The sequence below is a fragment of the Dipodomys merriami genome, unplaced genomic scaffold (assembly GCF_024711535.1).
Source record: "Dipodomys merriami isolate MVZ:Mamm:240054 unplaced genomic scaffold, mDipMer1.0.p SCAF_99, whole genome shotgun sequence".
Taxonomy (NCBI): Eukaryota; Metazoa; Chordata; class Mammalia; order Rodentia; family Heteromyidae; genus Dipodomys; species Dipodomys merriami.
In genome coordinates this window covers 2,822,287-2,958,435 of record NW_027206612.1, presented here as the reverse complement: position 1 = coordinate 2,958,435, position 136,149 = coordinate 2,822,287, and the positions used below count along the sequence as shown (strand labels likewise).

General features: G+C 55.0%; 7 protein-coding genes across 26 annotated transcripts in view; 5 read left to right on the top strand and 2 right to left on the bottom strand.

Moving 5' to 3' along the window:
• Positions 1–5,813, top strand: part of Trappc12 (trafficking protein particle complex subunit 12) — a 63,541-nt gene extending 57,728 nt beyond the window's left edge. For all 3 annotated transcript variants that reach the window (XM_070014679.1, XM_070014678.1, XM_070014680.1), the window contains exons 10-12: positions 3,773–3,873; positions 4,795–4,882; positions 5,068–5,813. In XM_070014679.1, the coding sequence (XP_069870780.1) occupies positions 3,773–3,873; positions 4,795–4,882; positions 5,068–5,310 (432 nt within the window). In that variant the 3' untranslated portion in view covers positions 5,311–5,813. The remainder of the gene's footprint in view (positions 1–3,772; positions 3,874–4,794; positions 4,883–5,067) is intronic.
• A 4,395-nt stretch (positions 5,814–10,208) lies between these two features.
• On the bottom strand, positions 10,209–15,869 carry Adi1 (acireductone dioxygenase 1). 3 transcript variants are annotated; one of them, XR_011370353.1, is made up of 5 exons: positions 15,712–15,869; positions 13,335–13,454; positions 10,906–11,085; positions 10,437–10,770; positions 10,209–10,399 (listed from the first exon to the last, which is right to left on the bottom strand). XR_011370353.1 is itself a non-coding variant. In XM_070014632.1 (4 exons), exons 1-4 carry the CDS (start codon positions 15,829–15,831, stop codon positions 10,651–10,653), a joined length of 540 nt encoding a protein of 179 aa, XP_069870733.1. In that variant the 5' UTR covers positions 15,832–15,869; the 3' UTR covers positions 10,209–10,650. The 3 variants fall into 3 exon arrangements, 2 of the variants coding, with proteins under 2 accessions (XP_069870733.1, XP_069870734.1); XM_070014632.1 differs by having other exon boundaries at positions 10,209–10,770; XM_070014633.1 differs by lacking the exon at positions 10,437–10,770 and having other exon boundaries at positions 10,209–10,436.
• Positions 15,870–17,157: 1,288 nt separating this feature from the next.
• Rnaseh1 (ribonuclease H1) lies at positions 17,158–26,490 on the bottom strand. Its single transcript, XM_070014629.1, has 8 exons — positions 26,291–26,490; positions 24,747–24,862; positions 24,021–24,179; positions 21,236–21,335; positions 20,143–20,197; positions 19,232–19,316; positions 18,642–18,766; positions 17,158–17,553 (listed from the first exon to the last, which is right to left on the bottom strand). The coding sequence occupies exons 1-8, from the start codon at positions 26,416–26,418 to the stop codon at positions 17,467–17,469; spliced, it is 855 nt and encodes a 284-aa protein (XP_069870730.1). The 5' UTR covers positions 26,419–26,490; the 3' UTR covers positions 17,158–17,466.
• Positions 26,491–34,514: 8,024 nt separating this feature from the next.
• On the top strand, positions 34,515–41,627 carry Rps7 (ribosomal protein S7). Of its 3 annotated transcripts, none has more exons than XM_070014702.1 (7): positions 34,515–34,573; positions 34,751–34,834; positions 35,387–35,458; positions 37,754–37,897; positions 38,493–38,557; positions 41,059–41,209; positions 41,516–41,627. In XM_070014702.1, the coding sequence occupies exons 2-7, from the start codon at positions 34,760–34,762 to the stop codon at positions 41,591–41,593; spliced, it is 585 nt and encodes a 194-aa protein (XP_069870803.1). In that variant the 5' UTR covers positions 34,515–34,573; positions 34,751–34,759; the 3' UTR covers positions 41,594–41,627. The 3 variants fall into 3 exon arrangements, with proteins under 3 accessions (XP_069870803.1, XP_069870802.1, XP_069870804.1); XM_070014701.1 differs by having other exon boundaries at positions 34,554–34,629; XM_070014703.1 differs by lacking the exon at positions 34,515–34,573 and adding an exon at positions 34,591–34,613.
• Positions 41,628–47,211: 5,584 nt separating this feature from the next.
• Colec11 (collectin subfamily member 11) lies at positions 47,212–74,039 on the top strand. Of its 4 annotated transcripts, none has more exons than XM_070014697.1 (7): positions 47,212–47,267; positions 49,980–50,135; positions 55,549–55,620; positions 68,343–68,414; positions 71,443–71,496; positions 72,981–73,076; positions 73,201–74,039. In XM_070014697.1, the coding sequence occupies exons 2-7, from the start codon at positions 50,006–50,008 to the stop codon at positions 73,590–73,592; spliced, it is 816 nt and encodes a 271-aa protein (XP_069870798.1). In that variant the 5' UTR covers positions 47,212–47,267; positions 49,980–50,005; the 3' UTR covers positions 73,593–74,039. The 4 variants fall into 4 exon arrangements, with proteins under 4 accessions (XP_069870798.1, XP_069870797.1, XP_069870801.1 ...); XM_070014696.1 differs by having other exon boundaries at positions 73,183–74,039; XM_070014700.1 differs by lacking the exon at positions 55,549–55,620.
• Positions 74,040–83,098: 9,059 nt separating this feature from the next.
• Allc (allantoicase) lies at positions 83,099–106,369 on the top strand. Of its 2 annotated transcripts, none has more exons than XM_070014646.1 (12): positions 83,099–83,177; positions 89,337–89,431; positions 90,560–90,610; positions 91,464–91,551; positions 92,100–92,225; positions 93,126–93,205; positions 94,037–94,169; positions 101,643–101,798; positions 102,124–102,197; positions 103,025–103,133; positions 105,475–105,599; positions 106,147–106,369. In XM_070014646.1, exons 2-12 carry the CDS (start codon positions 89,342–89,344, stop codon positions 106,351–106,353), a joined length of 1,239 nt encoding a protein of 412 aa, XP_069870747.1. In that variant the 5' UTR covers positions 83,099–83,177; positions 89,337–89,341; the 3' UTR covers positions 106,354–106,369. The 2 variants fall into 2 exon arrangements, with proteins under 2 accessions (XP_069870747.1, XP_069870748.1); XM_070014647.1 differs by lacking the exon at positions 83,099–83,177 and adding an exon at positions 83,216–83,282.
• A 6,184-nt stretch (positions 106,370–112,553) lies between these two features.
• The window catches only part of Dcdc2c (doublecortin domain containing 2C), a 75,866-nt gene continuing 52,270 nt past the window's right edge, over positions 112,554–136,149 (top strand). For 9 of the 10 annotated variants that reach the window (XM_070014638.1, XM_070014635.1, XM_070014639.1 and 6 more), the window contains exons 1-6: positions 112,554–112,858; positions 115,081–115,132; positions 118,939–119,015; positions 129,200–129,328; positions 132,084–132,221; positions 132,689–132,731. In XM_070014638.1, coding sequence (XP_069870739.1) covers positions 112,572–112,858; positions 115,081–115,132; positions 118,939–119,015; positions 129,200–129,328; positions 132,084–132,221; positions 132,689–132,731 — 726 coding nt within the window. In that variant the 5' untranslated portion in view covers positions 112,554–112,571. The remainder of the gene's footprint in view (positions 112,859–115,080; positions 115,133–118,938; positions 119,016–129,199; positions 129,329–132,083; positions 132,222–132,688; positions 132,732–136,149) is intronic. The other variant, XM_070014636.1, reaches the window with a different exon arrangement.

The following is a 136,149-nucleotide window of genomic DNA, read 5'->3' as shown; positions in this document are numbered from 1 at the left end:
TGCCGGTTCAAAGCCAGCCCAGGCAGAAAAGTCTGTGAGGCTCTTATCCCCAATTAACCAGCAAAAAGACAAGTAGAGCTGTGGCTCAAGTGGTAACAAGCCAGCCTGGAGTGAAAAAAACAAATGCTAAGCAAGAGTGTGAGTGAGGCCCTGGGTTCAAGCACCACAACTGACATCAAAAAAGAAGGGAGAGGAAGAAGGAATAATACAGTGTTCAAACAGGTATCTCCTGGTCTCCCAGAGAAGGGACTGGCCGGTCCTGCCGGAGTGCATTCCCAGAAACAGCCAGAGACACGGGCCTCCCCAGGACTCCACTCAGCCGCTGGGCGGCTGGGTCCTGCAGGGTCACCAAAACCATGAGCAGAAAAGAAAGAAACGTGCCTGGGGTGACTTCACCAAGACTAAAAAGCCGTTCAGCGTCAGGGAACACCATAGAGAAAGCGAAAAGGCGCTACAAAGCGGGAGAGGAGCTGTGCAAATCCTCGGTCTGATCGGAGGCCCAGCATAGGTAAAGGAGAAGAGCATGCGGATGCCTGGGCACAAGACTCCTCGGGGACCCCAGCACGGGCCTCGCCGCGGGGAGAGGGAGGGCGGAGAGCAGGCGGGGTCTCTGGCGTCCTCTGGCTGGATAGCACTGGTGGTAAAGGCAGGCCCGTGATCGGAGGGCCGGGTTGCCAGGCCCGGGCATGAGGATTCTCACTAAATGCTTAGCAAGATTCTTGTCCATCCTGGATTTCTCAAACACTGCTGGACACCAGAGGTCGGCCTACCAGGCCAAGGAGTCAGACACCTGACTGAGGTGTGGCCCAGAGGCTGTCAGGACCGGTCATTACCCCTGGAGCTGAGGCCCCGGCCAGGAAGAAGATGCAGACAGGAGGACTGGTATCCCACGCTAGCCTGGGTAAGAGGTCCCAGTATCGGAAAGTAAAGCAGAAAAGGCCTGAGGACAGAGTTCGGGAAGTAGAGCGCCTGCCTAACAGCCATAGAGTCCAGACCTCAAACGCCAGCCCTGCCAGGAAAAGACAGGCGGAAGACTGCAGGAGCGCTGGCACTGGAGCACCCGCCGAGAGCAGGTGGGCGGTGGGAGCACTTGCAGAGGGAGCACTGCAGAGCCAGGTGGCACGGGGTGGGAAGGAGCTGGCCAAGGACAATGCCACGGAAGGAGAAGAGAACCTGGATGCTTTGCTCATTATCTGGGGGACCAAGGACCAAGTCTCCTGATCAGCGCGCCCCGCCCCTGCCCCAGGACATCCGCACTGCAGCCCGAGAGCAGCTGAGTCAGGCCAGGTGCGCTGTGGGGGCCAGCCTCCCGCAGGTCCCTCAGCGCCCCTCCCACATGCAGCACCCCTGGAACCTTCTGAGGAGAGAGGAGCGTGCACTCAGCCGTGACCACTCAGCTGCAGACATCGCCACCATTCACCACAGCGCTTCCGGCGTCCTCTTCTGCTTGTGGACAGCTGCAGGCCATCCATAACCACTAGGGCCTTGCTCTTGTCTGACGCCTGGCCTCCTTCAGACAGCGAGCAGGAAGCGCCGGAGAGGCCATGGGCCTGCCCTGCCAAAGTGGGTAGATCTGCAGACAGGGACGGGCAGACGAGAGGAAAGGGAGCAAGGGGAGATGGCTAGAGACTGAAGGCAAGGCAGAGTCTACACGCAGCGTGGGGAAGCGCAGAGGGGAGGTGCCCAGCCAGCCGTGGGCACCGCAGGTCCTGCCAGTGCCCGTCTCCCGTCATCCGGAGGATTACTTCAACTGCTTTGTACATGCAACTTTCTTAGGAACCTGAGAAAGGGACAAAGGCCCCTTTTCTTTGAAGTGTAAGTGAACTCTTTAAAGGAATGAAGTCATTTGCTGGTGGGGTTTTGGTTACAACCAGAAAACATTGGGTGTGGGTTTGGCATACCATGGGTGGGGCTAGTTGTATACACAGTGCAGAGCACACTAAATGATGATTGAGAGTCACTCTTGTACACTTATGTGTTTTAAATGGGTTTCTAGCAGAATTGTTTCCTAAAGAAAACCACTCCTTCATCTTTGCTGTTAGAGCTGGCTGCACTCTGTGACACCTGTAGTCAAGGGGTCCAGTTTCCAAGGATGTGTGGCATGTGTGCTGTAGACTCCTGAGCAGCCGATGACCGGCACTTGGAGCTGCCGGAGCACAGCACCCTTCTAAGGGAAGTTTCCTTCCAGGTTTGAAGCTGGAACGTCGCTCGAATAACTCAGTGTGCCACACTGGAGCCTGAGCTCAGGGCTGGGCACTGCCCCTTAGCAACCCCATGCTGGTGCTCTACACTTTTGATGGTTGATTGGTGATGTGAGTCTCAAGGGTTTTCCTGCCCTGGCTGGCTTCGAACTGTGGTCATCAGATCTCAGCCTCTTGAGTAGCTAGGATAACAGGCGTGAGCCCCTGGTTTGGAATAAGTTATTCATTTTGCCAGTCCTGGGGCTTGACTCGGGGCCTGGGCACTGTCCCTGAGCTGCTTTTGTGCTCAAGGCTAACCCTCTACCACTTGAGCCACAGCACCACTCCAGCTTTTTCTGTTTCGAACCCAGGGCTTCCTGCATGCTAGGCGAGCACTCTGCTGCTGAGCCGTCTTCCCAGCCCTGGAATAACTTGAAAGAGAAGGTGGGGAAGGTTTTTCCTGCAGGGGCCATTTGGGTGTCTGTGACATGCTCACAGGCCGCAGGGCACTTGCCAGTGAGAGCCAGAGAGAGGCTTGTGTGCTCCTGCGCTGTGAACCAGACACACAGGGCCCGACACGCCGCTGCTGCACATGCGGCCACGTACAGCGTACAGTCTCCGTACTGATGCTGACACAGCAGTGAATCTGGGTTGGGGGGCGGGGGACAGCCTGTGGTCGTCCACCCCGGGGCCCAGTGGTGTTTCACTGTGGGGACTGTCTATATTTGCTCAAAATACTACCCTCTCGCGAGTCACAGCAACCAAATTGGGGTGGGGCAGGTGGGCGGGGCCTACGTATCACACCAGAAGTTTAAGCACTTTAATTTTATGGAATTAGATGTTTGTCTGCTTAATTCTAAGCGGTGGACTTTTAAAGCCAGTGTGTGCGGCGAGTGAGCTTCTCAGGGGAGCAGGCTGCTCCGCACAGCTCACCGCCCAGCCTCCTCAGACAGACAGACAGACTCCCACCGACACCACGGCCTCACCGCCCAGCCTCCTCAGACAGACAGACAGACAGACTCCCACCGACACCACGGCCTCACCACCCACCTCCTCAGACAGACAGACAGACTCCCACCGACACCACGGCCTCACCGCCCAGCCTCCTCAGACAGACAGACAGACTCCCACCAACACCACAGCCTCACTGCCCAGCCTCCTCAGACAGACAGACAGACTCCCACCGACACCACGGCCTCACCACCCAGACTGTTCAGACAGACAGACTCCCACCGACACCACGGCCTCACCACCCAGACTCCTCAGACAGACAGACAGACTCCCACCGACACCACGGCCTCACCGCCCAGCCTCCTCAGACAGACAGACAGACTCCCACCGACACCACGGCCTCACCGCCCAGCCTCCTCAGACAGACAGACAGACTCCCACCGACACCACGGCCTCACCGCCCAGCCTCCTCAGACAGACAGACAGACAGACTCCCACCGACACCACGGCCTCACCGCCCAGACTCCTCAGACAGACAGACTCCCACCGGCTCCATGCCAGGGCCCCATACCCACACTGTGGGGGTGCGGCTTTCCTATCTGACTTGCCACCGGAGTGAGGAGATGATTTTGTCAACGCAGATTGGAGACATCAAAACCGCTGAGAAGTATTTTCAAGAGGTTGAGAAGGTGGCCCAGAAGCTGGACGGACTGCAGGGTAAAACCATGGTCTTGATGAACAGGTGAGAACTTCCACGTGAGCGGGTCCTGATCCTGACTTCCTGGGGGTGGGGTGGGGGGCGCCCTCCCAGCAGCACCCCGCCGTCCCCGCCAAGGGCTCACTGGTACCTCCGACAGTCAAGGCCCTGTTCTTTTTGTTTTGCCAGTCCTGGAGTTTGAACTCAGGGCCTGGACGCTGTCCCTGAGCTCTCTGTGTTCAAGGCGAGCGCTCTACCACGTGAGCCCGCACCACTTCCGGCTTTTTCTGTGAATGTGGTGCTGAGGAATCGAATCCAAGGCTTTCTGCACACTAACAGGCCAGTTCTTTTAGTTAGAAAATTCGACTTTAAGGCACCCCTTCATGCTGCCGCAGGCCGCGCAGGGCCCTGTGTGAGCGCTGAATGGAGGTTCGTGTCTGGCACATCGCTGCCTCGGGTCACGCTGAGATGTTGAGGTAGTTTTTTACAGCGTCACACAGCCCCAGATACATGGGTAAATACAGCACTGGGCAAGTGCCAAGAGCCCAGAGGCATGCGTCGGGAGTGGGCCCGAGCAGGGGCAAGCTGGGGCAGAGTGTGGTAGGTACCGGTCCTGGGGCTTGAACCCAGGGCCTGGGAGCTGTCTGCGGCCTTTTTGTCTAGGTCCAGCGCTCTACCACTTGAACCACAGCTCCACCTTCAGCTTTTTGGCCTGGCAGTAAGAGTCTCATGACTTTCCTGTCCTCGGATCTCATCTCAGCGGCGGCCGCAGAGGCTGACTGTGGGTGGGAAGTGGTCTTGGCTGGCTGGAGGCTCCGCAGAGGCTGACTGTGGGTGGGAAGTGGTCTTGGCTGGCTGGAGGCTGTGTGGGCAGCAGCACATGCGTGCTCAGCCCTCCCGCCCCGGCGGGGTGTGCACTGGCGGCGGCCCTCCCAGGCCCGTCTTACCCGCCACTCACCCCCGCAGAGCCTTCCTGCACCTCGGCCAGAATAACTTCGCGGAAGCCCACCGATTCTTCACGGAGATTCTGAGGATGGACCCCACCAACGCAGTGGTAAGGCGCCTGCGTGGAGGCAGACGGGGCACCGCAGCGCCCCGGCCTGCTGCCGTTGGCAGATGCAAACATGCATGCGGTCCGTGAAGGCCGTGCCTCTGCAGTGCTGCTGGGGGCGGCGCCCGGGGGGGGGCAGGGCAGCCCCAGACTCGGGCAGGGCGTCTGGACACCCGTGCCTCCTCCAGGCCAACAACAACGCCGCCGTGTGTCTGCTGTACCTGGGGAAGCTCAAGGAGTCCCTGCGGCAGCTGGAGACCATGGTGCAGCGGGAGCCGGGGCAGCGGCTGCACGAGAGCGTGCTCTTCAACCTCACCACCATGTACGAGCTCGAGTCCTCGCGGAGCATGCAGAAGAAGCAGAGCCTGCTGGAGGCGGTGGCCAGCAAGGAAGGAGACAGCTTCAACGCCCAGTGCCTCAAGCTGGCCTAGCCCGCGGCCTCCTGCGCCTCTCCTGGAGGCCGGGGCCTTGGACCTGTCGACGGGAGCGCGTGCGTTGCTGCCACCGGCAGCTGAAGGCAAGCCTCTCTCCCGGCACGCGGGTGGGCGAGTCAGCCAGCGGCTGCCCCACCAGCCAAGGGGGCACTCGGAGAGCACAGGCTGGTGGGCTCAGCCTGGGCGTGTAGCACGAGTGTATCATTCCTGCCTGAAGTCAGGTCGGGACACCTGCTCCGATCACAAGGGCATGTCCTTAGGTGTGAAGCTTCCCCAAGGCTCCGTAGTGGAGGCCGCGCCCCAGGGCAGGTGGGGCTGAGGCTCCCCAGAAACCCCGAGTTCCTGCCTCTTGGCCACCATCCCCAAGACGGGCGGATGTCCTGTGCAGGTCGTGGGTGTTCTAGGAGGAAGAAGACGGCACCGTTGGGAATGCCACCTCCTGCAACCATGCGTGTGCACGCTCCTCCTCCGTTCTGAAATAAATGTGCCCTGGAAGTGTCTGCAGGAGCCCAGTGTCCTGAGTGGACCGTTAGCCACAGCAGCCTGCGCTCCATTCGGAACACAAGGGACCTGGCCAGTGGTGGGGGCTGAGGAGGAGAACCACTGACACATTGATTCACCACCGCACGCAGTGTGACTGACACGCAGATTAACCACCACATGCAGTGTGACTGACACGTGGACTCACCACCGCATGCAGTGTGACTGACACAGACCACTGCATTCGCAGTGTGACTGACACTCTGACTCACCACTGCATGCAGTGTGACTGACGTGGACTCATCACCGCACAGGCAGTGTGACTGACGTGGACTCACCACCGCACAGGCAGTGTGACTGACACGTGGACTCCCCACCGCATGCAGTGTGACTGACACGTGGACTCATCACCGCACAGGCAGTGTGACTGACACGTGGACTCACCACCGCACAGGCAGTGTGACATGCAGACTCACTAGTGCGAGCAGTATGACTAACGTAGACTCCTTACTGCGTGCAGTGTGACTGACATGCAGACTCACCAGTGCACGCAGTGTGACTGACGTGGACTCACCACTGCATGCAGTGTGACTGACATACTGACAGCGACCGCTGCACACTCTGACACACTGACTGCAACACCATACACAGTGTGACTGACAGGCAGACTCAGCACTGCATAAGCAGGGTGGGCTGGGCATGGAGCCACACGCCCCCTCTTCCCCGCCCCCCACCCCAGCACCACAGCCCCGTCGCTGTGGGAGAAGGCCTCGTGGGAGCAGACACTTGGACCGGCCTGTGCCGCTGGCCCCTCTGCCATCCTGCCTCTCCCCCCGCCCGCCCCCCTGCAGCAGCTGCCTGGCAGTCCAGAGCCCCTCACTCCCTGTGCTGGTCACACAGGGCCTGCCCTGGGGCAGTCCTCCCCTCCCCTCTGCTCAGAACTCAACACACCACACACACGTTCCACAAGCCTCTGCTCCAGCCCTGCGCTGCTGCTGAGAGCGCTGCTGAGCAGACTCAGGTGTGCAGGCCACACGTGCAGTTACGGGTGACAGGAGCCGAGAGCCTCGTTCTCGGAAGCAGGTGCAAGCTCTGGTTTTTTCTTGGGTGAAGGAGGCTCAGCAGCCTCGGTAACTGAATCCCCAGCACCTGGAAGATGTGAGCTGAAAGAGATGCAAATGCATCTTGTGTCCTTAGGCAGGAGATTTAGCCAATATTGGCGTTAGACCTGCTGCAGGTGCCGGTCAGTGAGACCCTGTGAGGGTATGACAGAGCCCATGCTGGGGGGGGGGGGGGCGCGGAGGGGTTTATCTCTGCAGACTCGGGGAGCCGCCGCCACCTCCGTGCGGGAGGGCATCGGGCGCCCTGTAAGTGGCACACGCTGTGAAGCATGGCCCGGGTCCTGTGGCGGCGCCACCCCGGGCGAGCCAGGGGCCAAGGGAGAGCACTCCGCTTCAGAGGCTACGCCCCTTCCTTCCTACACTTGGCTCAAGTCAGACACGGGCCTGAGGCCTTGCTGCCTCAGTCTAACTGCAGAATGCCCAGTGCGAGTACTTGGCACAAACGTCGCCCCGCTGCCAGCGTAGCACAGAGACAGCAGGCCTGGGGGCAGGATGCAGGCTCCGCACAGCGGGGGTTGGGAGGCTGAGTGCCAGCACCGCAGCTCCCCAGTGCCGGGTGACAGCGTCGCAGGTTCCTCAGGAACTTTCTCCTAAGGCCATCAGATCAGCAGAACCAGAAAAGAAGGACCCCTCCTGCCTGGGGTCAGGAGCGCCACACCAGCGGGGCTCCAGGGCTTGCACCCTCCCTGGCCGCAGCACCGGGGCAAATCTGTGGGCCGCCTGCCTCCTGTGCCGCTGCTGCCTTCCCAGAGCACTGGGACCTCGGCCTCCCCACCCACTCTGCCCATCTTCTCTCACACCAACCAACACCGGTGCCGGGGGGCGGGGCCTGACCGCACTGCCCCGCCTCTGCAGAGCAGAGGGTCAGCGCGGGTCCAGCTGGCAATCCTCCGGCAGAAGCTCAGTGAGACTCAGGGGAGCTTGGCCTGGCACTGAGGGAACACCCAGCCGTGCTTGCTCACCAGCGCCCCCAGGCCCGCGGCCCGTGCTGGCACACCGAGGCCCTGGGACCGTGGCTTGTGGGAAGAGCTCAGCACCAAGGAGTGTCAAAGACCCCAGTGTTTTTATTCTCTTTTATGTAAAGACATTCTTGTCATGAAATGTGATGTTTCTAAAACCTCTTACAGGATAGGCTTTCTAAAAGAAAATTGTACACATTTAACATTCTCAAATCATGACAGCGTGATTCCACACATCCACCCCCCTCCCCGTCTACCCACCCATCCACCAGCCACCTACCTGTCCGCCTACTTACCCACCCTCCTACACCCACCCGCCCACCTCCCAACCATCCATTCACCTACCCCCTACCTGCCTCCCCACCTACTATCCAACTCATCTTCCACCCTGCCCACCCAGCATCAACACAAAGGAAAGGAAACGTCAGCCCGGGATGAGAGAACAGCTCTGCTATTAGAAGTGGGTGGGACCTGAGACCCCAGGACTCCTGGCTGGTGCCGGCTTCCCCTCCCTGGGGAGGGAGAGGAAGCCCAGGGAGACAGAGCAGCCATACGTACACCACGCTGCTGCGCCCCAGCACCGAGGCTCCGCTGTGGGCAGAGCTCAGGGCCGAGTCCCAGGCAGGGGTACACAGGCCTCCTGCCCTTCCAGGAAACAAACACTTGCTCCCTGCCCGGTCACGCAGCACCCGTTTCACCTCTCTCTGAATTCTTTTTTTTCTCTCTCTCTCTGAATTCTTTACCTCTTTTTTTTTTGTCAGTGTGGGGCTTGAACTCTGGGCCTGGGCGCTGTCCCTCAGCTTTTCGGCTCAAGGCGAGCACTCTACCATTCGAGCCCCAGTGCCACTTCTGGTTTTCTAGTGGTTTATTGGACATAAGTCTCATGGACTTTCCTGCCGGGGCTGGTTTGAAGCGTGATCCTCAGATCTCAGCCTCCTGAAGTAGCTAGGATTACAGGTGTGAGCCACCGGCACCTGGCAATTCTTTAAAGCAGTAGTGAACATGCCAGGGATCCGAGCTCAGGGGAGGCAGGGCAGCAAGTTCACAGCCAGGCCTGGGTGCAGAAACCGACCCCATCACGGGAAAATCAGATGCAAACCTGAAGTCCCACCCCCTCCTGTAGAGAGCCTATCACAGCGATGCTCACAGCAAAAGCCAGCCAATCAAATGTGCTGGACCCCACTGGAAGCCACATGGTGAATGCAAGGTGGAGCAGGTGTGGTGGTACAGGCCTGTAATCCCTGCACTCAAAAGTGGAGGGAGAAAGGCAGAGCTCCACACAGGTCTACAGAGCAAGGCTTTGTACCAAAAAGGACAACAGGAGGCTTGTGAGCTGTGCACATAAATCACCATCTGCTTTTCTCTGAGAAATAAGATAAACAGCAAACATATTTTTTTTTTGGTTGAACTCGGCCTGGGCGCTGTCCCTCAGCTCTTCAGATTAAGGCAAACGCTCTACCATTGAGCCACAGTGCCACTTCCGGTCTTCCGAGTGGTTTATTAGAGATAAGAGTCTCAGAGTTTCCTGCGAAGGCTGGCTTTGAACTGTGATCCTCAGATCTCCGCCTCTTAAGTAGCTAGGATTACAGGCACATTCTCAAACAAGAGGCTGATCAACAATTATAACAGCTATCTCAGAACCTGTGTGTGTGTGTGTGTGTGTGTGTGTGTGTGTGTGTACTTACATGTGTGTGCATGTGTGATTACTGGTATCAAAAATAGGGGTTGATGGGCTGGGAAGGTGGCTTAGTGGTAGAGCGCTTGCCTTGCATGCATGAGGCCCTGGGTTTGATTCCTCAGCACCACATAAGCAGAAAAAAAAAAAGGCCGGAAGTGGCACTGTGGCTCAAGTGGTAGAGCGCTAGCCTTGAGCTGAAGAGCTGAGGGACAGTGCCCAGGCCCACGACCAGACCCAAACAAAAAACATTAAAAAAAATAGGGGCTGAGTACATCTACCTCCAATTTCACCCCAGCCCCAGAACAAGGGGGTGGAAAACAATGTATGGCTTCTCCCAATAACATGTAACTCCCAGCTGTGAAAGCAAGACCGTCACACCGAAAATCCACTAACACGGGTAACATACCAGCCATGTCATACTCATTCCACAGGTAACATACTGGCCATGTCACACTCAATCCACTAACATGGGTGAAATAAACCAGCCACATACATGCCGAATCCACAGAGACAAGGGAACAAACCAGCCACGTTCATACCGAATCGCTAACACGGGGATCAAACCAGCCACATTCATACTGAATCTTCACAGAATGGCGAGGGCCACGTCAGCCAGCCGGGAGACACTGCTCGGATGTCAACGAACACAGCTCAGCGTTGTGCACATGGGTTGCTTTATTAGAACAAGGACAAAGCACCCTCTAGGAGAACTCGCCTCCCACCTGCCCAGTGCCAGTGCCGGCCACGGGCGCTGCCGGCAGACACTAAGGACTCACGTCCTGTTACAGATGCGCACGGCTTCAACACGAACCTTGGTTGTTACAGATGCGCACGGCTTCAACACGAACCTTGGTTGTTACAGATGCACACTGCTTCAACACGAACCTTGGTTGAATCAGAGAAATCTGGGAAAATCAGTCTTACAGTCCCTCTATAAATATTCTGGTCAGATAATCTCACATCGAAATGATTTACTTGTTAAGTCTACGACATAAAAGCAGAGGAACGAGTAACTTCTGATTGGCAGGCATGGCGTGGCCTCCCTGCTGGGGGAGGGGGTCTCCCGTGGTATGGTGGGGCGTCACCAGCGTGGCCACCACTACACTGTCTCTGCCAGAAACCTCACGTACTGCTCCCGGGCGGCAAAGTGGTCAGCGGGCCGGTTGTAGGCTGTCCACACCGGTTCTCCCACGAACAGCCGCATGGCCTTCACGTAGTTCTAGAGAACAGACACCGCCCACTCTCAGCACCACGCTTCGCTTCCTGTATGCTAACCACAGGGCCCCACACCTTGCGTCGTCCTCGGGGACACGGCAACACCCCACACCTCACAGGGCTCCGCGCCTCCTCTCACCGTCTCGTCCAGCGTGAAGCGGTGGTAGATGCCGGCCGGAAGTGTGATCATGTCCCCCTTCTCCATGGCAATCCGGATCCACTTGTCCTCCTCGTCCCTGACGTCGAAGTACCCACTGCCCTCCAGGATGTAGCGGATCTCCTCATCCAGGTGCAGGTGCTCCTCGTAGAACATCTTCAGCTGCCACGGGAGGCGTGGGAGCTGTTCATTGAGCACAGCCCACCACCCGCGACCGCCCACGGCCCACCCTCAAAGACCACGACCTTCCACCATGACCACGACCCGCCACCACACCCATAGCCCAACGCCCCACACCAGCACTGCAGCCAGCGGGGACTTTGGGAGCAGAGCTGAGCCGGGCTCCGGTGGCCCCCGCTGGCGCCCCAGCCACTCAGGGGCTGAGACCTGTGGATCACCGCTGGAAGCCAGCCCGGGCAGGAAGGTCCCTGAAACCCTTCTCTCCAATCAACCACCAAAAAGACTGGAAATGGAGCTGTGGCTCAAGTGGTAAAGTGACTGCCTCGCAAGTCTGAGGCCCCAAGTTCAATCCTCAGCTCCACCAAGGGGAGAGATGACTCAAGAGAGCGAGCTCGGCCCACCTCCACATGGGAGAGGAGCGCGCGCCACGCCTGGAGCGCAGAGGAAAGGACGGCGAGCAGAGAGTTCGTCGGTGACCAGGGAACCCATGAGGCCGAGTGGTCTTTGAAATCGTGAGGCCTCGGGCACAGGCGCCCACGCAGGCCTCCAGCGTGCGAGGACGAAGCCCGCTGAGCGCCACAGACTCCCAGCCTGCGAAGCCGACACGACAGCCTGGCGACAAGACACAGACAGCCCAGCCCCGAGAACACCCCGAGAGACACAGACAGCCCAGCCCCGAGAACACCCCGAGAGACACAGACAGCCCAGCTGCGGCCAGAGCCGGGAGCCCCCCGAGAGCCACAGACAGCCCAGCCCCGAGAACACCCCGAGAGACACAGACAGCCCAGCCCCGAGAACACCCCGAGAGACACAGACAGCCCAGCCCCGAGAACACCCCGAGAGACACAGACAGCCCAGCTGCAAGAACACCCGAGAGACACAGACAGCCCAGCTCCAAGAACACCCCGAGAGACACACACAGCCCAGCCCCGAGAACACCCCGAGACACAGACAGCCCAGCCCCGAGAACACCCGAGAGACACAGACAGCCCAGCTGCGGGGAGCCCCCCGAGAGACACAGACAGCCCAGCCCCGAGAACACCCGAGAGACACAGACAGCCCAGCTCCGAGAACACCCCGAGAGACACAGACAGCCCAGCTGCGGCCAGAGCCGGGAGCCCCCCGAGAGCCACAGACAGCCCAGCCCCGAGAACACCCCGAGAGACACAGACAGCCCAGCCCCGAGAACACCCCGAGAGACACAGACAGCCCAGCCCCGAGAACACCCCGAGAGCCACAGACAGCCCAGCTGCAAGAACACCCGAGAGACACAGACAGCCCAGCTCCAAGAACACCCCGAGAGACACACACAGCCCAGCCCCGAGAACACCCCGAGACACAGACAGCCCAGCCCCGAGAACACCCCGAGAGACACAGACAGCCCAGCTGCGGGGAGCCCCCCGAGAGACACAGACAGCCCAGCCCCGAGAACACCCGAGAGACACAGACAGCCCAGCTGCGGGGAGCCCCCCGAGAGACACAGACAGCCCAGCTGCAAGAACACCCTGAGAGACACAGACAGACAGCCCAGCTGCGGGAAGAACGGAGGGAGGGAGAGCTGGGAGCACGCCAGGAGCACCCGGAGGAAGCCCCACTGCCAGCACGGGTGCGTCAGTGCGGGGAGCCTGGGAAGGTGGCTCCGTGGTACAGTGCCTGCCTCAGACGCATGAGGCCCTGGGTTCGAGTCCTCAGCACCATACACAGATTAGGCCGAAGTGGCGCTGTGGCTAAGTGGTAGAGCGCCCGCCTTGAGCTGGAGAGCCGAGGGACAGCGCCCAGGCCCAGAGTTCAAGCTCCACCCATGGCTGGCAAAAAAAGCACAAGGAAAGCAAAGCACTGGGAGGGCAGCGCTGCGCAAATCCGGGCACCCGGAGGCCACGGCAAGTCCTGAGCTTCTGCGGGCCACGCCCCCGCTCCCCACAGCCCTGGCCATGCCACGCCCCCTCGGGCCACGCCCTCCACAGCCTCCAATACCTCGCAGACACGCCCCTCTGTTGACCACGCCCCCTCCTCGGGGCCACGCCCCTGCTCCCCACAGCCCTGGCCATACCACACCCCCTCCACGGGGCCACGCCCTCCACAGCCTCCAACACCGCGCGGGCCACGCCCCCTCCACGGGCCACGCCCTCCACAGCCTCCAACACCCCACAGACACGCCCCTCCGCGGGCCACGCCCCCTCTGCGGAGCCACGCCCCCGCCGGCCCCAGCCCCAGCCCAGCCTGCTGCTCACCTTCTCCTCGTAGTTGGGGAGTTTCTCTCTGCAGATGGTGATGATGTCCATCCAGGAGTAGTTTCTCTCCCGGCGGATCTTCTCCAGCTCGGGGTCGTTCTCATACTTGTCAGCGTCCAGCTGGGCGAGATTGAACCGGGAGCAGCCGGCGTCAGCCCCGAGCACCCATCCTCCCTTCTCCCCTTCCTCGCGTGGGCTCGCCGCGTCCCGGGACGCCGCCAGGCGCAGGCGCGGTGCGGGCCGCCCCCCGCCGGCAAGCCCCTGCACCCTCCTCACCTCTGACGTCAGGACCAGGTGAAGCTCTAGGCCCCTCCCCCATCCCCCGGCCAGGTGAATCTCTAGACCCCTCCTCCAGCCCAGCCAGGTAAAGATCTAGGCCCCTGGGGCTGGGAAGGTAGCTCAGCGGTAGAGTGCATGCCTTGCAAGCATGAGGCCCTGGGTTCGATTCCTCAGCACCACATAAACAGAAAAAGCCAGAAGTGGCGCTGTGGCTCCAGTGGTAGAGCGCTAGCCTTGAGCTGAAGAGCTGAGGGACAGCGTCCAGGCCCAGAGTTCAGGCCCCATGACCGGCAAAAAAAAAAAAAAAAAAAAAAGATCTAGGCCCCTCCCCCATCCCCAGCCAGGTGAAGCTCTAGACCCCTCCTCCATCCCCCGGCCAGATGAAGCTCTAGGCCCCTCCCCCATCCCCAGCCAGGTGAAGCTCTAGACCCCTCCTCCATCCCCAGCCAGGTGAAGCTCTAGACCCCTCCTCCATCCTCAGCCAGGTGAAGCTCTAGGCCCCTCCCCCATCCCCAGCCAGGTGAGGCTCTAGACCCCTCCTCCATCCTCAGCCAGGTGAGGCTCTAGACCCCTCCTCCATCCCCAGCCAGGTGAGGCTCTAGACCCCTCCTCCATCCTCAGCCAGGTGAAGCTCTAGGCCCCTCCCCCATCCCCGGCCAGGTGAAGCTCTAGGCCCCTCCCCCATCCCGGTGAATCTCTAGGCCCCTCTTCCAGCTGGTGGAAACGCCAGCTAGATCCTGCCCTGCCAGCCAGGCCCGGCTAGGACCTCCACCCCGCATGCCAGCCAAGATTGGCCCAAGCAGGACAGGAGCCTCCTCCCCTCCATTACCCATTTCCTGCTTCCCTGCCAACCCGTTTTTAAGGAAGTCAGTATTATAAGCCACAGCACTGTTGGCTGTGCTCCTCTTAACCACACCATGCCAAGGGAGGTGCCCGGGCCACACTTCTCAACTATAATTAGTAGTAAGAGTAAAAACCCTTCACATGTGCACATCCTAGGTCTGGCCAGTCCTTCCAAACGTCTTCTCAGCGTTTTATCACAATTTACCTTTAAGGTCCAGCCCAATGTCACCTCGTCTGAGAGCCTGAAAACACAAGCTGTGAGACTCTGAAAGTTGGGAGTTAGAATGCCTCCTCTGGAAACACTGAGAACACAGAGAGTTCCAGTCCTGGCTTAACAGAACTCGGACTTCAATCCTGGGTGTGGGCTAACTCCACCTAAGCTGCGTGGAGCCTATGAGAATTGTGAGCTGTTCAGTTTAGCTCTCCTTCCCAGAATAAGAACATCTTCCAGGCCTGGCGCGGGTGGCTCTCGCCTGTCATCCCAGCTACTCAGGAGGCTGAGATCTGAGGATCGTGGTTCAAAGCCAGCCCGGACACGATCCATGAGACTCTGATCTCCAACACACCACCAGAAAGCCGGAAGTGGCGCTGTGGCTCCAGTGGTAGAGCGCCAGCCTTGAGCGGAAGGCTGAGGGACAGGGCCCAGGCCCAGAGTTCAGGCCCCACGACCGACCAAAAAGAAGTTAGCCTGTTATGTCCTCCTTGCCCTTAGCTGCCAACGGTGGTGAGAATCCCGGGTGCAGCGCTTCCATACCTCGGTTCCGACTGTGAATAAACCGAGTTTTAGTAACATCAACACTTTCCTGCCGGCCGGGCCCGCCAGGGGGCGCCTGCGCGGTGAACCCGACAGGGGGCAAATGCGAGGGCGGGGGCGCTCACGCGCACGCGCACACGCGGGGGCCCGCGTGCGCGCCCCACCCCCATGCGGGGGAAAGTGCGAGGCGGAAATCCCCCCAGGATGGTCGAGAGTTCAAGGCCACCCTGGCTACTGGGCTAAACCCCGTGCGCCCTGCCCTCGGGTCCGCAGTGCACCGCGCCCGCCGCCCCGAGCATGCGCACCGCGACCTGAGCCCGGCGGGCCACCCAGCCTTACACGGAAAACGCGCAAGACGACCTCACGCCGAGCGTGCGCAGTGCGACCCCCAGCCGCACGCCGAGCACGCGCAGCGCCCCGCGCCCGCCGCGCCCCGGCGCGCGCCCGTCCCTCGCAGCGTGCGCAGGCGCCGGCTCCCGCGGCCGGGTCCCCCGCCCGCACCTTCCAGTAGAGCACGCCGAGTCGGCGCAGCTGCTCCAGGCCCACCGGGCGGCTGGGCTCGGCGTGGTGGGGCCGCCGTGGGTCCTCGGCCGACTCGTCCATGTACCAGGCCTGCACCATGGCGGCGGCGGGGACGGACGGGGCGGGGGAAGGCGCGAAGGGAAGGCTAGGAGGCAAGGGGGCGGGGCTAGCGGGGCGGGGCTAGCGGGGTGGGGCGGGGACCAAGGGCAAGGGGCGGGGCGGGCGGCCCAGCGCAGGCGGCTCGGGTGGAAGGGGCGGGGCGGGCGGCCCAGCGCAGGCGGCTCGGGTGGAAGGGGCGGGGCGGGCGGCCCAGCGCAGGCGGCTCGGGTGGAAGGGGCGGGGCGGGCGGCCCAGCGCAGGCGGCTCGGGTGGAAGGGGCGGGGGTGGAAGGGGCGGGGCGGGCGGCCCAGCGCAGGCGGCTCGGGTGGAAGGGGCGGGGGTGGAAGGGGCGGGGCGGGCGGCCCAGCGCAGGCGGCTCGGGTGGAAGGGGCGGGGCGGGCGGCCCAGCGCAGGCGGCTCGGGTGGAAGGGGCGGGGCGGGCGGCCCTGGCTTAGGGGGGCTGCTGCCCCCCACCCCTCAGCCCCCAGCACAAAACTTCACCTCCTCACCTGGGTGAGGTCCCAGGAGAAACAGCTTTCTCCCCAAGTCACAGCCCCACTCCCGTTTTACAACGGTGGGAAGCCAAGTCTGAGGCCCTAGAAGTTTCTGGAAAGGCCCCGGCTCTCACCTAAAGGCTGCCCCGCGCGGGCCGGGGAGCAGGTGGGTACTCTGCTGGGGCCGGCCATCGGCCTGGGGCCAGCGTCTCCCACACTCGTGGGGTCTGCGGCTCCGTCCCTCCTCCTGCAGGTTCTCCCCTGCCTGCAGACTCGGGGGTGCAGCCCGGGCGGCCGGGGCAGCAGACAGTCCGTGTGGCGGGGATGAGGTCCCCGAACGGTGTGCATGTCGGGGTGGGCTTGGTGTATGTATGGGAATGTGTGCTGTCTCAGGCTTGGGGCTCCAGCAGGGTGCCCTGCACTAGCCCCCGGGCGCCCCTGGCTCCCCTCCCCTGGCTCAGGGGTGCCCTGGATTGGGGGTGTCCTCCTAGCCCAACCCGGAACCCACCCAGGCTCAACTCCAGCTCCCACAGCCTGAAGTCAACTAAAGACAAACCAGACCAGCGCTCACCCAGTGCTTTGTGTTGTTTGTATATACTTGTATTAAACGGAGTTGAGAAACGGGAAAAACACAGGCCAGCTACTTTTGTTTCTTTAGAGCCAGGAAGCCCCAGCTAGCATGGAACTTGTGGTCCTTACTGCCTCAGCTTCCCGAGTCTGGAATTACAGGCCTCCACAAACACCACTGCTAACATTTTGTCAGGAGGCTGAAACCTCAAACTGAAAGGTAAATGAAAACTTTCAGAATACTTCTAGACCTGCAGCCTGCATCTTTTAAAGGATGTTTTATTGATTCCTTAGTAAAGTCTAAGCCCAACTATTTGGGGCCAGATAGCAACAGATAAACCAGAAGAGCATCAAGTGCAGTCATTCTAAAGCTGAAGTCTCAGGGAACTGCTGAACTGTGCCGCACGTAGAGCCACATGTGTCACAGCAGGTCACTTATCATGTCATCCTGCGTCCTGTCACATCGTACCACGCCCACAGCGGAGCACCCTGTGTGCTGCTCATGGCGGCACTGTGGACGTCTCCGTGAACGCCAGCCAGCGGAAGCAGCAGCACTGGCCCAGGCTCACAGAGCTCAGTCTGCACACTGCTTTGCTCCTTCTCTTGCCAATCGGTCAGCTTCCTCATTACCCACAAATCCCGAATGACCAGGAACATGCATCTGTTAAGATAAAGAACACATTTTCCTTGTATTCCTCAAAGGATATCAGACACACAGTCTGTACCTGGGAGAGCTTGCACGCATCAACATACCCAGCTTCTCTCTGTTGAAATGGAGTCCTGCAGATTTTTCTGCCATGCTGGCCCAGAACCTCGATCCTCCCAATCTCAATCTCCCTTGCAGCTGGGATGACGTGTGTGCCATAGTCCCCAACTACTGAGAAGTGATCCTGCCCAGGCTGGCCCTGAACGAAGATCCACCTAATCTCAGCCTCCCAAACTGCAAGGATTACCAATGTGCCACTAGCGTCTGCTCTGTTCTTTTAAAGACTGGGTCTTGCTATATTGCCCAGATTGGCTTCAATCCTCCTGCATCAGCCTCCTGAGTAGGTAGGACCCCAAGGCTACTGAGGTTTGAACTCATTCTTATTGGCCTAGTAAGCAGACACATGCACACACTGTACCTCCACACCACAGCACATGATGTACCCACTGGATGTCCACACAGGCACTGGACATCCACATATGCACACCCACGGCACATCCACTCACTGGACATTCACACCCACAGGGAACCCGCCCACTGGACGTCCACACCCACAGCGCACCCGCCCACTGGACGTCCACACCCACAGCGCACCGCCCACTGGACGTCCACACGCACAGCACACCCGCCCACTTGACATCAACACCCACAGCACACCCGCCCACTGGACGTCCACACCCACAGCACACCCGCCCACTGGACGTCCACACCCACAGCACACCCGCCCACTGGACGTCCACACCCACAGCACACCCGCCCACTGGACGTCCACACCCACAGCACACCCGCCCACTGGACGTCCACACCCACAGCACACCCACCCACTGGACGTCCACACGCACAGCACACCCACCCACTGGACATCCACACCCACAGCCCGCCCGCCCACTGGACGTCCACACCCACAGCACACCCACCCACTGGACATCCACACCCACAGCGCGCCCGCCCACTGTACGTCCACACACACAGCGCGCCCGCCCACTGGACGTCCACACCCACAGCCCACCCGCTCACTGGACTCCACACCCACGCACACTCACCCACTGGATGTCCATGTCCCGGGTGAGCTGCTCCAGAGCCACGAAGTCCTCCTTGTTGATCACGTCCTTGCCCGCACTTGTCCTCCACCCGTTCTTCTTCCAGCCTTGAACCCAGTTGGTTATCCCTGGGAGAGCGGTGCTCACTGCATCCACTGAGGCCCTGCAGCCTCTTCCCTGGCAGTGCTCCTCTGCTGAGCTACCAGTCTGGACTCAACGTCTCCAACCGGCCTTACTTGCTAAGGACTTGGCACATGCCTGTAATGCCTGTTTCTTCCCTTGCTTTAACAGTGTCAACCCACAGCTCCCAGCCAGAGACTCTTCCCTGGCTTCTCAACCATCCCACAAACTTCTAGGCACACATCCCCAAAAATGCCAGTTCCCGCGATCCGACCCAAGAAACGCACACACAGTTCCAGGTACCACCACAGCCCAGCCACGTGCCTGTGACAGCAGGGCTGGGTGGGGCTCAGTGCTGCTCAGCCCCACCTGACCGGCCCCATCTCCCGTCCCTCCTCCAACACAATCCTGCCACAGGGAGACAGCCTGTTTCTCCCAGTAACCAGAAACGGCAAGAGAAGCCGAAGGCTCACCATTTATGGTGAACATGCTGTCTGTATACAGAACCAATCTGCTGATGTTCTGGGCTTTGGCTTGCTCGATGGCTTTGCAGGCCGCCTTGAAAATACAAGTTTACCGTGAGAACTTGTTACCCAGCTGGGACTGATTGACCTCCCACCCAAAACAGCTCTCCTGGGCTGGGAAGGTGGCTCAGTGGTAGAACGCTAGCCTTGCATGCATGAGGCCCTGGGTTCGATTCCTCAGCACCACATAAGCAAAAAGAAAAAAGCCAGAAGTGGCGCTGTGGCTCAAGTGGTAGAGCGCTAGCCTTGAGCTGAAGAGCTGAGGGACAGCTCCCAGGCCTAGAGTTCAGGCCTCATGACCGGACCCCCCCCCCTCAAAAAAAAAAAAAAAAAAAAAAAAAACAGCTCTCCTTTCCCTGGAACCACAGTGATGACTCTAGGCTAAGCATGTACTCAATCAGCACCTGCCCACACTCAGTTTACACAACCTTTTTAGAAAATTCCACACTCAGGCTGGGAAGGTGGCTCAGTGGTAGAGTGCTTGCCTTGCGTGCCTGAGGCCCTGGGTTCGATTCCTCAGTACCATATAAACACAAAGAAAAAAGCCGGAAGTGGCACTGTGGCTCAAGTGGTAGAGCACTAGTCTTGAGCTGAAGAGCTGAGGGATAGCGCCCAGGCCCAGAGTTCAGAACCCACAACCGGACCCAATAAAAGAAAAAAAGAAAATTCCTAGTTTTCAGTTTTGTTACTAATGCCAAAAAGTCTTTGGACTTGAGTATGTCCTCTATACAGATACAAAGATAAGGGAATATAAAGGTTCTATGCTTACTCAAAGAACACTAAGGATGCTAACCACACAGCTGTAGCTGTGGCCACACATGGTCATGCTGAGTGTGCCACCTACAGTACCAGAAACTTACATGGATCTCTGCTCTTTGGTTTGTCTGTCGTCCAGGAAGTCGAATGCCAACATTTCTGTTTGAAAACAGTATAAAACAAGGGGTTGGGAAGGTGGCTCAATGGTAGAGTGTTTGCCTTATATTCATGAGACCCTGGGTTCCATTCCTCAGCACTACATAAGCAGAAAAAGCCAGAAGTAGTGCTGTGGCTCAAGTGGTAGAGCACTAGCCTTGAGCTGAAGAGCTAAGGGACAGCACCTGGCCCAGAGTTCAAGCCCAGGACTGGCAAAAGATAACAAAAGGAAAAGGTAGATTGCAAAGTAATTCTACTCAATAGGTGACAACTACTCGTGTATGTTTTTTATTATAAACATAAAAGCTATGTAAACACATAGTGGTTTAAAGTCCAACCAAGAACACTAAGACTTTGTTAAACACCATATTCTGAGACAGGAAGAACACTACACTAGAAGGCAGAGGTCAAGTTTTCTTTTTATGAGGCGCAACTATATACCCCAGGCTGGCTTTGAACTTGCCACTCCTCTAGAATCGGCTCCCAGTGAATGTGAGTCCTGAGCTGCAGGCAGTGAGGCCATCTGGTATAAAGACTTGTCAGTGGAGCCGGGTGCCAGTGGCTCATGCCCATAATCCTAGCTACTCAGGAGGCTGAGATCTGAGGATCACAGTTCAAAGCCAGCCCGGGCAGGAAAGTCCATGAGGCTCTTATCTCCAATAAACCACTAGAAAACCAGAAGTGGCGCTGTGGCTCAAGCAGTAGAGCGCTTGCCTTGAGCTGAAGAGCAGAGGGACAGCGCCCAGGCCCAGAGTTCAAGCCCCACGACCGACCAAAAAAAAAGACTCATCAGTGGGAAGGAGACTCCTAGGGGTTAGGGTCAGGGACCAATGCTGGGGTTGAGTACCTGACACTGGAGGAAAAAGCAGTTTAGTGCTACCCACGTCAGGCTGCTCTCCCACTGCCCATGCCAAGGCTCATTACCTTTCAGATCCCCAAATCATCAACCAGTAGGCAGATTCCACCTCATCTTCTCACAAGTGTTATAGAGTGTGACTTGGTTAAACTTGATGCCTCAATAATTCAGCTTTGCTTACTTACAAAGGATGGCCGGGTCCCCAGTAAACGCCAATTCCTGCCCGCGCTCTCCTGCGCCCATTACTGGAACAACAGCCATCAGTGTAGACAACGACATAATCTCCTGGGAGAAGAGCAATGAGAGATGCTGGATAGGCCACGCTAGAACCCGAGCTCACCACCCCTAGCCCCCTGCTAAGGCTGTGAGCAATTTTTTTTTTTTTTTTTTTTTTTTTTTTTTTGTCGGTTGTGGGGCTTGAACTCTGGGCCTGGGCGCTGTCCCTCAGCTCTTCAGCTCAAGGCGAGCGCTCTACCACTTGAGCTACAGCGCCACTTCCAGTTTTCTGTTGGTTTATTTGAGATAGGAGTCTCACGGTCTCTCCTGCCCGGGCTGGCTTTGAACTGCGATCCTCAGATCTCAGCCTCCTGAGTAGCTAGGATTACAGGCGTGAGCCACCAGCGCCCGGCGGCTGTGAGCAATTCTACACCATAGCTGCAGAGAGAGGGCCACTCTGACAGGAAAGCATGTGGAATTCGACACAGGACACAAGCCCTTTCTACTGTCCACTGCCAGGCTGGTCACTGTGCAAAGCTAGAGAACTCAACGGCAAGAAATGCCGCTACACCCCACACCAGGGGTCAGTGGACCGCGATGCTGGCCCTCTGTGTGGGGCCTTGGCTCTCAGCACACTGCCCTTCCAGAGAAAGCAGTCATCATGATGACTCCCACCCAGGGCCGGTCCTCTGGCAAACACTGCTCTCATTTTTCCAGCACAGTTGCTCTGCTGCCATGTGGCTGCTGCACTTCCTTCTCTCCAACAGATGCACTAATTAGCACACCAAGGCCACCCAGGCCAGGTGGAAGAGGGCTGCTCGCAGGCCCGAGAGGCCAGGTCACTACCTTCAGGGCAGAGGTGCAGGCAAGGCCGCACGTGCATGCAGCGTTGTCCAGAGGAGAGTGGTGAGCTGGACAGAGGCTCAGCAGGACCCTGTGATGAAGGGGAAGGGCTGCACTACGCAGGGCGCTCGGTGAGGGGCCGTGTGCTGCACGCAGTGGTCAGCGCACTGGGAACAGCTCTTCACTCCATTAAGCCACGGCTCCTCCCATTCCTGCTGGTAAGTCCCCTCCTCCCCAAGACATCTGGGCATGATGATTCACACCTCAGGAGGTGTGAATCATGATTCTCACTACTCAGGAGGCTGGGTCTGGGAGGATCGTGGTCCCAGGCCAGTCCAGAAAAGTTCTCGAGACTCCATCACAGCAGAGAGAAGCTGGGCATGGTGGCACATGCATGTTATCCAAACTACAGGTGGATCCCAGGCCAGGCATAAAGGAAGCAGAATAACCAGCACAAAATAAAAAGGAGGACAGAAAGCTGGACACAGATGGGTCATGTCCCGAATTGGAAAGCCAGACGTGGATTATGGTTCAAAAGGTATGTGCCAGTCTTGATCAAAAAAGCTAAGGACGCCAGATGCTGGTGGCTCACGCCTATAATCTAGCTACTCAGGAGGCTGAGAGATCTGAGGGTCACAGTCCAAAGCCAGCTAGAGCAGAAAAGTCCCCATGAGACTCTTTTTTTTTTGGTTGGTCATGGGACTTGAACTCTGGGCCTGGGCACTGTCACTCTGCTCTTCAGCTCAAGGCTAGTGCTCTGCCACTTAAGCTACAGCGCCACTTCTGGTTTTCTGGTGGTTTATTGGAGATAAGAGTTTCAAGGACAGCCGGGCACTGGTGGCTCACGCCTGTAATCCTAGCTACTCAGGAGGCTGAGATCTGAGGATCGCGGTTCAAAGCCAGCCTGGGCAGGAGAGACCCTGAGACTCCTATCTCCAATAAAACACCAGAAAACTGGAAGTGGCGCTGTAGCTCAAGTGGTAGAGCGCTCGCCTTGAGCTGAAGAGCTGAGGGACAGCGCCCAGGCCCAGAGTTCAAGCCCCACGACCGACAAAAAAAAAAAAAAAAAAAAAAGAGTTTCAAGGACTGCCGGGCGCTGGTGACTCACGCCTGTAATCCTAGCTACTCAGGAGGCTGAGATCTGAGGATCGCGGTTCAAAGCCAGCCCGGGCAGGAGAGACCGTGAGACTCCTATCTCAAATAAACCAACAGAAAACCGGAAGTGGCGCTGTAGCTCAAGTGGTAGAGTGCTCGCCTTGAGCTGAAGAGCTGAAGGACAACGCCCAGGCCCAGAGTTCAAGCCCCACAACCAACAAAAATTAAAAAAAGAGTTTCAAGGAGTTTCCTGCCCGGGCTGGCTTTGAACCATGATCCAGATCTCAGCATCCTGAGTAGCTAGGATTACAGGCGTGAGCCACCAGCGCCAGGCTTCCTATGAAACTCTTATCTCCAATTAACCACTCAAAAACCAGAAGTGGAGGTTTGGCTCAAAGTAGTATATCACTAGCCTTGAACAAAAGAGCTCAGGGATGGTGCTCAAGCCCTGAGTTCAAGCCTCATGAACAAGCAAAGAAAATGCTGAGAGAGAGTTCAAGGCTCTGAGTTCAAGCCCCATTACTGCTCCCCACCAAAGCAACTAGTAAATTAAAAAAAAAAAAAAAGATACAGTACTTTTCGTTTGTGAAACATCTACATATACATACACATTCAATTTCCAAAGAACATCAGAAAAGTTAGTAATTCTGTACTACTTTATCAACTATAAAAGTGATATTAGGGTTATCTAAATAACCATTACAGAAAAGAATGAGGACAAAGAACAGCTCAAATTACTCCCATTTGAAAATTTGGAATAATACTTCTATTGCATTTTCATAATGTCATATTAAAATTTTAAGGCTCACGACATACCCATATAAGAAAATGTGTCTTTGCTAATGACAGGTGTCACTTCTGAGCTCTGTCTCTTATGCTTTGCACACGGCTCTACACCTTCATCTTCATCCAGAGGTTCCCGAAGTCGCTTGCTGGCCTCTACCTGTGGCTCATGTTCACGTGTATTTTTCTGGTCTAAAAAAAAATAAGAGTCTAATCATGAGCCAGAAACAACATGAAATGCTCAATTGAGAGCCAAGAGTTCTGTTAAGTTCTGTGTGCAGAAAAAGGTAAACAAGAGCATAAGGCCCCAAGTTCAAGCCCTAGTACCAGCACAAAAAAGGGGTAGAGGGATATAGTGTGAAATCAGCTGCAGCAGGAAGCAAAATATAGAAGGGTCATGTTCTAGGCATGTGCCCAGGCAGGAAACAGGAACATACCACAAAAATAATCAAGGCAAAAACAGGCCGGGAATGTGGTTCAGCAGTAGAGCATCTGCCTAAAAAGCATGAGACTAAGTTCAAAGCCAGTACTACAAAGAAGAGTGAAGGAAATTAGGCTCTACTGAGAACTGTGGCACTTCTAAACACAAAACAGATCTGAGCCTTACTTAGTGTGTTTCTACCACTGCTACTGACTACCCTTAACTCAGGTAAAGGGATGGGGTCACACCATCTTCTCTGTACACCTCCGCTGACGATGACATCTGGGGCAGAAAAGGCTTTGAACGGGTTAAGATCCACAGAGATGACAGGAGAGTACCTTCTGAACCACCAGGGCTTGCAGAGTTTCTGACAAAGGCCCAGGCTTCATCTTCTGTGGCAAATTTCTTAAATCTGGCAGCAGGAAATCGGTCCACTTGTTGACGACACTCGTTCCTGGAAAAGTGTGCCCATCATTTCTCTCCTCTCTCTATCCCTTTTTAAACAGGTTAACAAACTGAAATTGTCTTAGCTTTAGAATAATGTTACAAGTGATAGGCTTCCATTCCTTGAGGTAAAAGGTCGGCCTCATTCTAGCTTTATGTTAGCTGTTTCCTGCTACACATGCGCAGCCAGTAGTACATGGAGGCTTTCCTCAAACTCAAAGCGCCTTCAAATGTAGTCATTGAACAAAGGGTAAGTATTCATCATTTTATGGCAGCAAAAGGGTTAGGATCTGAGAGGCTTCTCCTCAACAGTGGCTGCCCCGTGCTGAGGGCCTCAAGTCCTGCTCCCGCCAGTTCTCTGCCCGGTGAGCTCCGAGACCACAGTAACCAACCACAAGCACCCCCACCCCACGTCCGTGGATCCGGGCTTCTGAGAATGTCTGCATGTCAACACGCGGGGCGGACAATGACAGGTATCTCGAGCTCCCGCTGAAACTTGGCCGACACGGAAAACCTGATCATCCCGGCCGGGAGCCCTTCCACGGTCACGAAGGCTCGAAGGAAGAGCCCGGCCGCGCACCAACCACGGCGCGCGCAGACTCGCCCGACGCCAGCGGAGGGGGCGGAGTGGGGGTGGGGGTGGGGGCGAGCCTGCCTCTGACGGCGGGGCGGGGCGGGGACAGGACGGCCGCCGAGCCGGGCTCCCCGCGGGCGGGAACGGGGGGACGGCGGGGACAGGACGGCCGCTGAGTCGGGCTCCCCGCGGGACGGCGGGGACGGCGGGGACAGGACGGCCGCCGAGCCGGGCTCCCCGCGGGACGGCGGGGACGGCGGGGACAGGACGGCCGCCGAGCCGAGTTCCCCGCGGGACGGCGGGGACGGCGGGGACAGGACGGCCGCCGAGTCGGGCTCCCCGCGGGGACGGCGGGGACGGCGGGGACAGGACGGCCGCCGAGCCGGGCTCCCCGCGGGGACGGCGGGGACAGGACGGCCGCCGAGCCGGGCTCCCCGCGGGACGGCGGGGACAGGACGGCCGCCGAGCCGGGCTCCCCGCGGGACGGCGGGGACGGCGGGGACAGGACGGCCGCCGAGCCGGGCTCCCCGCGGGACGGGGGGACGGCGGGGACAGGACGGCCGCCGAGCCGGGCTCCCCGCGGGCGGGAACGGGGGACGGCGGGGACAGGACGGCCGCCGAGCCGGGCTCCCCGCGGGACGGCGGGGACGGCGGGGACAGGACGGCCGCCGAGCCGGGCTCCCCGCGGGACGGCGGGGACGGCGGGGACAGGACGGCCGCCGAGCCGGGCTCCCCGCGGGGACGGGGGGACGGCGGGGACGGCGGGGACAGGACGGCCGCCGAGCCGGGCTCCCCGCGGGACGGCGGGGACGGCGGGGACTCCGGCGGGGACAGGACGGCCGCCCAGCCGGCCCCCGCACTCACCAGCTCAGGAAGACCCCGGTGCGGCGGCCCCTTCGGACCGCGTAGAACATGGCGAGCCCGTAACAGCCCCGGCTGCAGCCCACGGCGGACACGGCGACCCTGCGAGCCAGCGGCGGCAGCCAGCGCATCGCTCACCGAGCCTCAGGGGGCCGCATCCTGGCTCAGGGGCCATGCCCGTGCGCCGGAAACACAGGGCCCACTTCCGGGGTCGGCGCCGAGAGATGACGCGCGGGAGCGGGGCGGGGCCTGCCGAGGGGCGGGGCCTGCCGAGGGGCGGGGCCTCGCAGGACAAGCCCTAGTTCAAGCCCAGTCCTGGCTGCTTACACTCAAACACCAAAGCTATCCACAGTTACTAAGTGAGCAGATCAATTCAACAAATGCCTCTCACAAGAAGCACAGGGCTGGGAAGGTGGCTCTCCTGTGCCCAGATAAGGATCCCCAGAGACCACCAAGGAGCCGATGCAAGCGCACGAGAGTCGGTTACTGCAGGCCCAAGCCTGGACTCACACCGTCCCGGGCAGCGGATCGGAGTTGAGAGCCTCCACCTTCCTCTGGCAGGGTTTTTAGATGGGTTTTAGGGACTTCTCTGCATCATGACAACACTTAACAAATCAGATCACACTGCCAGAAAATCATAATTCTAAAAGATGATTGGCATCACCAGTGGCGGGAACCGACCAGGGACTGGGGATTGGCTGGTTCACGGGGTTGATGCTCTTCGAAATGACTGGCTACTTGGTGGGGGGGGAGGGTTGGGGGGAGTATGGGAAGGGGAAACAAAGGAGGAGGCTACAATGCTTGATAAGAAATGTACTCATTATCTTGCCCATGTAATTGTAACCCCTCTATACAGTATTTTCATAATTTAAAAAAATGATTGGCTAAAGCAGATGGTGGTCTGAGCTGCGACCCAGTGGTCTTTAACTTGCAGGAACATCTGGAACTTTGGGTTTTTCCTGTTATCTGCTGATTAGCTGGAGTTAGGGGAATTTACCTTGGAAGGTTGTTCCTGGAATTTGGGCTCAAGGGGATCAAGGGGTGTTGCTGACACATTTCCCAGACAAAATGGAATCCAAACCTAAAATTGCTATATTTTGTTCAGGCTTCACAGTGGTAGAGTGCTTGCCACACAAGCATGAGACCCTGGGTTCGATTCCTCAGCACCACATAAACAAAAAGCCAGAAGTGGCTCTATGGCTCAAGTGGCAGAGTGCTAGCCTTGAACAAAAGAAGCTCAGAGAGGGACAGTGCCCAGGCCCTGAGTTCAGGCCCAGGACCGACAAAAAAAAAAAGTAGAGATGGCAACAATGTGAAGAAAGGTTCAACATCCTTAGCCATAAAAGAAATACAAATCAAAATGACACAAATTCCATGTCATCCTCAATCACAATGACAACCAAGAAAACAACAAAAATGAGTGAAGATAGGGGTAGAACGGGATCCTTAGATCATCAGGTTGAAGGAGATAAATCAAGGCCAGAGGACGGATATCACAGTATTATGCTCACTTTTGGTCCTCAGCTCCACCCAGACCTAAGCCTCCCATCCCTGGAGTTCCCACCTTACAGCCAGCCATTCCCTCTCTCCTCCCAGATCCACCTGGGTTCCCCTCTACCTCACTTCCAACCCACAGATGCTCCTGCTACCTGGATAGGGACAGGTGCCATGTGCTCCCTCTTGGGGGACATATGGCTCCTCTAATAAACCTTGTAATCATCTTTCCCCTGTGCCTGCCTGCCTCCACGTGGTCCCCTGGGTGGATGTGTGGGGCCCTTCAATCTCATGTTTGATTATATGTGTGTGTACATTTATACACATATATACACGAATTATTGAAAATAGCATAGTGAAACTCACCAATAGCAGGTGCAGGTTTGTGAAGTTTCTCTTTAAAAATAGGACTCAAGCTGGGCCCCAGTGGCTCACACCTGTCATCCTAGCTACTCAGGAGGCTGAGATCTGAGGATCATGGTTCAAAGCCAGCCCAGGCAGGAAAGTCCTTGAGACTCTTATCTCCAATTAACCACCAGAAAACCGGAAGTGGTGCTGTGTCTCAAGTGGTAGAATGCTAGCCTTGAGCTGAAGAGTTGAGGGGCAGTGCTCAGGCCTAGAGTTCAAGCCCCAGGACCGATAAAAAAAAAAAAAAAATAGGGACTCAGCCAGGCACTGGTGGCTCATGCCTGTCATCCTAGCTACTCTGGAAGCTGAGACAGAATTGTGTTCAACGCCAGCCCAGGCAGGAAAGTCCATGAGACTCTCTCCAGCTAACCCCCAGAAAACCAGAAGTGGTACTGTGATTCAAAGTGGTAGAGCACTAGCCTTGAGCGATAAAGTTCAAAGACAGCACCCAGGCCAAGAGTTCAAACACCACAACTGACAGTTGTTAGCATTATCCCCACTTCTGGTCCTTAGTACCATCCAGCCCTGAACTCCTCCCAGGCCTAGTGTTCCTGCCCTATAGCTGGCCCCTCCCCTTCTCAACCCAGACCCACCTGAGCACCCACCTACCTCACTTCCTGTCCCCCAGACCCTCCTGCTACCTGGATAGGGATGGATGCCCTGTGCTCCCTCTCCTAGGAAATATGGCCCCTCTGATAACCTTTACAATGATCTTTCTCCTGTGCCTGCCTGCCACCGCGTGGGCCCCTGGGAAGGACATGAAGGATCCTTCCAACAATAAATACATATATAAATAAATAAATGTACGAACTTCACTTAGGGTCGTTGACTTTGATCACAGAGTAAGAATTTCTGGACAAGTCACAATGGTAAAGAGAACTTAGTGGAGCTTTATTGAGTAAGTAAGCAAACAAGCAGACAGACAAAAAGCAGACAGACAAGCAGAAAGGAAAGGGCACAGTTTAACAGATGCTCTGGAGGGAGACAGACAGGCAGCTCCTTGGCTGGTAGAGGTATTTATATGGTAAAGGCGGGGGTGGGGGGGTGTCTTATGCAAAGACAGGTGTTTTATCTTTGCTCTAATCACTCCTGGTGTTACACTTTCTGAGTTTCTGGATATTTGGGGAATTCTTTCCAGGTAAGAATGCATCCTAAAAAAAAAAAAAAAAAGAATGTATCCTGCCACAAAACAGATCATTCTCCTTGATAAAAGGTAGTCATACTGTTACCAGCATTTTGGGTCGGAGGCTGCTTAAGTAAGTTTGGGGAAGCATTTCTCTCAGGAAGACGTACACCTTTCCAGACAAATGTTAGTTCTTGGGTGAAAAGGAGTGTCCTCTGTCTTTGCAGCAGGCCGTGCCTTTGTGTTTAATGCCATGGTTCTGAGGTCCCTTTACCAAGCCTCATTTCCCAATTTATCCTGCCTCATTTTCCCCTAGGTGACTTCAGTCCCTTCATCTTCAGGGACGTAGATGAATGAATATCTCCTGCGTTTGCTGTAATCTGACCGTACCTCATTTTCCCCTAGCCTATCCTGCTTCAAAACAAAAACTGTTTAAAGGGGTGAGCTAGGGGCTGGGAAGGTGGCTCAGTGGTAGAGTGCTGGCGTTGCATGCATGAGGCCCTGGGTTTGATTCCTTGATACCACCTAAGAAGAAAAAGCTGGAAATGGCGTTGTGGCTCAAGTGGTAGAATAAAATAAAATGAAGGGGAGTGCTAAAAAAGTATTCTAGATGGGGAGAACATGATGAAAATGCATTTTATATATATATATATATATATATATATATGTTAGTTGTTCAAATAAATCTCTTTTTCAACTGAAGAAGGGTGTTAAAATAACCCACTGAGGACATCAAATGCACTCAAATGTCCTTCAGTGCCGATGCCGGGAATTACCTGGTGCTGAAGCTTGGTGCAGTCTACCTTGAGCAGGATAGCTAGGGTGAGGTGGCAGGAAATTTAAAAAAGTGTATCAGACACCAACCCAAGACAGGAGCTGAGATAGAACCAATAAATAAGTCCAAAAATCACTGGAATGAACAGCCAACTGTTCACAAATGTAAAGACCTGCTCTTTCCATGATTCTTTCCCTTTCCACTCCCTTCTCTTTTGTTTTTGTTCTGCCAGGCTTGGGGCTTGAACTCAGGGCCTGAGCACTGTCCCTGAGCTGCTTTTTGCTCAAGCACTCTACCCCTTAAGCCACATTCCCAGTCCCTCCCTTCTCATTTCAGTGTTACCTGAAATCTACTACCTCAGAGGAGTAGCTAGAAAAAGTAGCTGGAAAGAGAGAAGAGAAAATGCCTGGCTTGGGCTGGGAAGGTGGCTCAGTGGTAGAGTGCTTGCCTTGCATGCATGAGGCCCTGGGTTCGATTCCTCAGCACCACATAAACAGAAAAAGCCGGAAGTGGCGCTATGGGCTCAAGCGGCCTAGTGCTTGCCTTGAACTGAAGACCTGAGGGACAGCGCGTAAGCCCAGAGTTCAGGTCCACGACTGGCAAAAAAAAAAAAAAAGAAAAAAGAAAATGCCTGGCTTTGTAACTCTGAGAACTGGGAATAATATTTAAACAGACCCTAAAAGAATGGACACTCATAGTATAAAACCCTCTGATGGGTTTTATCAAAACAGGTTAATTGGGAAGTTCCTAGACAACCATACATCAAGACGATTTGTGGCCTCCAGTAACCCCCTCCCCATCCCAGTTAAAGGACACAAAATCCTGAAAAGCAGACCAACTATGCTACCACCAGCTGATGTCTTGTCAGAAGGTGCTGCTAGCTCAGTCCCCTTCCTCTCAAACCCTCATTTATCTTTGTACACATAATAAATCTCTCCTGGCTTCTACCTGTGCTTCCTTTGTGGATTACTTGGAAATTAATTTTGTCTTTATCCTAAGTTCCCAGAGAGTCCTGGTGAGCTTGGAAAATTGAGTGGAGCGTTCTCCTCTTCTATAGGGATCCCACCTTTTCTGAATACTCTCCTGTGGCTCTCTCCAAAATGTTCCCTTGCAGCCCTGCAGGACTGATGGAGTATTGTGCCCATGGTGTTTTAACTGCAGTCCTCTGGAGGCTGTGTGCTTGTGTTGGGAGACTGCTTAGCGATGCGCCCCACAGGGGAGTGTGCACGGATGTGATCCTGATGCGGCACACCTGGTGCTCTTCTCAGTGAGCACTTGTCAAGTGGCTCTGTGTGTGTGTGTCTATGTGTGTTTTCCTGAGGATCAAACCCACAGCCTTGTTTTTTTTTTTTTTTTGTCTGGGTTTTTTTTTAACTGTGTTTTTTTTTGTCTTTTCTTTTTTGGTACTGGGGATCGAAAAACCCACAGCCTTGTAAAAGGTAGTTAAGGCCGGGCACCCTTGGCTCACCCCTGTAATCCTTGCTACTCTGGAGGCCTAGATTTGAGTATAGAGGTTCAAAGCCAGCTGAGGCAGAAAAGTCCCCATGAGGTAGAGGAGCTGTGCCTCAAAGTAATAGAGCACTAGCATTGAGCAACAGAGCTCAAGGACAGCACCCAGACCCTGAGTTCAAGCCCAACAACCAAGAAAAATAAACAGATAAAACTTTGGTTTTAGCTTCAAGCATGGCTAGGCAGTAACTCTACCCCCAAAGCTACCTCCCAGTCCTGCACGTGTTACTTTTCTTTTTCTTTCTTTCTTTCTCTCTCTCTTTTTTTTTTTTTTTGGTTGGTTGTGGGGCCTGAACTCTGGGCCTGGGCGCTGTCCCTCAGCTCTTTAGCTCAAGGCTAGTGCTCTACCACTTGAGCCACAGCGCCACTTCCAGGTTTTTCTGCTTATGTGGTGCTGAGGAATTGAACCCAGGGCCTCATGCATGCAAGGCAAGCACTCTACCTTCCCAGCCCCCTGCATGTGTTACTTTTTAATAAAATATATTGAAGAGTAACTCTGCACATTGAATAGCAATGCCTGAGTGATCATCTTCCATTCGCTGGTAGGTCTGATGCTTGACGATTAAGAGCTGTGTACAGGAAATGACACCTGAGCCCCACAGGATGGCCTCTGACTCTGCCCCCAGTAAACAGGGCTTCATCTTTATCCCAAGCTGGTACTGGGTAGGAAGGTGGTCACAGTAACACCAGGCCTGAGAGAAAGGATCTTCCAGAAGGTCATTATGTTAATACTTGATAAAGCTGATAGGACTGTCAATGACCTGGTGCAAGGACTCATCACTGACTCTCCCGTCACTTGATGATGACAGTTTAGGATCTGGAGGAAAAGGGTGACTTTGAAGCTGGTCTGACCTCTGGCTCTAGGCATCTCAGGTGCTGAGGGGATGCGGTCCCAGCATGGGGCTTTCTTAATGGTACTGTAACACGCCACAGGTGTCGATTAACAGGTCCAGGCCTTGGAATAAAACTGTCCACTCTCCACCTAGCAGTGTTGTCTTGGAACAGGTGCCACAGGCCTCTGGGTCCCTCCAAGATGGCCCTGTACACACTGTAATGAAGTGCCTTTGCACAGAAAGCAACCTTCGTTCGCTGCTACTGCGGTTCCTTGCTTCATCTGGCTCACTCCTTGCTCTAGACCAGCATCACTAGTGGGCTCATCAGAAACAGAAGGGATCAGACCTCTGGCGATAGACTGGACACTCCTCTCAAAAAGCATGGGCTAAATTGTAACACATGCTGTTAGAAGGTGGAGCCTCCGGTGGGTGACTGGGAAGTGAGCTAGGACCCTGGTGATGGGATTACTGCCCTTAGGAAGGAGGTGCCAGAAAGCCAAGGGAAGAAACAACATAAAGACCTGGAACTAGACAGCAGGGCGGACATGCACCAGACCATCAGAGGTCACACTGACCTTGACCCTCTGGGCTGCGCAGCTATGAGAAATGAATTTTTATTGTTTGCAAGCTACCCAATCTGTACTCACTTAGCAGAGTAGCTCCTTTAACAAGAGATAGACCCCAGCCCAGAAACTGAGAAGTAGGATCTGCAATTTACACCCAGTGTCAGGCTGCTGGAGGAAGTGGGCAACTGGGAAAGATGTCAGGCCACCAGGGAAGAACAGGCTGCTGCCAAGAAAGACCATGTCTCTATCAACAACACCAACTGAGTCAACCATTCCTTGAGTGCAGTGGTCTACAACCATTCAAAAGGGCAAGACAAACTAGGTGCTACAACCCTGCTCACTACAAATTCTGCTTTTACCCCGCCTATAAAAGCTGTTACAAGCAAACTCAGTGCAACCTCTCTGATCCTGACCAGGGAGTTCACCCAGGAGTGTTCCCCAATAAACTTTCCTGTCAATCTTTTTATTCCTCTTGCATGGTCCTTTTCTCGCCTAAAACCTTACACCCATGTGATAGATTTGTATGCCAAGCGGGAGAGTCTTAAATTTAGATACCATTTAGGAAACAAGTTAACCCTCTTAAAACTGTAAGATTAAACTGAGGATCCTAAAGGCTGGATGACCGGACCTAAGGATAACAATATTCGTTCTATAAACTAATGACGTTTATCAGGCTTTCCCAGCTGTGGGGCTGGGCAGGTGGCTCAGCGGTAGAGCGCTTGCCTTGCATGCATGAGGCCCTGGGAAGTGGCGCTGTGGCTCACGTGGTAGAGCGCTAGCTTTGAGCTGTGGGACAGCGCTCAGGCCGAGTTCAAGACCCACAACCGAAAAAAAACACAACTATCACCTGCTCTATGATGGAAAGGAACCGCAGGGAACGGAAACAAGAGGTTTGTGCATAGTTTTAGCACAGAAATGGAGGGGCAGCGGTGGTAATCTCCGGACACCGCCGAAAACCAGCTTTACAGCCATGGGTGGGGTCGGAGGGAAGAGCGGGGGAGAGCGGGGAGGCGAGGGAAGGGAGCGGGGAAGCGCGGGAAGGGAGCGGGGAGGCGAGGGAAGGGAGCGGGGAAGGCAGCGGGGAAGCGCGGGAAGGCAGCGGGGAAGGGCCGGAGCGCGACCCGGCCCCGGAGAAAGGCGCCCCACGCCCTCCGCAGCGGTGGCTCCGTGCGTCTCCTCTGCCATCACACTGGCGGCAACACTCAAAGGCCGAACTACCGGCTGGGACTCAGGGGGCGGCGCCACGGGGAGGTCCGCCGCCCTCGGCCAGGCCGGACGCGGACACTCAGCCCCTCGCGCCGCGCCGCCGCCGCCGCCGCGCCGTCCCCACGCGGCCCTGGCCGGGGTCGCCGAGCCGGAACTCCCGGACGCCGGCCTCGAGGGGCGACGGGGGTCGGTGTGAGCGAACACTCGTCCTCGGGAGCCACTTCCGGAGACGCTCTAGGCTCCCGACCGCCTCTCAGTGGTCCCCGGGTTCCCGCCCCTGGGCTCGAGCCGTCTCCGCCCCTTCCTCCCGCCTGCGGGATCTGACGAGCTCTCGCGATACCCGGGCCTCTTCCTCCCCCGGCTCTCCTCACGGTAGGCTCGCGGCCTGCGTCTTCCCCGCGTTTTTCTGCCGGTTCGGAGGGGAAAGGGTCCGTGGGGTCTCCGGGGGCGGCGGGGCCCGCGCCGGGGGTGGGATGCGGCCGATGGTCGGGGCTGCGCCCGCCGATGGCGCCCGGGCCCCGCTGACCGGCCGCACGCTCTGCCCCCCAGGACCAGGCCATGTTCAGCTCGAGCGCCAAGATCGTGAAGCCCAATGGCGAGAAGCCGGACGAGTTCGAGTCGGGCATCTCCCAGGTGCGCGGCCGGCCCGGCCCGGCCCGGGGAGGAGGGGAGCGGGGAGGGGGGGTCCCCGGCCCGGGAGGAGGGAGGGGAGCGGGGAGGGGGGGTCCCCGGCCCGGGAGGAGGGAGGGGAGGGGAGCGGGGATTGGGGGTCCCCGGCCCGGGAGGAGGGAGGGGAGGGGAGCGGGGAGGGGGTTCCCCGGCCCGGGAGGAGGGGGGGGAGGGGAGCGGGGAGGGGGTTCCCCGGCCCGGGAGGAGGGAGGGGAGCGGGGAGGGGGGGTCCCCGGCCCGGGAGGAGGGAGGGGAGCGGGGAGGGGGGTCCCCGGCCCGGGAGGAGGGAGGGGAGGGGAGCGGGGAGGGGGTTCCCCGGCCCGGGAGGAGGGAGGGGAGCGGGGAGGGGGGGTCCCCGGCCCGGGAGGAGGGAGGGGAGGGGAGCGGGGATTGGGGGTCCCCGGCCCGGGAGGAGGGAGGGGAGGGGAGCGGGGAGGGGGTTCCCCGGCCCGGGAGGAGGCGAGGGCGCCCGGGGAACCGGCCCCGGGCCCCGCGCCCACGCTGTGCCGCCCACAGGCCCTGCTCGAGCTGGAGATGAACTCGGACCTCAAGGCCCAGCTACGCGAGCTCAACATCACGGCGGCCAAGGTGAGCGGGCTGTGCGGGCGCCCTCGGCCCGGGACGCGGCCGGAGCCCCCGGAGTGCGTGGCGCTGCCTAGGTTTTAACCCGGGAGACGTGGGGGGGCCGCACGTGTGGCAGGTCCGGGACGCGGGACTGACTCCGGACCCTGGTCCTGTCCCTGGGTTGAAACTTAGGCCATGGAGTTCCTCCCCCCACCGAAATAGGTTTGGCATTTAGGATATGGACGCAGTCTCTTAGTTCTGCCACTCAAGAGCTGATGCTCTTACCACTTGAGCCACCTCTTCACCTCTTCCGTGGCAGATTGGAGATCACATTCCTCAGATCTCACCCTTTGAGTAGTTAAGATTACAGGTGTGAGCCATCTGCCCGGCCTTGAAGTTTTTAGCCTCAAGCCTTTGGTGAAAAGCCCCTAAGTAAGCAAAGCCCCTACGTAAGCAGAGGATTACTAGCTGTTATCTTTGGTTGCAAAGATGCACACAGTGCTTGTACACAGTGTTAGGTTTATGTGTCTTTCTGGCATGCAGTGGAGGAACTAGGGCAAGGCAGCTTGAGAAATTGTATTCTCTCATTTTCTCTTGCCAACCACCATCTCGGACCAGGTAAGTTCCAAAGGCCAGTCGCACATTTTGGTTATGGAAAGGCACATCTGGTGGAGGATTGCCAGAAGTCTCATGGTCACAAGTAGTATGGCATGCACATATGTCTTGGTCTCACCTAATCCTAGTCACTTTCTAAAGGCTTGAGGTCAAAAAGCTATAGTCAAAGACCACTGCTCATAGCAGGGAAGAGAAAAAGCCTTATTGAAGTATAGCCAAGTTTTTTTTTTAATATTTAGTTTGAGTCGGACGCCGGTGGCTCACACCTGTAATCCTAGCTACTCAGGAGGCTGAGATCTGAGGATCACGGTTCAAAGCCAGCCCGAGCATGAAAGTCATTGAGACTCTTTATCTCCAATAAGCCACCAGAAAACCGGAAGTGGCGCTGTGGCTCAAGTGGTAGAGCGCTGGCCTTGAGCTGAAGAGCACAGGGACAGCGCCCAGGCCCAGAGTTCAAGCCCCACGACCGACCAAAAAAAAATGTATTTGGGCTGGGAAGGTGGCTCAGTGGTAGAGTGCTTGCCTTGTATGCATGAGGCCCTGGGTTCGATTCCTCAGCACCACATAAGCAAAAAGAAAAAAGCCGGAAGTGGCACTGTGGCTCAAATGGTAGAGTGCTAGCCTTGAGCTGAAGAGCTGAGGGACAGCGCCCAGGCCCAGAGTTCAGGCCCACGACTGGACCCAAAAAAAAAAATGTATTTATTTTGGCCGGTCCTGTGGTTTGAACTCAAGGCCCGGGCACTGCCCCTGAACTTTTGCATTCAAGGTTAGTAGTGCTCTACCACTTGGTGCCACAGTACCATTTCTAGTTTTCTGGTGGTTAATTGGAGACGAGAGTCACAGACTTCCTGCCTGAGCTGGCCTTGAACCAAGATCCTCAGATTTCTGGTCTTTTAAGTAGCTAGGATGACAGGCATGAGCCATCAGTGTCCAGCTGGTAATTTTTTTGGTGCTGTGGCCTGGGCACAGTCTTGCTCAAGGCCAGCACTCATTATTTGAGCTCCAGCACCAGTTCTGGATTTTTTGTTGGTTGGTGGGAGATAAGAATGTCAGTTTTGCCGGGCGCTGGTGGCTCACGCCTGTAATCCTAGCTACTCAGGAGGCTGAGATCTGAGGATCGCGGTTCAAAGCCAGCCCGGGCAGGAGAGACCGTGAGACTCCTATCTCCAATAAACCACCAGAAAACCGGAAGTGGCGCTGTAGCTCAAGTGGTAGAGCGCTCGCCTTGAGCTGAAGAGCTGAGGGACAGCGCCCAGGCCCAGAGTTCAAGCCCCACGACCGACAAAAAAAAAAAAAAAAAAAAAAAAAAAATGTCAGTTTTGGGGCTAGGAAGGTGGCTTAGTGGTAGAATGTTTGCCTTGAATGCCTGAGGCCCTGGGTTCGATTCCTCAGCACCACATAAGCAAAAGAAAAAGCTGGAAGTGGCGCTGTGGCTCAAGTGGTAGAGCGCTAGCCTTGAGCTGAAGAGCTGAGCAACAGCGCCCAGGACCCAGTGTACACAAGCACACAAAATCTCACTGTCTGCCTAGGTTGGCTTTTGTACCACAGTCCTCAGGTTTAGCTTCCTGAGTAGCTAGGCTTACAGGTCTGAATGGTGGGCACCGGGCTTTGCAGAGTAATTTACCATTAGTACCGAAACAGGATTGTGCTTGGAATAGGAAGAATGCAGATAAGAGCCTTAAAATGTGGAATTTCTTTCTTTAGGAAATTGAAGTTGGCGGTGGTCGGAAAGCTATCATTATTTTCGTTCCAGTTCCTCAGCTGAAATCTTTCCAGAAAATCCAAGTCCGGTTAGTTCGTGAATTGGAGAAAAAGTTCAGCGGGAAGCATGTTGTCTTCATTGCCCAGGTGTGTGTTCTGTCCTGGGTTCAGTGCAACAGCTTTGCATTTGGGTTTAGTTGAGTTATTAAAACTCTGTTACAGTCCCAGTGCTAGCTAGGAAAGATTGCTTGCTTTCAGCATGAGGCCGAGCACTGAAATGTATAAAGTGACAGGGTGGGTATTTGCAACTGTTGAGGAGCTCTGGTGTTTGTAGTGCCCGGTGGTCTGTGTGGACAATGCTTCTGAATAGCAGTCCCTGGTCTTCGGCTGGTGTTGTCCACGGAGACTGGAGCAACACTAAGGAAGCTTGTAGGGAAGAGGGCAAAGTTGGGACATGGTGTGGCTTTGCAGAGTGAAGTCAGGAGTTACGGAATATAGGGAGCCTGTTAAGCATCAAGCCCGTGAGTGCATGTGCGGGTAGTGGGTGTTGAGTGTGGAAACAAATGTCTTGGGCTTTTTAACATTGTAATAGAGGAGTTCTGAATGGATTGGGAAGTGCTTTATAGAAAGTTCTCAGTGAGTGGTTTGGTTTTAAAGTAATCCAACTTGTACAGCATTTTGCCTACTTAGGGTTTTTTTTGTGTGTGTGTGCATTTTGCTATATAATACTTTTTGTTTACAGAGGAGAATTCTGCCCAAGCCAACCAGAAAAAGCCGGACAAAAAATAAGCAGAAGCGTCCCAGAAGGTGAGTGTTACAGCTGCCTCAAAAATGCCTGCCCAAGCCGGGTGCCGGTGACTCACACCTGTAATCCTAGCTACTCAGGAGACTGGGATCTGAGGATCACGGTTCAAAGCCAGCCCGGGCAGGAAAGTCCGTGAGACTCTTACCTTCAATTAACCACTAGAAAACAGGAAGTGGCACTGTGGCTCAAGCGGTAGAGTGCTGGCCTTGAGCTGAAGGGGGCAGGGACAGCGCCCAAGCTCAGAGTTCAAGCCCCACGACCAGCCAAAAGAAAAAAAATGGAGCCTTCCCAGGTGGTTCTTGGTTACCATTGTACCATACTGTGCCGGTCAGATTTGTGACTGACATTTGCTTCTCTCTTGGTTGGCCGTTATGGTACATGTTTCAGGATTTGTGCATGCATACAGGCAGTTGTACAGTGAAATATAGTGGTTGCCCAGAGGATGATTCTTCTCATTTTTTGGGGAAAACATGAAATTAAGAGAAATCTGTATGAAGTTCTTGATCTGGTAAAAAGCATCTGAGAGTTCCGTGGAGGTCATGCTTTTGTTGTTGTTCTGGATTAGAGGTAAAATTTAAGATGGGTTTTCCTGGTGCTACAAGGTGTCTGGTGGAATTCATGGGTAGAGGCCTCTTGAACTAAGCTTTTTTTTGGGGGGGGGTCTGGTCGTGGGGCCTGAGCCTCTGCTTCTGGGCGCTGTCCCTCAGCTCTTCAGCTCAAGGCTAGCACTCTACCACTTGAGCCACAGCGCCACTTTCGGCTTTTTTTTTCTGTTTATGTGGTGCTGAGGAATCAATCCCAGGGCCTCATGTATGCAAGGCAAGCACTCTACCACTGAGCCACCTTCCCAGCCCTTGAACTAGGCTTTCTGTGGTATTGTTGGACCTTCAAAATTCCTTAAGTGTGTAAGTATTGTTACCTCTGGTTATTAGTGGACGATTGAACCCAAGTCTTGGAGAATTTGATCATTTTGGCTAATACAAACTTCAGGGCAATGGGAGTGGCCTAGAAACTGAGCCCTGAGCCTTCCTGAGGATTTGTAGGTCTATATCTAAGCCTGGTCAGGAATCCAGTGAGGAGCATTATCCTGGGCTTGACCCAAGCCTGCAGTCTTGATGTGTCATTGTCCAGGAAGCACCGTTTAACACCAGCCTGCACCTGAAGCCGTCTCTGATGGGTTGGATGATTCTGCTCTTTTCCAGTTTGATTTCCTGCTTTCCAATATTTTCAGCTCTGGACATATTCAGTGTTTGGAAACTGGACAAGATTCCAAAAACAGCTTTGATTCTGTTACAGTTTTTTGAATTTTTTTATTATAAGGATGCTGTACAGAGGGGTTATAGTTGTATGAGTAAGGTAATAAGTACATTTCCTGTTGAGTATTCTGTTAACAGTTTTATGCTTTTCTTTTCCTGGCTTGCTTCAAACTGATCCTCAGTTCTCAGCTTCCTGAGTAGCTGAGATTATAGGCGTGAACCACTGGCATTGGCCTTTATAGTTTAAAGTAATTGGCAGATGTACCTTTGTCTGCTCATGGTTAATGGGTAGAAGCAAGATCCCTGATGGGCCCCTTGGCAGGCAGTGGAGTGAATCTCTGGCTTACTGTCTGTCTGCTGGAGGGCCACACTAGCACTGCTGGGTTGGGGGTGAGCTGAACATGGTGTGCACCCCACATGGTTGTAAGAACCAGACAAGTAACCGTGAGAGGTCACTCAGTGTGGAAGTGGAGCCTGGATCTCGTGTCTGGTACACCAAGAGCACCCTAGCCCTTAGAATCTATGGGTGGTCCCTGACTTAGGGTACTGCCACCACACTCCAGTGTGGACTTGAGATGCCTTCAGGAGAGCCATCCTTGGAGTTCTGAGTGAATCTTCTCCGAAGCGCGTCCAGTGCGGTCCCCTGTGGGGCTGGGCAGCATTCTGCCCCTCTTAGCTCTGCTGGTGAGCCTGTGGTGCCTGACTACGGTGGCTGCTGTTCGGTGCATGTTCACTTCCTGTGTTGTCTGCTTGTGGTTGGGCTCCTCCAGGACAGTCCTGGCAGTGTGCATACTGGGCTGAGTCCTGCTTGGGCAGAGCCCTGGGCAGAGCAGCTCCTTTGGGGTAGAGTGGTGTGTTGCTGGCTGGAGTCATAAAGGAGATGTGTTGGGCATGGAGAGCTGGTGGAGGTAGTCATCGTCAATGTGGTCGCATTGGTATTTCAGATTATTTGTGACAGTGTATGGTTTTGGATTGTAAAGAGGTTATTGCATGGATTCACTTTAGAAATACTGTGAAAATGGTGTGTCTCTGCTGACCACTTCTGTGACCAGCACAGAGACGGCCAAATGGTCAGGTTTAACATGGATAAATCTTTAGGAAGAAACTGCTAAGCTCACTCAGAGGCCCAGCTGCTGGTTTGGAGACAGTGGTCAGGTGCTGTCAGGATCTGGGCTTGCCTTTTCTGCTGTGACTCACGGGTGGGTGGGGGCCCTGCCGTGCCACTCACTTGTCCCTGCTTCCTCAAGCCGCACTCTGACCGCTGTGCACGACGCCATCCTGGAGGACTTGGTCTTCCCCAGTGAGATTGTAGGCAAGAGGATCCGGGTGAAGCTGGACGGCAGCCGGCTCATCAAGGTCCACCTGGACCGAGCGCAGCAGAACAACGTGGAGCACAAGGTAATAGGCGCGCACACACGGTGAGGAAGTCGGGCTCACCTCCTGGGCCTCACCTACAGGGGACGTTTTAGAAGATACACAGAGGACGGCTGCATGTTGGGAAGCCGGGTAGGGTGGTGTGTTCGACCCCGAGAGGAGTTGACGGCGGCAGCCCCTGGGGCTCCGTGTGTCTGGGAGCAGCTTGGGGGTTGGGATAAGCTGCTCCAGCCCTTGGGTGAGCCAGGCCCCATGCCATCACAACACGCTCACTGGGGTGCAGGGGACACTTCTGTATCTTTTGGTGACGAATTCTTTCTTTTCTCGTAGGTTGAAACGTTTTCTGGTGTGTATAAGAAGCTCACGGGCAAGGATGTTAATTTTGAATTCCCAGAGTTTCAGTTGTAAAGAAAGATGACTAAATAAAGTATAATTCCTAGTATTGGGTTTTAGGTATCTTTCTCGACCGGCTAGTGGCATGAGTGTGTGATCAGTGGCCTCCTGGCGGCTGGAGGTGGGCAGAGGGGCCTGCTCCATCCCGGACCAGATGCAGAGAAACAGCATCTGGAAGCGCTGCGCTACTATTTCTGTGCAGCTTGGCGTTAAAGAAATACTTGTGCTTTCTTAGTTTTTGTGTGTGATTTAAGGACACTCGAAGTTCCCTGTCTTATTTTTTTCTTGGTGTGGATTCTTAAGGCTTCTTTGTTTCTTGGGCAGATGTTACACCAGTTAGCAACACCCTACTCTCTTCTGCATGTAGGGTCTCAATTTGCCTAGATTGGCCTTAGACATGGTTCTCTGACCTACATCTCCCTTGCATCTGTGATTACAGGTGTGAATTAACACACCTGAGTTCATTTATTGAACTCATCTAAACTTTCTTGGCTATTGAGCGGAGATCATTGTCCCTGTTTTTTCCTTTTGTAGTTTGTAACAGACACGTACCACCATACCCTGCCCTCTGCCTTACCCATTTTCAGTTCTGATCAGTAGCCTTAAATGTGACCAAGATCTCCTTTTTTCTTTTTCCTATTTTGGTTTGTTGTGGGGCCTGAGCTTTGGGTCGTCTCTGTCCCTCTGCTCTTCAGCTCAAAGTGAGTGCCGTTCCACAGCGCCACTTCTGGCTTTTTCTGCTTATGTGGTGCTGAGGAATCGAACCCAGGACCTCATGCATGCAAGGCAAGTGCTCTACCACTGAGCCACCTTCCCAGCCCCATCTTGCTTTTTTAAAATATGCCAGTCCTGGGACTTGATGTCTGTCTGGGCTCTGTCCCTCGAACCACAGCTCCACTCAACTTTTTGGTGGTTAGTTGAAGAGACCATGGACATTCCAGTCTGGGCTGCCTTTGAGCTAGGATCCTCAGATCTCCTGTATAGCTAGGATTATGTACATGGACCACTGACACCCAAGTAATAAACCCCAGAATTTTATCCCTCATCTTAACAGAACTGGAACTTTACCCAGTGAACCAACAATTCTACTCTTTTTCCCTAGAGTCATGTAGCAATTTTGTGTATAATTGTTTTGATGAGAGGCCTGAAAACTTCCTGTGTACAGGGGCTGTAGCCATGTAGCACTACGTTTTTCTTTCAGTCTATATGGAGTGGAAATGGGTGAGTAGTCAGTCCAGTTCTTAGTTTCTAACCTGTAGATGAAGGTGTGTCAGTAGTGACTGAGGACATGGAGCAGTGGTCCTGGCTGCCTTCTTCTGGCCCCTGGTGGTGGTGGGTGTTTGGGTAGGGCTTCAATGACCTTGCAAAGTGCTATTCTAGAGACACCAAAGGAGAGGTGGCAGCCCTCAGTAGTGTTTCACCTCCTTTTCCCCCAGTACAGTGCAAGCCAGCTCGTGGAGTCTGGTGCTGTGAAGGGTTTTCCCCTTAGCTGGGGAGGTCAGGCCCAGAGAGGGCCTCCTGACCATTGGTGGTGCCCTGGTCATGGTGGCTGTGGCCTGGTAGAGGCCTGCCAGGCTGGGTTCTGTCTGCACTGGGTGTTTTGACAGCGATGGTTCCTTGGATGGAAGGTCACTCAGGCCAAGGCCTTGTGCAAGACTGCCCGTCCTGCCTTCTGCACCTGCCAGTGTTGCTGACCATCTGCCTTGTTCAGTATGCACGGAAACAATCCTTTAAGCTCTGAGGCTAGAGAATATCAAACCTAAAACCAAGTTTAGAATGTATTTGTCCTAGGAAAATCCTGGCTAGATGTAATAGGAAAATAGTGTTTGGGTTTTTTTTTTTTTTTCCTTTTTTTTTTTTTTTTTTTTTGGTACTGGGGACCGAACCCAGGATGTGGCACTTGCTAGGCAAGCGCTTTGCCACTGAGCTACATCCCAGCCCGGAAAATAAAGTGTATGTGGCCACAAACCTGGGAACTTAGATATGTTTTTTGTTTGTTTTTTGCCGGTCATGGGACCTGAACTCTGGGCCTGGGCACTGTCCCTCAGCTTTTCAGCTAAAGGCTAGCACTCTACCACTGGAGCCACAGCTCCACTTCTGGCTTTTTCTTTCATGTGGTGCTGAGGAATCAAACCCAGGGCCTCATGCTTGCAAGGCATGCACTCTACCGCTGAGCTACCTTCCAGCCCCCTTAGATGTGTTGTGGGTGCAGACTTTTTCTTTCTTTTTTTTTTTTTTTGCCAGTCCTGGGGCTTGGCCTTCAGGGCCTGGGTACTGTCGCTGAGCTTTAGCTCAGGCTGGCACTACCACCTAAGCCACAGTGCCACTTAAGGCTTTTTCTGTGTATGTGGTACTGAGGAGCCCAGGGCTTCATGCATGCTGGGCAAGCACTAAGCCAGATTTCCCAGCGGTGTGGTCCTGTGAGTTTTTATCCAATGGATTTGTGAGCAGCAGGTCCCATTCAGCGTAGTGTTTATCTCGTGGCTGTCTAGGCTTGCTCCAAGATGACCCGGAAAGCTGCCCTCCCACCGTCCTGCCACTCACACACCTGCCTTGCCCCTTCTCTGGTATGAGCACTTGAGCAGGCAGTGTCTTCGATATGTGGGGAAATGTTTTTGCAAGCATCCGTGCTGCGCCCATAGCTCTGGTCAGTTGCCTTGTCCGTTGGTTCAGTTCACAGTCTGGATGTTTGGGATGAGGCTAGCCAGCACTGAGTAGGTCCCCTGGCTAATGTAGCTATTGTAGCTAATGTATGCAATGTATTGTAGCTAATGTAGCTGTTGTTTCAGTGGTCTTACAAACTTTTTGTTCAGGCTGTCCTTGAACTTCAAGTCTCTGTCTCCCATGTAGCAAGGATAATGTGGAATCCACCAGCACCTGGCTTCAGCAGTACCTCCTACCATCTAGCTTCTTTTAAGAGCACCGATTGGGGCTGGGAAGGTGGCAGGACAGCGCCCAGGCCAAGTTCAAGCCCCATGACTGACAAGAAAAAAAGCACCGATTAAGGGCTGGGAAGGTGGCTCAGTGGTAGAGTGCTTGCCTTGCATGCATGAGGCTCTGGGTTCAATTCCTCAGTACCTCATAAGCAGAAAAAGCCAGAAGTGGAGCTCTCACCTTGAGCTAAAGAGCTGAGGGACAGCACCCAGGCCGAGTTCTGGCCCTGCGACCAGCAGAAAAAAAGTGCTGATTAAATGCATGTGCAGTGGTGCTGGGCCCCCTCCCTCTGTACACACACACTCGCCTTCCTGCCCAGTCGGACTGGCTGGGCTGGAGCAGAGCCTGGGACAGGCAGGAGCAGACAAGTCCAGCCTGGTAGAGTGGGAGGCTCCCGAGCTGTTCTACTTGGGGGGAGATGAAGCCTTGGGGGTGAGGAGGGAGGGAGGAGGGTGGCTAAGGTTAATGTCCTGAAGGCAAAAGTGTCCCAGGGATAGGGCAGTGCATCCGGAGTGACCTCCAGGGAGGCTTCTGTCCTCAGACAAGTCCCACCCTCCCAACTTCCCGTTACCTCCGAAATGTAAACACTGGACACTGGCCTATTGGCCAGGGCTTAAGATGAAGGCTATTCACAATGGCCGTGACCTCGGTGCTTTGAAGAAGCTGAGGAGAGGGGCTGGGAAGTTGGCTCAGTGGTAGAGCGCTTGCCTTGCATGCCTGAGGCCCTGGGTTCAATTCCTCAGCACCACAAAAAAAAAAACCGGAAGTGGCGATGTAGCTCAAGTGGTAGAGCGCTAGCCTTGAGCTGAATCAGAGCTGAGGGACAGCACCCAGGCCCAGAGTTCAGGCACCACGATCGGACCCCCCCAAAAAATCCCAAAAATCAAGAAGCTAAGAAGAGCAGAGGAGAGCAGAGCAGGGTGTGGAGGGGAGGTAGGGGGAGAGGAGCAAGAGCTGGGGTCCATATGGGGAACACTTCCTAACATGTCCTGGTGATTTTTTTTGGGTCTGGTCGTGGGGCCTGAACTCTGGGCCTGGGCGCTGTCCCTCAGTTCTTCAGCTCAAAGCTAGTGCTCTACCACTTGAGCCACAGTGCCACTTCCGGCTTTTTTCTTATGTGGTGCTGAGGAATTGAACCCAGGGCCTCAGGCATGCAAGGCAAGCGCTCTACCACTGAGCCACCTTCCTAGCCCCCTGGTGATATTTTTGGCGTTACATTTTTCTTTTGAATGTCGGTCATGGGCTTGACTTAGGGCCTGGGCACTGTCCCTGAGCTGCTTTGCTCAAGGCTAGCACTGTTCCACTTTGAGTCACAGCTCTATTTCCAGTTTTCTAGTGGAAGATAAAAGTGTCACAGACTTTCCTGCCAGGGCTGGGCTGGCTTTGAACCGTGACCTTCAGATCTAAGCTTCCTGAGTAGCTAGGATTTACAGGCATGAGCCACCAACTCTCAGTTTTGGTATTTTCGATGTAGATGTAAACATCTATAAACGTATAATTTAAGGGCTGAGAAGGTGGCTCAGTGGTAGAGCACTTGCCTTGCATGCATGAGGCCCTGGGTTCGATTCCTCCGCACCACATAAGCAGAAAAACCTGGATGTGGCGCTGTGGCTCAAGTGGTAGAGTGCTAGCCTTGAGCTGAAGAGCTGAGGGACAGTGCCCAGGCCTAGAGTTCAGGCCCCATGACCAACACCCCCCCCCCCCCCGAAAAAAAAAAGTATAATTTAGAAGTTACTTTTTTTTTTTTTTTTGCCAGTCCTGGGACTTGAATTCAGGGCCTAGGCACTGTCCTCCAGCTACTTTTGCTCAAGGCTAGCACTCACTTGAGCCACAGCATCACTTCTGGTTTTCTGGTGTTTAATTGAGATAAGAGTCTCATAGACTTTGCTGCTGGGGCTGGCTTTGAATCGTGATCCTCAGATTTCTGCCTCCTGAGTAGCTAGGATTACAGGTGTGAGCTACTGGCGCCCGGCTTGGGGAAGTAAATGTCACCTCTAGAGTTTGTGGAAAGTCCCCATCATCCACCAAGGTGTGAGATGGCGGTGAAGACAAGATGGCGTTACTTAGACCCAGTATTCATATTTCTTTTTGCCAGTCCTGGGCTTGAACTCAGGGCCTGGGCGCTGTCCCTGAGCTTCTTTTGCTCAAGGCTAGCGCTCTACCACTTGGGCCACAGCACCACTTCTGGCTTTTTCTGTGTATGAGGTGCTGAGGAATCGAACCCAGGGCTTCATGCATGCGAGGCAGGGACTGTACCACTGAGCCACCTTCCAGCCACTGTGTGGCTGTGGTATTTTTTTTTTTTTTTAGTTTTAGTGGAGATAGGGGCTCCCTAACTTTTCCCAGGCTGACTTCAAACTCACTGCTACTGCCTCTCCCTCCCAAGTGGGTGGGGCTACAAGTATGCACCACCACACCTGGCCCCCATCTTTACACTGTTGAATTCCCACGCTATGCCAGTTTTTTAAAGAAAAAGAAGGAAGAGCAAGGAGAACCGGAAAGAAAGTCCCCAAGGGGATGGGAGGTTGTCTGGGGCCGGGTGAGGCCCCGGGCGCGTTCCCACACTCCGCCTGGCCCTGCGCAGCTGCTTTGCTCCTGGCAGGAAGCCTGTGCAGATAAGGCTGCAGCCTCCCAGCAGCCGGGCCAGGGCGGCAGGCGGGTGGGGGTCTCTGTAAATAGCCGGCATGAGGCTCCGCAGGGCAGTGTCCCGCGGCCGGCCACCAGCAGGACCAGGCCCTTGCCTAGCGTGCTACAGGTAGGAGCCGCCGCTGCCCAGGAGGCGACTGGGGTGGAATCCCGCTGCCGGGAAGTGGCAAGCCTCATAGTCAGGCCCAGCCCGGCACAGGATCCTAGAGTTTGGTTGGTTCAGTAGATAACGACAGAAACTTCCTGAAGCCCACTGCTGAGGCCGTTTGTGTGGGTGAGCATCAGCAGGTGACAGAGCTGGGGCTCGGCCACACAGAAACCAGAGCACCGGTGGGCTGGGGAGCAGCTGGGTCTTCAGGGCTGGGTCTCTTGGGAGACAGACCCTGAGCAGGTGGGCCTGGGGCCCGGGGCGTGCACAGCTAGCCCTCTCTGGCCCTCTGTGGGATTAGAGAGCAGAGGCGCCAGCTCTGTAGCTCACAGCCTTCACAACAGCTCATGTGTGTGCTGCGCCCAGAGGTTTCACCATGGAGCTTTACACAGTGATTTGCTTTTGTATATGGCTTTGGAAATCTGTGCATTGGGTGACAGAGAACAGACCAACAGACCAATCAATGATACCTCCGAGCCAGCGACTGGGTGCGGGAGGCGGGGGGAGGGAGGGGGGAGAGCGCTGTCTCACGGAGGTCCAGGAGTCCTGCCCTGCACCTCCATGCCCAGTGTGGAGGACAGCAGGGTGGTGGGTCAGTTGGCCTGTGAGGACTGCCCCCCAAGGCTGCCGGGTGGGGTTCCTTCTGGTACCCGGCTGGTGAGATGCAGGGTTGCCCAGCCACTGAAGCAAAGCACAGAATTGTGCCTCTGGCTACTCAAGTCCTGCTCTCCCCTCCCATGTCATTCTTTAGGCTAGCTCTTTTCTTCAAATGCTGCGTTTAATTTCCCCAGCAAGCCGCTTACCCACTGCAGGGCCTCTGCCCGGGCGGCTGAGAGATAACATTGTTATTTGTTATTCTTACAGCTAGCCTGGAATGGCTGCAGCGCCTCGGTTTATAAAACCAAATTCTTCTGCAGCGAAGGCAGCCGATTACGGAGCCCCGTGTCAGGGGGTGCTCCTCAGCACCCCACGTGCCTCCGCCCTGGGCCTGCTCAGTGCCAGGGAGGGACCCGTAGCTTGGGATGGAGTCTGCCTGGGGCTGAAGGGAGGGTCTGCGGCCACCCAGTGATAGTGACAGCCAGAATGCCAGCAGTGAACACGTGTGGGCCGGAGGGGGGCTGGCCAGGTTTGGTTCGCTCTGGCTCCTGCTTCACCTACTGTCTTTGGAGGTGTCACAGCCTTCTAGAAGCCTCTGTAGGGACTTGCACTGGGCTGTGGGCTTTTGAGAGCCATGCGAGTCCTGCCAGCAGCTGCTGCCCATGCCCCAGACCACTGCCAACTAGTGAGGACACACACCCCTGGCAGCTCCAATGCCAGACACATGAACACTGGGACAGCCCACACCTCCCAGTACCAGGCGTCCACGGGGCCCATGCCCCTGCAGTGTGCAGGGCCATTACTGCAGGAGGTGGCTGGACCAGAAGGAAGCGGACATCTGTCTCTGGGTGACTTCTGAGTCTGCCATGGTTACGTGCACAATGGTTTGTGGTAAGCGTGTCACCTGGGTAGGGGGTTCTGGACAGAGAGAGCAGAGCAACAATCCAAGTGTGACCTCAGGTGTCTGAGGACTGGCCAGGGAGCTCTGTGTGCACAGGAGACACAGCTGAGCCGGACTCAAGGAAGAGCAGGAGATGGAGAAGCGCGGCCTTGGGTTTAAGCTGTAAACTGTGTGTGTGTGTGTGTGTGTGTGTGCGCGCGCGCGCGTGTGCACGAGCGTGCGCACACACACACACACAGACACCAATGCTGGGGCTTGAAATCAGGACCTGGGAACTCTCCCTGAACTGTTCAAGGCTGGCGATCTAAAAGTTGAGCCACAGCTCCACTTCCAGCTTTTTGGTAGTTAATTGGAGCCAAGAGTCTCACAGATTTTCCTGCCTGGGCTGGTTTTGAACTGCGATCCTCAGATCTCAGCCTCCTGAGTAGCTAGGATTATAGGCATGAGCCACCAGTGCCAGCTTTTAAATTTCTTTTTCTCGGGTTGGAAAGGTGGCTCAGTGGTAGAGTCCTTGCCTAGCATGCATGAAGCCCTGGGTTCGACTCTTCAGTACCTCATAAATAGAAAATGCCAGAAGTGGTGTTGTGGCTCAAGTGCTAGCCTTGAGCAAAAGCAGCTCAGGGACAGCACCCAGTCCCTGAGTTCAAGCCTCAGGTCTGGCAAGAGAAGTTTTTTTTCTCTAGGTGCCCCTGTGATGGAGGGGCAAGGGGCAACAGGCCCTGCGCCTCCTGGGACAAGCACCAGATCCCCAGTCCCCTCTCCCTCCCTCCCCCCCTCCCCCCCCTCCGTGAGCCTCCTCCAACCCTCTGCTTGATTCCCAGGAGGAGGCCTCTTCGTGCTGGTGTCTGGTGGAGTCCTGTTGCACTTGGTGGCAGACCTGGGCCTGGGCTCCTGCCTGTGGACTGAGCGGTCTGTGGGGCTCAAGGTTCACCTCTGAGGTGCCAGGCCAGCTGTCCTCTGCTGAGGCCAGCCTGGGCCCCGGAGCTCGCCTTGGTCGCCGGGACATTCGGCCAGCTCTGCCTCGAGCCTAGGTTGGGGAAGAGGCTGCTTGGCTGAGGCTGGGTGACCCTCAGCGATCACAGTTGGCGTGAAAACCCAGGCCTGGATGGGCCCGGGCATGGGCTGCGCTGCTATGTTCGCTGGCCCCACTGCAGTGTCCCTGCCTTCCTCCCCAGAGGTAAGCGTCCGGCCTGCGCTCACCATGAGCAGAGTCCTGGCTCTCGAGGGCTGGCTGATCGGCCTGGCCTTCCTGTCGCTGCTGCCTTCCGGATGCCCTCAGCCCACGGCAGACGACCCCTGCTCCGTGCAGATCCTAGTCCCCGGCCTCAAAGGTAACTGACCACTCTCCCTCCCCTCTGGCTCTGGCCGCAGGCAGGCTGGCTTCCGGTCAGGTGGGCCCCAGGAAGATCTGCTCGTCTGCTGGGGCTGTTTTCCAATCTGTGCTTTCAGGGTCTGGTTACAGGAGGTCTAATGATGCTCCAGCCAAGGAGCACCCCTTGTGCAATCCTGAAGTTAGCCGCTCATCTGTAACTCAGGGTCTCCCTAGCCGTCCTCTGTGAGGACACCTTGTGGCTGTCTCAGGCACTGCAACACGATCTGCACAGGGGTGAGTGCACTGGGTTCATTCTACAGATAGGGAAATCAAGGCTCTGAGAGATTCAGCAATTTGCCTGAGGCCCCACAGGGTGCCCTGTGCTGGCTCCTGAGGGCTCTTTTTTTTTTTTTTTGGTCGGTCATGGGGCCTGGGCGCTGTCCCTCAGCTCTTCAGCTCAAGGCAAGTGTTCTACCACTTGAGCCACAGCGCCACTTCTGGTTTTCTGGTGGTTAACTGTAGATAAGAGTCTCACAGACTGTCCTGCCCTGGCTGGCTTTGAACTGCGATCCTCAGATCTCAGCCTCCTGAGTAGCTAGGATGACAGGTGGGAGCCACCCCACCTGAGGCCTCTTTATTTAGAAATTGAGCTGGGTGTGATCGTCTGTTTGTATCGTCCTGGCTTCCAGAGGCTATAGAGGGAGACCCTGTCTCACAGAAAGATTCTCTGTGTTTCCTTGCTGCTTTGTCTGTAGCCTGCTTTCAGTGGGGAGCTGTATGGGAAAGGCCTGGGCCTCATCCTGGGGAGTCAGCTGGGCCCGAAGAGCAGCCCCGCCACTCCCAGATGGGGGGGGGATGGGGAGAAGGGGTGGAAACAGGGCCCTTGCTCCTTAGGGACTTTGGGAGGGGGCCCAGGGAGCCCAGGGCTGGCAGGGACCCTGAGGACGGGAAGGCCTGGCCTGTGCCCGAGCCCGTGCGGGTTTGGGGGGACCACTGTGGCTTTTGGAGCACCCCCCATGCACATCGCCGGCTGCTCATCCTCCCCTGCCCCCCAGCGTGGCTCTGGCCCCCAGGAGGCTCATGGGCTGCTGTATGGTGGAGCCCTTAGGAAAGCCGATCCCAGCGTCTTGCAGCTGTGAAAGCGTGTAGAACCAACAACCACACAAGACCAACTGCAGGGGGAGTTTCCAGGCTGCAGGCCCCCCCAAGGCAGGCCCAGCCGCTCACCCCAACACAGGAGATAGAGGGAGGGTGAAGGGCAGAGTGAGCTGGCGGAGGGAGAGGGCAGATGCGCGGCCCTGCGGCTGGCTCTCCTCCATTCCGGCGTCTTCCACGCTTCCCCTGGGAGATGATCCTGCTCCCAAGGAGATTGCCGCCCGGGGTCGCTATCCTCAGGTTGAGGTGTCAGCACTCTCATGTGGGGTGCCTTGGGAACCCCGACGTGGCTGCAGGGGAGACCCTCAGGCTTAAGGAGACAGAAGCAAAATGGAGGCAGGAATCCAGGCTTCTCTTCTGCTGTGGTTAGCCGTGTGCCCACAGAGGGCGTCGGTGCCTTCTCAGCAGAGTTCCTTTCTGAGACCCGTTACAAAGCCGCAAGCGTCTCTGCACGCATCTAAGCAAGGTTGCAAGGCCCTGGGATTGAGTTCAAGTCCAAGGCCACCCCCACCACCAAGAAGAGGTCTACACGCTAACGCCAGGGAACTTGCAGATCAGCGAAGGTCCCTGCCGGTGGAGGAGTCCACCCGTGCGCCCAGGGTTCCTGCCCTGCACACTGGCTGACAGACACTGCGTGGTCCCACCTTCTTCCAGGTCACTCAGAGCTAGGCCGTGTGGGCTTTTCGGCTGCATTCTCGGCCCCGTGGGGAAGCGGGGACCTGTGGTGACATGAGCATCTTGCTGGTGTGCACGGTGTCTTTCCTAGACAATTACCACGGCCCTGTGGTTGGTTCTTTTGTTAGACACGGGGCTTCAACTGAGAGCCTGGACATTGTCCCTGAGCTTTTGTGCTCAAGGCTAGTGCTCTGCTACTTGAGCCACATCCCACTTCTGGCTTTTGGTGGTTAATTGGAGATAAGAGTCTTATGGACTTTCCTGCCTGAGCTGACTTTAAACCGAGATCCTCAGATCTCAGCCTCTTGAGTAGTTAGGATTACAGGTGTGAGCCACAGGTGTCCAGTTTCTCCTTGGTTCTGTGTGTGTGTGTGTGTGTGTGTGTGTGTGTGTGTGTGTGTGTGTGTGTGTGTGTGTGTGTGTGTGTGTGTGTGTGTGTGTGTGTGTGTGTGTGTGTGTGTGTGTGTGTGTGTGTGTGTGTGTGTGTGTGTGTGTGTACCAGTCCTGGGGCATGAACTTGGAGCCCAAGTACTGTCTCTGAGCTTTGTTTGCTCAAGGCTAGTGCTCTACCATTTAAGCTACAGTTCTACTTTTGGCTTTCTTGGTGGTTAATTGCGGATAAAAGTCTCATAAGCTGGGCACTGGTGGCTCACTCCTATAATCCTAGCTACAGGAGATTGAGATCTGAGGATCATTGTTCAAAGCCAGCTAAGGCAGGAAATTCCTTGAGATTCTGATCTCTAATTAATCACCAGAAAATCCGAAATAGCACTGTTGGCTCAATGGTAGAGTGCTAGCCTTGAGCAAACGAGCTCAGGAACAGTACTCAGACCCTGAGTTGAAGCCCCAGAGGTACCACCATCACCAGCAACAACAGCAGAGTCTCACAGACTTTCCTGACTGGGCTGGCTTCCAACCAAGATCATCATGTCTCAGCCTCCTGAGTAGGTAAGATCACAGGCAGGAGCCACTGGTGCCCACTTCCCTGTGGTTCTTTTTTTTTTTTTCTTCCCCTTTTCTTGCCAGTCCTGGGGCTTGAACTCAGGACCTGGGCACTGTCCCTGAGCTGCTTTTGCTCAAGGCTAGCACCCTACTACTTGAACCGCAGCACCACTTCTGTTCTGGCATTTTCTATTTATGAGGTACTGAAGAATCAAACCCAGGGCTTCATGCATGCTAGGCAAGCAGTTTACCACTGAGCCACCTTCCAGCCCTTGTGGTTCTTATTAAGTAGGAAGTTTGAGGACTAGCCAGAGAAGTTTGAGGACTAGCCAGAGCTCCAGCTCTGATTCCTCATCCTCTGAGGCGCACCACCGGCCCTTTGCTTCTATCCCTCTTCTCCAAGTACCGCCCTCGCTCTGCATGGCTGCATCCTGCTCTCTGTTCTCTGACCTCCATGTAGAGCTTGTCACTGTGTAGAAGCTCCTGCCTTATTTTATGCTGTTTCCTGCCTTGCTAATGAGAATTCTCCTGTCAATCTCACCCTCATTTACATGCACACAGGCCTGAGAGCACTTTTCCCATTGGGTAGCTGATAGAATTTTCTCTTTGTTCATGATGTTTTGCAATGCTAGGCTGACACGTAGATGCTAGTTGTCTCTGATTTTTCCTGAGTGTCTTTCTGTGGGCCTGGCCTTCCTGTTGCATGGGGAGATCCGCTAGGAAATCTTCATGGTCACCCAGGCTTCAAAGGCCTGTGCAGTCTTTCTGGAAATCCTGGAAGATGGATACTGGCATTTATGAGTTTTTTTTCCCTTCAACTTTCAACTTGAGAGCTAATTTCAAAGCAGAGCCAGCAAATGTTCAGAGTGGCTTGTCTCTGGGTACTACCTGTGAGGAATTCTTCATCTCTATCTTAATCCCCACAGTGGGGTTTGTAAGGGGACTGCAGTCCCCGCCTCCAGGGCTGTTGGTTCTGCTTCTTGGTTGTAGCCTCTCCTGCGTGAGGCCGGCACTCTCCAGGCTTTTCTGGGGGCACCGCTCATCCCACCGCTGGCCCCTTGCCAGGCTGCTGGTGCTTTGCCAAGGATTGCGACTGCCACTACCTCTCATCTTTTTCAAAGATATAGAAGGGTTGAGCTGGGTGCCGGTGGCTCACGCCTGTTATCCTAGCTACTCAGAAAGCTGTGATCTGAAGATCATGGTCCAAAGCCAGCCCAGGCAGAAAAACCCCGTGAAACTCTTATCTCCAATTAACCACTCAAAACAAACAAACAAACAAACAAAAAAAAAACCTGGAAGTGGTGCTGTGGCTCAAAGTGGTACAGTGCTAGCCTTGAGCAAAAGAGCTCAGAGACAGCTTCCAGGCCCTGAGTTCAAGCCCCACAACCGACAAAAAAAAAAAAAAAGTTTGAAAACTAGAGAGTCTGGGAACAGGACGCAGCCTGGGGACATCAGGATGCTCCAGCTCTGTTTTGTAGTTTCCAGTTCCCTTGTTTTGCTTTTCTCTTTATTTCAGTTTAAATGTCCTCTCTGTTAGCCTAGATTTTCAAGTTAGGGATTTTTTTTTTTAATCGACAGTCCTGGGGCTTAACCTCAGGGCCTGAGCACTGTCCCTGAGCTTTTGTGCTCAAGGCTAGCACTCTACTACTTTGAGCCACAGCGCCACTTCCCATTATCTGGTGATTAATTGAAAATAAGAGTCTTACGGACTTTCCTGCCTGGGCTGTCTTTGAACCTTGATCCTCAGATCTCAGCCTTCCTGATTGGCTAGGATGACAGGCATGAGCATGGGTGCCCAGCAGGTGAGGGACTTTTGGAGGGGACCTGTCATTGCGGCTGGGCCTGTCCCTGGCCAAGGGCGACAGTCAATGCCGAACCGCTGAGAACTGAAGTTCACTCAAATGTTGGCCTGCCACGCGCTGAAGTCCCCTGGCTGTACAAAGAAGGGCAAGTATTAGACCGGGTGATAATAATGCACACTTTTATGTGATGGCCACATAAAAATGACAGATACCGAGGAGGTCCTTAAAAATGGGATGTTATTTATAACTAAGATGAAGCTGTTGGCAGCTTGATGTGTCTTTTGAGGAAGGAGAAGCAGAGTTTGATTTGTGTCTTAGGAAAGTCATTTGGGCTGGAATTGGCACGGAGGGGAGTGGAGGGGGTGGTGAGGGGCCACCCTGGCCCCTTCAGCCGCTATACTCTCTGCACCCCCTGTCTCCGTCTCTGACCCCCAGACCAGCGCAGGCTTGCTCACCTGGTCCCAGAAGCACGCCAAGGAGCCCCGGAGAGTGTGCTCTGTGGGGGCTGTGCTGAGGGCGAGGCAGACACCCGTAGGACCCCAGTGTGGATGCGCACCGTCCCCAGGGACAGGGGCTCTGCCCTTCACAGTGGGGTTCCTTCCTTTTGGTGTGCGGGTGGGGTGGGTCACATGGACAGGAGGTAGTGTGTGACAAATCCACTCCCTGAGGGAGAAACTGGGGTGAGGAAAGAACCCCCAAGGATGGAGCTGGGAGTCTGCCGCTGGAGGCATGGCCGGCCACAACCTCCCCTCCCCCCTCCCTCTCCCCCTCCCCCCTCCCCTTGCCCAGAGCATCTTCCCCATTCCTGGCCCTCCACTGCCTGGCCAGGCTGCTAACCAAATCTGACTTCTTCCACAGGGGACACAGGGGAGAAGGGAGACAAAGGAGCTCCGGGGAGGCCTGGAAGAGTGGGCCCTACCGGAGACAAAGGTACCTGCCAGCCCCACTGTGTGGGGGAGGGCGGGGGTGGGTGCTGCCGGGAGGGTGTCTGCCTGCGTCTTGCTGGCCAACATGGCAGACAGAAGGCCCAGCAGGTGCAGTGCTGGCTGTAAGATAGGAACCTTGAGTCTCAGGATCATATGTGAGCCGTGACCACCAGCGAACCCAGCAAGTCAGTGCAGCCAAACCTCTCTGTTTCTGAGAGAGGAGTCCAAACCTCTCTGTTTCTGAGAGAGGTGCGGAGCATGTGAGGAGGATGGAAAAGTTGATCAGATCGACGTGAGATGCGCTGCAAGGGGCCGTGGTCTCTGGGAGGCCCTGAGCCCCAAGACTTCGTTCAGCTGGGGTTTTACTCAGGTTGGGGCTCATTTAGTGTGAATTCTGATGGTCAGGTTGACTGGTAGGCCCAGCTAATGTGCCAGATGCACATCTGTGCATGTCTGCTGTGACCCTTGTGCACTCGCTTCCTGTAGACCGGTCCTGAGCTGGAGTCCCAGCACTGACGGCTGAGAGGGCCCCGACTCGCCCTCTGTGCTGTGTCCTGGGTGTGGAGGGTGCTCTGTGCTGTGTCCTGGGTGGGTGTGGAGGGTGCTCAGTGCTGAGTCCTGGGTGTGGAGGGTGCTCAGTGCTGAGTCCTGGGTGTGGAGGGTGCTCAGTGCTGTGTCCTGGGTGTGTGGAGGGTGCTCTGTGCTGTGTCCTGGGTGTGGAGGGTGCTCTGTGCTGAGTCCTGGGTGTGGAGGGTGCTCTGTGCTGTGTCCTGGGTGGGTGTGGAGGGTGCTCTGTGCTGTGTTCTGGGTGGGTGTGGAGAGTGCTCTGTGCTGTGTCCTGGGTGTGGAGGGTGCTCTGTGCTGTGTCCTGGGTGTGTGGAGGGTGCTCTGTGCTGTGTCCTGGGTGTGGAGGGTGCTCTGTGATGTGTCCTGGGTGTGTGGAGGGTGCTCAGTGCTGAGTCCTGGGTGTGTGTGGAGGGTGCTCTGTGCTGAGTCCTGGGTGTGTGGAGGGTGCTCTGTGCTGTGTTCTGGGTGTGTGGAGGGTGCTCTGTGCTGTGTCCTGGGTGTGTGTGGAGGGTGCTCTGTGTTGAGTCCTGGAAGGGTGCTCTGTGCTGTGTCCTGGGTGTGGAGGGTGCTCTGTGCTGAGTCCTGGGTGGGTGTGTGGAGTGTGCTCTGTGCTGTGTCCTGGGTGGGTGTGTGTGGAGGGTGCTCAGTGCTGTGTTCTGGGTGTGGAGGGTGCTCTGTGCTGAGTCCTGGGTGTGGAGGGTGCTCTGTGCTGTGTCCTGGGTGTGGAGGGTGCTCTGTGCTGAGTCCTGGGTGGGTGTGTGGAGGGTGCTCTGTGCTGTGTCCTGGGTGTGTGTGTGTGGAGGGTGCTCAGTGCTGTGTTCTGGGTGTGGAGGGTGCTCTGTGCTGAGTCCTGGGTGTGGAGGGTGCTCTGTGCTGAGTCCTGGGTGTGTGGAGGGTGCTCTGTGCTGTGTCCTGGGTGTGGAGGGTGCTTTGTGCTGTGTTCTGGGTGTGTGGAGGGTGCTCTGTGCTGAGTCCTGGGTGTGGAGGGTGCTCTGTGCTGAGTCCTGGGTGTGGAGGGTGCTCTGTGCTGTGTTCTGGGTGTGTGGAGGGTGCTCTGTGCTGTGTCCTGGGTGGGTGTGGAGGGTGCTCTGTGCTGTGTCCTGGGTAGGTGGAGGGTGCTCTGTGCTGAGTCCTGGGTGTGGAGGGTGCTCAGTGCTGAGTCCTGGGTGTGGAGGGTGCTCTGTGCTGTGTCCTGGGTGGGTTTGGGGGTGCTCTGTGCTGAGTCCTGGGTAGGTGGAGGTGACACTATACTTCTGAATTCAGCTCCTGGGTATCATTTTCTTTGGCTTGTCTTGGAAGCCCTTTATTTCTCCATTGATTTTAAGGAATTATTTTGTTGGATATAATGATATTGGTTGGCATTTATTTTAGGGCTTGAAATATAATATTCTGGGTGTTTTTAGTTCTTTCTTGGCATTTTAACTATGATGTAGGGGCTGGGAAGGTGGCTCAGTGGTAGAGTGCTTGCCTTGCATGCCTGAGGCCCTGGGTTCAATTCCTCAGGACCACATAAGCAAAAAGAAAAAAGCTGGAAGTGGCGCTGTGGCTCAAGTGGTAGAGCGCTAGCCTTGAGCTGAAGAGCTGAGGGACAGCGCCCAGGCCCAGAGTTCAGGCCCCAAGACCGGACCCCCAAACAAACAAACAAACTATGATGTAAAGAGTTTCTTTTCTTCTCATGTGTATTTGAGATTCTAAATTCCCCCTGCATTTGGCTGTTCATATCTTACCTACATTTAGGATATTTTGTTTTATAATTTCATTAATTGTTTACTGTGTATCTCAGTTCCTCTTCTATGCCATAGATTTTTAGGTTTGGCCTCTTCACTATGTTCAGAGTTGACAATGTGGTCATGTCTTCTCCCTCCCTCCCTCCCTCCCTCCCTCCCTCCCTCCCTTCCCCCTTCCCATTATTGCTGCTTGAATATAATATTTCCTTGGTCTTGTCTTCAATCCCTGATATTTGTCTTTCACTTGATCTAGTCTAATTGTGACACTTGATATGTTTGTTTGTTTGCTAGTCCTGGGGTTTGAACTTAGAGTCTTGTACTTGCTAATCAGGCACTCTAGTATTTGAACCATACCCCCAGCCCTATTTGCTTTTATATTTCTCTTTGGTTGATTGTGGGACTTGAACTCAGGGCCTGGGTGCTGTCCTTCAGCTCTTCAGCTCAAGGTGAGTGTTCTACCACTTGAGCCACAGCGCCACTTCCCATTTTCTGGTCATTTATTGGAGATAAGGGTCTCACAAACTTTCCTGCCTGGGCTGGCTTTGAACCAAGATCCTTAGATCTCAGCCTCCTGAGTAGCTAGGATTATGAGCATGAGCCACTGGTGCCAGGCTGCTTTTATAATTTTTATTTTTCGTCAGTTGTGGGGCTCGAACTCTGGGCCTGGGCACTATCCCTGAGTTCTTCTGCTCAAGGCTAGCACTTTACCATTGTGACCCACAGTGCCACTTACCGTTTCCTGGTGGTTAAAAAAATAAAAGCAAGTTCCTGGCTTGCTTTTACTATTTTTTGAATAGAGTCTTGAGGTTATGCCCCAAGATGGACTGGACTTATCCCCATTTCCCACATAGCTGGAATGACAGGGACCTGCCACCATGCCAGCTTTATTAGTTGAGAAGGATTTTTATGAACTCTTTGCCCAGGGTGACTTTGAACTATGATTTTCTGATCTTAGTCACTGACTAAGTAGCTAGGAGTACAGCGTGAGCCACTGGGCTTGGCTTTCAAGTGTTTCTATTTGGTTTATTAAGTCCTTTACGTCCAGTTTCCCTGTGTGGTTTTAGTTGCCTTGCTTGTTTCCTCATCTAGGTATTGAGTTAACCTCCTTACTTTATTCATCCAGTGAGTCCTTTTGTTCCACAGTCCTGGGGCTTGAACTCAGGGCTTAGGCACTGTCCCTGAGCTTCTTTTTGCTCAAGGTTAGTGCTCTCCTACTTGAGCCACAGTGACACTTTTGGCTTTTGCTGTTCCTGTGGTACTGAGGGATTGAACCTGAGGCTTTGTGCATGCTAGGCAGGCACTCTACCACTGAGCCACCAGGCCCATTTAGTCCATTTTGAGGTCATGGTCTGGACCTAGTCCTGTCTGAGGTCAGTGGTCATGGTCTAGTCCTGTCTGAGGTCAGTGGTCATGGTCTAGTCCTGTCTGAGGTCAGTGGTTGGGGCCTAGTCCTACCTGACTTGGCCGCTCACCTTTGTCTTCTGCAGAGTTTATGTTGATCATGCATGTAGCCAGGTTTAAAATCCTGTGGAGATCACATTGGCTGTCCTTATCCCCTCCCCTGTGCCCACTGTCCTGACTCGGATGCCCTCCCCTCCTCCCCTGTGCCCACTGTCCTGGCTTGGAGCCTGTGGGCTTCTGCTTGGCCGCGGGACATGGCGCGCTGATAAGACTTGGCAGGTCACCAGGACAGATGCTCCCAGCTCATTTCTTTCTTTCTTTCTTTCTTTTTTTTTTGTTTGGTCGTGGGGCTTGAACTCTGGGCCTGGGTGCTGTTCCTCAGCTCTTCAGCTCAAGGTGAGCGCTCTACCACTTGAGCCACAGCGTCACTTCTGGTTTTCTGGTGGTTTATTGGAGATAAGAGTCTCAAGGACTTTCCTGCCTGGGCTGGTTTTGAACGTGATCCTCAGATCTCAGCCTCCTGAGTAGCTAGGATGACAGGCATGGGCCACCAGCGCCCGGCTCCAGCTCATTTTCTTTTCTTTCTTTTTTTTTTAAATTTTGTTGTATTTTATTTGTGAACATACTGTACAGAGGGGTTACAATAACATGGGCAGGATAATGCATACATTTCTTACCAAGCATTGCAGCCTCCTCCTTTGTTTACCCTTCACATCCCTTCCCAGCCTCCCCCCCCCCCTCCAGCTCATTTTCTTGATGTGTCTTATTCCTCTGCAACCTGTGATCCATGAGGACAAATCTCTGTTGCTTTCATCTTTGTGTCCCTAGGGCCCAGTGTGATGCTATCACCCTAGAGCCCTTGAGATTTGATATCAAGTAGCATTGAAATCTGTGGGCAACCACAGCTCTGGCCTAGGCCCCAGGCCCGCTGCTTGCTCCCCGCTAGGTAAGAGGCTGCCCTCGCCGAGTCTGGGAAGGCGGTCTGTGGGTGGGCACTCCGGGCCCACGTGCTGGGCTGTGCGCTCAGCTGGCTACCGCGTGGGGCTCTGCTGGCCCTGGCTCCTGGCCACACCTCTCCAGCTTCAGGAGGGACGGTGCGACCTGCACGTCTGTCAGCAGACCCAGATGTGGTGACTGTCGTGCTGGACTGCCCGGTGGGGGATGGAGAACCGGGCCTGCACAGCTCAGCTTCCAGGAAATGCAGGCTGTGCCCCGGGGGCCGGGCCTGCAGCAGGGCTCCAGGCGCGGGCTTCCCTGCCAAGCCAGCAGCCTCGGTGCCGTGGAGAGTGTGCAGCTCTGAACTCACAAAGCCGGTCCCAAGGGCAGAGCTGGCACAGCCACCTCCTGTCCTTGGCAAGCGCCGTCCCCACCGCGGGCCGTGTGCCCTGCGTCCTCCGCGTCGGCGCACGGCTGCCATCCTGCCGCAGGCGCGGAGGACCTCCTGGCCCCCAAGGTGGAGGCCGCTGCCCCCGCGATGGCTCTCTGAGCTCTGTGCCACACACATCAGCCATCATTAAAAACTGCTCCGGAAGCTGAATTCTAAGTGCTCAAAGGACTGCGCGAAGCGTCATTAAAATTAATCAGAATCCTGTGCCTGCTGTGAACAGCCCGCTCTCCCCAGCCCTCGTGCGTGTCTGGAAAGCAAATGTGAGCTGAGCCGTCTCTCCTGAGCGTGACGGGGTGGGGACAGCAGGTCACACTGGCTCCCTGAGCCCCGGCGCCTCAGCCCGGCTCACAGCCTGAAGGCACGCGCGGGAGGCGTGTCTCGGCTCAGGCGGGCCGGGCTGGCATGATGCCGGAGGAGTCATGGAAGAATGCGTCCAGCTCTTTGGGGCATCTAGAGAACCCTTAAGCTTGCAGCCATACTGTTTTCTATCCAAGAGATTGTTTCCAGTGGTGTCCTCAAGCTGAGATACACAGCTACCCAAAGCACAGAGAGGAGGTGTAGACCAGTTCTCCCTCTCTACACGTCCAAAGGAGAAAAGTCCTACCATGAACGCCAGCTTCCTGGTGTGGAGCAGTTGCTGCAGAGGCAGATGCAGCGGGAGAGGCCTCCTGGAATTCCAAGCACCATGCTCACCAGCCTCATGACCTTGGGTTGCATGCTGATCAAAGTTATGCTTACATATGCTTGTATGCACACTCAGGTGTGTCATGTGTGTGCCTGTGAGGTGTACTTACATGTGCATAGACATGGACACATGACTGCATGCACACCTGCAAGTGTGTAATTGTGTACGTGTGTTTGTATGCTTGCATATGTATGTACAATATATATGCTGCTTGCATATGTATATACAATATATATGCATTTGTGTATACGTGTTTGCATGCAGGTAGTATATATGTATGTTTTCATGAATATATGGCATGCATGTGTTTGCATTTGCATGCATATTTGCATGTATGTATATATACAGAGTGTAGCCTTGCATGTATTTATTATTTTTTCCTGGTCCTGGGGCTTGAACTCAAGGCTTGGGTGCTATCTCTGAGCCTCTTTGTGCTTAAGGCTAATGCTCTACCAATTGAGCTGGCACCACTATCAGCTTTTTCTGAGTAGTTTATTGGAGATAAGAGTCTCATGACTTTCCTTCCCATGCTGACTTCAAACCTTGATCCTCAGACCTCAGCCTCCTGAGCAACTAGTAATTCAGGCCTGAGCCACTGGCACCTAGCTGTGTATATTTATATGTGTACATGTGTGTGTGCAAGCTTATGAATGAATGCATCCACATGCATATATGTGCATGTGCATGTATATGTGTGTGTACGATGGCTATGGTAATATGCACATGACATGTGTATACACAAGAATAGTTTGTGCTTATTGAAGAGAGTTATTTTTTTTGTCAGTCCTGGGGCTTGAACTTAGGGTGTGGGCATTGTCCCCAATCTTCTTTTGCTCAAGGCTGGCACTCTACCACAGCGCCACTTCTGGCTTTTTCTGTTTACGTGGTTCTGAGGAATCAAACCCAGGGCTTCCTGCATGCTAGGCAAGCACTCTACCACTAAGCCGCACTGCCAGCTGGAAGAGTGTATGTAAATGCACAGTGTGCAAGGGCATGAGGGTTTGTGTACACATGCATGTATGTAGGTAGATCTGTTTCTGTATGTAAATGTTTGCACATGTTTTCACATGTATGATGTGAATGCATACTTGCATGACTACATGTGTATATGTCTGTATAAATGCTATAGCACATGTGTGCATGCATATATGCAGATCGGTGTGGACGCCTCATGCATGGATACACTCAGTGCACAGCTGTGGGTGTAGGGCTGAGAGGAATGGGGAGGATGGGAGGGGCAAGGTCACCTAGCAGTTCCGACTGCCACTGGGCAAGAGCCCGCCCTCATGGCCAGTGTGGCCAACATGGTGAATGGGCTGTGTGGGGTTTCCTTCTTGGTTCCCCTGGGGTTCCCGTCTCGGTTCCCGAGGGGTTTCCGTCTCCAGGTTCCCCATTTGTCTCTGGCAAGCATTGTTTGTCTTCCGCAGGGCTACGGTCCACCAGCCCGCACTGGGCCGTCAGCCCCTGCGTCTTAGCCTTCCTGGGCCTGTGCAGCGTGGTTTGCACACATCTTGTGGGACTGGCGTGGAGGCAACGTCTCTGCCGAGTCTCCTGTCCTGTCCCTCACGTGGGGCATTTGAGGCCCTGCAGGCGGTCAGGTGACCTTGGTCTGAGTGGAATCTGTCAGAGGTGCCGGCCCGGTTCTGATTCTGACCTTCTGCGTGTGCTCACAGCGGCCTGCGTTTGAGAGGAGGAAGTAAGCTTGCAGAGGGTGATGACGTGTGCAGTGTTTGTGGGCGGGAGCCTGGGATCTGGGTCTAGATCTGTCCATTGGCAGAGTCTGTTGGACTCACTGGACAGCTGGCTTCACAAGAGCTTCGTGTTCCTGACCTGTGGCCACCGCGGTGCTCTGGGATGTGCTTCGTAGCTGGAGCAGCGCGATGCTGTCAGTCAGCTCTGCTGTGTAACAAGTGCAGAAGAGGGGTTTGCACAGCAGGTTTGTTCCCACAGTTTTGCAGACCAACGTCAAGGGGCAGCAAGGCCATTTTCTCATGGGTTGCCCTCCATGGCTTGCTGGCCTGCCTTCTCACCTTCCCACACGTGGGCTTCCTCCACGTGTCTGCCTGCCTGGCGTCGCCCCTTACAACGCCCCGTCCTAGGATGGCAGGTGACCTCAAGGAGCCCTTCAAGAAAAGCTGCCTCCCAAAGTGGCCGCCTGGAAAGCAGGGCTTCAGGATGAAAGTTGTTAGAGGAGCAGGTGAGGGCAGCACAGGTAAGGGTGATGTGTGTTGGGAATCAACAAACCCATGAGCGTGCTTTCCTGCCTGTGCACTGCACAGGCTTCAGCTTATTGTGAGTGTGCACTGGTCTGTGGTGCGTGTGCTCTCCTGGTGTGTGCACTGGTCTGTGATGAGCGTGTTCTCCTGGTGTGTGCACTGGTCTGTGATGAGCGTGTTCTCCTGGCGTGTGCACTGGTCTGTGATGAGCATGCTCTCCTGGCGTGTGCACTGGTCTGTGGTGCGTGTGCTCTCCTGGCGTGTGCACTGGTCTGTGATGAGCGTGCTCTCCTGGCGTGTGCACTGGTCTGTGGTACGCGTGCTCTCCTGGCGTGTGCACTGGTCTGTGGTGCGCGTGCTCTCCTGGCGTGTGCACTGGTCTGTGGTGAGCGTGCTCTCCTATCGTGTGCACTGGTCTGTGGTGAGCGTGTGCTCTCCTGGCGTGTGCACTGGTCTGTGGTGCGTGTGCTCTCCTGGTGTGTGCACTGGTCTGTGGTGAGCGTGCTCTCCTGGCGTGTGCACTGGTCTGTGGTGAGCGTGCTCTCCTGGCGTGTGCACTGGTCTGTGGTGCGTGTGCTCTCCTAGGGTGTGCACTGGTCTGTGATGAGCGTGCTCTCCTGGCGTGTGCACTGGTCTGTGGTGAGCGTGCTCTCCTGGCGTGTGCACTGGTCTGTGATGAGCGTGTGCTCTCCTGGCGTGTGCACTGGTCTGTGATGAGCGTGTGCTCTCCTGGTGTGTGCACTGGTCTGTGATGAGCGTGTGCTCTCCTGGCGTGTGCACTGGTCTGTGGTGAGCGTGCTCTCCTGGCGTGTGCACTGGTCTGTGGTGTGCGTGCTCTCCTGGCGTGTGCACTGGTCTGTGGTGAGTGTGCTCTCCTGGCGTGTGCACTGGTCTGTGATGAGCGTGTGCTCTCCTGGTGTGTGCACTGGTCTGTGGTGCGTGTGCTCTCCTGGCATGTGCACTGGTCTGTGGTGCGTGTGCTCTCCTGGCGTGTGCACTGGTCTGTGGTGCGTGTGCTCTCCTGGCGTGTGCACTGGTCTGTGGTGCGTGTGCTCTCCTGGCGTGTGCACTGGTCTGTGGTGCGTGTGCTCTCCTGGCGTGTGCACTGGTCTGTGGTGCGTGTGCTCTCCTGGCGTGTGCACTGGTCTGTGGTGAGTGTGCTCTCCTGGCGTGTGCACTGGTCTGTGGTGCGTGTGCTCTCCTGGCGTGTGCACTGGTCTGTGGTGCGTGTGCTCTCCTGGCGTGTGCACTGGTCTGTGGTGCGTGTGCTCTCCTGGCGTGTGCACTGGTCTGTGGTGAGTGTGCTCTCCTGGCGTGTGCACTGGTCTGTGGTGCACGTGCTCTCCTGGCGTGTGCACTGGTCTGTGGTGAGCGTGCTCTCCTGGCGTGTGCACTGGTCTGTGGTGCGTGTGCTCTCCTGGCGTGTGCACTGGTCTGTGGTGTGCGTGTGTTCTCCTGGTGTGTGCACTGGTCTGTGGTGAGCGTGCTCTCCTGGCGTGTGCACTGGTCTGTGGTGAGTGTGCTCTCCTGGTGTGTGCACTGGTCTGTGGTGCGTGTGCTCTCCTGGCGTGTGCACTGGTCTGTGATGAGCGTGCTCTCCTGGCGTGTGCACTGGTCTGTGGTGCGTGTGCTCTCCTGGCGTGTGCACTGGTCTGTGGTGCGTGTGCTCTCCTGGCGTGTGCACTGGTCTGTGGTGCGTGTGCTCTCCTGGCGTGTGCACTGGTCTGTGGTGCGTGTGCTCTCCTGGCGTGTGCACTGGTCTGTGGTGAGTGTGCTCTCCTGGCGTGTGCACTGGTCTGTGGTGAGTGTGCTCTCCTGGTGTGTGCACTGGTCTGTGGTGCGTGTGCTCTCCTGGCGTGTGCACTGGTCTGTGATGAGCGTGCTCTCCTGGCGTGTGCACTGGTCTGTGATGAGTGTGCTCTCCTGGTGTGTGCACTGGTCTGTGGTGCGTGTGCTCTCCTGGCGTGTGCACTGGTCTGTGGTGCGTGTGCTCTCCTGGTGTGTGCACTGGTCTGTGGTGCGTGTGTTCTCCTGGCGTGTGCACTGGTCTGTGGTGAGCGTGTTCTCCTGGCGTGTGCACTGGTCTGTGGTGAGCGTGTGCTCTCCTGGTGTGTGCACTGGTCTGTGGTGCGTGTGCTCTCCTGGTGTGTGCACTGGTTTGTGGTGCGTGTGCTCTCCTGGCGTGTGCACTGGTCTGTGGTGAGCGTGCTTTCCTCTTGTGTGTACTGGTGTGTGGTGAGTGTGCTCTCCTGACATGGTCTCTGCACAGCCCCTAGTCTGTCTCTCTGTGGAAAAGCTGCAGGACGCTGCAGCCTCACTGCTCTGTCTTCTGCTGTCTTGGAGGAGCAGATTCTGGTGGCATCGCAGCCAGCTTGAGGGAGGCCGAGGCCTGTCTGGTTGAGCGTTGGGCTCGGAGCACAGTGAAGTGCAGGTGCCTGCCCCCAGCTCCGGGGTCAGTGTGGCTCGGCACACTTCTTGTTTCTGGCTGTTTCTGCCCGCCTTGGATGCTATCGCCACCTGCTCTGTTCCAGGTACTGTTCTGGATGGTTTTCATTTCCGGCAGTACAGGGGCCAAGCAAGTACAAGGAAGGCTTGAGCCACGCACAGGGCTGGATGACTCCCTTCGTAGCCAAGAGTGGCGCCCCGGGCTGGGGGTCGCTGAGCGAGGGATGGGAGGAAGCTGTGGGTCTGTCTGTGCATTACCCCGTGAAGTCCTTTACTGTCGGTCCCAGCTTTGCACCCAGGCTGCGCACCGCCTTGATGGGGGAGCGAGGCACAAACCTTGCTCACTGGCCAGCGCTGTGCCCTCTCCGGCCTTCTGCAGCCTCACCGTGCCACTCCTGCGCCTTCAGTTCTTGGGCCGGTGGCATTGGTGTCCCGTGGTAACGTGTGGGAAATGCCCCGCTGCCCCCGGCCTTCTGTGTGGGCTGGGCAGCCGCTCTGCCACCTGCAGGCCCTCGGTGCCCGAGGGGTGGGTTTAGCCCTCAAAGGGGTGAGCTGCTCCCCACTGCCCCGCTGCCTGCTTTCTGCTGCTTGGAGCCGTCTCCACCCGTCTCCCACTGTTCCTCATTTTGCACGGTTGTCCCTACGTTTTCCGCTGCCTGGTGCAGGGACCGGGCCTCTGGCCTCTCGCAGGGCAGGGGTGCCTGTGCCCGCCACCAAGGTGACAGTGACGGACGTCAGCCTCAGCCCTGAGTTCCCCTTAATGTGCCTGTGCCTCAGAGACTGGGCCGGAAGCCAACGGCTCTCAAATTGTTGTCAAGTTCTGGCTGCTAATGACAGCAGGACGTGTGCGAGGCGCTGCCCGCCGCCAGCTGATGGAACAGAGCGCTAATTGCTCGTTCTATTGAGGTGGAAAATTCCACAGAGGGAAAGGTTATGAGTGTCTATGCTGCCAGCTCCCCCGCCCCCCCCCCCCCCGGGCCTCGAGCCTCCTCCTCCCCTTCATCATGTCTTCCTGTCACCATGGAGCCTGATATCTGGGGGGCCGTCTGGGTTAAAGAGCCAGGGAGGGACAGGCTGTGGAGTTGCTTCTCCTCTCCTAACATTTCACCTCTCCTACCACAGATTTAAATGAGAGCAGTGCGGTCTCAGGGGCTCAGGGACACCAGGGTCCCCGCCTCACCCGAATGCTAGTTGCTGACAGACACGTGGGGGCTTGGTGCTGGGGAATGCCCTCTGCCTAGGGCCGGGCAGAGAGCACGCCAGTCATAGTGGAGAGGCGGTGCATCTGCAGGGACGTGGTGTAAGGGTGTGTGTGCTACAGGGTCAGGGTGTGAGGGTGTGCTACAGGGTCACGGTGTGAGTGTGTGCTACAGGGTCAAGGTGTGAGTGTGTGTTACAGGGTCACGGTGTGAGTGTGTGCTACAGGGTCACGGTGTGAGTGTGTGTTACAGGATCAGGGTGTGAGTGTACTGCAGGGTCACGGTGTGAGTGTGTGCTACAGGATCATGGTGTAAGTGTGTACTACAAGGTCATGGTGTGAGGTGTGTGTACTACAGGATCGCGGTGTGGGTGTGTACTGCAGGGTCATGGTGTGGGTGTGTACTACGGGATCATAGTGTGAGTGTGTACTACAGGGTTAGGGTGGGTGTGTACTGCAGAGTCATGGTGTGAGGTGTGTGTGCTGCAGGGTCACAGTGTGACTGTGTACTATAGGATTAGGGTGTGGGTGTGTACTACAGGATCACGGTGTGAGTGTGTACTACAAGGTCATGGTGTGAGCATGTGTGTGCTGTAGGATCATGATGTGATGTGTGTGCTGCAGTGTGTTTTTGTGCATGTTACAAGTCCTGGGATGAGACTTGAGCGCCCTGGGTCACTTGACTATAGACCCAACCAAATCCGGTGCTTTCCCAGCCCCGTCTCCTGGAGCGTCGTTTTCAGACTCAGCCTGCGCGGTCGTGAGTCCCGGCTTTGGGTGAGGGTGGAGCTGTCGTGGTGGGATGTGCGGGGTGGCGGGGATGTCCTGTCCTTCCCTCCACGGCCGTGGGGACAGCAGGCCTTGCTCAGTGCGGGGATCAAGAGCACCACGTTTGCCTTTTCCTGTCCTGGGGTGTGTATGACTTTCAGGGGGCATGCATCTTCCCTTGTCCGCTGTGACTATGTGTGACGCGTGAAGAGCCGTCCGGCCACCTGAGTGACTCGTGGAGGTGAAGCGCTGTGTTTTAAGTCCCGTGTTATCAGGTGTGTGTGTGGGATCACCTGTGCATCAACCGACTTTGATCTCCTTGTTTTCCACAGGAGACGTGGGGGACAAAGGACAGAAGGGCAGTGTGGGTCGACATGGAAAATATGGTCCCATTGGTGCTAAAGGTATTTGCCATCGATCGTTGTCCCGTGGCCCTCTCTGCCTAGGTCGGAGAGCTGGCCTGGACAGCAGCTGTCCTGCATGGTGGCCGGACATGCTTCTGTGCAGCACAGAAGCTGCGCCTGCTGCAGTGTTCACCCTGTCTGAGGGGCCGAGGGCTTGTCTGCGCTGGGTCTGGCAGGCTTCGGTGGAGTGAGGTGTCCTCGCTCTGTGGTAAGGTCTGGGTGGGGTGAAAACTTCAGGTCTCCCCTCCTCCAGGACTCAGGAAACCATGCTGTGCGCCTGGATGACCTGGCGCCCTCATACAGTGTCCCCCCCAAGTGTGAGGGCGCCCCATGTCCATCTGCCCTGGACTATGGCTTCTTAGGCCTTTCGAGGAACTGGGGTGATTCTTAGCAGAGACCCCCAGTGGGCGTGAGCAGCACCCCAGGGCACAGGGACCCCCGGTGGGCATGAGCAGCACCCCAGGGCACAGGGACCCCTGGGGCACAGGGACCCCCGAGGCACAGGGACCCCCGAGGCACAGGGACCCCCAGTGGGTGTGAGCAGCACCTCCAGGGCACAGGGACCCCTGGGGCACAGGGACCCCTGGTGGGCATGAGCAGCACCCCAGGGCACAGGGACCCCTGGTGGGCATGAGCAGCACCCCAGGGCACAGGGACCCCTGGGGCACAGGGACCCCCCAGGGCACAGGGACCCCCAGTGGGCATGAGCAGCACCCCAGGGCACAGGGACCCCTGGGGCACAGGGACCCCCAGGACACAGGGACCCCCAGTGGGCATGAGCAGCACCCCAGGGCACAGGGACCCCCGGTGGGCGTGAGCAGCACCCCAGGGCACAGGGACCCTCGGTGGGCGTGAGCAGCACCTCCGGGGTACGGGGACCCCTGGGGCACAGGGACCCCTGGTGGGCATGAGCAGCACCCCAGGGCACAGGGACCCCCGGTGGGCATGAGCAGCACCCCAGGGCACAGGGACCCCTGGGGCATAGGGACCCCTGGGGCACAGGGACCCCCGGTGGGCGTGAGCAGCACCCCAGGGCACAGGGATCCCCAGTGGGTGTGAGCAGCACCCCGGGGTACGGGGACCCCCAGGGCACAGGGACCCCCGGCGGGCGTGAGCAGCACCCCGGGGCAGGCGCCTGTGGCCTCAGGTGCTGCCTTTCTACGCTGTGCAGCGGGGCCACACTGCTCCTGCCCAGGGCAGCTAGGGGTGCTGGGGCATCCCTGCCCCGTGCCCGCTGTGTGCAGTGAGCTGGCGTGTTCTGAGTTCTTGCTTTGTTCCATACCTGGGCTGGGCCTCGGGGGCACGGGGCGCTGGAGGAAGAAGCTAGAGGTCCCTGAGTTCTCTGTGTCACCTTGCCAAGAAGGGGAAATACTGGGGTCTGAACACAGGCCTCACACTTGCTAGGCAGGTGCCTGCCGCAGAGCCTTCCTGTAATCAAGGTCCTGTCACAAGCTGGGGGTGGGGAGACAGAGCTGGAGCAGGCGGGGCTGGTGCAGAGTCCCGGGCTGGGTGGCACGGACCAGTCTAGCCTCTGGTTTGTGTGGCAGGTTAGGTAAAACTAGGCTGGAGAGGCCCCAGTGGAGTTTGGGCAGGGAGGGCTTCGGTGGCCAGGCCTGACCTGCAGCTGTGGGGAGGGTGTGGGCGGGCGGGCAGGGTGTGGGCAGCTGCCCAGCCGCAGCCCTCCACGGGAGCACCTGCTGCAGATCGCACAGCCCCCAGAGAAACCTGGGGTGACGCTGCGGAGAGCTGCGCGGGACTCTGAGGACGTAGCGGCATGAAGCTTGCCACTTGGACCATTCTAAGTGTGCACTCGAGTGGAATTCTGAGCACTTGCAGTGCGCACCGCCATTCACATTGCCGGTCCCCACAGGCTGCCCTCACCGCAGAGAGCAGCTGCACCCTCAGACCAGTCCCTCCCCTCCCCTCCCCTCCCCTCCCCTCCCCTCCCCTCCCTTTCCTCCTGCTTTTGGGATCTGTGAACTTCCCCATTCTAGATGTTCCCGCTGACTCTGCCCTGGTCCCTTAGTGTAACGTTTCCATAGGTCTCCCGTGTCTCAGCAGGGGTCAGAATTTGCCCCCCTCCAGTGGCTGAACAGCACGCACTGCATGGCTAGAGTCTGTTGGTTCACCCAGTTTCTGCCCAGGTGCCTGGCTTGTCCCCAGCCTGGGCTGCAGTGGCTCTTGGCACTCAGAGGGGAGGCGTGTACTTTTCACACTCGGTGTGTGTCTGGACAGGCCTGCGCGTCACAGACCAGCCCACCCCTCTTTGGCTTTGCCTATTGGCTTTGTCTCTGAGGTCGAGACCTGGTCCTTGTCAGGCTGCTTAGAGAACCCAAAGGCAGGAGCAGGCAGGGTCTGCGGAGCTCCCTCCGGCCCGGCCCGCGGGGGGTCTGAGTCTGCAAGTGCATGGAAGGCTCAGCTCTTCACAAAGGTATGTAGCTCGTCCCGGTGACAGGTGGACACTGCCACTGCCCTTGGAATGTCCGCTGGACTCGAAGGCAACCAGTCACGGCTTGATTTTATAGCAGCTGGAGAGCTTCGCTGCTGTCGCTGCATGGGACCCCGTGTTTATACGTTGAGACGAATAGAGGCCCAGGTGGACAGGTGTCTGTCTGTCTGCCAGGAGGCAGGGCGGGCACAGCAGCAGGGGACTGGCGCTGTGGCTGGGCATGCCCATTGGAGGTGCCATCTACTCTTCCCAGATGGGTGGCCCTGAGCACTGCAGCTCCTCTGATGTTCTGGCTGTGGGAGCCGTGCTGAGGAAGCTTGCACCAGGCGCTCACCGTCTGCTCTTGGTGTTGAGGATGCTGCAGAGTGCCCGGGGCGTGCGAGAATCAAAGCCCTGTGAGACGCCTGTGTTCACGTTCCACGCACAGAGCCCAAAGAGCTCTCTCGGAGCAAGCAGGGAGGATCTGGAGAAGGCTCCAGGCATGGCACAGGGAAGAAACCGTGTCATTACCTTGGTGTCTCTGTACCTCCATCCACAGCCCATCCACAGAGCCACTTTGCTCCTGCTTCTCTTTTTCAGGTGAGAAAGGAGATTCTGGTGACATAGGACCCCCTGGCCCTAATGGAGAACCAGGTATGGCATGAAGAGCCTACGGTCTGAGATAAACGCTATTAAACTTATACTTTGAACTGTAAATCAGAGGAAAACGTCTTTGGCTGGATGTGAGGTAGTTCAGTCTCTGACTCTCCTATGGTAGAAATATTTCAATGTGTGGTTTATTTTATTTTATTGTTGTTATAAAGGTGATGTACAGAGGGGTTACAGTTACATAAGTCGGGTAATGAGGACATTTCTTTTTGGACAATGTCACCCCTTTCCCTCACTGTCTCCCAGTTTTTCCCTCCCATCCCCACCCACAAGTTGTGTAGTTCAGTTTCAACATAGTGTCCAGTGAGGAACACCGCTACATCTGTTCACCCTTTGTCCCTCCATTTCATTGGTTTTGAAATTCTGGAACTGGAGCCTGAACTCAGGGCCTTGTGCGCATTTGGCTTTTTTCCCTCCACTTCTGATGTTTAATTCTGGTGTTTAATTGGAGAGAAGAGCCTCACAGCCTCTTCTGCCAGGTGGTTTTGAACTGTGATTCTTAGATCTCAGTCTTCTGGGTATCTAGGAATACAGGTGTGAGCCACCAGTACCTGGCTCAGTGTTCTTGAGCTGTAGTTTGACTGTGATGAATCGGGTCTAGGCCTGGCAGGCCTCTCCTGCGGCACATGTTCCTCTCCTTCCTTCTGCCTTTCCTTCCCCACCCGCCTTCCAGATGTTCCCCTCTTTCCAGATGTCCTGCCGCTGCCTTCCCGTCTGACCCACTCAGGAGTGGATGCTCAGTGTCCACAGCGCATCTGTCCCTGATGGCTCCTGGTAGGGCTGTGGCGCCCTGCCTGTCCCTCCACTCCCTTCTGGCCGCCATTCCCTGTCCCCCTCTCCGCCCTGCTCCTGACGTAGGCTTTCAAGGTCCACACTGACGCTGGCGAGGCGGTGTGCACCTGTGGTCACCCGTGAGGCGGGGAAGGCAGCGGTGGGCAGGCACAGGCCGGGGGCTCCCGCCCACTGTGGGGGGCGTTCCAGGGCCACCTCCTGTGCCGGCAAGCCTGAGCAATAGCTCATGATGGCTTCCACGGGGGCGGCTGGTCTGCACGCTGCATCTGCCCCCTCCAGCCTCATCGCACACCTGTTATTCCCCAGCTTCTCCCCAGCCCTCTGTCAGCCCCCCAGCCCCCCGAGCACAAAGGGTTTCCCCCCTTAGACAGAGCACGGCGGTGTCAGAACCCCTGAGCACCCGCCCTGGCTGAGGCCCGTGGGTGGCTCTGTGTCCGATCTCAAGAAGTCTTCGCGCAGGGCTGCTGTCAGCCGGCCAGTCCCAGCGTCCCTGAGGGCTGGGCGAGGAGGCGTCCGCGGGCTCCGCGTCCTTCCGCAGTGCCCGTCCCCCCGCCTCGTCCTCCCTCCTGCCGCTCCCCGCTGTGGCTCACCGGGCTCCCGCTGCCTCCTCCCCCGGCCGGGCACCCCGTGTTCCTCCTGGGCCCCCATCAGTGCGTGACAGGCCCGGTCCCCCACAGGCCTCCCGTGCGAGTGTGGCCAGCTGAGGAAGGCCATCGGCGAGATGGACAACCACGTCACTCAGCTGGCGACGGAGCTGAAGTTCATCAAAAATGGTACGTCCCCTGCCCGCCGGGCTGCGTGGGAGCCGGCGCGTGGCTGCTGCTCCGTGTGTGGGGGTGCCCTAAGTTGGTGTCTCGAGACTCGAGTCCTCGCTTTCAGCCCTGCCCTCCCCCGCAGCCGTGGCCGGCGTGCGCGAGACCGAGAGCAAGATCTACCTGCTGGTGAAGGAGGAGAAGCGCTACGCCGAGGCCCAGCTGTCCTGCCAGGGCCGCGGGGGCACGCTGGGCATGCCCAAGGACGAGGCCTCCAACGGGCTGATGGCTGCCTACCTGGCCCAGGCCGGCCTGGCCCGCGTCTTCATCGGCATCAACGACCTGGAGAAAGAGGGCGCCTTCGTCTACGCCGACCGCTCCCCCATGCAGACCTTCAACAAGTGGCGCAGCGGGGAGCCCAACAACGCCTTCGACGAGGAGGACTGCGTGGAGATGGTGGCCTCGGGCGGCTGGAACGACGTGGCCTGCCACATCACCATGTATTTCATGTGTGAGTTCGACAAGGAGAACATGTGAGCAGCGGGGGCTGCGCTGCGGGGAGCCGGCCTCCCGAACCCGTCTTCCCCAGCCGGTTCCCGCCGGCGCCCCAGCCCATGCCACCCTCCCGTGGTGGGGCGCGGGGTGATGGAAGCTCTGGGTATGACCCTGCGGAGACGGGCCAGGAAGCAGTGCTTCTGAAGAAGTGAAGTTTCCTTACCTGCATTGTAGCCAAAATACGTATTATGGGATTGTGATTCAGAAGCGGGCCTTTATAAATCTGCTTGGGTCCTATAGCAAATGCAGCCTCTAATAGACTCCAGTAGCTAATGCAAATGGTATCTTGGGGTCTGGGACCACTGTCTGCCCACGCCATGTGACCCATGTGCCTATAAAATATAGGTTCCTTTTCCCAGGTGGGATAGAACACTTGCTTTGCTGCAAATCCAGGTTCCAGGAAATCAAAAATAAATCCTCTTGAGCCTCTCTGTGTGTCACGCCGGGGCTGTGTGGCCTTGCTCTGTTGGGCAGGGGGCCCCACACTGGCCCCGCATTGAAGAGATCTGCTTCTGGCCATGGTCTGCGGTGCGGGATTCGTGCTCCTGGGCTCAAGGGTACCGGTCACGGTGTGCTCTCCCGGCAGCCTGCGGGGCCTGGGGTCGGGCCCCAGTGTGGAGTTCCGTCCTGCTTCTGCTGTTGCATGAGTAACGAGGTCCTTTGATGGACCCGGGAGTCTCCAGGCCGGCTGCAGGCTGACACGCGGCTTGTGAGTAGGTCTCAGACCTGTCCAGTTCTGCACAGGAGCTTCTTGACAGGTCTATGGATTTCTGAGCCTCACTGGGAAGATGGTCCAGGTACCGTGATCTGCCGGATACCTGGCTTGCAGGGAGGAGGGCTCTGTGTGGCCATAAAGCTGGAAGAGGCGTCGCGTGAGCACTGCACGGTGACAGGAGGGCAGGGACAGCGCGCGGGCGGCCGCCCTGTGTCCAGGCTCTGGACAGGAGACACTTTCCCTCATGGAGTCCCCTGTCCAGCCACACCCCACAGTGTTTCTTACACATCAGCGCTGTCTGGGGGACACGCTGGACATTCAGTGTGGCAGGACCCTAGACTGGGCCTGGGGTCCCGGTCGCCAGGGGGTGCTCTCCCGCCGCGCCTGTGCCCGTGCAGGCTCGGGGGTCCCCCGCCTCACAGATGGGGGTGGCAAAGCTCTGGGCGTGCCCAGCTCGGGGCCCTGCCTTCCAGCTTCCTCCATACAGCTCCCTGTAGGGGAGGGGGAGGTCCGCACGACCTTACGTGACCTGGAGCGTGACTAGGGTGGGTTTTGAAGCAAATCTGATGGGGGACAAACCGCGGGGGCCGGGAATTGGAACCTTCACCTTGAGCTCCTCCTGCCAGGCTCAGACTGCACAGTGAGGGCCTCGGGTGGGCGGAGATTCATTAGGTGCCGCAGTGAGGCGTGACACAAAGCTCACTGTGAAGCGTGGGTTGAGACAGATGAGCGGGAGCCGCCTGGGGCGCCTGGCGGGTGGAGATCCGCGAGGCCACACTGCCACCCAGCGTCAGGAGGGTGGCAGTGCTGCTGGCACCAAGGACTTTCCAGAGCAGACGGGCCGGATGCTGTGTGTGTGTGTAATGGAGCATGCACATGTGTATGTGCGCACTTGTGCACATATGTGTGTACTTGTGTATCAGAAAGACAGAGGGAGAGAGATGCAGAAAGAACGGAAGAGAGGCAGGGAGCTGGGGAGGCCCCAGGTGGCTCTTCTGCTGACCCTGTGCCCAGAGTCCCTCTGTCCTTCAGTAATGGTCTGCGGTGCTCGTGTGGGGGCGGGGCTGGCTAGACACAGGCGAAGCCAGGCAGGGAGCCTGGCGATGGTTGATGGGAGGTTAGCCCTGGTGGAGAGGTGCAGTCTCTCTGCCTCTGAGCCCCAAGGCAGAGTGCAGGGACACGAGGGCCAGGGTGGCGTGCCTTCCCGGCCAGCAAGGCCCCGACCCATGGAGTGTGTTTCTACACCAGGCCCCATGTCTGAGCACACGTCAGCCACTCACAGATGCTGGTTTGGAAAGCGGTCTCCCCGTCCTTGTGTGCACCCCAAGGGCACTGGGCCGGTGGCAGATGGTCTGGGCACTGAAGCCAGGCCCACGGGCGGCTCGGTTCACCCCAGCAGACCCGAGTTGAGGGCCAGCTGCTCTGCTGGCCGCAGGAAGATCGGAGTCTGGCTAATTTACACAGGAGGGGATTTGCTGGAGCCCTCTGGGAGCTTTCGGGGAAGACAAGCACGCTGTGGCGCTCAGAGCTGGGGATGGGCTGTGTGGTCCCCCGTGGCCCAGGCTGCAAGCACCGTTACTAGGCTGCCGCCGCCGTTGCCATGGAGACGGACTGGCTGCTGAGCCCCCGCATTCCCCTGGCTTCTCGCAGCTTGGGGGCACGTCTGCCTGGTTACCTGGGGTCAGAACCGTGTTTGATGTCTGCACAGGCTGTGCACTGTGCAGATCCAAATAGCAACAGCCCGTACCACCATCCCGGCTCATCTCGGCTCTGGAAATGGAGCCTAGGAATGCACACACGTCAATTTCTGTGGCATCAAGGAAACGTTGCTTCTAGGGACATGGCCTGTTCTATCAATGTGCCAGTTAGTCTTTACCCCTAATTGCTAGTGACTTGTCAAGCATTCATTTCTTAATGGGTGATGATTGTGATTATTGAATGCAGCGATGATTTGCTCGGAGGTCAGCTGCCCTTCTTCCTGGTCTCCCTGGGCTCATGCGTGTGCCCATGGCTGCTCTGGGAAGCCCTGGGTGCCCGCCTGGCCCGCCTCTGCCTTCTTGGCCCTTGTCAACCAGCCTGAGTGTGCTTGCAAGGCCGCAGAGGCAGGAGCCCCGGAGTTGGGTGTGGGCCCGCGGTCTCCCTGGGCTGGTGTGAGGCAGGGCCACTGGGCTGTCAGATTCACAGCTAATGGCCGTGGACACAGACTCCGCCCCCGACAGCACCAGGCTTACTCGGGTGGAAGCTGTGATTGTCCACGTGAAGGAAGGAAGAGGCTGCGGCACCAAATGAGGACAGCGCTCTGTGCTGGTAGGAAATGGAGGAAGAAAAGCAAGATGTGCTGCACGGCGGAGCGGCGCTGCTCCCACGGCTGTGGGGATCCTGCCAGTCCCCAGGGCGGGCCTGGCGCCGTGGGAGGGGCTGGGACTGCCCTCCGGATCAGGCAGAGCCGTGAGCTCCCGGCCACCGGCTGTCTGGCCAGGCTGGGGACATTCTGCTCTCCCCGGACCCCACGGTGGCATTGGGATGGCCTGAGGCTGGCCAAACCTGATCCCAGCATGTCCTGTCTGTGGCCCCCGATGGCCGCCAGGGGGTCCTGCTGACCCCTGAGGCTGCCTCTGGGTTTCCACGGTTACCCCCTTCCCCCCCTCAGTCCTCTGTCACACGTCTCTGCAGTGGGCATGCCCGGTGTGTGATGGATTATCCACCATCATCTCCGTGACCGATCTGCTCCTTCTGCAGCGTGGGACTCTGGGAGCAGCTTAGCTGTTCCAGGATATTCTAGTTGGGTCAGGAAGCTCCTGAGAGGCATCACGGGTCGCCCAGCTTTACTCTGGACTGAAGGCCTGGGCAGGGCACGCGTGGGTCAGTGCCGCGCAGGCCTGCTGTCACAGGAGGCTCAGCCACTTGCCACGGGCTCCTCGGCAGGCTTCACTGATGTCCTTTGACAAGGACTGGCTTCTGTCCTTGCCGAGAGCACTGCGTGACGCCGGCGTGGAGCAGCCGGGAAGAAGGGGCGCCGGGGGGCCATCCCCACCCCAGCCTCCGCGGCTGCCGGCCCCGCGTGCGGCCTTCTTGTCACACCTGCGGGCTGCACTGGCCGACCGGTGCAGTGCCCTGCGGGTGCCGGGCAGGAGGCTGCTTCCGGCCACCCTGGCTTGGCCTGGAGGCCATGCTTTCTGGCGGCAGAAGCAGCTATCCTTGGATGGATGCTGAGAAGCACAGATGAATCTCCAAGCCTTTGCACAGCCAAGCTCTGCCAGAGACGCTGGGACTGAGTGTGCGCTCACAGGCACAGCGAGTGTGGCTTTTCTGGGCTTCCATCCTCAGACAGTTCTGGACGTAGTGCTGCCCACAGCTCTCCAGTGATCCCCAAGCCCTGAACTGACGTCCAGTGGGGAGAGAGGAGGCTGCGCTTTCCCCGGCAGGCGCTGACCTGGGCAAGCATGGCTGTGCCACATAGCCTGTCATCCGCACAGCCTGTCACCTGTCACCCTGCCCATTCAGTCACCTGTCACCCTGCAGAGCCTGTCACCTGTCAACCCGCAGAGCCAGTCACCTGTCACCCTGCACATTCAGTCACCTGTCACCCTGCACAGTCACCCATCACGCTGCACATTCAGTCACCTGTCACCCTGTACATTCAGTCTCCTGTCACCCTGCACATTCAGTCACCTGTCACACTGCACATTCAGTCACCTGTCACCCTGTACATTCAGTCACCTGTCACCCTGCACATTCACCTGTCACCCTGCATTCAGTCACCTGTCACCCTGCACATTCAGTCACCTGTCACCCTGCACATTCAGTCACCCTGCACATTCAGTCACCTGTCACCCTGCACATTCACCTGTCACCCTGCACATTCAGTCACCTGTCACCCTGCACATTCACCTGTCACCCTGCACATTCAGTCACCTGTCACCCTGCACATTCAGTCACCTGTCACCCTGCACATTCAGTCACCCTGCACATTCAGTCACCTGTCACCCTGCACAGTCACCCATCACGCTGCACATTCAGTCACCTGTCACCCTAAACATTCAGTCACCTGTCACCCTGCACATTCAGTCACCTGTCACCCTGCATTCAGTCACCTGTCACCCTGCACATTCAGTCACCTGTCACCCTGCACAGTCACCTGTCACCCTGCACATTCACCTGTCACCCTGCACATTCAGTCACCTGTCACCCTGCACATTCAGTCACCTGTCACCCTGTACATTCAGTAACCCATCACCCTGTACATTCAGTCACCTGTCATCCTGCACATTCAGTCACCTGTCACCCTGCACAGTCACCCGTCACCCTGTACATTCAGTCACTCATCACCCTGTACATTCAGTCACCTGTCACCCTGTACATTCAGTCACCCATCACCCTGTACATTCAGTCACCCGTCACCCTGTACATTCAGTCACCCGTCACCCTGCACATTCAGTCACCCATCACCCTGCACATTCAGTCACCTGTCACCCTGTACATTCAGTCACTCGTCACCCTGTACATTCAGTCACCCGTCACCCTGTACATTCAGTCACCTGTCACCCTGCATTCAGTCACTTGTCACCCTGCACATTCAGTCACCTGTCACCCTGTACATTCAGTCACCTGTCACCCTGCATTCAGTCACCTGTCACCCTGTACATTCAGTCACCCGTCACCCTGTACATTCAGTCACCCGTCACCCTGTACATTCAGTCACCTGTCACCCTGCATTCAGTCACCTGTCACCCTGCACATTCAGTCACCTGTCACCCTGTACATTCAGTCACCTGTCACCCTGCATTCAGTCACCTGTCACCCTGCACATTCAGTCACCTGTCACCCTGCACATTCAGTCACCCGTCACCCTGTACATTCAGTCACCCGTCACCCTGCACATTCAGTCACCTGTCACCCTGCACATTCAGTCACCCGTCACCCTGCACATTCAGTCACCCGTCACCCTGCACATTCAGTCACCCGTCACCCTGCACATTCAGTCACCTGTCACCCTGCACATTCAGTCACCTGTCACCCTGCACATTCAGTCACCCGTCACCCTGCACATTCAGTCACCCGTCACCCTGCACATTCAGTCACCTGTCACCCTGCATTCAGTCACCCGTCACCCTGCACATTCACCTGTCATCCTGCACATTCAGTCTCCTGTCACCCTGCACATTCAGTCACCTGTCAACCTGCACATTCAGTCACCTGTCACCCTGCATTCAGTCACCCGTCACCCTGCACATTCAGTCACCTGTCACCCTGCACATTCAGTCACCCGTCACCCTGCACATTCAGTCACTTGTCATCCTGTACATTCAGTCACCTGTCACCCTGCACATTCAGTCACCTGTCACCCTGCATTCAGTCACCTGTCACACTGCACATTCAGTCACCTGTCACCCTGTACAGCCAGTCACCTGTCACCCTGTACATTCAGTCACCTGTCACCCTGCACATTCAGTCACCTGTCACCCTGCACAGTCACCTGTCACCCTGTACATTCAGTCACCTGTCACCCTGCACATTCAGTCACCTGTCACCCTGCACATTCAGTCACCTGTCACCCTGCACATTCAGTCACCTGTCACCCTGCACATTCAGTCACCTGTCACCCTGCACAGTCACCTGTCACCCTGCACATTAAATCACCTGTCACCCTGCACATTCAGTCACCCGTCACCCTGCAATTCAGTCACCCGTCACTCATCCCGTACATTCAGTCACTGCACCATTCTGCACAGCCACCTGCACATCCAGTCACCCGTCACCCTGCACAGCACAGTCAGGCACTCTGCACATCCAGTCACATGGTCACCCTGCACAGCCAGTCACCCTGCACAGCCAGTCACCCATGTCGCCGGTCATCCCAGGAGGAAGAGGCTTCATAAAGCACCTTTCACTTCCTCAGTGTCAGTGCCCAGCACCCCAGCCTGGCTTCTCTGTCCTAAGGGCCCTGTTTGTCACCCAGCGTCCCCAGGCTCTCCACGACCATGCTTCTGGGCGAGGCTCTGCTTTCTCTCCCCTTCCAGCTCACTGGAGGAGCAAGAAGCTCCCCAGTGCAGCTCACAAGAAGACAGACGGCTACTTCACCAGACCAAGGAAGAGCTAGAGCCAGAGATGGAGCTAGAGAGATAGGACAGGGGAGAAGAGGGGGAATGGAAGGGAGGAGAGGGAAGGTCAGGGGAGGGGAGGAAAAAGGAGAGGGGAAAGAAGGGGAGAGGAGGACAGGGGAGGGGAGGCTAGGTGAGGGGAGGAGAGGATGGGGGAAGGGGGGACAAGGGAGGGAGAATAGGAGAGAGGAGGAAGGGAGGGGAGGATAGAGGAAGGGAGGGGAGAGGAGGGAAAGTACAGTGTGTGAGTGGTCTTTGGGATTTTCACAAGATGCTGGTAGCTTAGCTTTAGCTCAGAACTTTAGCTCAGGTACTGGCTAGGCAGAGGTGTGGAGTTCAGGCCAGGTCAGGGTGAGATGTGGGGTGTTGCTCATGGGGTGTTGCTCATGGGACTTGCTCATGGGGTGTTGCTTGTGGGGTGTTGCTCATGGGACTTGCTCATGGGGTGTTGCTCGTGGGTGTTGCTCATGGGTTGTTGCTCGTGGGGTGTTGCTCACGGGGCTTGCTCATGGGGTGTTACTCATGGGTATTGCTTGTGGGTTGTTGCTCGTGGAGTGTTGCTCATGGGACTTGCTCATGGGGTGTTGTTCGTAGGGTGTTGCTCATGGGACTTGCTCATGGGGTGTTGCTCATGGGTTGTTGCTCGTGGGGTGTTGCTCATGGGACTTGCTCATGGGGTGTTGCTCATGGGGTGTTGCTCGTGGGTGTTGCTAGTGGGTGTTGCTCATGGGGTGTTGCTCATGGGGCTTGCTCGTGGGGTGTTGCTAGTTGGTGTTGTTCGTGGGGTGTTGCTCGTGGGTATTGCTTGTGGGGTGTTGCTCATGGGGTGTTGCTCATGTGGCTTGCTTGTGGGTTGTTGCTCGTGGGTGTTGCTCGTGGGTGTTGCTCGTAGAGTGTTGCTCATGGGTGTTGCTCGTGGGTGTTGCTCATAGAGTGTTGCTCATGGGTGTTGCTCGTGGGTGTTGCTCATGGGGTGTTGCTCATGGGTGTTGCTCATGGGGTGTTGCTCATGGGGTGTTGCTCATGGGGTGTTGCTCATGGGGTGTTGCTCATGGGTGTTGCTCGTGGGTGTTGCTCATGGGGTGTTGCTCATGGGGTGTTGCTCATGGGGTGTTGCTCATGGGTGTTGCTCGTGGGTGTTGCTCGTAGAGTGTTGCTCATGGGTGTTGCTCGTGGGTGTTGCTCATGGGGTGTTGCTCATGGGGTGTTGCTCATGGGGTGCTTCTCATGGGTGTTGCTCGTGGGGTATTGCTCGTGGAGTGTTGCTCGTGGGTGTTGCTCGTGGAGTTTTGCTCATGGGGTGTTGCTCATGGGGTGTTGCTCGTGGGGCTTGCTCGTGGGGCTTGCTCTTGGGGTGTTGCTCATGGGTGTTGCTTGTGAGGTGTTGCTCGTGGGGTATTGCTTGTGGGGTGTTGCTCATGGGGTGTTGCTCATGGGGCTTGCTCATGGGTTGTTGCTCATGGAGTGTTGCTCATGGGTGTTGCTCGTGGGGTGTTGCTCATGGGTGTTGCTCATGGGGCTTGCTCGTGGGGTGTTGCTCATGGGGTTTGCTTGTGGGGTGTTGCTCGTGGAGTATTGCTTGTGGGGTGTTGCTCGTGGGTGTTGCTCATGGGGTGTTGCTCATGGGGTGTTGCTCATGGGGCTTGCTCGTGGGTGTTGCTCGTGGGGTGTTGCTTGTGGGGTGTTGCTCGTAGGTATTGCTCATGGGGTGTTGCTCGTGGGGTGTTGCTCATGGGGTGTTGCTCATGGGGTGTTGCTCATGGGTGTTGCTCGTGGGTGTTGCTCATGGGGTGTTGCTCATGGGGTGTTGCTCATGGGGTGTTGCTCATGGGGTGTTGCTCATGGGTGTTGCTCGTGGGTGTTGCTCGTAGAGTGTTGCTCGTGGGTGTTGCTCGTGGGTGTTGCTCATGGGGTGTTGCTCATGGGGTGTTGCTCATGGGGTGCTTCTCATGGGTGTTGCTCGTGGGGTATTGCTCGTGGAGTGTTGCTCGTGGGTGTTGCTCGTGGAGTTTTGCTCATGGGGTGTTGCTCATGGGGTGTTGCTCGTGGGGCTTGCTCGTGGGGCTTGCTCTTGGGGTGTTGCTCATGGGTGTTGCTTGTGAGGTGTTGCTCGTGGGGTATTGCTTGTGGGGTGTTGCTCATGGGGTGTTGCTCATGGGGCTTGCTCATGGGTTGTTGCTCATGGAGTGTTGCTCATGGGTGTTGCTCGTGGGGTGTTGCTCATGGGTGTTGCTCATGGGGCTTGCTCGTGGGGTGTTGCTCATGGGGTTTGCTTGTGGGGTGTTGCTCGTGGAGTATTGCTTGTGGGGTGTTGCTCGTGGGTGTTGCTCATGGGGTGTTGCTCATGGGGTGTTGCTCATGGGGCTTGCTCGTGGGTGTTGCTCGTGGGGTGTTGCTTGTGGGGTGTTGCTCGTAGGTATTGCTCATGGGGTGTTGCTCGTGGGTGTTGCTCGTGGGGTGTTGCTCGTGAGGTGTTGCTCATAGGGCTTGCTCATGGGGCTTGCTCCCGGGGTTTCTTTTGCTGGCCCAGGGCCCTGGCTGGCAGGCCATACCCACAGGAGACAGTGGCCACTACAGACCTTGAGTCTGGGAAGGCTGCTGCCCCACCCCCTCGTTCACGGCCCTTGTGACATCACACAAGCAACGTTCCGCCTCCTATAAATTGCCATAGAGTCAGTTCTGAGCACCAAAGGATCCTGGCTGGCTGTGGGGAGCAAGAATCGAGCCCTGAGCTCCGGCTTGGATCTCTGGGTGAGCTCTAGCACCATTCACTGTTAATAAACAACGTGCTATTTTAAGTCAACATCAAAAGCACAGGGCAAGAGCAAAACTGATGTCAAGCTGGCCTAGAGCACGGTACACCTTGGCAAGGTGGCGTGGGATGGGTGTCCCTTAGGAGCTGCTGCGTTGACACTGGGAGGGGCTGCGGGGCTGGGTGGGTGGGCCTGAGCCCTGCTGGGACAAATTTTAGTATTGACTTTGGTCTTTCAAAAATCTCTAAGCAGGGCTGGGAAAGGGGCTCAGTGGTAGAGCGCTTGCCTTGCATACATGAGGCCCTGGGTTCGATTCCTCAGCACCACATAAGCAGAAAAAGCTGGACGTGGCGCTGTGGCTCAAGTGGTAGAGCGCTAGCCTTGAGCTGAAGAGCTGAGGGACAGCGCCAGGCCCAGAGTTCAGGCCCCACGACTGACCCCCCCAAAATACCTAAGCATTTCCAGGGTCCTGTGGCTCATATCTGTAATCTTAGCTATGTAGGAGGCTGAGAATGGGAGAATCCCAATTTGAGACCAGCAGAAACAGTCTAGAATTCTTTCTCAGCTCAGAGCCGTGGTTTGTCCCAGCTGCAGGCTTGGCAGGGAGTGCCCTGTTTGTCATAAACAACCAGCACGAGAAGGGGGCTGGAGATGGAGCCAGCAGGAGTCAAGGCCCAAGTTCACATCTCTGTACCAAACTCAAGCCAGACATAAGCCTTGAGCGCCAGGGAAGCGGCTTTCTATTGACTGGAGAGCCACGCGGCTCCGCCCCAGCGTGCTCCAGCTCTCTCCTAGATGGGAACCCTCTTTCTCCTCTTCCTCCTGCTCCTCCTCATCCTTGAGCTAAAACGATCAGGGATAGTGCCCTGATCAGGCCTTGACCAGACCAGAGCAGCTTGTCTGTCTGTCAGAGCTTTGCACACGTCCCCTTCTTTTTTTTTTTTTTTTGTCGGTCGTGGGGCTTGAACTCTGGGCCTGGGCGCTGTCCCTGTGCTCTTCAGCTCAAGGAGAGTGCTCTTCCACTTGAGTCACAGCGCCACTTCCAGTTTTCTAGTGGTTTATTGGCGATAAGAGTCTCACTGACTTTCCTGCCAGGGCTGGCTTTGAACCGAGATCCTCAGATCTCAGCCTCCTGAGTAGCTAGGATTACAGGCGTGAGCCACCAGGGCCCGGCACGTCCCCTTCTTTCAAGGTGACCCCCATAGGCAGAAGCAGTGCCGCCCTGCGGGTGCTTGGCGCGGTTGTGCCTTGTCTGTCCTCCGTCGGGCCGCCCACACTGCTGGCACCGGCTGGCCAGACACCGTGGGAAACGTGGGCCCCCAGCCTCAGCAGGGGACGCCGGGAGGCCCAGCCACAGAGGTGTGACGCCGGGGCTTTCCCCCACAGGCCCACGGAGGTGGAGGCCCCACTCAGTTCCGGCTCCCCGCCCTTCCTCTACGGGATGTCGGCTGGGTTTGTGTGTTTGTTTTGAGACACATCAGGGATAATGAGCCAGGAGCTGGGTGGCGTCACGGGGTTTTGACCTCAACCCACCAACCCACCAAGGGACAGACCCGCCTTCCTTCTCTCTCTTTTTTTTTTTTTGGTCAGCCGTGGAGCTTGAACTCTGGGCCTGGGCGCTGTCCCTCAGCTCTTCAGCTCAAGGCTAGCGCTCTACCACTTGAGCCACAGCGCCACTTGCAGTTTTCTGGTGGTTTATTGGAGATAGGAGTCTCACGGTCTCTCCTGCCCAGGCTGGTTTTGAACCTCGATCCTCAGATCTCAGCCTCCTGAGTAGCTAGGATTACAGGCGTGAGCCACCAGCGCCCGGCTTCCTTCTCTTTTTAAAAACAATTTTTACTGTTATAAAGTTGATGTACAGGGGTGACAGTTACGTAAGTCCAGTAGAGTACATTTCTGCTGGGCACCTGTGGCTCATGCCTGTAATCCTGGCTACTCAGGAGGTTGAGATCTGAGGATCGTGGTTCAAAACCAGCCTGGGCAGGTAAGTCTGTGAGAGTCTTATCTCCACTAAACCAACAAAATACTGGAAATGGTGCTGTGGCCCAAGTAGTAGAATGCCCACCTTGAGCTGAAGAGCTCAGGGACAGCCCAGGCCTCATGACTGACAAAAAAAGAAAGGTCTCCTGTTGGGAAGGAAAGGGGAGGGCTTGGCATAACCTGACCAGGGCAGCTGCACAACCTGTCAGCCGCCAGTCAGGAGCCTGGCACTGGGTAGGGCGAGTTAGCACCCTGGTGGGTGGGAGGAGAAACAGCAGTGGCCTGGGGCTCAGGCTCAGAGAGACCAGGACTCCAGCTCCAGTGCTCAGGAAACAGGCAGGAAAGATGCTCCTCTGAGCCCCTCTCCCAGCTGCCAGAAACTCTGTCCCCTTTAACCTCTTCCTGTGTGCAAGCTTCTCAGGCGGAGGTGGGGTGCAGGCTGGTGGGAGGGGCTGGTGGGGCGCTCAGCCCTGGCTGGCTGGCTCAGGCTCCTGCGCCCGGGTGGCCTGTGGCCCCCTGCGTCCTCCTGTCTTCTGAAGCTGGCCTCAAAGGCAGCTTTGATTCTTTCTGTGAGCATCTCTGCTACTTCTGAGATAAACAGATTCCCGTCCGCTCACCAGCTCCAGACCCGGGCGATCACGGGCGCAGATTCCCTGCCAGGCCAGCCACCCCCAGGAGCCCGCTCCGCCCATGCCGGGGGAGCTTCTGCTGCTTCTGTGGCAGCCAGGCCCTTGCTGGGAGACGCCCCGGGCCCCAGGGACTGGACAATGTTAATGGAGTGCCCATCTCCACACCCCAAGTTCCCCGGGGCCGGGCATCCCTGTGGCATTGTGCAGTTTCATCCCTCCCTGTCCCTGTCCCTGTCCCTGTCCCTGTCCCTGCACCCACTCTGCCCTGGCCTGTGCTCAGAAGGCAGGGTGAGCTCGGTGCTCGGGCAGCAGTGGCCACGCACAGACACACCAGGTATGATCCCCTAATGCGGCCAGAGGCGGGATAGGTGAGGTCTTATGCCTGTGCATTACTCTATTAGCGCAAGTGAGTGCCCTGCTCTGGGTCACCTTTGAGCTTAGGTCCCCGCTCCGGCTCCACCCATGGTCCCAGGGACACGTGGTGGGCAGCGCCACCTGGTGGCTTTCTCCGGGACGGCGGTGCCTCGGAGGTGCTTTGCCTTCCAGGCGATGCTGTGAAGCTCTGGTCTGGGCCTTGCACCCGCAGCTCATGTTCCTTCTTCACAGTCTTTCCCCTCCTGGAAGCCAGGGCAGGGGCGGAGTGGTGGGGCTCCCTAGGCTGGAGGCCGGCTTGGAGGTGAGGTCCCATGGGCTACACCGAGTTCAGCCCAGGCTCCATCTGCTCACACCCTCTGCCCATCCTCCTTGGTGATGTCCTAGGATGTCCCGAGGAAGAGCCCCGTGTCCTGAAGCCTGGGGACTTTGTGGAAAGCAAGACGTCGGGGTGTCAGAGACAGAGCACCCCAGCTTGGCTTGCTAAGGCCTGGAGGGGCTGTGACACTGGCTGAGCGGTTACCAGGGGCTGCCTCCTCCTCCCTGGCGCTGTGTGTGTGTGTGTGTGTGTGTGTGTGTGTGTGTGTGTGTGTGTGTGTGTGTGTGTCTGTCCAGGGGCACCGCCTTCTGTGGCATTGGGCCTGGGATGGCCCAAGAGGCAGCCCCGCCCCGCCTGCCCTGCCCCCCCCCCGCCCCCCTGCCCCGCCCCCCCACCCTGCCCCGCCCCGCCCCCTGGCTCCCACCCACTGGCGCCCTGCTCCCCCTGCACTGTGTTCAGGGGTCCAGCCCAGGTTCCCGAGCTTAGGGGTGTCTCCCTCACCCCCACCCAATCACATCTTTCCCAGGTGTATCAGTGCACCTGTCATACAGCCAAGGAGAGGATACTGGGGCTGTTCCCACCCCGCCCCCAGGAGCCCCCCTTCCCCAGCACTCCTCCCCCCTCCCCCTCAGCGTCCCTCCCCTTGGGTGGGGTGGGTGGCCCGCTCCTGGAACAGGCCAGGCTTCCCGGCCTGGGCTTGCGCCCCTGTGAGGTCCACGCTGCTCTTCACCCTGGCCCGGACCGGCCAGACCCTCCCGGCCTTCCCTTGGTGGTTGGCTTCTTTTCCTTTGAACCCGGCAGCCTGGGTCTGATCTGTCCCCGCTCCTCGCTGCAGGCCAAGTCCTCACAAACAGCAGCAGGTCGTAGACACAGATTGCCAGGCGGCCAGAGGTGGGCACAGTAGTCATCTTACCAATCGTGTTTATGATTTTGTTCCTTTTTTACTTTTATAATAGTACTGGGGCTTGAACTCAGAGCCTCATGTTTGCTTGGCTTGATTGCTTGGCTGGGGTCTACCATTTGAACCATACCCCTATCTTTGCTTTTTGATGGTTCTTTTGGGTCTCCTGGACTTCTCTGCTCAGGCTGTCTTCACACTGTGATTCTCCAGCCTCCCGAGTGAGGGAGGCCCCTTCCTCCCTTCCTCCCTTCTGTCTTTCCTCTCTCCCTTTCCCTCCCTGTCCATTCTCCCTGTTTCCCTCTGTCTGACAAGGTCTTGCTTATCTATCCGTGCATCCCAGGCTGGGGTCAAACGTTTGATCTCCTGCCCAGCCCCCTCCCGGGACCACAGGCACCCTGTGCCCACCTTCGGTGTTGAAGGTGACGTGTGGCGTCTGTGACCACGTGGAGCCTACTGCCTGTGTTTGTGTGCAGCCTGCCGGGAGGAGCTTTCCATGAGCAAGTGCTGAGTGGCGTGCAATGCGTGTGTCAGTGAGTGGCGTGCGATATGCATGCCAGTGAGTGGAAGTTCATCAGAAATCAGCTATGCTGGCTGACATAGTGCTCTGACTCCAGTGTCAGGGCTGAGGAGGAGTAGGGAGGAAGGAGTGGAGGAGGGAGGAGTGGGGAGGAGGGAGGGAGGAGTGGAGAGGAGTAGAGAGGTGTAGGGAGGAGTAGGGAGTAGGGAGGATGGGGAGGAGGGAGGGAGGAGTAGGGAGGGTGGGGAGGAGGGAGGGAGGAGGAGGGAGGGTGGGGAGGAGGGAGGGAGGAGGAGGGAGGATGGGGAGGAGGGAGGGAGGATGGGGAGGAGGGAGGGAGGAGTAGGGAGGAGGGAGGAGGAGGGAGGAGGGAGGGGTGGGGAGGCGTAGGCGTGGGAAGCGGCTGACTGTGGTGGAAAGTCAGACTTGCTGCCACCAGTGCAGAGAACAGCAGAACCCCGTGACCAGCAGTCCGTGGCGTGTTTAACATGGTTAACCACGGCGGGTGCTCAGGCTGCCCTGTGGTGGCCAGGACGCGGGTGGGGGAGCCGGAGGGTGGATTGTTAGCAGAGCCGTGGGTGGAGGCGGGCGGCGTGGAGGAGGGACGGCGGGGCAGCGGGGGTGGGCCGGTTATGGGTGGGGGAGGTGAGTGGGCCTTCCGTGGCCCTCCTCGCAGGGTTTGGCCCCACGCAGCCTGGGAAGGCCGGGGCCTGCGCCCTGAGCTGGGCCGACGGCCTCACGTGGGATCCTCTGCCTTTCCCAGGTGTGCACGCCTTGGCGTGGCTGTGAGCGGGGGCAGGGCCGGGGGCCGTCCTGGGGGGGCCGGGGCCTCGAGGCCCAGCCGTCCTGGGGGAGGTGGGGGGCTTCCTGTGATTTCACCTCGTGGGGGGCCGGGGCCTCGAGGCCCAGCCGTCCTGGGGGAGGTGGGGGGCTTCCTGTGATTTCACCTCGTGGGGGGCCGGGGCCTCGAGGCCCAGCCGTCCTGGGGGAGGTGGGGGGCTTCCTGTGATTTCACCTCGTGGGGGGCCGGGACCTCGAGGCCCAGCCGTCCTGGGGGGCGGTTCTGTGATTTCACCTCGTGGGGGGCCGGGGCCTCGAGGCCCAGCCGTCCTGGGGGGGGGCTTCCTGTGATTTCACCTCGTGGGGGGCCGGGACCTCGAGGCCCAGCCGTCCTGGGGGGGGGCTTCCTGTGATTTCACCTCGTGGGGGGCCGGGACCTCGAGGCCCAGCCGTCCTGGGGGGGGGCTTCCTGTGATTTCACCTCGTGGGGGGCCGGGACCTCGAGGCCCAGCCGTCCTGGGGGGGGGCTTCCTGTGATTTCACCTCGTGGCCTGGCTGTCCCGCTGGCGTCTGCCTGATGCCCCACCCCCAGTGGAGGCCCAGGCCAATCGACATTCACAGCTCGGCCTGTGGGTGACCAGCCCGTGTTCTTGTTCTAGGAAGCATGGCCGACACGCCAAAGGAGGGAAAGATGAACAGGCTTCTGGACTTCACACAGCTGGTTGACATGGCATCGGAGTCTGTGGGGGGCAGGGTGAGTGGGATGCGTGGGGGTGGGGTGAGCCGACATCTTCTCTCCTCCTCCCTTCTCCCTTCCTCCCTCCTCCTTCCCTCCCTCCCTCTCTCCCTCCCTCCTATCCTTCCTTCCTTCCTCTTTTTGGTGGCTTGCAGGGTTTGAACTCAGAGCCTTCCGCTCGCTGGGGTGGGGTTCTGTCTAGCAGGAGCACCTGTGCCCCGCAGATGTGCTTGGTGCTGGGGTGGTGGAGACAGTCTAGCTAATGCTCAGGCTGGCTGTGAGCGGTGCCCCTGGATCTGTGTCCTCAGAAGTGGGATTACAGGTAGGGGCCACACGTGCTTGGCTTCCTCCTCTTGAGCGCTGGGATTACAGGTATGCGGCACCATCCTAAGTGGTCCTTACACTTTAGTAGAGTAGGAGAACCCCTGGAGAGCTTGGCAAACTCCAGGGGTGAAGGGTCAGGTGTGGACACTGGGCAGAGGGGTGCATAGTGGTCAGCACACAGAAGAGCAGGCCCGGGTCCCACACACTTCCAGACAGACAGACGAGCAGACCAGACCAGCACTGTGACCAGGATGACAGGGCCCAAGGGAGCCATGGGTGTCATTGCCGTGTGACCTGTCCGTAGCGGCTCTCCTGTGCCTTCCGGGGTACGCAGCAGTGGGGCCGCCAGCACCCTCCCTTTGGGCCTGCAAGCTGGTGATGGAGCCCAGATCTGTCCCTGAGGACACAGTTCTGAGTGAAACAGGGCAGGAAGCAGCCCGGCTCTTCCAGAAAATCTACCTCACCCCTGTTTTGCTGAGGTGCCATGACCTTCCTGCCTCCCGGGACGCAGGGACGGAGGGACGGAGGGATGCAGGGACGCAGGGACGCAGGGACGCAGGGCTGCGGCAGAGCCACTGCTCCGTTTAGGAAACCACCACAAAGCCCAAGGTTTCTTTCCTTCTGGAAGACAGGGAAGTTGGCTCACTTCTGAGTGAGAAGCTGGTACCGCGGTGGCCGGCGGTGACGGAGACTGGGAGGAGAGGACGGGAAGGGATGAGGGAGGCGAGAGGCTGGCGGTGTGGATGGAACCTGATGTGCTGCCAGGGCAAGGAACGAGGTGGCTTGGGATGGCTATTTTATTTTTACCCCCCTTTTGTTTAGATTTTGTTCGCGACGGATGACTTTTTCGCCCCTGCGGAGAACCTCTTGAAGGTGCTGTACCCGGGCTCTGTGGTGGGGGGGAGGAAGGGAGGGACCTGCGCTCTGTGCTGTGGGCGCTGGGTGCAGGTACGCATGCTTGTCAGCTGCCCTTGGCTGGCGTCCGTGTTGGTAATTGGTGTGGCCGGCAGGAGAGATGATGTAAATGTTCGCATGGCCCTGGGCAGACAGGGGTCCATTCACTGCAGCTCCCCGCGCCTCTGGTCGTGGGGCTTGAACTCTGGGCCTGGGCGCTGTCCCTCAGCTCTTCAGCTCGAGGAGAGCGCTCTACCCCTTGAGGTACAGCACCATGTCCGGTTTTCTGGTGGTTCATTGGAGATAAGAGTCTCACAGACTTTCCTGCCTGGCCTGGCTTTGAACCATGATCCTCAGATCCTGAGTAGCTAGGCTGACAGGTGTGAGCCTCCGGCACCCAGCTCCCACACACTTATTGGTAACTGCATGGTGTTGCAGGTTGCTGCCCACTGCTCACGTGGGTGGGCTGCTGGCTAGTGCCACTGCTGCTCCCATGGGAACGTGTCCCTCTCCTCTGTGCCTGCCTCGGGCTTTCCCGAAGCAGGGGCGTAAGATCTTTTCTGCACCCAACACAAGGCAACCTGAGAGGAAAGGCACAGGGTGGGTGTGCTGCCGTGACCCACTGTGAGCCGCACAGCTCGGTGCCCCGAGGCCGCACACAAGTCACGTTTCTTTGTCTGAAGCAGAACATCACCTAAGACGATTGCGTGACATAAGGATGGTGTGTAGGGCTCTTGCGTGTGGGGCCGCCCGGTCCCTGTGGGGCACGGCCTCATGCCTTGGGCGCTGCCCGAGTGCTCAGGAAGGTGCAGCCCTCTGTGCTTCTTTGCAGAGTGACAGCCCGAGCTTCAACAAGCACGAATACACTGAGTTTGGGAAGTGGATGGACGGGTGGGAGACCAGAAGGAAAAGGATTCCAGGTAAGAAGCCAATGGCTGGCTGGAATGCAAGGGTGGGTCTGGGGGCAGCTTCAGCTCAGGCTCTCCTGTGCTTGGTGATCCTGATAAATTTGGACTTTTTGTCTGTTGTGGGGCTTGAACTCTGGGCCTGGGTGCTGTCCCTCAGCTCTTCAGCTCAAGGCAAGCACTGTACCACTTGAGCCATAGCACTCACTTGCAGTTTTCTGGTGGTTCACTGGAGATAAGAATCTCATGGTCTTTCCTGCCCGGGCTGGCTTTGAACTGTGATCCTCAGATCTCAGCCTCCTGAGTCACTAGGATGACAGGCGTGAGCCACCGGCGCCCGGCCTGAATTTGTACTTTTTTCAGAATAGAATCAATTTGACTTTTCTTCGTGCATAGGTGCACCGTATTTCCACACTATTCACCCACCACCATTATCTTTCTCTCTCCACATCCCTCTTCTCCCCCTGTAGTTATCAGTCCCCTACTAACAATCCAGCGTGGATTGTGTGTGTGCCTTCTCCCCCCCCTCCCCTCACAGAGCGCCCTGTCTCCCCCGCACGCAGGTCACGACTGGTGTGTTATCAAGCTCGGGATACAGGGCATCATCCAGGGCTTTGACGTGGACATCTCTCACTTCTCGGGAAGCCACGCCCCCCGGATGTCGATTCAAGCAGCAAACGTGGAAGACAGTGAGTTAGGAGCCATCGGCCCGCGGTGAGGATGGAGGAGGGTGGGCTTCCCCGGTCCCCGCGTGTCTTCCATTAGACATGGACGGCTGGCAGCTCGCTGGCAGGGCTGCTGTGGTCTCACCACGAGGGCAAGCCAAGGTGGCACCCTGTGATTTTTGATTTCTAGCTTCCCAGCGTGGGCGCTCACCGCAGGCAAGGCCTCTCTGGAGGCCCGGCGGTGCGCGCACGCGCGGAGCCTCGGGGATTCTCCGGGTGGGTCCACACCTGGCCCCGCTGTGTGGCACCTCCCTGTGGCACCGTGTGGCAGCTGCAGCCCTCTCAGAGGCCTCGGCGGGGAGATGGCGCATGAGACGGTGGCGTTTTCAGAACAGGCCTTTTCTATGCCTGACAATTCTGGACTGTTGAGTTGTGCACGCTCCGCATTAGAGGTGGTGATTCAGAGCCAACTCTGTCTTTAACTGGCGCCATCTGCTGTGGGAGGAGAGTCTTGCTCTGTGTAGTTTTTATTTACTTTTCTGCTTGGGCTGGACTGGTCCCTTCCATTCTCTGCCACTTTCCCAGTAGCTGGGGTGACAAGCCTGCCTCACCAAACTCAGCTTGCACTGTGTTTTGAAATTTCTGTTCTGTCTTTTGTATTTGTTTTTGTTTTATTGCCAGTCGTGGGGCCTAAACTCTGGGCCTGTGCGCTGTCCCTCAGCTCTTCAGCTCTAGGTTAGCGCCCCTCAGTTCTGTATTTTGTATGGAGGAAGTTCAACCAGTCTGCCGGTGGCTTTGCTCGGCTGGTTCAGTCAGTGTAGTAAGGACCTCTGCATCCGGGGCAAAGGACAATTGCCAAGAAACTCCCTGATGAGTTTGTTCTCCGCTTTTGAACTCTGATCTGTATGTTGACTCTGATTTCAGGCAAACTGCTGGAAATCCCACCCCGAGGTGTCAGGACAGGGATGGCGGCCACAGTGGATGAGTGCGAGGCCATCGCCAAGGTGTGTTCTCCAGGATGCGGCTGACTGGTCAGCAGGGGCCCGCCCTGCGGCCCGGGTGGGAGTTCTGTCCAGCTCTGGGCCATGTCCCCGAGCCTCGCACATGCTCCCTGTGTGAACAGTTTGCCCTGTGTGAGGGCCGGCCTGGGGCAGTGCCAGGGTGCCCCCGGCCGACTGAACATCTTCCCAGCAATTTGGCACCATCTTGTTTTGTTGTTCAGCGGGTAATTAATTTGAACTGTGTTACAAAGTGTTGATCTGTGGTAGACAAGGGGAGATCACAATGCCACGGGGGCTTTGGAGGGGCACGATCTACAGACAGTGGTGGCCTGCTCCAGCTAGCGTCTAGACCTCCGGGCTCCCTCCGGGCTGGGACACAGCCTACCTGCTCACACCTGTCCAGGAACCCACATGGAAACTGTGAGGTTTCTGAGAGTGTACCCTTCATTTACAAGCCACCACACCCACGTGACATTTTAATCAGTGTGTGTGGGAAAAGGTCCAAATGGACCTATGCTGCCCCCTCCCCCTTTTTTTTCTTTTTTGTGCTGGTTCTGAGCACTGTCCCTGAGCTTTTTGTTCAACACTAGCATGCTACCACTTGAGCCCCAGCTCTGCTTCTGGGGTCTGGTTGGAGATAGAGTCTCAGGGACTTTCCAGCCCCGGCTGGCTTCGAACCGGGGTCCTCAGATCTCAGCTCCCGAGCGGCGGGGAGCACAGGCGTGAGCACCGGCGCTCGGCCCGGCCTACCCCGAGGCCCTGCTACCCCTGCAGGGCCCGCAGGGTGGGGCCGCTTCCCGGGGAGACCCCTGACACGTGTGTCCTCCTTGCCAGCTGAAGTCGGAAGACTGGGATTACCTGGTTCCTATGACAGAGCTCAAGCTGGGGAGCCCCGCCTCCAGCCACAACTATTTCCTGGTCAGTTCCCAGCACAGGTGGACCCTCGTGCGACTCAACATCTTCCCAGGTACGCCTCGCGCACGCGCAGTGGGAGGCCTTAGGCCCTCCATGCCTCGCGCATGCGCAGTGGGAGGCCTTAGGGCCAGCCTTGCCTCACCCATGCGCAGTGGGAGGCCCTAGTCCCAGCCACTCCTCGCGCACTCGCACTGCAAGCCTGCAGGCCCAGCCGCACCTCAGGCCCAGCTGTGCCTCGCACATGCGCAGTGGGAGCCCTTAGTCCCTCCACACCTCGCGCATGCGCAGTGGGAGCCCTCAGGCCCGGCACTCCTCGCCCATGCGCAGTCGGAGTCCACTGGCACTGGCTGACCAGCGATCCTGAGTGCGTTAGGGTTGCGCGTCGCTCGCCGCCTCCGGGCTAAGAGGACATTTCTTTTTGGACAGCGTCGGCCCTCCGGCCCACAGGTTGTGTAGTTCGTCCTCAGGCAGTGTCTCTGTCCGCCCTTTGCCCTCCGTTGCTGTGCGTGGCCTATTTTTACCTGTGATTTTAAGTTTTTATTGTGAAGCCGGGCGCGGCGGCCCCGCGTCCTCCCAGCTGCTCGGGAGGACCGCGGTTCGAAGCCAGCCCGGGCAGGAATGTCCGGGAGACTCTGATCTCCAATGAGCCGCCAGGAAGCCGGAAGTGGCGGCGCGGTGGCTCGGGGTGGAGCGCCGGCCGGGAGCTGAGGCGCGCAGGCCCCGCGCCCAGGCCCCACCACCACCTCCACATCATGGTAAAGGTGACACACCAGTCAGGTGAGGACTTTTGCGCATTTCCCCCACCTCCCCACCCGTCCCCGCAGGCTGTGAAGGTCATTTCCAATATAGTCCAGGGAGTGTCACTGTTGAGTCGGTTCATCTTTACCTCACTGTTTCTGTGCTTCCCCTGCCCCAATCAGATAAATTCATATAAAAGATACAGGGTACAGAAAGAAAAACAGTGACAAAAAGGAATCAACCAAAAGGAAAAGAGAAAAAGGAATAACTACAAACAGTACAATAAAACTTGGTTTTCGTGTTGATAAGCGTCATTTCAAATGGTCATATGCACGTAGCTATTGAACCATTGTGATCCTCTGCTAAGAACATCCTCCTTTGTTCTCACTCTGCGAATGCTTAGAGTGCTGTTTAAGTATTCACGCACCAGTATATTTGTCTTTGACTATCCATTGGATTAACTTGTCAATTTATAGACATAGGCTATTATTACAAATGAGGAAACCAAGCAGCTTATGTTTCTTTGGGTCTAGCTAACTTTGCTTAATAGAATTTTTCCTAAGTCTTTCCATTTCCTTACAAATGGGACAATGTCATTCCTTCTGATGGACGCATGGAATTCCTTTGTATATATGCCACATTTTCTTAATCCACTCATCCACTGAGGGGCCTCTGGGTTGATTCCATATCTTAGCTACGATAAATAATGCTGCAATAAACATGGTTGTGCTGGTGGCTTTAGTGTGGGCTGGTTTGTGGGCATTTGGGTAAATGCCCAGGAGTGGGATTGCTGGGTCATAGGGAAGGCTCTATGTTTAGTCTTTTGATGAACTTCCATACTGCTTTCCAGAACAAGTTTACACTCTCACCAACAATACAGTAAGGTTCTCTTTTGGTTACATCCTTGCCAGCATCTGTTATTAGTTTTCTTGATAATGACCACTCTAAGGAGTGAGGTGGAATCTCTAAGTGGTTTTGATTTGCATTTCTTTTATGTTCAGAGATGTGGACCATTTCTTCATATGTCAATTGGCCATTCTTATGTCTTCTTCTGAGAAGTGTTTCTTTAAAACTTTAGTCCACTTACTAATGGTGGTATTGTTTCTTTGAGGATTTGTTTTTTTTGGGGGGGGGTTTAATTTATTTGAGCTCTAAGTATATTTTAGATGTGAGGCCCTTGTCTGATGCATAGCTAGTAAAGATCTCCCATTCTGTGTGCTTTGTATTTATCTTGCTAGCTATTTGTTTTTGCCATGTAGAAACTTTTAGTTTGATGTATTTATCCATTTATCCAGCCTTTCTTTGATTTGTTGTGTTTCTGGATCTTAGGAAGTTTCAAGCTGTTCCAAGGAGCCCTAGTGTTTCCCCAGTCCTTTCCTGTAATATTTTCAGGGTATCTGGTCTTACATTGAGCTCTTTGATCCATTTGAAATTCATTCTGGTGCATGGTGATATATAAGGATCTAATTTCAGTTTTCTACACATGTGTAGCCAATTCTGTCAGCACCATTTGTTGGAGAGGCTATTTTTCTTCCATCCTGTGTTTTTTTTGCTCCCTTATCAAAGATTACATCTGTGATTAGGTTATAGGTCTGTGGGTTCATTTCTGGGTTTTCAATTCTATTCCATTGTCATCAGGCCTACACTTGTGTAATAGTAAGCTGTGTTTATTACTACAGCTTTGTAATGGAGTTTAAAGTTTGGTATTATTGATATTCCTCCAGCACTACTCTTCCTGCTAAGGATTGTTTTTACTTTTTGAGGTCTTCTTTTGTTCCATATGAATTTTTGAGTTGCTTCTTCTATATCATTGGAAAATGTTGTTGGGATTTTGATAGGTATCTCATTGAATTAGTAGATAGCTTTTGGCAAGTATTGTCATTTTCACGATGTTAGTCCTCCCAATCCAGGAACATGGCAGGTTTTTCTACTTCCCTAAATCTACTTTAATTTCCTTTTTCAGGTTTTTAAAGTTTCCATCATAGAGATGCTTCACATCTTTGGTTAAGTCAATTCCTGGGTAGTGTGTGTGTGTGTGTGTGTGTGTGTGTGTGTGTGTGTGTGTGTGTGTGTGTGTGTGTGTGTGTGTGTGTGTATGTGTGTGTGTGTGTGTGTGTGTGTGTGTGTGTGTGTGTGTGTGTGTTTGAGGCTATTACAAAAGGAGTTGCTTTCCTGATTTTTAGCCTCGCTTTTCTCATTATTGGCATATAGAAAAGCCATTGATTTTTGTGGGTTAATTTTTTTTGTCTGTTGTGGGGCCTGAATTCTGGGCCTGGGCACTGTCCCTCAGCTCTTCAGCTCAAGGCTAGCTCTCTACCACTTGAGCCACAGTGCCACTTCTGGCTTTTTCTGCTTATGTGGTGCTGAGGAATTGAAACTAGGGCCTCATGAATGTGAGGCAAGCGCTCTACCACTGAGGCACCTTCCCAGCCCCATGGGAATTTATTATATATATATATATATATATATATATATATATATATATATACATATTTTTTTTGTTGTGACAATACTGTATAGAGGGGTTACAGTTATAGGAGTAAGGTCATGAGTACATTTCCTATCAAGCATTGTTACCTCCTTTGTTTTTCCCCTACCATCCCTTCCCTCCCCAACTCCCCAACTCCTCCCTCTCCCCCCAAGGTTGTAAAGTTCATTTCAACATAATGTCTTGTATATCTCATTGTTACAATGGGTCAGCCTGTATCCTTATTTCAGCATTTTGTTATTTTCCTTCCCCTCCCCAAATTAGAAAAATGTATATACAAGATGCAGGGCACCAGAATCAAATAACAGGGGTTATACCATGGGGGAAGAACATACAAAAGAAACAAAAAAAAACCACACAGCACATTATAAATACGTTAAAAACAATAGCAAGCAAGAATAACACTTGTATCCTTATATTGGGGTTCATTTTGCTTAACATCATCTTATATGGTCATATGGACATACCTTTTGACCTTTTATGCTTGTCCTAGACATAGACTAGTTATTGCAAATAAGGGAAACCATGGAATCTATGTTTCTTTGGGCCTGGCTTACTTTATATAATTTTTTCCAAGTCTTTCCATTTCCTAACAAATGGGGCAATGCCATTCTTTCTGATGGAGGCATAGAATTCCTGTGTGTGTGTGTGTGTGTGTGTGTGTGTGTGTGTGTGTGTGTGTGTGTGTGTGTGTGTGTGTGTGAATTTTATGCCCTGCTACTTTGCCAAAGTTTTGGATTAGCTCAAGTAATTTTGGCTCCTTAAATACAGGATCATGTCATCTGCAAAGAGGGAGAGTTTTACTTCTTTCCCTATTTGGATCTCCTTTATGCTTGTCTCTTGCCTTATTCTTTAGCTAGGAATTCCAATACTGATTGAAGAGTGGGGAGAGTGGGCATCCTTGTCTTGTTCCTGATTTTAGAGGAAATGTTTTTAACTTTTCACCATTAACTATAATGCTGGCTGTAGGTTTGTCATGCATAGCTTTTATTATACTGAGGAATGTTCCAGACTTTTATCACAAAGGGGTGTTGGATCCAGTCAAACACTTTTTCTGTGTCTACTGGGATGATCATGTGCTTGTCCTTGCTCCCATTTATGTGTTGATTTGTGTATATTGAATCAGCTTTGTATCCCTTAAATGAAACCCATTTGATCAGAGTGTATGATTTTTGTTTAGTTGTTGAATTCATTTGGCCAGAATTTTGTTGAAGAGTTTTGCATCAATGTTAATCAAAGAGATGGGTCTATAGTTCCCTTTCTTTGATAATCCCTATCTGGTTTTGGGATGAGGCTTATGCTGGCTCATAGATGAAGTTTGGTAGTGATCTTTTGCTTTTGACCTCAATGACGTTTGAGGAGTATTGGAGTTCTCTTTTGAAGGCCTTAGAGAAATTGGCTGTGAATCCATCTAGTCCTGGATTTTTCTTGGATGGGAGGGCTTTTATTGCCATTTCTGATTCATTACTTGTTATGGGTCTATTTAGTTGATTTAAATCTTCTTGGTTTAGTTTGAGTATATTAATATTTTCTAGTATTCTTCCATTTCTTCCAGATTCTCCAATTCGTTAGCCTAAAGCTTTGCAAAGTATTCCCTTATGATGTTTCTGAATATTGCTTTGTTTGTCATGATGTTCCTGTTCCTGTTCCTGTTCTCATCATCTTTTTTTGGTCAGATTTGCCTAAGGGTCTGTCAATTTTGTTATTTATTTTCAACAGGCCAACTCTGTTTTGTTGATTTTTTTCTATGTTTTTTTGGTCTTTATTTCATTTATTTCTGATTTAATTTTTTAGTTAATTGTTTCCATCTACCTGTTTGGGATTTGTCTTGTTCCCCTTTATGAACGAGCTTAAGGTGCATCATTAAATTGTTGGCTTGAGATTTCACCAATTTGTTGATGTAGGCACTTCAGAGCTATACATTTTCTTCTGAGCACTGCCTTTGCAGTGTCCCAGAGGAGCTGGTATTTTGTGTGTTTGTTTTTGTTAAATATCACAAACATTTGAATTTCCATTCTAATCTCTTCAGTGACCTACTGGTGATTCGACAATGTCTCCATGAGCAAGAGAATTTTCTATGGTGGCTTCTGGTGTTGAGCTCTAATTTTACTCTATTGTGGTCTGACAGGATGCAGGGAATAATTTCAATATTTCTGAATTTGCACAGATTTTTCTTTGTGTCCTAAAATGTGAGTTGGAGAAGATCCCATGTGCTGGTGAGAAGAACGTATATTCTGATGCTGCTGGGTGAAATATTCTATAGAAATATGTCTGTTAGGTATAGTTGGTCAATGCAGTTGCTTAGTTAGTTCTGAGGTTTCTCTGTTGAGTTTTTTCCAGGTTGATCTATCCAGAGGTAACAGTGATATATGTATTAAAGTCACTAGTGATCAAAGTGTTTGGATCTATGTGTGATTTTAGAATAAATAGTGTTTGATGAATTTGGGTTCTCTGGCATTTGGTGTAGAAATATTTAAGATTGTTATATCCTGTAGGAGAAATTCCTTTATTAGTATGTAATGTCCTTCATTGTCTTTTCTAATTTTAATTTGAAATAGATTTTATCTGGTATTAGTATTGCAACCCTGGCCTGTTTGTGGGGGCCATTTTGCTTGATAGATTTTATTCTAGCCTTTCCTTGCAGAATATGTTTTTGTGGGAAAGATGTGTCTCTTGAAGACAGCAGATAGATGGATCTTGCTTTTTGATCTAACTAGTCAATCTGTCATTTAATGGGAGAGTTAAGTCCATTAATATTGAGAGTTATGACTGAGAAGTGTTTGGTAGTTCCTGCCATGTTATCTACCTTCTTAGGGGCTATGCCTCATCATTTCTTAATATAGTTATCTGGTTCTTTTGTGTGGGGCCACTTCCCTGCCAATATTGTGTTCTTTTCTTGTTGGTTTTCTACATATAGTATGTCTTTCAATATCCTTTGTTTCAATTTTTCTTTGTTATCCAAGGTTTTATTTGTGCCTTGCTATGAAGGAGAGCTTAGCTGGGTACAGTGTTCTTGGTTGGTAGTTGTTTGCCTTTAAGGCATTGCTCACTCTTCAAGCAGCTTTGCTCCTACTCTTCCTCCTCCCTCTCCCCCTCCCCCTCCTCCTCCTCCTCTTCTTCTTCTCCTTCTCCTCCTTCTTCTCTGTGAGTTGAACTCAGGGCTTTGTACTTGTTAGGCTAGTAGTCTGCTACTTGAGCCATGCCCTCAGTCTGTCTTTGCCCATTTTTAAGGTGGGCATTTGTGTTTTGTTATCGAGCTGTGTTTGTTCTTGCTCATGGCTGGAACTCTATCACTTGAGTCATACCTCCAGTCTAGTATAAGTTCTTCATATGTTCCAGATCCAAGGCCCTTATCAGACAGAAGATATAAGAGCTTTTCTCCCATTCTGTGCAGTGTCCTTTCACTGAGGGGGGTCTTTGGAACATGACAAATACTGATTTTGATGAAGTGTGACAAGCTTGTTCTTGCACTGCTCAACTTTTGGGAGTTATACTTGGGAAATCACAGTTGAATCTAAAGGAATCAGTAAGTTTCTTTGTGGTATCTTCTACATATTTTATAGATTAGCATCTTTCATCAAAGGCTATGGCCTTGATTTTCAGATGTGACGAATGTTAGATTTTGTAGATGGTGTGAGGTGGGAATTCATTTCTAGACTGTTCTAATGTCCACTTTTCTAGTCTTATGCCAGCACCACAATCTCAATTAGTGTCACTTTGCAGTAAGCTGTGAAATTGGAAAGAAAGTGTAGACCTTCCTGAGTTTTCGTTTTCCAATATTGTTTTGGCTGTTTGGGATCCTTTGTGATCCCACACTTTGGAATTGCCTTGTAAACTCCTGTGAAGTTTTCCTGGTGGTCCAGCAGAGCGTGCTGCTCTGCAGAGCAGCTCAGGTGTGCTGCTCCTTGACATCGAGCCTCCCTGTCCACGGACGCAGGAGGTTCAGAGAGTAAGTGCTACACTTCTTTTGCTGAATTTGATCTTGCATTCTAAAACATTGCTAAACTCATTTGTGGAATATTTCAGGTTTTTTTCAGCTTTTTTTTTTTTTGGGTCCGGGTGTGGGGCCTGAACTCTGGGCCTGGGCGCTGTCCCTCAGCTCTTCAGCTCAAAGCTACCACTCTACCACTTGAGCCACAGCGCCACTTCTGGCTTTTTGCTTATGTGGTGCTGAGGAATCGAACCCAGGGCCTCATGCATGCAAGGCAAGCGCTCTACCACTAAGCCACCTTCCCAGCCCTTTTAGGTTTTTTCAAGGTACACCACAGCCACCTCAGTGAAGGCCCCTTTCCTTTGCAGATGGTGGTGTCGCCCGTTTTAGAGTCTATGGGACTGGACAGAGGGATTGGATCGCCACAGACACCACTGATCCTGTGGACCTGGTGACCATCGCTTTTGGGGGTGTCTGTGTAGGATTTAGTAATGCACATTTTGGGCACCCAAACAATATGATAGGTAAGAGGGTACTCAGGGAATAGATTTGGTATAGAGTGTGGGCACTGCCGACACTCAGTGCAGGTCCCAGCTTCAAATGCCTGGCTAGGCAAATCAGGCAGTGAGGAGGGACTTCCTGGAGCCTGGGCAGTGGGGACTGGCTTTCCATGTTGCCATGGCCCTGTTCCATGTTGGCCTGTAGTTGGTACCAAAGGAAAAGAGCTCTGGGCAATGTGATGGAAGGACGTTGTATGCGCAGGTGTGTGGACCTGTCATGCAATGACACTGGGTGTGCATCCTCTCATTAAATTCAAGGGCTGCTTCACTAACCTGTTATTTCCTGTAGGTGTTGGCAGGCCCAGATCCATGGCAGATGGCTGGGAAACGGCAAGAAGGCTGGACAGGCCCCCAGTGTTAGAAGTAAGGAGTGGAGACTGTGGTTTCCAATCTTTCTTTCATGTTACATCAAGGAAACCTCTCACTCCTTGTTTTACATTCTTCTTCTATTCTCCCCATTTGCCAAAATACCTATTGTGTTCTCCTTGTCCTCTCTGGTACAGTGGCCCTCCGTATCATGGTATAATATAGTTTTCTGACTCTCTGCCAGCTTTGCCCTGCTTTCAGAGGTGAACAAAGGCATTCTCCTTCCTTGAACAGAGGGCTGGAGGCAGATCATGTATCAGAGGGCAGGGTGGCTGGAAAACGCCCACTGTGAAAGGTCAGGTGACTAGAGGACCTGCAGGCTGGTCCTGTAATGATTCATCTATCGCAGTCTTTAGGGACACCATTGACAGAGGAAATGATGTCAGAAACGTTTATAAGACTTATGGAGGCTGGCCACTGGTGGCTCACACCTGTAATCCTAGCTACTCAGGAGGCTGAGATCTGAGGACTGAGGTTTGAAGCCAGTCTAGGCAGGAAAGCCTGTGAGACTTACCTCTAATTCATCACCAGTAAAGCTGGAGGTCGAGTTTTGGTTCAAGTGGTAGAGTAGTAGACTTGAGGAGAAAAACTCAGAGGCAGTGCCCGGGCCTTAGGTTCAAGCCCCAGGGACAGCCCGAAACAAAACCAAACGTGCTGAGAACCCAGTGAAGTCACAAGGCACACAGCCTCAAAGGAACAACAGCGAAGCCACAAGCACACACACAGCCCACACAGGAACTACGGAGCTCTCTCCAGCAGCTGGGCTTCAGGACAGGGCTGCCCTGTCCAGGTGCACTCACCTCTTCACACCCTTTGGATTCCAGAATGATGAGAAAGGCCTGCTTCTGGTTCCGGGTTGCGAGTGGGCAGTTTTCCGATTGGCACATCCTGGAGTCATAACTCAAATTGAAATCGATACGAAATACTTTAAAGGTAGGTGTCGAGCCACAGCAAGAGCCTGGGACTGTATGCACTGTAGAGGCGACGGGTCCCACGTCGCTTGGAGGAGTAACGGAGTAACCTGGACTTTACAAAATAACAGCCCTGTAGGTCCTCCGAGATCCCAGCATGCAGTGCCGCTTTGATACAGGGGGACAGGGCCCAGGAGAAGAGCAGGGCAGAGGTCTCTTGCCCTTGTTAGGTGGCGTTTTCTGAGCCCTGAATGGGCACTCGTGAGTGGTTCTCATCTGCACATATTTATGTTAGGTGTATAATTTGTATGACACACTGAGTTTGATTGCAATATCTCCTTAATACCCATGACATACTTGGATCCTATTAACCCCTTATCTTCTCTCAACCCTCTTTGGCCAAGTTCTCTTTGCTAATGGTAGCACTGAATTTTAAATCTCTTCCCATCATGGTAACTTTATCCACTATTATTAACTATTACTTCAAGGCATAAATACCAAGGCCAGGTTTGTCATTAGTAATAGAGTATGTGAATGAGGAAGACTGCATGTCAATCCCATTTTTCCTTTTTCACTTTTCAACATGGCTGACAGGGAGCTCATCCTGAAGGTGGGTGGCATCCTGGCTCTGCTATTTTCTTGTTTGTGAATGCTAACATTTTGAGGTGTATGTGTATGTGTGTCTTGAGGCTTGACTTCAGGATCTATGTGCTGTCCCCAAGCTTTTGTGCTCAAGGGTAGCACTCTACCACTTGAGCCACAGCTCCACTTTTGGATTTTTTGGTGCTTAATTGGAGATGAGTCTCACAGACTTTCTTACCTGGCTGCTTCAAACTGCGATCCTCAGTTCTCAGCCTTCTGAGATGAGTTCTCAGCTAGGATTACAGTAATCAGTCACTGGCACCTGGCTTTGAGTAGTATTTTTATTTTTTATTTTTGTTGGTCATGGGGCTTGAACTCTGGGCTTGGGCCTTGTCCCTGAGCTTAAGGCAAGCACTCTACCACTTGAGCCACAGTGCCACTTCTGGTTTTCTGGTGGTTATTTGAAGATGAGTCTCACTGACTTTCATGCCCAGGCTAGATTTGAACTGTGATCCCCAGATCTCAGCCTCCCGAGTAGCTAGGATGACAGGTGTGAGCCACTGGCATTTTAAATATACAGTGGTTTTAGGTCACTTGCTTATTTTGATAAGGAGTTGTTAAGCCAGGCAGCCCAGGCTGGCAAGATGCCTCTGGAGCAATGTCACGGCAGTGAGGGACTGTGCCCGCATCTGCCATCAGTGTTCTCTAGGACATTCCATTCAGGCACACACACACACACACACACACACACACACACACACACACACACACACACACACACACACACACACACACACACACACACACACACACACACACACACACACACACACCAGCTCAGGTCCTCTTCCGTGTCCTTGGGTGTGGGTAGTGTGCACACGGCATTCCCTTACTGGAAAGGACACTGTCCTTTCCAAGGGCAGGTGGGCAGCAATGCTGGTCCTGCTGTGGGCCTGAGTCTTGCAGAACACCACTGATGTTCCCCTCACAGAGTGAGGGCCCTTGGTTGGATCCCACGAGCACATGAGCTGTGGAATTCCCCAAAGACTGCAGCCCTGGAGTGTGGTGTCTGATGCTCGGTGCCTGCTGGCACAGCTCAGGGTTTCTTCGGATTGAATTACAAAATTTGACATCATGGTAGAGTGCTAGCCTTGAACACAAGGAGGCTCCAGGACAGCAGCCTGGCTCAGATTTCAAGCCCCAGGACAGCAGCATATGACAGCGTAAGGAAAATACTCAAAATATCAGAAATTGAGGCACCACTTCAGTGTGCAAGTGGTTCATTTTGTAGTGTTCAAAGCTTATCAAATCAAGCTTTGAGGTAAGAGTGCTGTTCATTGAAAACTCGGCCGCTAGCTCACTGACATTTAGCAGGCGACTGCTCATCTGCAGAGCACACACACTTCAGCTTTGTGAGGTGATCTGGCATTCTTTACTTCTACAACACACTTTTAGCTTCGAAAGAACATCGTTGTTGTTGATAAGCTGACTTGAACTCAGGGCCTTATGCTTACTCAGCTTTCTGGCTCACAGTTGGTGCTCTACCACGTGAGCCATGCCTTCAGCTCAGCTCTTAGCTGGCTAATTAGACATGGAATTTCAAGAACTTTTCTGAACCCAGATCCTCCATATCTCAGCCTCCCAAGTAGCTAAAAATACAGGCAGGAACCACTGGCGTCCTGTTAGTTTGCTTGGCTTTTGATCTGGTTAAAAAGTCTGGTGTTCCACAGGCTGAGTGGTGTGGGGGTTATAGGGCGCCCACGTTCTCTCGATTCCAACAGGCAATGCTCCTGACAGCTGCAAAGTGGATGGGTGTATCCTGACGATGCAGGAGGAGGAGGACATGGTGAAGAACAAGTGGGGTCTCCAGACCCACAAGTGGAAGGTGCTGCTTCCGGTGACCAAGGTTTGTCGGGTGCAGCACAGGCGTGCTGCATCGCTGCTCCAGTGGAGCAAGCTTGAAAGAGCTCATGCACAAGAAGAGAGCACCTTTTCCCTCACCTGTGCACTTCTAACATTCACACTTAGTCAAAAATGAAAGATGGAAGCTGGGCACGGTGGCTCACGCCTGTAATCCTAGCTACTCAGGAGGCTGAGATCTGAGGATCGCGGTTCAAAGCCAGCCCTGGGCGGGAGCTATGGCTCAAGTGGTCGAGCGCTAGCCTTGAGTGCAAAAACTAAAGGACCAGCACCCAAACCATACGCACCACGAAAAAAGGCTTATGCCCCACGAGTACACCCGTGGGAGGGCGGTTACCTGGCGGCTGGAAGGGCTCACGGGGTGTCCGCCCTGAGGCGGCCCGGTGGGGCGGGGCCCGGCCCCGGGCGATTCTGGAAGGCCCTCGGCCGGCCGTGACTTTCCGGGAGCCCCTGGGGTCCATGCGGGCGGGCCGGGCGGGGCCCCTGTCCGGCCCGTGACCCGGCCCCACCCAGGACCCCGTGCCGTCTCTCAGCTGTCCCCCAACCAGAGCCACCTGCTGGACAGCCTGACCCCGGAGCTCCAGGACGTCATCACGCACGCCAGGATCACCATCTTCCCGGACGGAGGCGTGGGCCGCCTGCGGCTCCGCGGCTTCCCCAGCTCCATCTGCCTGCTGCGGCCCCGGGAGAAGCCCGCCATACGCTTCTCGGTGCGGCCCAGCTTCCGGGCCAACCTCTGACCGCCGCCGGGCGGCCGCGGGGAATAAAGCAGCTTCCGCACGCGCGCCTCCGTGTCCTGTCCGCCGTCCTCCGCGTGGCCGGCCGCGGGCCGCAGCACAGAGGAGCGGCTCGCGGACCGAGCTGCCCGCCCGGCTGCGACCCGCGGTCTGGACCGAGCTGCCCGCCCGGCTGCGACCCGCGGTCTGGACCGAGCTGCCCGCCCGGCTGCGACCCGCGGTCTGGACCGCAGCCTCCCGAGTCGCTGGGATGACAGGCGTGACCAGGCGCGCGGCTTTGGGTCTTAAAAAACCCAAGTACCGAGCTTCCCTCAGTTCTGTGCGCACGCGCGGCCGGCGTCTGGTGCCGGCGTCTGCGCTCAGTGCCGCCGGTGTCTGCTCAGTGCTGGCGTCTGCTCAGTGCTGGTGTCTGCGCTCAGTGCCGCCGGTGTCTGCTCAGTGCTGGTGTCTGCTCAGTGCTGGTGTCTGCTCAGTGCTGGCGTCTGCGCTCAGTGCCGCCGGTGTCTGCTCAGTGCTGGTGTCTGCGCTCAGTGCTGGTGTCTGCGCTCAGTGCTGGTGTCTGCTCAGTGCTGGTGTCTGTCTGCTCAGTGCCGCCGGTGTCTGCTCAGTGCTGGTGTCTGTCTGCTCAGTGCCGCCGGTGTCTGCTCAGTGCTGGTGTCTGCGCTCAGTGCTGGTGTCTGCGCTCAGTGCCGGTGTCTGCGCTCAGTGCTGGTGTCTGCTCAGTGCTGGTGTCTGCTCAGTGCCGGTGCCTGCGCTCAGTGCTGGTGTCTGCTCAGTGCTGGTGTCTGCTCAGTGCTGGTGTCTGTCTGCTCAGTGCTGGTGTCTGCGCTCAGTGCTGGTGTCTGCGCTCAGTGCTGGTGTCTGCGCTCAGTGCTGGTGTCTGTCTGCTCAGTGCTGGTGTCTGTCTGCTCAGTGCTGGCGTCTGCGCTCAGTGCTGGTGTCTGCGCTCAGTGCTGGTGTCTGTGCTCAGTGCTGGTGCCTGCGCTCAGTGCTGGTGTCTGCTCAGTGCTGGTGTCTGCTCAGTGCTGGTGTCTGCTCAGTGCTGGTGTCTGCGCTCAGTGCTGGCGGTGTCTGCTCAGTGCTGGTGTCTGCTCAGTGCCGGCGTCTGCGCTCAGTGCCGGCATCTGCGCTCGGTGCCGCCGGTGTCTGCTCAGTGCTGGTGTCTGCTCAGTGCTGGTGCCTGTCTGCTCAGTGCTGGTGTCTGCGCTCAGTGCTGGTGTCTGCGCTCAGTGCTGGTGTCTGCTCAGTGCTGGCGTCTGCGCTCAGTGCTGGTGTCTGCACTCAGTGCTGGTGTCTGCGCTCAGTGCTGGTGCCTGCGCTCAGTGCTGGTGTCTGCTCAGTGCTGGTGTCTGTGCTCAGTGCCGGTGCCTGCGCTCAGTGCCGGCGTCTGCTCAGTGCTGGTGTCTGCGCTCAGTGCCGGCGTCTGCTCAGTGCTGGTGTCTGCGCTCAGTGCTGGTGCCTGCGCTCAGTGCTGGTGTCTGCTCAGTGCTGGCGTCTGCGCTCAGTGCTGGTGTCTGCGCTCAGTTCTGGTGTCTGCGCTCAGTGCTGGTGCCTGTGCTCAGTGCTGGTGTCTGCGCTCAGTTCTGGTGTCTGTTCAGTTCTGGTGTCTGCGCTCAGTGCTGGTGCCTGCGCTCAGTGCTGGTGTCTGCTCAGTGCTGGTGTCTGCTCAGTGCTGGTGTCTGTCTGCTCAGTGCTGGTGTCTGCTCAGTGCTGGTGTCTGCTCAGTGCTGGTGTCTGCTCAGTGCTGGTGTCTGTCTGCTCAGTGCTGGTGTCTGCGCTCAGTGCCGGTGTCTGCGCTCAGTGCTGGTGTCTGCTCAGTGCTGGTGTCTGCTCAGTGCTGGTGTCTGTCTGCTCAGTGCTGGTGTCTGCGCTCAGTGCTGGTGTCTGCGCTCAGTGCTGGTGTCTGCGCTCAGTGCTGGTGTCTGTCTGCTCAGTGCTGGTGTCTGCGCTCAGTGCTGGTGTCTGTGCTCAGTGCTGGTGCCTGCGCTCAGTGCTGGTGTCTGCTCAGTGCTGGTGTCTGCTCAGTGCTGGTGTCTGCTCAGTGCTGGTGTCTGCGCTCAGTGCCGGCGGTGTCTGCTCAGTGCTGGTGTCTGCTCAGTGCCGGCGTCTGCGCTCAGTGCCGGCGTCTGCGCTCGGTGCCGCCGGTGTCTGCTCAGTGCTGGTGCCTGTCTGCTCAGTGCTGGTGCCTGTCTGCTCAGTGCTGGTGTCTGCGCTCAGTGCTGGTGTCTGCGCTCAGTGCTGGTGCCTGCGCTCAGTGCTGGTGTCTGCGCTCAGTGCTGGTGTCTGTGCTCAGTGCCGGTGCCTGCGCTCAGTGCCGGCGTCTGCTCAGTGCTGGTGTCTGCGCTCAGTGCCGGCGTCTGCTCAGTGCTGGTGTCTGCGCTCAGTGCTGGTGCCTGCGCTCAGTGCTGGTGTCTGCTCAGTGCTGGCGTCTGCGCTCAGTGCTGGTGTCTGCGCTCAGTGCTGGCGTCTGCGCTCAGTGCCGCCGGTGTCTGCTCAGTGCTGGTGTCTGCTCAGTGCTGGCGTCTGCGCTCAGTGCCGCCGGTGTCTGCTCAGTGCTGGTGTCTGCGCTCAGTGCTGGTGTCTGCGCTCAGTGCCGGTGTCTGCGCTCAGTGCTGGTGTCTGCTCAGTGCTGGTGTCTGCTCAGTGCTGGTGTCTGTCTGCTCAGTGCTGGTGTCTGCGCTCAGTGCTGGTGTCTGCGCTCAGTGCTGGTGTCTGCGCTCAGTGCTGGTGTCTGTCTGCTCAGTGCTGGTGTCTGTCTGCTCAGTGCTGGCATCTGCGCTCAGTGCTGGTGTCTGCGCTCAGTGCTGGTGTCTGTGCTCAGTGCTGGTGCCTGCGCTCAGTGCTGGTGTCTGCTCAGTGCTGGTGTCTGCTCAGTGCTGGTGTCTGCTCAGTGCTGGTGTCTGCGCTCAGTGCTGGCGGTGTCTGCTCAGTGCTGGTGTCTGCTCAGTGCCGGCGTCTGCGCTCAGTGCCGGCGTCTGCGCTCGGTGCCGCCGGTGTCTGCTCAGTGCTGGTGTCTGCTCAGTGCTGGTGCCTGTCTGCTCAGTGCTGGTGTCTGCGCTCAGTGCTGGTGTCTGCTCAGTGCTGGCGTCTGCGCTCAGTGCTGGTGTCTGCGCTCAGTGCTGGTGCCTGCGCTCAGTGCTGGTGTCTGCTCAGTGCTGGTGTCTGTGCTCAGTGCCGGTGCCTGCGCTCAGTGCCGGCGTCTGCTCAGTGCTGGTGTCTGCGCTCAGTGCCGGCGTCTGCTCAGTGCTGGTGTCTGCGCTCAGTGCTGGTGCCTGCGCTCAGTGCTGGTGTCTGCTCAGTGCTGGCGTCTGCGCTCAGTGCTGGTGTCTGCGCTCAGTTCTGGTGTCTGCGCTCAGTGCTGGTGCCTGCGCTCAGTGCTGGTGTCTGCGCTCAGTTCTGGTGTCTGTTCAGTTCTGGTGTCTGCGCTCAGTGCTGGTGCCTGCGCTCAGTGCTGGTGTCTGCTCAGTGCTGGTGTCTGCTCAGTGCTGGTGTCTGTCTGCTCAGTGCTGGTGTCTGCGCTCAGTGCTGGTGTCTGCTCAGTGCTGGTGTCTGCTCAGTGCTGGTGTCTGTCTGCTCAGTGCTGGTGTCTGCGCTCAGTGCCGGTGTCTGCGCTCAGTGCTGGTGTCTGCTCAGTGCTGGTGTCTGCTCAGTGCTGGTGTCTGTCTGCTCAGTGCTGGTGTCTGCGCTCAGTGCTGGTGTCTGCGCTCAGTGCTGGTGTCTGCGCTCAGTGCTGGTGTCTGTGCTCAGTGCTGGTGCCTGCGCTCAGTGCTGGTGTCTGCTCAGTGCTGGTGTCTGCTCAGTGCTGGTGTCTGCTCAGTGCTGGTGTCTGCGCTCAGTGCCGGCGGTGTCTGCTCAGTGCTGGTGTCTGCTCAGTGCTGGCGTCTGCGCTCAGTGCCGGCGTCTGCGCTCGGTGCCGCCGGTGTCTGCTCAGTGCTGGTGCCTGTCTGCTCAGTGCTGGTGCCTGTCTGCTCAGTGCTGGTGTCTGCGCTCAGTGCTGGTGTCTGCGCTCAGTGCTGGTGCCTGCGCTCAGTGCTGGTGTCTGCGCTCAGTGCTGGTGTCTGCGCTCAGTGCCGGTGCCTGCGCTCAGTGCCGGCGTCTGCTCAGTGCTGGTGTCTGCGCTCAGTGCCGGCGTCTGCTCAGTGCTGGTGTCTGCGCTCAGTGCTGGTGCCTGCGCTCAGTGCTGGTGTCTGCTCAGTGCTGGCGTCTGCGCTCAGTGCTGGTGTCTGCGCTCAGTGCTGGTGTCTGCTCAGTGCTGGTGTCTGCACTCAGTGCTGGTGCCTGCGCTCAGTTCTGGTGTCTGTTCAGTTCTGGTGTCTGCGCTCAGTGCTGGTGCCTGCGCTCAGTGCTGGTGTCTGCGCTCAGTGCTGGTGTCTGCGCTCAGTGCTGGTGCCTGCGCTCAGTGCTGGTGTCTGCTCAGTGCTGGCGTCTGCGCTCAGTGCTGGTGTCTGCGCTCAGTGCTGGTGTCTGCGCTCAGTGCTGGTGTCTGCTCAGTGCTGGTGTCTGCTCAGTGCTGGTGTCTGCGCTCAGTGCTGGTGTCTGTTCAGTTCTGGTGTCTGCGCTCAGTGCTGGTGTCTGCGCTCAGTGCTGGTGCCTGCTCAGTGCTGGCGTCTGCTCAGTGCTGGTGTCTGCTCAGTGCTGGTGTCTGTGCTCAGTTCTGGTGTCTGTGCTCAGTTCTGGTGTCTGCTCAGTGCTGGTGTCTGCTCTCAGTTCTGGTGTCTGCGCTCAGTTCTGGTGTCTGCTCAGTGCTGGTGTCTGCTCAGTGCCGGTGTCTGCGCTCGGTGCCGGTGTCTGCGCTCGGTGCCGGTGTCTGCGCTCGGTGCCGGCGTCTGCGCTCGGTGCCGGCGTCTGCGCTCAGTTCTGGTGTCTGTTCAGTGCTGGTGTCTGCGCTCAGTGCTGGTGTCTGTTCAGTGCTGGTGTCTGCGCTCAGTGCTGGTGCCTGCGCTCAGTTCTGGTGTCTGTTCAGTGCTGGTGTCTGCGCTCAGTGCTGGTGTCTGCGCTCAGTGCTGGTGTCTGTTCAGTGCTGGTGCCTGCGCTCAGTTCTGGTGTCTGTTCAGTGCTGGCGTCTGCACTCACTCGGTGCCGGCGTCTGCGCTTGGTGCTGGTGTCTGCGCTCAGTGCTGGTGTCTGCGCTCAGTGCTGGTGTCTGCGCTCAGTGCTGGCGTCTGCGCTCACTCGGTGCCGGCGTCTGCGCTCAGTGCTGGCGTCTGCGCTCAGTGCCGGTGTCTGCGCTCAGTTCTGGTGTCTGTTCAGTGCTGGTGTCTGCGCTCAGTTCTGGTGTCTGTTCAGTGCCGGTGTCTGCGCTCAGTGCTGGCGTCTGCACTCAGTGCTGGTGTCTGTTCAGTGCTGGTGTCTGCGCTCAGTGCTGGCGTCTGCGCTCAGTGCCGGTGTCTGCGCTCAGTGCTGGCGTCTGCGCTCAGTGCTGGCGTCTGCGCTCAGTGCTGGTGTCTGTTCAGTGCTGGTGTCTGCGCTCAGTGCTGGCGTCTGCGCTCAGTGCTGGCGTCTGCGCTCAGTGCTGGTGTCTGTTCAGTGCTGGTGTCTGCGCTCAGTTCTGGTGTCTGTTCAGTGCCGGTGTCTGCGCTCAGTTCTGGCGTCTGCTCAGTGCTGGCGTCTGCGCTCACTCGGTGCCGGCGTCTGCGCTTGGTGCTGGTGTCTGCGCACGGCGCGGCGTGGCCTCTGGGTTCAGCCTCTGCAAAGCCTCGGGCAGCGCCTGTGTGGAGCCTCGTTTCCTGTGTACCCGGAGGGCTTCCCGACGCCGCCCAGTCGTCTTCCCGCGTGCATCCCGCGCCCCCCTCTGGGCTCCGGGCGCCCGCCGCTCCCGCGCTCTGCACGGCGGGGGGGGGGGGGTGGCGTTCCCGGGGGCTCCCGGGAGTCAAAAGGCCGGCAGCTCGCAGGGCCAAGCTCTGTGCCCGGACCGGGGTCCTGCACCGCCCCACCGCGCCCCGGCCCTCCCTCACCCGCCCGCGCCCCCTCCCCGTCCTCCCCCGTTCCCCCTCCCTGCCCCCTCCCTGCCCCCTCCCTTCCCCCTCCTCGCCCCCCTCCCCATCCCCCGGCCCTAGCCCCTGGTCCCCGGCCCCCGTCCCCCCCCCCCGCCCCCCGGCCCCAGCGGTCACAATGCGCAGGCGCGTCAGTGGGGCCTGGGCGCTGTGGAGCGGCGCAGTCCCGCGGGCCGCGCGGCGGGGTGCGGGCCGAGCTGGGGAGCGGGCGCGGCCCGGGGCCCGGCCATGGGCACGCGCGGGCCCTACGCGCTGGTGGACACCACGCCGGCCAAGACCATCCTGGTGTACCGCAACGGGGACCAGTTCTTCGTGGGCCGCAAGTTCGTGTTCTCGCGGCGCCGCGTTGCCAACTTCGAGGCGCTGCTGGAGCAGCTGACGGAGCAGGTCGAGGTGCCCTTCGGGGTGCGGCGGCTCTACACGCCCTCGCGGGGCCACATGGTGCGCGAGCTCGACGCGCTGCAGGCGGGCGGCAAGTACGTGGCGGCCGGCCGCGAGCGCTTCAAGAAGCTGGAGTGAGTGAGGGGCGGGGCCGGGACCCGGGGGCGGGGCCTGGAGCAGGGGGCGGGGCCGGGAGCAGGGGGCGGGCCGGCTGCGACCACTTCAAGAAGCCAGAGTGAGGGGCCGGGCCAGGGCGGGGCCGGGGCGGGACTGGGAGCAGGGGGCGGGGCCGGGGCGGGGCCGGGAGCCAGGGGCGTGGCCTGGAGCAGGGGGCGGGGCTGGCCGCAAGCGCTTCTAGAAGCCTGAGTGCAGGAGGGGGTTGGGGTGCTTGGGGGTGCAGGTCGGGTACTGGGCGGGCCAGGGCAGGTGCATGGGTCTGGGGTGTCTTCCTGTCCTGCTGTCCTGCTCGCGCTTTCTGTCTGCTGGGGTCTGTGCGCCAGGCGCCGCCCCTGGGACTAGCACATCCATAAGTGCGGGAGGGGGATTCCTGGGGCCGCACAGGGAGGGCCGTGGGGAGGCAGGGAGGGAGGGAGGGGAGGGCACGCCAGGCCCAGTTGGTGGAGAGCCTCCGGATCTTGTCCGGTGGGCCGGCTGTGGGTCGGTCCCCCCCCACCCCCGTGGGCCCCCCGGGCTTACAGGTGTGCGCTGTACCTGGACGTGAGCGCAGACCCGGCCCAGTGCCGAGCTCAGCGGGAAGGCCGGCGCTGCTCAGGTGGCAGAGCGCCTCAAACACACAGGTTGGTGGTTAATTGGAGATGAGTCTGATGGACTTTCCTGCTCAGGCTAGCTTCCAACCACAATCCACAGATCTAAGCTTCCTGAGTAGCTAGGATTACAAACAAGCCAGCAGTACCAGGTCTTAGATTATTTATTTACTTATTTATTTATATTTTAATTTGTTGGCCGTGGGGCTTGAACTCAGGGCCTGGACACGGTTCATGAGCTCTTTTGTTCAAATCTAGAACTCTATCACTTTGAGCCACAGCTCCCTTCTGGTTTCCTCATGGTTAATTGGAGATAAGAACTTCACAGCCTTTCCTGTTCCAACTTGTTTTGAACTACAATTCTCAGATCTCAGCTCCTAAGTAGTTAAACTGGGTTACAAGTGTGAGCCACCAGCACCCAGGAGATAATTTATTTCTAAGGCTATTATCAATATGATGAGGGATAGCTGTGTTCTTTTCTTCTTTCTTTCTTTCTTTCTTTCTTTTTTTTTTTTTTTTTGGTTGTAGGACTTGAAATTGGGGCCTGGGAGCTGACCTTGAGCTTTTGTGCTCAAGACTCGAGCTCTGTCACTTTAGACCACAGCTCCACTTCTGTTTTTTTTTTTTTTTTTTCTGGTGGTTAATTGGAGATAAAGCCTCATGGACTTGCCTGCCCAGTCTGGCTTTGAACTTCGATCCCCAGATCTCAGCCTCTTGAGTATCTGGGATTACAGGTGTGAGCCACGGGCACCTGGCAACAGCCATGTTCTTTTTTTTTTTTTTTTTGTCAGTCATGGGGCCTGAACTTTGGGCCTGGGCACTATCCCTGAGCTCTTCAGCTCAAGGCTAGCGCTCTACCACTTGAGCCACAGTGCCACTTCCGGCTTTTTTCAGCTTACGTGGTGTTGAGGAATCGAACCCAGGGCCTCATGCATGCAAGGCAAGTGCTCTACCACTGAACCACCTTCCCAGCCCATCAGCCATGTTCTTTAGAGACAGTTTCTGTAGGCCAAGGGCAGTGTTGCTGTTAGGACATCATCCTGCAGGACATTGCTGGTGCACACTGGCCATTGCTGGTGCATGCTGGGCATTGTTGTGCACGCTGGGTGTGTCTGGTGCATGTTGGGTGTGGCTGGTGCATGCTGGGCATGGCTGGTGTATGCTGGGTGTGGCTGGTGCACACTGGGCATTGCCTGGTGTATGCTGGGCGTGGCTGGTGCATGCTAGGTGTGGCTGGTGCACACTGGGAATTACTGGTGCATGCTGGGTGTGGCTGGTGTATGCTGGGTGTGGCTGGTGCACACTGGGCATGGCTGGTGCACGCTGGGGAGGATTCTAGCATTGCATCTTGATTCTGGCTCTGAACTGCTATGATGTATTTCTACACAGGCCCAGATGTCTGTGTCTATATTTGCCTTCGAATTCTGTTTTCTCAGGTCTGGATTATGGCCCAAGTGGTAGAGCATCTATTTAGAAATCTTGAGACCCTGCGTTCAAACCCCAATACTGTCCTCCCACTGTGGGGGGGGGGTGGGGAGAAGTCAATTGATAACTCCAGATCTAATTACGTTTTCTCCTTTCTTCTCTTGCAGTTATATTCATATAGTTCCCAGAAAACCTACAAAGATGAGAAAGTTGAAGGAAGTAAGTGTTCACTGCTAACTAATTAAAATTAGAAGATGAGTTAGATGATTTGGTAAAATGAAAAATGTGTATGGGACAGCTGACATCTTACAAAGCAGTGTTTGGTAGGGAATGTCATGCACTGTGAAATTGTCCCACTTGTCAAAGAAGCACACAGACAGCACAGCAATATGAGTGGCAAAAACAGCACAGGAGACAGCCCTTCTGGCCAGCACCATGCAGCCGTGGATGGACGTTTTCATTTTGCCTTTGGGGGGTTTAGAAAGATGGTCATCAGGGAGAGTTAAATGATATAATGCTGAAGCTAATTAGGATGTTGACTTTGAAGGTTTTCTCAACGTATTCAACAAGTTTGTACTTGATAGGCATTTAAAGAGTCTACAGGATGGGGCTGCCACGGTTCCATTAACATGAGCTTGTTCTAAGCAAGAAGATCACCATGTAACTTGTTAGGAGAAATACCCCTTCCGTGTAAGCAACAAGAGTAGGTGGGTTTTAGTGGGCTGTCCTGCATGACGTTTGTGTGAAGCAGTGGCCACGTGCTGTGGGGGGACAGGAGGGGCTTCCTGGTGGTTTCTATCTTTCCCTTTTTCACCATGGGTTTGATCTCGGTGCCCTGTGCTTATTGGGCAGATGTTCCACCACGTAGCCATACCTCCAGTTCTTTTGACTTTTGTGACTCTTCCTAATAGAGCCTTGCTTTTCGCCAGGGCCTGTCTGGACCCTGATCCTCTATTTACACTCCCTGTGTAGCTTAGATGACAGACACACAGCACCATGCCCAGCTTTATTTATTGGTTGAGTCATGTCTCGCTAATATTTTGCTCAGACTGGCTTTGAACCAAAATCCTCCAAATCTCAGCCTCCCAGGTAGCGAGGATGACAGAAGTGAAGCCTAGCGCTCGGTATGATAGTATCTCCTGAGTCGCCCCCCCTGCGGTTCCTGTCCTCCTCCATGGAGTGGAGGTGGCGCCCTTTACCTTAGAGAACTGTCACCAGGTGTAAGTGATGTGTGTGGCTGCATCCGTGCGTGTGGATGGCTTTCCATCCTGTGGAGCTGGTGTTCTCGGCAGGATTATGTAACCAATTGGCCTGGTCTGGCTGCTTCCGCAATCAGGGATGAACTGTTGGGAGTTTCATACATACACACGGTGACCTCTCCACTTATTCCTGTTGAGTTTCCTAACCTGGCTCAGAGAATGAGTGGTGACAGTCCGTGGCGCCATTCACTCTGACAGTGTGAGAAAGCCTGTCGCCAGCAGACGGTAACAGAAAATCACATTTGATTTGTAGAATAAAGGGAATAAAGAACCAAGAACCAGGTATTGAATAGCGGGAGTTATTTAATTAGGGCAGGTGATATCAGTGTTAATGAGTCATTAGCACATCAGGAGACCGATTAGCTCATTGTTTCCATAAATCTGTGCAGTCAAGCAGAAAGTCATTCTTAGGGTGGCTGTGCCTTAGTAGAATTTTATAGAGGATGATTTCTTTTTGTTGTCAAACTAAGTCTGTAAATGCATGCGTGTTGTGGATATGCATGGTGTTGGGTTTGCCACAACGGGTGCGCAGGTGTGTACGATTTTACACACAGCACACCACGGGTAAGCTTGCATGCATGTGTGTCTGCCTGTGATTTTCCTGGAATGCGCTCCACAGCATCAGCTGTGCCGCCTCTCCTTCTCTGCTGTTCACTGGAACTCCGTGCAGGGGTCAGGGGTCTCCTGCTCTGGCCGTGCTCTGGTTGCAGGGCAGGTGCCTGGGGACTCAGCAGAACAAGCCATTGCCCTCTGGAGGATGACCTTCCTTTTTCTTTTTCTTTTGGTTCAACTCAGGGCCTGGGCGATGTCCCTGAACTCTTTTGTTCAAGGTGAGCACTCTACCACTTCGAGCCACAGTGCCATTCTGGTGTTCTGGTGGTTCATTAGAGATAAGAATCCCACAGAGTTTCCTGCCTGGGCTGGATGTGAGCCGTGATCCTCAGATCTCAGCCTCCTGAGTAGCTAGGATGACAGGTGTTAACCACCCAGCCCTTACCTTCTACAAGATCAAGCCGCATGGAAACCCCAAGCCGTGTGGAGGCTTGCCTTGGAGATGGGCGGAGCCATGTGATTTCCTGGGGTGAGGCCTTGGGTGGAGGTCTGGGAAGCCAGTGAAGGCATGGGTTCACCGGGTCTCCCGTGGTGCTGGGCTGGCAGTTTGTGTGTGGAGCAGCTCTGAGACGCTCTGAGCCCTGGGAGAGGCGGAGAGGTGAGCGCCGGGCAGGGGGCCCAGCCTGAAGGGGTTAGCGGTGTGGGGGGAGGAGCGGCCACCGGCCTTGGCAACGGACTGCTGTGTATGAGTGCTGGCAGGTGTGCTGGGTGCAAGGGCAGGGCACAGGCTGTCCCCTACAGGCATGCCCCCTGCTGTACACGCGTCTCAGGGATGGTGGGTCCTAGGCATCTCTGGAGATGGCGCTGGGTCTCCAAGGGTGACGAGAATGGGGGGGGGGTTTAATGCAGGGGACTTTGAGGTCCTGTGCAGCCCAGGCCCGGAGCCTGCGTGTGGACAGGCCAGCGGCCAGCGTGGCTGGCTGGAGCCAGGGCCGGGCTTCCCAGTGCAGACGGCCTCCGCACGGATCTGGACTCTGTTCCACCCAACACTGCTGTCAGGAAGCCAGTGGCATCCTGGAGGTGGCAGGGCGGGGCCCTGGCGGGGGGAACCCCCCCCCCCATCATCTAGGTGAGGATGGTGGCAGGCCTGCTCCACCCAACACTGCTGTCAGGAAGCCAGTGGCATCCTGGAGGTGGCCGGGCGGGGCCCTGGCGGGGGTGGGGGGGCCCATCATCTAGGTGAGGATGGTGGCAGGTTTGCTCCAGGCCGCAGGATGGCAGAAGAGCAGGAACAGAGGCACACAGCAGGCGGGGCCGGCCGCTGGCTGTGGGGCTGGAGCTGAGGAAGGACTCTGCAGGGTGAGCCGCCAGCGTGTCCAGCGTAGCTCCCCGGGAGCACTGGAGGTGGAATCCCAGCGCCGCACAGGACGGACCTCAGCTCCCGTGAACTTGATGTTCCAGTGCGGGGAGACGAGGGACTTTGCCGTCCAGTGCCGGGTCTCAGAAATCCCTTCCTGAGTGTCCCGGACGGTAGACCGAGGTGAAGCTGTGACAAGGCCACAGGACTTGGCCCAGCCTCTCCGGCTGTGCCAGGAGGGCCGCGCAGGCTGGGGGTCTGGAGATGGGGTCATGCCCGCGGCCCAGGGCGCCCTGGCTCCCGTGTAATTTGGGCATCAGTGCTCATAGGATGGATTGTTGGGTGTTTTCCTAGCCACACAGATGTAACTGTGGAACCTCAGCACCCCTGGCCGCTGATACCCTGCACGCTCACACTTGAGCTTCTCCATCCTGGTGTTCAGCCGCAGATCACCCTGTACCTGCTGTAGCCCCCCCCCCCATCCCCCCCCACTCTTCCCGTACCTGCCAGGTCCTGCCCTGGCAGACCTCAGGGGACCCTGCCTTAGCTTACATCCTGTGGGTGATGCTTGCTGGTAGCAAGAGTTTGCTAATTTTTGTTTTTGTTTTGTTTTTGGGTCTGGTCATGGGCCTGAACTCTGGGCCTGGGCGCTGTCCCTCAGCTCTTCAGCTCAAGGCTAGCGCTCTACCACTTGAGCCACAGCGCCACTTCCGGCTTTTTTCTTTTTTCTTATGTGGTGCTGGGGAATCGAACCCAGGGCCTCATGCATGCAAGGCAAGCGCTCTACCACTGAGCCACCTTCCCAGCCCAGAGTTTGCTAATTTGAACTGAATTGAGGCTCATGTTTTCTCTTTCAGATCAAGCCGGTGGTACATTGTGACATTAATGTGCCTTCCAGGTGGCAAATGCACCACCGCATATCCCGACATATAAAGTGAGTACAGTCCGTGGAGAGCAGTCACCACTGCCACAGTCCTTGTGAGCAGTCCTCTGTCACCTGACCAGCCCTCCCCTCCCCGCCCCCTTCTCCTCCCTCCTCCTGACTCTCTGTCTCTCTGTCTCTCTCTCCCCCTCTGACAGCCCAGTTCCCCGTGGACTGTCTGCACGTGGCTCAGCCTTGCGAGGAAGGGCTGCACGCTCTTTCTTTCCCTTTGGGAAAGGAATGCAGTTTCTAGGTTGTTATTTGCAGAACTTTTTTTTTTTTTGTGGGGGGAGGAGATGAAGAACAAGAGTGATGTACAGACCAGTCCGTCTTAGGCTGCTTTTTAAACCTAGCAGCTCAGCTGTTGGATGTCGTGGGAAATTCAAAAGCTGTTTTCACTATGATGAGCTCACAAAAGCCACTTCGGGCGCTGGCAGACCGCAGCCATACGTGTTGTGGGACTCTGGTTCTCAAGAGGACACATGCAGACAGCGTGGGACCCCTGCGAGGGCCCGCCTTGTTTGGGGGGGTGTAGGAGACCATGCTGGATTTAGACAGCACACTGGGGCACATCCTGCCCCGGTCTTGGCTGGGTGACCCCCACACACCCGGTCTTCTCGTGGACGGCAGGGCTGAGGGACTCTCTTTGGCGGTGGTGCTGAGGTCTGACTGGCGGTGTTTCCAGGGCCCCTGCCTGTGTGCTTGGGGCAGAGCAGCTCCCTCTTCTGGACTCTCTCCCACTGGGTGTTTAATGTTTTAATGGCTAAATCCCTGGTGTGGAATTCAAGATGGCGCCTTCTCTTTCCTTAGGCTCTGCTCCTGATGGGAAGAAGTTGATTCAGGGGTTCTTGGTGTGTGTGTGTGGGGTGTCACCAGCACCTCGTGTCCAGGCCCAGGCCTGGTGTTCATTACCAGGAGTCCCAAAGACTTATTCCCTCTCTATCCTAAGCAATGGTGCTGGGGCAGATGAGGCCGGTGGACAACAGGTGACCCAGCAGCTCTGCAGCCTGCAGAGGGGGAAGAAAGAACACCGCTAATTAGTCAAACTTTGCCTTTCCAAGACCCGAGTGTCCCGAGAACCGCTCCTGCATACAGGCCACGTCCCCACGCGCTTCTTGTCAGGACCAGTTATGTGGAATTCTACAGACTGCGAAGCCTTCCTTACCTGGGAAGAGACGTGGCGGGGTCCTTCCTGCCAAGGCCTGTCTCCTCACAGCTTCGTTGTGGGGCGTGGCCCCAGGGCACTGCGATTCCCACGTTAGGCATTCCAGGCTGTTTGTAACTCTGTAACATCCAGCCAGGGACAGGATGCGTGTGCGGCCGGGCTCCCTCCTCCGTCCTCCATCCATGTGCTGCAGGTTCCACTAGATGGACCCAAATAGCCATCTACCAAGAAGGCTGCTCACGTTTGCGTGGAGGCTTCGTGCCTTGCCTGGCACGGGGAGCAGCTCTCAGGAGCTGGAGCCTGCCTTGTTAATGGGAGGGCCGAGTTGTGTGTGCGTGGGAGGGAGGACTGGCATCCCTGGCAGAGCTCTGGCTGATCACGGTCAAGAAGAGCTGGTAACTGTGAGCCTAGGTCCTGCTGTGGTTCACTGCCCGGCGGAGCCCGAAGCACGGACACCGCAGGTAGAGGGCCAGGCTCCCTCAGGGCTCCCTCTGCATGTAGAGCTGGCTCTGTTTGCTTTCCTCACTCTGTGTGCACTTGGGGACACCCTGGGAGCCTGGAATGCCTGGGTACAGCCTGCTGCGTCCCTAGCTTCCCCACCTCACACTTGGAGGATCCAGCGTTACAGGACTCAGAAAGAAGCTTCTTTGATTCTTTGTCTTAAAAAACAGCAGCAATACAACTTGCCAGGTGCCAGTGGCTCATGCCTGTCACCTTAGCTGCTCAGGAGGCTGAGATCTGAACCTTGCACGTATCTCCAATGAACCACCAGAAAACCAGAAGTGGTGCTATGGCTCAAGTGCTAGAGCATTACTCTTGAGCTGAGGACCTGAGGGACAGTGCCCAGGCCCAGAGTTCAAGCTCCACAAACAAACAACAACAACAACAACAACAACAAACACTTTTTCCTTTTTACTGTATTTTCAATATTATTTTTTACTTTATTGAAGTATTTATTTAGACAATATTAGGATTTGAACTCGGGCCTTGTGTTTGCTAGGCAGGTACTTTACCATTTGTTTCTATTTTTTATTTCTCTTTTATTTATACTTTCCTCTACTTTATAACCAGATTTATGTCTACAAAATACCCTTTTCTTTTCTTTTCTTTTCTTTTTTTTTTTTTTTGTTGGTCATGGGGCTTAAACTCTGGGCCTGGGCGCTGTCCCTCAGCTCTTCAGCTCAAGGCTAGCGCTCTACCACTTGAGCCACACCACCACTTCCAGTCTTCTGGTGGTTTATTGGAGATGAGTCTCATGGACTTTTCCTGCTGGAAAAGTCAGATCTGGCTTTGAACCGTGATCCTCAGATCTCAGTCTCCTGAGTAGCTAGGATTACAGGCATGAGCCACAGGCACCTGGTGATACCTTTATTCTTTTCATCTTCCTAACTTTCTTTTTCTTTTCTGACCTTTGCTTCTTTATTTCCTGACCCCCTTTGGTTTATGCTTTTATTATTGTACTTTTAACATTTTTATAGATTTATTATTTTCAAATACTTGTACCAGGAGGTTTCAGTTCCCCTGTCTGCCCTGCCCCAGTGCAGCCTCCTCCTGACAGCCCCTCTCCACACCGTCTCATCAGATTGCCTAGGTCTGTTTTCACATGTGCCCACTGTCGATCACGACTGTGTTCACTCATCTTCCTCTTCTCCACTTGTCTGACCCCACCCCCAAGTTAACACGTTTCAGCTTCCCGATCTTCTTTCTGTTAAACTTCCTGCAAGTCACCATGGAGCCTCACTCCTGTGTAATCCATACTCAGTCAGTTTGATTGTCTGTACATGTATGTGTATGACCCTGTATGTGTTCATATACATCCACAAATGACAGAAAACATGCACTCTTTTTCCTTCTGAGCCTGGCCTACTTCATCGATTTTTCTACAAATGACACAGTTTCATTCTTTCTGATGGCTGTGTAGAATTCCAATGTGTGTGTGTGTGTGTGTGTGTGTGTGTGTGTGTGTGTGTGTGGCATTTTCTTCATCCCTTCATTGACTGTAGGGCATCTGGACTGTTGGAAACTGCTTCAGTGACCATAGGAATGCAGGTACTGCTGTTATACACCCATGATTACATTTCTTTGGCTAAACGCCCAAGTGATACCACTGATCATTCAGTAGTCCTGTTTTTAACTTTTTTGGGGAACCTCCATATTGGTTTCCATAGTGGTTACAGTAATGTGCATTTCCACCGACAATGTATTAGGGTTCCTTATTCCCACATCCTCCGGGCTGTTGTTTGTGTTCTTTTTTTTTTTTTTTAATTTAATTTAATTTTATTTGTGAACATACTGTACAGAGGAGTTACAATTACATGGGCAGGATAATGCGTACATTTCTTACCAAGCATTGCAGCCTCCTCCTGTGTTTACCCTTCACATCCCTTCCCAGCCTCCCCCCTCCCCCCCAATCCCAATCCTTCTCCTTCCCCCTCTTCCCCCCCCCCCCCCCGACGTTGTAAAGCTCGTTTTGGACATGACAACTTGTACTTCTCATTGTTGCAACAGGTCCACCTGTATCCTTAAACAACTGGTTTTCCCCATCTGTTGTTTGTGTTCTTTTTTTTTTTTTAATTTTTTATTTTATTTTATTTGAGAATATACTGTACAGAGGGGCTACAATTACATGGGCAGGATAATGCATACATTTCTTACGAAGCATTGCAGCCTCCTCCTGTTTACCCTTCACATCCCTTCCCAGCCTCCCCCCTCCCCCCCAATCCCAATCCTTCTCCTTCCCCCCCTCCCCCCCCCCCCGACGTTGTAAAGCTCGTTTTGGACATGACAACTTGTACTTCTCATTGTTGCAACAGGTCCACCTGTATCCTTAAACAACTGGTTTTCCCCATCTGTTGTTTGTGTTCTTGATGATGGCCATTCTGGCTAGCTTGAGATGGGATCTCAGTGCTGTTTTGATTTGCATTTCCTTTATGGACAGGAAATTTCTGAGCAATTTCTTCATGTGTGTATTGGCCATTCTGCTTCCTCTGAGAAGTCTCTATTTAGCTCTCTGACATTTACTAATCGTGTCATTGATTCTTTGGGGGTTTTGTGTTTTGAGTTCCTTCTATATTCTGGACATTGGGCCCTAGTCAGATGTATAGTAGGTAAAGGTCTTTTTCCAATTTTGCAGGCTGCAATTTTAGCTTAGCAACTCTTTCCTCTGCTGTGCAAAAGCTTTTTTAATATATATATATATATATATTTATTGCAAAGATACTGTACAGAGGGGTTACAGTTACATGAGCAAGGTAATGAGTACATTTACTATCAAGCATTGTTACCCCCTCCTTTGTTTTCCCCCTACTATCCCTTCCCTCCCCACATCCCCAACTCCTCCCTCCCTACCACCCCCCAAAGTTGTAAAGTTCATTTTCAACATAGGGTCTCATACATCTCATCGTTACAGTGGGTCAACTTGTATCTTTATTTCAGCATTTTGTTGTTTCCCTCCCCCTCATTAGAAAAATATACATTAGAAAAATGTATATATAAGATGTAGGGCACCAGAATCAAATACAGTGATAACAGGGGTATACCATGGGGAAAGAACATACAAGAGAAACAAAAAAAATCACATAGTACATTATAAGTACATTAAAAACAACAGCAACAAAGATGAAACCTCTTGTGTCCCTATCTTGGGGTTCATTTTGCTTAGCACCATCTTATATGGTCATATGTACATAGCTTTTGACCTTTTCTGCTTGTTCTAGATGTATACTAGTTATGTGCAAAAGCTTTTTAGCTTCCTGTTTGTCAATATTCACTTCTGTGAGCTACAACAGGAGTTGTATTCAGGAAGTTATTTCCTCTATCTGCTTTTCTTGTTTTGTAGAAGGTTCAGAGTTTCAGGTCTTACACTGAGGTCTTTGATCCATCTTGAGTTGACATTAGTGCAGGATGAGAGACTGGGGTCCAGCTTCAGTCCTCTGCACGAGGATATTTCCATCTCTCAGTAACATTTATTGGAGTCCATCTTTTCTCTAATGTATATTTTGGGCTTTGTAAAAACTCAGCTGTTGGTGTGTAGATTTGTCTGGATCTTCCTTTGGTCTTTTATTATTTATGTCTTAGGGTTCTTTGTGATGTAGTCGATGTCCTTAATTGATGTTCATTGTATTTCTGTATCTGGTTAGTTGTGGTGTTGTTACAGTGGTTTGTTTTCTCTGAGTGGTCCCGTGGAGTCCTCAGTGAAGGAGCTCATTAAGAGCCTCACCCTAAGAGCGAGTAGTTACATACCCCAAAGGATGCACACGTTCCAGTAGGGAAGCGCCACAGATTAAAAAGAAGGGACAGGACTCCCCCAAATCGTAACTTCATAACGTCATGCAAAGATTTTGAAATGGTTAAATGCCCCAAAACTCAAGACTCTAGGGTTAAAAATAGTGTTCTCAAAAGAGATTTGAATAAGCCGATGAAGGAAGTAAAGAAGTCAAGATATGGTAAGAAATTTATCGAAGAGAGAGAGATTCTGAGAAAAAACCTGAATAGAAATCTTGGAAGTGGAAAGCTCAGTAAATCAAATAAAAACTCAGCAGAAGGCATCACCAAATAGGCTACACCAGTCAGATGGAAAAAACATCAGGAGTTAAAGAAAAGGTAAGGAATTATTATATTCAGAGAACAATAAAGATGAAAAAATAAGCAGTCATAACCACAGGATCTAAGAACTCTGGGACACAATGAAGAGAGCAAGCTATGAATCCATGATGTCTCCTAGGGAACCAAGATGAAGCTTAGAGGCAGAGGAAACCTGAGGGGGAGAGACTTTTAGAATCCCAATTAGATATGGCCACATATCTAACCTTTCCACATCATCTCTAGTTAAAACGCCCAAAGTACAGAACAAACAACACATGCTGAGCCCGAGAGCTCAGAGAGGACTGCCAAGTTCCTATGAATGCAAACTTTTCAGAGTAACAGCGGACCTCGCAGAAGGTACCTTGAGCCACAAGTGTGTGCAGACAGATTCAGTTCAAGCCCTACACCTGTCACAGGGGTTGGAAGTGTGGCTCAGACCATAGGATGCCAGCCAGTGAGCAAAAGCAAGCATCAGATACCGAGTTCAAGCCCCAGTCTCGGACAAATCCCTCCCCCAGCTCCCACCTGCTGTAATGAAAGCCTGTCTTTTGCACCACTAATACACGCTAGTAACAAGAAGAACAAAGAGATATGAAGTAAATGTCCCTTGCATTTGTTTCCCAGCATGCAGGGCTGTGCGCCTTTACTTCTTCCACTATGAAGTTCATCACAGAGATTTTCTTTACGTTCGCACTGATAGATGTATCGTGCTTTGTCAGATGGCCACACAGAATTCTGGAGTCTACACACACACCTGTGAGATGCTTATCTCCAAAAAAAGCTGGAAGTGGAATTTAGCTCAAGTGGTAGAGTGCTTGCCTTGAGTACAAAAGCTCAGGGACAGTGCCCAGACCCAGAACAGGTGTATGTGTGTGTGTGTGTGTGCGTGTGCACACACACACACCAAACATAAAAACCTTGAGATTCTATTTATTTCTTTAAACATTCCTACATATCTTACAGATATTTTCCCTTATAATTACTTTATTATTGTGAAAAATGGGAATCTTGAAATGGGCAAAGAATAAAATAAAAATCACCAGTTACCCCTCTGCTCAGAATAGTCACTGATAACCATGAGTCACATTTACTCCGCGTGTTCTCTTCAGCTTGGTACTGTTCCCTCCCCCTCCCCTTTTAGGTACCAGGGCTTGAACTCAGGGGCCCAGGCTCATTTGGCATGCTTGCTCATAGTTGGTGCTCTACCACTTAAACCATACCTCCAGTCTGACTTTTCACTGGTTAATTGGAGATGAAGTCCTCAAGACTTTTCTTCCTGGACTGACTTTTAAGTGTCAGTTTGCTAGGCCTTAGCCTCCTAGGTAGCTATGATAACAGATGTGGTGCTAGTGTTTTTTATTTTGCTTTTTTGTTTAAACATCTATTTGACCATTTTTCTCTGGTCAGTATGAACTCAGCATAAGTCTTGGATGGATGAATAATTTAATGCCAAGCCATTATCTTAACCATTCCTTCACACTAAGAGGGGTTAGGTGTTTGTAGTACTCTTTGATCAATAATGCTAACAGGAGCGCTGTCTTCCGGTGTGAGCTGGGTTGGTTCCTGAGGGGGTCCCCTGCAGGGGGGATGGAGGGCTGTCACCAGTGCTGCACACATCTGCCTTGCCACAGGCCCTTCCGGAAGACGGTGCTTCATTTCCATGGAGCAGCGTGCGTGAGTGTACCTGTTTCTCAACACCCTAAGAGATTAGGCAAAAGGCGTGATCTTATTATAATATTTATTTTTATGGTGTATATTGGTTAAAGAGTAAGATTTCATCATGCCATTTCCACACATGCATATTGCATACTCTCTTCAGACTTTTTTTTTTTTAAAGAATCAACACTTTAATCGTTTTTACAAGAAAATTCAAATGGCAAGTGATAAAAATGTTCTAAAATATGCCAATGTTTTCCCCAAATCTGGTGATATAATGCTAACCATATTCTAATAAAACATGTTAAGAAGAAAAAAAAACCCTCTAAAATTCATCTGGAAAGCTGAAGAATGAACCGCAGACTGTGACTGTTGCTCTGGTGTTGGATGTGTGGTAATGGGCGCACTCAGAACAGCAAGGGCTGAAAGCGCATGAAGGGATAGAATTAGAAAGTGTGTGAAAAAGCAGCTGGGAGCTGGTGGCTCACACCTGCAATCCTATCTAGTCAGGAGGCCCCGACCTGAGGATTGCGGTTCAAAGCCAGCCTGGTAAGGAAAGGCCATGAGACTCTTATCTCCACTTAACCACCAGAAAACCAGAAGTGGTGCTGTGGGTCAAGTGGTAGAGTGCTTCCCTTAAGCTGAAGAGCTAAGGGACAGCGCCCAGACCCACCCAGAGTTCAAGCCCCAGGACCGACAAAAAAGAAAAAAGAAAGTATATGACAAAGCAAAGTTCAGTAGGAGGAAAGTAGGTTGGCTTGCTAGTGAAATGCAGAGGAGCTCTCTATCCAGTGTATCAAAACCTTGGCTGTTATACATAGAGCCTGGGAAACATCTTCAGACTTTTTTTTGTTGGTTGTGGGGCTTGAACTCTGGGCCTGAGTGCTGTCCCTCAGCTCTTCAGCTCAAAGCTAGCACTCTATCACTTGAGCCACAGTGCCACTTCTGGTTTTCTGAGTGGTTTATTGGAGATAAGAGTTTTTTCTGCCTGGGCTGGCTTTGAACCTCTGACCCTTAGATCTCAGCCTCCTCAGTAGCTAGGATTGCAGGTATGAGCCACCAGCACCCAGCTTCTTCAGGCTTTCTTAATGATAAGAATCTACCTTTAGAAAGACTTTGTGCATAATCCAATTATGAAAACCAATGGTTGGAGACAGGTTGCTGGCTCTACACTGTGAGTGTAAATGAAGCACGTGGATGAGTCCTGCTCTGGTCACTGCATGGATCACTTCTTTCTGGGGTTGGGTCCAGGCCATGTTGAGGTATATGGATGAAGTGGACTGTAGTCTCTTTTGCCACAGACCTGTTTTGGGGGGATGTATTGGGGTTCAGGCTCAGGCTTTGTGCTTGCTTGGCAGGTGCTGTTCTGCCTGAGCTGCTTCCCTAGCCCTTTTTTGACCTAGCTTCTTTTGGGATCGGGTCTAGCTTTCTGCCCAGGCTGGCCTGGGTGGTGATTTCCTGTTTGTGCCGGAGTCAGGTGCATGGCTGCCATGTCTACCTCCAGTCTTCTCTGGATCCTGTGAACTTTGCTGCATGGGCTAGGCTGGAACTAAATTTCTTCAGCCTTCTGTGTAGCTGGGATATCAGGCATGCACCTCATGCCCAGCTAGTGGTTGACATGGAGTCTGTGGACATCTTTGTCTAGCCTTGAACTAGTACCCTCCTGATCTCAGCCTTCTTAGTAGCTCAGATTACAAGCATGAGCCACCAGTACCTGGCTCGCTAGAGTCTTAGTAGAGAAAACGTGTTCTCTCTAGTGTCACAAGCACGTTAACATTCGCATTCCCTCAGATAAAGGCAGAGGTTTATCAAATGCCAAGTAATTTGCATTTAAGGAAGAGAACAAAACCACAGTGACAATAAAGGGTAATACAAGGCAATGAAACACCAGAAAAGTTGTAAAGTTGCATTATACAATTGTATCATTATTTTACCTTATTATTTTCTGGGACAAGGTTTTACCACATGATCCAAGCTGGTCTTGACTTTGTACCTCTGCTTCCTGGTTGTGGCACTACAGGTGTGCACCTTCATGTGTGGCTAATTTATGTTAATGTGAGTTGCAGGAGTTTTTAACAGTGAGTGATTAGGATGGCAGGGTATAATTAACACGAGAAGACTAATAACTCTGATTGGTTTTGAAAAATCTGCTAAGTCTTCTTTCCTGCAACATACAGAAATAATAACCCACCCTGGGCCGGGGAGCTGAGGTAGAAGGGTCCTGGGTTCCATGGCCTCCCAGCAGGCTGCATAGACTCAAGGGCAGCCAGTGGGCTGTGTGGTCAGTGCTGCAAGACTCGAGTGGCCCCAGCACTTTCCGGGGTGTCAGCTCCCCATTTGCTTTCCAGACAGACACTGCTTTTCCCCACCTTACTCAGCATTGAAGGCTCATCCCATTATAGGAAGCCGGGTTTTGTGCTGCGTTTCTGAGCACTGTAGGAGATGCTGAAGGCATACCCTCACACCACGATCATGCCGCGCACGTGGCGCTCGCAGGATGGGCTGTGTGACCGGGGCCGCCAGGGTGGCTTGGTGCCGGTGCACGGCTGCAGTTCTCTCTGCATACTGGGTGCTGGTGCACAGCTGCAGCTCTCTCTGCATGCTCAGTGCCAGTGCACGGCTGCAGCACTCTGCATGCTTGGTGCCTGTGCACGGCTGCAGCACTCTGCATGCTCGGTGCCAGTGCACGGCTGCAGCACTCTCTGCATATGCAGCTAGAACAGATACATTCCGTCTAAGTTTCCCCTTAAATTTAAAGCAGTAACACATGCTGTCCTTCTTGTTCTTGCAGTGTCTTTACAAATGGAAGATTATTTATCCCACCTGTCAAGGTGATTATACCCAAGTTCAGCCTGTCAGATTGGAATTGTGTGCTGGCCACAGTGGGCGAGAAAGTCTTCCCTCTTGGAGGTGTTCGGAAGTAAGGAAACGGCCTGCCAGCGGGGGGCCTGGGTGGCGTGGCTGGGTTTGGCTGGGTGACTGTAAAAACTTCCTGTTGTGTGAAAAACAGATGAAGTCACCACATACACCTGAATCCGCACCGAAGTAAATACCACGTATAGACACGATAAGAAGTGAAATAATGTACAAAAATAATTATGGTGCCAAATTTCTGCAAATAATCTCTTCATGTGTGTACTCAATAAATATTCATAATTGAATAATTTTCCAAGTATTATATTACAATATTCAAATTATGACCTTATGCTTACTTATAGTACTCTGTAATTTGATACACATAAAAATTTCTCCTATGGGGGAAAAACAACAAAACAAAAAAGCCTTCCTGATGGATCAGCAGTCCTGCGCTAACTTGTCATGAACCTTCAGCACTGACAACACACCAACTGGACATGCTAGTGTCTAATTGTTCTTCATGAGCTCTTTGTGGTGTTGCTGGGGCTGCGCAGAGGAGCTTTAACACCTCTTACTACAGGAGGGCCTCTGTGGCTGATGATGAAACAAAATAGTTTTCACCTTTGCTGTCAACCTCGATCCACTCAGCAGATGTGTGACGTTTGCAGGGGAGGCGGGAGGCAGAGACGGGACCATGCAGGTGTAAGATAAGACGCACTTCTTTCTTAGTAGAAGAAATTGGGAATGTGAAAAAAAAGAATAAATTAAGCCCAAAGTCAGTGTAAGGAAGGGAAATGATAAAGGCCAGAGCAGAAACAAAGCACACAGAGACTAGAAAAACAGTAGAAAAGATAATAAAACAAAAAATAATTTTTTGGTAACAAAAGGTAAAATAGATAGACTAACCAAGAAGACAGGATATGACCCGAATACATCAATATAAATGAGAGTGGAGAACAGTACAAGCGTCTCCACAGAAACTCAAGGGCTGGAAAGAGATGGGAACAGATGGGACAGACCCAGAAAGTGGGGGAAATTCTGAGAGTCAGACAACCTACTCAGACGGAATCAGGAAGAAATAGAAAGTCTAAACACACCAACAACAGACAAGCGGAGAGCCTGCTGTCAAAAACCTCCATAGGTAGAAAAGCTCAGGTCCAGGTGTGTGTTCACAAGCAAATTCTACCAAACATTCAAAGAATTAGTATCCATCACTTCTCACACCCATTCAAATTAAGGAGGAAGGGAAAGTTGAAACTTACTTTACAAGTCAGTATTAGTACCAAAGTCAGGTAAAGACATGGCACAAGGGCTGGGAAGGTGGCTTAGTGGTAGAGCACTTGCCTTGCATGCATGAGGCCCTGGGTTCGATTCCTCAGCACCACATAAGCAGAAAAAAAGCCAGAAGTGGCGCTGTGGCTCAAGTGGTAGAGCGCTAGCCTTGAGCTGAAGAGCTGAGGGACAGCGCCCAGGCCCAGAGTTCAGGCCCCACGACCGGACCCCCCCTCCGCCCCCAAAAAAAGACATGGCACGAAAAGAAAATTACAGGCAATATTCCTGATTGAACACAGATGCAAAAATCCTCCACAAAATACTAGCAAATGGCATTCAAGAGCACATTAGAAGGATCACGTCCTGATTATGCGAGATTTGTTCTTGAAAAGAGAGGATGGTTCAGAATATGCAAATCAATCATGTTTGTCGTGCTAGCTACGCTGGAGGCAGAGGTTAAGAGGAATGTAGTTGAGGCCACCCTGGGGGAGAATTTGGAGAGATCCTATCTCAATCAATATCTGGGTATATGGTATATGTTCTGTCATTCCACTGACTCCAGAAGGCTTAGGATTGTCTCAAGGGGCCTGGCTGGAAAGTGACACCTTATCTGAGAAATAGTGGAGGAAGAGGGAGGGGAATGTGGCCCAAGTGGTAGAGTATCTGCCTCATCAACATGAGGCCCTGAATTCAAACCTCAGTACAAAGAAACCACAGTTGAGGCCGGGTGCCTGTGGCTCAGGAGGCTGAGATCTGAGAATCGAGGTTCAAAGCCAGCCCAGGCAGTAAAGTCCACAAGACTCTTAATTTCAATGAACCACCAAAAAGCCAGAAGGGAAGCTGTGGCTCAAGTGGCAGAGAGCCAGGCATGAGCTTAGAAGCTAAGGGACAGCACCCAGGCTCTGAGTTCAAGCCCTAGTACCAGTACAAGGAAAGCACAAAACGAAACAGCAGAATCCAGCACTTTGCCCTCTCTTGTATTTGTCAGAAATTTCTAAGTTTTTATATCATCATTTTGGGACCAATAACTTTTCAACTTATTATCCAACATGTTTTCTGCCTCATTGTCTTATGCATATAAGTAGATGATGGTGAGAACATAATGAATTTGAATTCTTTCTTAAATCAATGAATAGAGTAGCGAGTGAATGCTTGCCAAAAGATTATTGAGTAAAAATGTCTTTTGGTGCTTATAAAAAAGACACATCATTGGCTAATAAGTACTGGTTTGTTTCCTCAGTATTGTGATACCCATACAAGCCAATTTGTATTCATTTTAGCCACTATTAGCTGAAATTAATTGAATCCCAACCAAGAACTTGCCATGTTCTTGAGAGTACTTGTACATGTTCTGAGAACTGGTACGTAATTAAAAAGACACTTTAATTAAAAGTCGAGGAGTGGAGAGCCGGTCTATTCTGGGAGAGTGGCACTCAAGGGTTGTGAGAGCATGGCGCCGTCCACATGCCATCACAACGCGCATGCAGACAACACGCGCCCCGGGGCTCTGCTGCTGTCCACCACGCATCTCCCTTCTGTATTTGCAGATTGTATACATTGACCGGACAGCTCTTGGGCAGCTCGCAGGATCTGCAAGACAATCAGTTTTACGTTGCTGTGGGGCTGGAGCCGTTCAAGTCTGTTTCCTACTGGAGCTCCCCACGGGTTCCCAGTGAGGTCCAGCAGTGAGTGCACCTGCCCGCCAGCAGGGCTGGCCCCCGCTCCACACCACTTTCCCACTTTCCTTTTAGTGTGTCAGACAGAACTCTTCATCCAGGACCCCCAGCAGCCTTAGCTGCTGCCTGAGCTCCTGTGCCTGGGTTGCTGAGGGTCAGGGAGGTCAGGCCCTGTGGGGTCAGGAAGGAGGAGGGCAGGGGCGGTGGATTTGAAAGGGACACGTTGACTCCTGTTCTACATTCGTGGCCCTGTGCTCAGGGCCTTCTTCTCTTGCCTGTGGTTGAACGAAGTGCCAGCGCCCTTCTGAGACCCCGGGCACTTCCCGCTCTGGTGCTGGCTGCCGGCAGCCGGGTCTCTGCAGACCCAGCCCCCTCTGGGTTACTCCTCTCCCACGGTCCAGGTCTGGGCCTCTGGTTAAGAAAGACGAGTCCTGCTGAGCTTAAACATTACAAATGGTCTTTCTTTTGTCTTTCAGAAGGTACATGGATGTCGAGAAACTTCTACCAAGAAAGAAAAAGGTGAGTACTTTGACAAAGGCACTGTGACATGGCCACAAATTCTGGTATCTCCTGGCACCGACCAGGACCCATGGCACAGTGCCCACACCAGGCTGACCCTAGAGAAGTCAGCCCCTCCCTGGGTCAGGAGGAGGAGGTCAGGTCTTGTCTGGGGCTCAGTGCTCTGGAAGGTTCACTGAGGTTTTTGTAATACAGCATGTTAAGTGTGAGGTAAAACTCGGTATTGCTTAGGGGACATTTTTTCTGTAGCTTCTTGAGCTGAACACTGACTTACTTTGGGGTTTTTCTTTCTGAGGGATGTGTTGCAGCTACAAATGTTTGTGGAATAGGTGAGTTGGTCTGTGAGGTTCAGCAGAGCCCGAAGACAGGTGCGATTCTGCCTGCCTTGCAGGGCAGTACATGCACCGGTTAAGTGATCAGAAGCTTCCATTGCTGGGCACTGGTGGTTCACACCTGTAATCTTAGCTACTCAGGAGCCTGAGATCAGAGGATCATGGTTCGAAGACAGCCTGGGCTGGAAAGTCCATAAGACTCTTATCTCCAGGTAACCTCCCCATCCCCTCATGCACAGAAGTGGAAGTGGAGCTGTGGCTCAAGTGGTAGAGCATGAGCCATCAGCACAAAAGCCCAGGGATAGCACCCAGGCCTTGAGTTCAAGCCTCAGAATAGGCACACATACACACAGACACAGACACACACGTCTGTATTTATGTGTTAGACGGGGAGCAGACCAAGCCCAGGTGACAATGTGTGACACAGAAGGAGGGCTTCTCTGCAGGAGAGGCAGCCTGTGAAAGCATGCAACCTCAGGGGTGGTGGTGCTCTGGAATCTTCTGCAAAGAATTCCACCTTTGGTATTGGGCTTGGAGCTGAATTCCGATTTGTGACTGTTATTTACCAGGATGGCACCACCCTCAGAGTTGCACGGTAGCTGTGGAAGCTTCTTCTCAGTCCCCTGGTGACGGAGTGCACATGCGTATGGCCTGCTGGGCCCTTCCCCCCTCCCCTCAGCATCCTCACCCATTCACTTGCTTACCTTTGGTTCTCTGTGGGGAGGGGTATGGTTTTCCTGTTCATCGCTTGCGTGTTGCATTGGGTCTAAAATGTGAGGCACCGTTGGTCCAATCGTATCCACATTCCTTTTCCTTCTCCTCTAGAAAAAGGTCTTGATCATGATAGTTAACATCTACACACCTTTTAAGATTTGACCAGAGTCAAGGCTTCCTCGAAGCTGGATTTATGGTTAGTCACAGGAGAACGGTATTATAACGCAGTGATTTGTTTACCTGATAGCCTCTTCCAGATTTTCATTTCTGGTTTGTTAACAATCTTCCATCTTTCTTCTGTGGGAACTGCCTCAGTATCTTTTTGGAAAAGGGAGATTAGGCAGGTGGGAATGGCCGTTAGTGGGGCTGGCCCTCCCTCTGTGCCAGAGGCCGACTGAGTCCTTGGCCCCTGTGACCTCTGAGGAGCTCACAAGGTCAAAGCATCAGCTGGGAATGGATGTAGATCTCCCGCAAAGTGTCCCTGGTCTTTAAGGACCTACTTAGAATAAAAAAGCAGGGACTGGGCCCTTTGATGGACGTTTCACAGACGCAGTCTTGCATCTTAGCTCGTTGGTCCAGGAGGCTTGAATGGGGCCCGGGGGAGGTGTCCTGCCCTGATCAGAGCACGGTGCCGCCGCTGGTGCCCAGGGCGAGCACCCTGTGTGCGCGGATGGAATGCAGATGTGTGGGACCACAGTGCTGCTCACCCGCCTCCCCTCGGCCCATCTGGTCCCGCCTACAGGTTCCTGGTGACTGCCCAGCCCCAGCCCCCCACTCTGCGGGCTTGTACTTGTAGTAGGGGTTCAAATGTAAGCCAGGGACAACACACACTAGTAGTCACTACCACAGAAGGAGTGAGATGCATGGATGGACCAAAGCACAGGAGCAGACTCGATAGGAGCTCCTTCCTGAGCAACTGTAACGGTCCAGCCGGGCCTTGGCTTTGGGAGGCGCAGGGTGTGGTGGATTCTCTGCTGGTCTGGCCAGGGCGCATCTTCAGGTGGATGCGTGGTGTGGTGCGGTGCGGCAGCCTGCCGTTGGCCCCCGCCACTGCAGGTTTGTTGAAGCCGCTCCATTTACTTCCTCTTTATTCCAGGTTGACTTAGTTCGGTTTCTGTGCATCTAACCGAGGTGTGTTTGAGGTTGCTTCTCTGTGTGTGAGCTTTAAGTAGTACATGACACACTGGGCTGGGAAGGTGGCTCAGTGGTAGAGCGCTTGCCTTGCATGCATGAGGCCCTGGGTTCAATTCCTCAGCACCACATAGGCAGAAAAAGCCGGAAGTGGCGCTGTGGCACCAAGTGGTAGAGCGCTAGCCTTGAGCTGAAGAGCTGAGGGACAGCGCCCAGGCCCAGAGTTCAGGCCCCACAAACGGCAAAAAAAAAAAAAAAAAAAAGACTTTGCTGTGATTTGGGATTGAGTTGAAAGGTGATTCTAGAGGCAGAAAGGCATTGGAGGGGGACATTTTTTGCCATTGGTGGAGCTTGTTCTTCAAGTCCATAGATTGGAAGGGACAGAGGGACAGCCAACACTTTTATTGGCCCGAGGAAGGGTGGTTGGAGCTGTCTCTCGCAGTAGCCGGCTGGTCTAGCAGGCCGGGCCCAGCCCTACAGGTTAAGGCAGGGAGCACCGGCGCTGTTTCGCTCAGCTCTGGGGCTGGCTTCTCCTTGGATCCTTCTGAGGCTGCATTTGGCTGAGGTCTGCCCGGCCGGGAGGTCCACCGGCCTTCCAAACACTTCTGTGGCTGGTACTGCTTGTGGGGCTCCTTCGGCGGGGCCTCTCATCTTCCGGTGGAGTGTTTCGAGCCCAGCCCAGACCTGGAACACAGAGAACTGGCTGTCCTGCTTGGAGGAGCTGTGCTCTTCACGCGGCAAGCCTCTGTGCAGCAGAGCGAGCGGGGCCTCCTGGGAAGCAGGAAGCCACCATCCTCCTGGGGATTTCATTTCTCAGATTGGTGCAAAAGAATTGCTTGACCCCCTCCAGGCAGGAAGGTTCCAGATCAAATGTGCTGGTCTCGGGAATCAGTGGTTTGGAAAGTGATTCCAGAGATGATGGTGGAGGGTCCTTTCTCTACTGTGTGGAGAGTCAGGGCATCTCTGTCTCAGCCCGTTCAGAGGCCAGCAGTGTGCTTCTGTTAAGCTCTGCTTTCCCTTTATGTACAAGTGGGGCTGGCGATCAACATCCGTGTTTCAACGGTTCCGAAAGCGTTTGAGTCGGTAGAGAAAAAGAGCTTGTAGGTAATGAGACGGCACTTTCTGGTATAAATGTCAGCACTATTTCTTCATGCTCAGTGAATGCCCATGTGCTCCGTGACAGACGGTGTCACAGTGTCCATCCAGCAAAGTGAGGAGTGAGGAGGAGGGGGAGGAGCTGG

Bases quoted from the DNA above. Each gene is read 5' to 3' on its own strand.
- Adi1 (XM_070014632.1), bottom strand. From the start codon at position 15,831: ATGGTGCAGGCCTGGTACATGGACGAGTCGGCCGAGGACCCACGGCGG. The intron at 13,455-15,711 runs GTGCGGGCGGGG...AATCTCGCCCAG, and splicing joins TCGGCGTGCTCTACTGGAAG to CTGGACGCTGACAAGTATGA. The intron at 10,771-10,905 runs GTGAGAGGAGGC...TCTGTTCTCTAG, and splicing joins GCTTCACGCTGGACGAGACG to AACTACGTGAAGGCCATGCG.
- Rnaseh1 (XM_070014629.1), bottom strand. From the start codon at position 26,418: ATGCGCTGGCTGCCGCCGCTGGCTCGCAGGGTCGCCGTGTCCGCCGTG. The intron at 24,863-26,290 runs GTGAGTGCGGGG...ACACTTTTCCAG, and splicing joins ACCGGGGTCTTCCTGAGCTG to GAACGAGTGTCGTCAACAAG. The intron at 21,336-24,020 runs GTATGTCGTGAG...CTCTTCTCCCAG, and splicing joins AGACACATTTTCTTATATGG to GAGATTATGTCGTTGTCTAC.
- Rps7 (XM_070014702.1), top strand. From the start codon at position 34,760: ATGTTCAGCTCGAGCGCCAAGATCGTGAAGCCCAATGGCGAGAAGCCG. The intron at 35,459-37,753 runs GTGAGCGGGCTG...TTCTTTCTTTAG, and splicing joins TCAACATCACGGCGGCCAAG to GAAATTGAAGTTGGCGGTGG. The intron at 37,898-38,492 runs GTGTGTGTTCTG...TTTTGTTTACAG, and splicing joins ATGTTGTCTTCATTGCCCAG to AGGAGAATTCTGCCCAAGCC.
- Colec11 (XM_070014696.1), top strand. From the start codon at position 50,006: ATGAGCAGAGTCCTGGCTCTCGAGGGCTGGCTGATCGGCCTGGCCTTC. The intron at 55,621-68,342 runs GTACCTGCCAGC...TGTTTTCCACAG, and splicing joins GGGCCCTACCGGAGACAAAG to GAGACGTGGGGGACAAAGGA. The intron at 68,415-71,442 runs GTATTTGCCATC...TCTCTTTTTCAG, and splicing joins TGGTCCCATTGGTGCTAAAG to GTGAGAAAGGAGATTCTGGT.
- Allc (XM_070014646.1), top strand. From the start codon at position 89,342: ATGGCCGACACGCCAAAGGAGGGAAAGATGAACAGGCTTCTGGACTTC. The intron at 90,611-91,463 runs GTGCTGTACCCG...GCTTCTTTGCAG, and splicing joins CTGCGGAGAACCTCTTGAAG to AGTGACAGCCCGAGCTTCAA. The intron at 105,600-106,146 runs GTTTGTCGGGTG...GCCGTCTCTCAG, and splicing joins TGCTGCTTCCGGTGACCAAG to CTGTCCCCCAACCAGAGCCA.